Source organism: Myripristis murdjan, chromosome 20 (assembly GCF_902150065.1).
Source record: "Myripristis murdjan chromosome 20, fMyrMur1.1, whole genome shotgun sequence".
NCBI lineage: Eukaryota > Metazoa > Chordata > Actinopteri > Holocentriformes > Holocentridae > Myripristis > Myripristis murdjan.
Genome location: NC_043999.1, coordinates 29,078,378 through 29,195,701, shown reverse-complemented (window position 1 = coordinate 29,195,701; position 117,324 = coordinate 29,078,378). Strand labels below are relative to the sequence as shown.

Below are 117,324 nucleotides of genomic sequence, written 5' to 3'. Positions count from 1 at the left end.
TAGCAAGCTAGCTAGGCGAGACCATAACGTTCGCAATTTATTGAAAAGTCATCAAAATACAGTTCGGCTAACATTACATGGGACTAATGAGAAATTGCAACGTATTGAACGGTTCACTCCGCTCAAAATACAAGATTAAATCAATATTCAAGGGAAAATAAATTCCACTGTGGGCGCTGCCATGTTGAATCTGCTCCGTAAATAACGAGCTCGATCTACATCGAAAAGCTCCAAGTTCCCGTCTTGAAATTCCGACTCCTTCGGGTGTTCCATTGCTATATTCCGTGTAGGAGGTCAGTTTTTTCCAAGTTCCGACTTAGTTTAATGTACAAAGGAACGCACCATTATAACCACATTTGTACTCTTGGCTAGTTGATTAGCAGCATTAGCACATAGCCTCATCCAAGAGTGTAGGTTTGATTTCGACATTGGTGGGGACGTAAAAGCGCTCCAAGGCAGCGCCCCTGAAAGTTGATGTTTTTTAAATTTATGACTGAAATTTCATGTCATGTAGAGCTAATCAAATAAACAAGCAAACGATCATAATCAGAAAAAATAAAAACTAGTAAGGGATTGACATTAATGTTTATACTGCATATATGAATATCTATACTGACTACAAGTATTTAATAATTCTGTAATGTTTTAAGTTAAAGGCAACTAAAGAAAGACAAGCAGGCAATTTAACTGAGTTCTTGTCTTTAGTGCAACTGTGCATCATACTGTACATCAACAACACCATACAGAAACATAAATAAAATAAATGTTTGACACTAAATACCAAAATATAAACAGATTAGTGTCCATTGCCAAATCTCTCTCACATTTTATATCATGGTTAGTAAAAATGGATAATCCCTGCTTCCCTAGAGACAACAGGCCAATGTGCCTGATAAAAGCTCTCATTTCAAAGACGCATGCTGAACTATTGTTCTAACTGCCACCTGACGAAATAAACAGTGAAGAAAACAGTCCGTGTGCGTAGCTGCTGGCCAACCAGCCAAACAAACTCTGCTGTGCATGTCCTCCAGCGCTTTTTTACAATCACACATTAGCAAGAAACGGCAGAGCCAATCGATGAGTGATATTAGGTTAGAGGCGGGACTTCTAGTGGAGACCGGCTGTTAACCCTTTGTGTACCATAAGAATTGACTAGACACTGACGGACAGAGGCGCTTTGAGTGTTTGTTGTTGCTGTTATTTGTGAAGCCGTGCGAGCGCCTGTGACGTGTCATACCAGATTGCCTGATGTGTAATCACATGAGTAAGCTCCATACCTGTCAAGTATCCCGTTTTGGCCGGGATTTTCCCGTATTTTACCCTCCTTTCCCGGCCCCCTCCCGTATTAGTATTTTCCCGTAAATTTCCCGTATTTAACCTGCATTTATTAAAAATAATAATAATACCCCGGGGCGAGCCGCCCATTCCCAGTCTGACCTCTGCCACCCGCTACAGTAACCTACTGCATGTACTGTAGGTGGCACTTGTCGCGAGTTAGTGTGACATTGTCAGAGAAGAGTGACAATTGACCTCCGAAACTGTCAAGGTTAATAAACATCCCATGTCTGATTAAAAGGACCAAAAAAATTTTTTAGTTAAATGGAAGACATGATGAATGTATTTGAACTATTGATTTATAATGATGTCGGGCCATGCCTGTGTATTTCAACGTGATGACGTGCATACCAGGGGTATGCACGAATGTTGTGCTTCTGTGGCTAACAGTCACCAATATACATAAACCACCGAACTGATAATTTGCTGTGTAAGGCAAACATTTCCCTGGGGACTATTTTCTGGTGGGAACACTGTTTCACTCCGCCCAATTTCAAGTCATCAAAACACAACAGTACTGCTGCTTTTAGGAAATCTGGACGACTTCATTACAATGATGGAATGCTGGTGTGAAGAACGTTTGTCTTGGAGAGACAATTTTCATATCATGGTGGAATACAATGGTGGAAAAAAGTTTTCGGACACCCTTAAAACTTTACACAATCTCAAATATTATCATGAAATATTTGTGGAAAAATCTTTTTTGTGTTTCAAAAGGTGTGGCTGCATTAGACAGATACAAACAAATACAAATTATATATATATATATATATATATATACACACACACACACACACACATATATATATATATATATATATATATTTTGTTTATTGTTTACAAGAAAAACTAACAAAACTAAATTCTTGACAAATTCCTCTGACCACAGAATCTTCTTCCAGTTCCTGGCTGTCCAGTTCTTGTGTGCCTGGGCCCAACGACGCCGGGCTAACCTCTGTCTCTCATTGATCAGGGGCTTCTTGATAGCCTTGTAGGACCTTAAGCCATGATCTAAAAGTCGGCCACGTACAGTGCAGGTGGAACACTGGACACCAGTTTGGTTTGACCACTGCTGCTGAAGCTCCTGTGATGTCATTCGGTGGTTTTGCCTGCACATGCGGATCAGGATGCGGTCATTTCTTGCTGAAGAAACCCTTGGATGCCCAGATCTTGGTTTGTCTTCCAAGCTGTTGGTTCGTCTGTATTTCTGCAGAGTGTATCCAACTGCTGAAGGACTGCATCTGCACTTCCTGGCTATCTGGGGGGAGCTGGACCCTTCCTGGCTGAGAATCTTTATCTTCAGGCATGTTTCCTGCGTTAGGTTCCTTGTTTTAGCCATTTTTGTGTCTGAAGAACTTTCAAATGTGCTGGCTTTATATAGACATGAAGCTTGGCAACAAAAAATGTGTCTTTTAATAAAAAGAACGACCTTCATCACTGGTACCAAAATGACCCAATACTTAAAATTTCTTATGTATTTTTATGGAACCAATCAATTTTAAGTTTTTAATGGCTTTTTCAGGATTTGTTTAGTATTTGGGCTGTGACTGTACTAAAAGAAATTGCACTTGAAGACGTAAGAGTGATTCTTAATACAATATTTCAGAAATGCATAGGGTGTCCGAAAAATTTTTTTCCACCACTGTAAATGGAAACTGATGGCTGGATAAAAAATGACATCACAGCTTTAAAATATAACTGCTTGGCAGGGGCGTAGCCATCATTTTAGAAGTGAGGGGGACAAATTGTTCAGAGGTCTATTGAGTGATTTATCATAATGGCTGTATAAGTGCGGGAGATGGAAGGCACAGATACGGGAAGTACGGAGGACATGTCCCCCGTGTACCCCGCATTCCCTATGCCCATGCTGCTTGGGTAAAAGATTAGCAGAAAATGAAGTATATGCATTTTGTGGATATTAGGCTAAACAGCATAATGACTGGTATGGTCCTTTAAGTTAATGAGTAATGAAGATTTGTGCTGACATTTATGAAAGGTAAGCAGACAAGGGAGTTGTTTTCTTTCTTTTTCTTTTTCTTTTTTTTTTTAGATCTGGTGTGCTGAGAGAAAAGGTGAAGGAATTAGTCTAGTATATAGGTTAGAACAGTCTAGACTTGTGTGAAATTAATTTAATTAATTTCAATTTTAAGTTTCCCCATTGGTCAGCCTAGCATCGCCAGACCAATTTATTTACAATTTACAATTTATTTTGAATGGAACCTCTGTTATTTACAAGGGATGTTAGCAGCTGTTGCAGAGACCAAAGTGCCTCTGGACGCAATCAGAGCAACGAAACTTGTGACATAGCACAGAATGACAGATAAATCTGCCCAAGCAATTGACATGAGCTCACAAACTGGTCTCCTTACCACTGATAGCTAGGTTGTGGGTCTGTCTAAAAATAGCAAATACTTTGATGAAAGACACAATTTTGCATACTTTGCATAAATAATTACATTTATTGACAATTTCATGTAATTTTAATATTTACAACAACAACCAAATGAGAATCTTTCAAATTATAACATTTCTTCCATAAACAACAGACCATGAGGTTACTGACCTTTAGTACAATAAGGTTTATATATCAGTGCTCATATGTGGAGTGGTTAGAGGAGTCACATTACCATCCACTATCTTCATGATTTCCTCTACAGTGACTCCTTTGCCCTTAGCCCACACAAAAATGCACATGTGCATCAGAAGTGCACATATAAAACCCTTGTCCTTTTAAGGCACAATAAGAAAGATAATAATTTCCGAAATGTGAATCAGGATTAGGCCCATTTCAGCTTCATTTTGTCTACTTTTGTTTAAATACTGCAATGAACAGGCTATGTATGAAACCTTGACGGATGGTGCGTCTTTATACTTGACTCCAGCAGTCCCTCAAGGATTTCACAATGTTGTGATCATAACAATAAACGCAAATTCAACCAACCCCTGTGAATTTTGGGCGATCTTGCAATTTTGTATGATCACGGCAACATGACTACAAATTTGACCAACTCTTGTTTCCTGCAAGTTTAACAAAAGATGTTGAGCTGTTTGTCACCAAATTCACCTCCTTGTTTTGGCTGAAAACAAGCAGGCATGTCTGACAGGAGTGTTTTACAATTACCAATAAAAACAACTGTTAAAAAGTGCACATTGCAAGTTCCTGAGGTTTTGCATGAAAGTGGGGATAAACTGTTTTGCAGCATGAGCAACGCTGTGGTGGAATACAAATGAAAATCACCCACACAAACACTTCATGCAGAGGCTGCATCTAGAGCCAGAGCAAGTGCTGAAAAAATCAAGATAAGTTAGACTGAATAACTGACTGAATGGAGGCTCAGTAACTGAAGGTCTAAGCCTCTTACTTTAAAAGCAATCTCATACACAGATCTGATATGAAATGCAGCAACAGGAGAAGAGAAACTGCAATTTTCAGACCAAATGTGAGAGATCTGTTCAGAGGCTACAGTGAAAATACAGCTGTAATCACAGTCATTGATCATAAATCAATGATTATTTTGATCACATCCAAATGCGATAGAAACCAAGGACCACAGTGAGACAGGTGAAAACTGAACCTAAAAGGTAGAAAGAAGAAAAAATAAGCACTTAATAAAGTTACATTTGGACAGACAATTTGTCATGGGGAGATACAGCGCATTCATAAAGTATTCAGACCCCCTTCACTTTTTTCAATTTTTTTATATTGCAGCCTGATGCTACAATCTTTTAAATTCAGTTTTTCTCTGATTAATCTACAATCAGTACCCCATAATAAGAAAGTGAAAACAGAATTATAGAAATTTTGTAAATTTATTAAAAAGGAAAGACTGAAATATTACATTGACATAAGTATTCAGACCCTTTGCAACAACACTTGAAATTTAGCTCATGTCTCACATTTCTCTTGATCGTTGCTGAGATGTTTCTTTGCCTCGATTCGAAAGATAGATAGATAGATAGATAGATAGATAGATAGATAAAACTTTATTCATCCCTGAAGGGAAATTTAAATATCCAGTAGCTCATCAAAACATAAAAACAACAATGACATTTCCGCTAAGACAGCAATGCATATTGGTATTGAAACAGGCACGGGATAAAATAAGTTGAAAATGAGAGAAAAATTAGATTAGAGTCCACCTGTGGTAAATTAAATTTAGTGGACATGATCTGGAAAGGCACACACCTCTCTATAGAAGGCTTCACAGCTGACAATGCATATCAGAGCAAAAACCAAGCCATGATGTCAAAGGAACTGCCGTAGAGCTCAGAGACAGGATTGTTGCAAGGCACAGATCTGGGGAAGGCTACAGAAAAATTCTGCTGCACTGAAGGTTCCCAAGAGCTCAGTGGCCTCCATAATTCTCAAATGGAAGATGTTTGGCACAACCAGAACTCTTAAGGCCTTAGTAAGAAAGGTTACCAAGAACCTGGTGGTCATTCTGACTGAGCTCCAGAGATCCTGTGTGGAGATGGGACAAAGTTCCAGAAGGACAACCATCACTGTGGCCTCCACCGATCTGGGCTTTACGGCAGAGTGGCTGGATGGATTTCCTCAGTGCAAAACACATGAAAGCCTGCTTGGAGTTTGCAAAAAAGCAGCTGGAGGACTCTCATACCCCTTTTCCACCCGGGCTGGTTCGGAGCCGGTGGCTGACTTAGCACCAGTTTTTTGGTTTTCCACCGCCCAAGCACCAGCCAAACTGGTTCCAAATCGGTTCCAAGCAAGCACCAACTGCGAGCAGGGGCTAAACAGGAGCCAGAGAAAGAACCGATGATGCGGCACACCGCTTCATTGGTGGGCGGACTTAACGGGAGCAGCGATCGCTATAAACGTATAGCTAAACATAGTCACCGTTCGTTCCGACCACGAATACGACGGGTAGCCGGCAATAATTGCGTTTTTCACCTCTGGACCGCAGGGTAGGCTTGTAAACACACGAGCAGTATTTGCATCGCTACGATGGGTCGTCCATGTTTGTTGATGTGATTCCGAGCGAGCGTCTCGCACACCCACGTGATCACGTTTTACAATGACTTAATGACGTGGCTCTGACTTGGCTCCGCTTGGCTGTTGGCCGGTGGAAAAGCAAACCGGTTCTTTGTTGGCACCAGTTAAGCACTGGCTTTAGCACCAGCACTGAACTAGCACCAGGTGTTTTCTGGTGGAAAAGGGGCATCAGACTGTGAGAAACAAGATTCTCTGGTCTGATGGAACCAAGACTGAACTGTCTGGCCTCAATTCCAAAAGTTATGTCTGGCACCAGTCACCACTCATCACCTGCCCAACAGTGCAGCATGGTGGTGGCGGCATCATGCTGTGGGGCTGTTTTTCAGCAGCAAGGACTGGGAGACTGAGGGAAAGCTGAATGGAGCAAAGTACAGAGATATCCTCAATGAAAACCTGTTCCACAGCGCTCAGGACCTCAGACTGGGCCGAAGGTTCACCTTCCAATATGATAATGACCCTAAGCACACAGCTAAGACAACACAGGAGTGGCTGTGGGACAACTCTGTGAATGTCCTAGAGTGGCCCAACCAGAGACCTGATTTGAACCCTATCCAACATCTATGGAGAGACTTGAAAATGGCTGTCCACAGACAGCATCCATCCAACCTGGCCAATCCTGTTACTGTCCCCCATGACACCTCTTCCACCACAGCGGAGCCCAATCATTTGGAGCGTCTGGTGCTTCTATATTTGAAATCAATCACCGACCCACTTCTGGACCCCCTGCAGTTCGCCTACAGAGCCAATAGGTCTGTAGACGATGCAGTCAACCTTGCCCTCCACTTCATCCTCCAGCATCTGGACTCTGTGGGAAATTACGTCAGAATTTTGTTTGTGGACTTCAGTTCTGCGTTCAACACGGTGATCCCATCTCTGCTGCAGGACAAGCTCTCTCATGCCTGACTCCACCTGCAGATGGATCACAGACTTCCTGTCTGACAGGAAGCAGCACGTGAGGCTGGGAAAGCACATCTCGGACTCCCACACCATAGTGTCCTTTCTCCTCTGCTCTCCTCCCTGTCCACCAACAGCTGCACTTCCAATCACCAGTCAGTCAAGCTTTTGAAGTTTGCGGACAACACCACCCTCATAAGACTCAATTCTGGTGGGGATGAGTCTGCCTACAGGTGGGAAATTGATCATCTGGTGAGCTGGTGCAGCCACAACAACCTGGAGCTTAACGCTCTGAAGACAGGGGAGATGGCTGTGGATTTCATAAAGAAACCAGCCCCACTCACCCACATCACCGTGTGCAACCCAGTTAATACTGTGGAGTCCTTCCGCTTCCTGGGAACCGTCATCTCCCAGGACCTCAAGTGGGAGCTGAACATCAGCATCTTCATCAAAAAAGCACAGCAGAGGATGTACGCTCTATGGCAGCTGAAAAAATTCAACTTGCCAAGGACGATGATGGTGCACTTTTACACCTCCATCAATGAGTCCATCCTCACCTCCTCTATCACCATCTGGTATGCTGCAGCCACTGCTAAGGACAAGAGCAGGCAGTGAAAACTTGGCAATAAAGATCTTTCTGAGTTTAACTAAGTATCGAGGGTCTGGATACTTATGTCAATGATACCCTGATATTTCAGGGTTTTCTTTTTAATAAATTTACAATAATTTCTACAATGCTGTTTTCACTTTGTCATCAAGAAGAAGAAAAATGAATTTAAACAATTACACAACAAAACATAACATAACAAAAGTGAAAAAAAGTGAAGGGGGTCTGAAAACCTTCTGAATGCACTGTAAGCTGATGCAAAACAATCCACTTGACTGTCTTTAGACTAGCAACGCCACGTTCATTGTCTATATGGGATTCATGGAACAGAGTGGAAGCTCACACTTCCTGGTTTATGAACAAATAGCATTGCATTCATGTGTTTTGTAACTCAGACGCAAGAAAGGTGGTGACACGGACACAAGCTTTAGCCCACAAACATAGATTTTTCACTACTTTATTAAAGGCAAACCATTTCAAAGGGGATGGCAGCCCGCTTTGTTATTAGTAAAGAATGATGAATCCCATCCATTATCAAAATAATATAACTCAGGTCTTTTATTCCATCATAACCCATGGGTTATTAGATTTTAATTAGATTAGACATCTTTATTGTACTCCATCTTTATTATCTTGGCATGAGCTGAGGGGTTTTATCATTCCTCAGCCTCATCCTTAAATTAGTAAACAAAGTCTGTCTTTAAAACAACCATAGTTGTCGAGCAAAACATTTGGGGCTAGATATATCAAACATGACTTTCAATTTTTAATTTTTAGCTGTGACTTGCGGAGGTATTATCAGATCAAATTTCTTGTCATTAACAGAAAAATCTGTGAGCTGACATTTACATTGTAAGCCCAATTTATCCAACTTGACTATACAAATTTGGTGTAGATTTGATCTGCGTTTCCTGCTTGGAGACTGAAACATACAAAAAACCCTACACCAGATGGATGGGGCATAAACCCTGTCAATAATAAGAGTACTTAATTTGGCTTGACAAGTACATCAAATTTTATTATTTTACTTAACAAGGTTTGAAACACACAGCATGGGAACAGAAAGAGTAGTTATATGCAATAATCCAATACGACTGACATTTTAACAAACCAACACAGATAAAGTTTCTGATTAAGATAAAAAAAAAATAGCTGATTGTTAGGTAGTTAAATAGTGGTAATTTCCTACCTGCCAGATATTTGATAGTGTCCAGTTTATGAGATTCCAACATGGTTTTCAAACCAGCCACTTCAGTGTCTATTTTCATGTTGGTCTGAGCCAAGTGACGATCCTGCTCTGCAGTCTTCACAAAGCAGAAGTGGCAATTACACTCAAACAAAAAAATAGATAGTGTTTCACCAGTGGTTAGATATGAACACTGATAAATATTTATCAAATACTCAAATAAGACTGGGATCATCTGGCAGCTCCTTGGATTGCAGCTGAGAACTGTTAAGGCAACTAGACATCTGAATTTAAAGAGGTAGTTCACCCATTTTGAAAATATGATATATTTCACCTCCCCCCTAGCTGTTATGTAGGATAGTAGTTGTACTATGTTCCTCTCATTCTTACCGAATGTCAGACACTGGTTGGATGCTCCAAATGTTAACCGTCCTCCTCCACTGTGGTGGACATTCTTAAAAATAGCCACCTTAATCCACTCAAAGGTTTAACATCACTTTAGAAGTGCCACTTTCTGAAATTAAAATGTACATGACAACAGAGTGTGCACAGACAATTTTTGTCCATTCCTGTTTTGGCCATTACTGTTTATAACTGTATCTTTGAGGAGTAGTAACCACGACAGAGATGGCAATAGACTGCTGTAGTTTACTATTGTTTGTTTTCTTCATTGAACACGTGTGGATGTTGGAGGAAGAAATAATTTTCTTTCTGCTACACACCAACAAATTCAAATTCTAACTCAAACTTTGTTTACTGAACAATTTGAGTGGATAAAAGCAACTATTTTTAAGAATGTTTGCTGGGTTAAGTCCAACTCAGTTGCAGGAACAGTTAGGATTTGCTGCTGTCACTGTCCTGCTCCACTGACAGACTGAGGAAATCATTCTTCCCCCACGCCATGCGGCTTTTTAACTCCACCCGGAGGAAATAACTCTCATAATACACATACTGCACTACTGGTAGATAATACGCAAAGACTGGAGGGGAAGGGGTGATTCCATGAGGCTGGATCAAGTCAGACAGTTCCTGAATCCCAGTTCCGGGCGTCAGGTTCTGTCGACGGTCTTGGTCTCATGGTTTCACACTAACTCTGAACCTCGGTCGGAGCATGTGTTCCTCAGGTTAGGTTATTTTCCTCTGCTGTTTAAATTGTTCATACTTCTGTTTAAATTGTTCATATTTCTATTTTTTTTATATTCATTGTTTATAGTGTTTATATTGCTTACTGCTATTTATCATCTGTGTATACTGTATATTTCTTCTAAATTTGCACATTGACCTACCTCTACGCACATTTTATACACCTATGCACACATTTTTTTTGCACATTGCTTTTTGCACACCGGGTTGTACTTAGATCTTATTCTGTTGTACTTAGATCTTATTCTTTATTTTTTATTTATTTAATCTGTAATCTGTGGATACTGCTGAAAAACTGTGAATATCCTTCGGGATGAATAAAGTATCTATCTATCTATCTATCTATCTATCTATCTCTATCTATTAAGCCAGTGTCCAGCACTCAGTAACGATGGGAAGAAGATAACATACCCACATTTTCCTATATAACAGCTACAAAATACATGACATCTACAAATACATACCATCATTTAACACAAAAAGTATTACAAATAAAAAATGATGACCATGACAATGAGGAAATGTCAACAGTAACATATACAAACCATTTCCATAATCTCAGTTCGTGTTTCTAGCAGCTTCTTCTCATGCTCTGCTTTCTGAAAATAGAAATATGTTACAGTGACATGTAGGACTTGACCTGCTGGAGTTCATCCATCTGTTACCAAGCATCTCACCTCTGCACTGACCAAAGGCTTTCTGATTCTAAATCCAAAAAGTCAGTGAACAAACCTTAAATGAACAAAAAACAAAAAGTGCTGGCACTGGAAGTCACTTTACACCTCTACTGATTTTCTTGTTCTGAGACTGGAATCATGTTTAGGAAGAAAACTATCACAATAGGGCCGTTTCCACCAAAACGTTCCTGGTAGTGTTTGGGGGGCAGGAGCTACTACAGGAACGTGCTCTCGCTCGGCCCTCTCAATGGCTGTGTCTCCACTGAGAGGGCCGAGTAGGAGGAAGGTTCCTGTAAAGTTACTGGGCTGTTGCATGACCATGACTCGGGCATCAAAATGCGTGTTGTTAAAAAAGCGTGTTGTTAGCGTTAGCTAACATTCCCTAAAGCTAACATTAACGTCTGTTAGAATGGCCGTGTAGCGGTTGGACAGTGGACACATGAGGCTTGAAACCCAAAAAAGACAAAAAATATCAAAAAAAGAAAGACAATCTCCGACAGAGCTGTGGACCACGGGCAGCATGTGGTCCTGGCAGCAACAGTGATGGATCTAAACAGGCAGCCGTATATACCCTGCCACTGACAACGAGCCGAGCCTTAACCACAGCACAGGGAGATCTCACCCTCACCCAACATTTAACTATACAAAAACAAACAACAAACACATTAAAATATATCTACATCAACAAAATCAATGAATCTAAATGATCTGTGCTGTGCTACACATTACACTAGATCAAATCAAAAAAGTAAAGAATTAATCAAAACACAAAAAACCCCTACACTAATCATGACATGGTCTCTCCTGGAACCTTTAAACTGGTGCTCAGAACCTGGGGACTCTTTTGGCCTGAACACCCTGCAGAGGAGAACAAAGGTAAGTGAATGCAAATCAAACAATCATACACACACAATGAGCACATGGCATTACTCAAAGTATCCACGCTAAATGTATGTTTCTTTGTTTGACAGGCTGGCCTTCAATCACTGACCAAAAATCTATCAAACACCATAACAAACAGAACTTCAATAAAAATAATTTAATGCTTGGTGTTTGTGTCTTATTTCATCTACCACTTACTCCAGAAAATGTACTATAGAATACACAACACTAAGTAATGAAGAGGGCCTTCATTACAGCGTCCCTAAAAATGCAGGCTAAAAAGTGTGTTGTTAGCGTTAGCTAACGTTAGCTAGCACGTTAGCGTTAACTTGGTAGTGTTGGCGGTGTTGCTAGGGACGCCTAACGTTAGCTAAAGCTAACACTAGCGTCCGGCTATTTTGTTGCTTTCTGTTGACACCACATCACGCCGTGAGTAAATCCAATCAGCACCAAGTAAACCCCAAGCCCCACCCAGCAGTTTTTCGGGGCCGCTCGGAGTCCCTATAGAGTGGTGAAGTCCCGCCCACCCACTTCCGGTACATGGGTCCTCAAAAGCAAAAGATTATGAATGCGATCCAATGGGTAGATCAAAATTATTTTCTGGTTCCGTTTGAATTGTGCCATGGATTTCACATATGTTGTTTGTGATATTTAAAGATAATTTTTCACGCAAAGAAGACTACAATTTAGCGCGACGAATATTAATAACGCTAGGTTTTGTGTGAGCCCGCTTTGTGAACTACAACTCTTCGCTGCTCTCGGTGTGAATGATATACGTCACCACCCGCACTGGAAGACTACAACAGACGTGGCCATTTCTCTGCTCCGCGCTGAGTTTTTGAGGTTCTGAGTTTTTCCGCCCGATGGTAGGGTCCGCTCGCCCTCCCGCCCGGCCCGGCGCTCCGTCGGCCCTCGGAGACGCGGACAATCAGGAACAAAACACACCGGCATCTTGACTTGAATCTGGATGGAGGGAAACGGCGATGACGTGACGTCACATACGCGACACAGCATGTAGTCTTTCTAATTGTGTTTTCTCAACAGCATTTAACTGAACAATGGCGCAATAAACTGTCAAACTCTTGACATGAAAATGTGTTATTTAAGCCTCTAAACAACATTTGTGTAATCCATGGCATAACGACGGGGGGACCAGAAAATAATTATTTTCTGTCTATTGAACACCATTCATTTTTTTCGTTCCGAAAGGTCCCATGGGGCCCACCGGAAGGGGCGGGACTTCACCACTCTATAACGACACAGGGCCTTTTTTTAGCCCCTGTAAAAGTTCAGGAACCCTCTCCTTCAGGGTAGTTCTGGCGGTGGAGATGCGTAAAATTACCCCGAAGTTCCGGCGGTGGAAACGGGCCTAATGTTGTGGTCTGTTGGTTTAATTTGGACATATGGAAAGATGGTGCATTCTGAAGAATGCACCAAAACGGTCTAATTTTCACATTGTGGAAGTCCATAGCTGCTATAACACAGGTCCAGTTTTAACTTTTAACACTTTTTAACACTTTTGATCATGCATCATCTTACTGTGATGTCATTTGTCATTTGCACTGGATATAAAATCCATCAATCCCACTCAATAACTTTTTTCCTACAAGAATGTTCTTGTTTCCAACTTCCTGAGAAGCCCACTGCACTTCCCTTAGCTCACTGCAATACAAAGAGTGTAACAGCAGTTAACATAATGGAAGCACCCTAATAAAGATATTAATGAAGTTCTTTAAGGTCCTACAACTACAGTAGTAGAGTATAGTAACTGCACCACAGTAACTGCACTATCTTCTGCAGAATATAAAGTGTTGGTGTATCTTTGGAGGGCCCATAATATAAAAGGTAAAGACATCATCATGTGGTGACGATAAACTGATAAATCTGAAATTTGAACCAAACATATATCAACATGAAAAACCAAGTGAAGAGCTGATTGACCTCGAAACATCAGGTCACCAGTTCACACTTACCATTTCTTTCACATGACTTTTCTCCAAATTCATATCCAAAATTGTGTCTGAACGCACTTTATTCATCACATCCTGGCAGAGACACAAAACAGGGAGTAGGTCAATAAAATACCATGAATAGGACCCCCATTTTTTAAAAAATGATGAAATCCTTATTTTTTATTAGAGGAGGAATAACTTCAAGGACTGTTTGAAATCTGTAAACATTCTTTGAATCAGAATCTGAACTTACAGCCAGCTGCACCTTCAGCTGCAAGAGCTGGATCTTGATTTTCTGGGAGGGTGAAAATAGTCATATGAAGGGAAAGCAAAACCAGACAGAAGTATACCAAAATGAAATGATCAAGAGTAAGAGCTTGGCCAGAGCAACGACAGCTTCAAGTAAAAAGTAACTTAATCAAGGTTCCTAATGAAGGCAAGTCAACAATTTTCTAAGAAACAAGTCCGGATCACACAGTGTTCCAGACTTGAACATGTACAATGTAAAAACAGCCTGTAGTTTTTGTGGTAAACTACTGTATTATGTACAGTGTTACTGTAGAAGGCATTTACAGTATATTACTTTTATTTATGGTGCATTGTGGGTAGAGTACAGTCAGCTGGGGGATTACTACAGTAACTGGGGGTTATTACTGTAGTAGATGGGGTGCATTGTGGGTAAATAACCACCAGGCGGGAAAATACTACAGTAACTGAGGTCACTACTGTAGTGCAGGTACATTGTGGGTCAATTTCAGGCAGACTCTGAGGCGGGAAAGCCATTTTAATTTTGCACTGAAGCGGAGGAACCATGAACTCCAGCCAAGACCAGAGCGACTGAATTCTTCATCATCAATATAATCCTAAAGTAAGTATTAGTATAAGATTATAGCTAATGCCCAATCATTACATTACTGTAACGTTATTTCACTTTTGTAATGTTAAATTAACTTGCCAAATTGTTAGCCACTAATGTGAGTTAGCTACCTAGAGTTTTAAGTTAAGTTTTAGCACTAGCACTAAGATAGATACAGGTCTAATAACTCCTCCCGGGGCTAGAGTGCCTCCCTCACCTCACCTAGAGTGCCTCCCTCACCTCACCTCCCTTGCCTGGTACACACTACAGGATAATCGGGCCGATTTTTGTCCCGATCTCCCCCTTCCCATCAAAGCCAGCAAAGGCCCGATTGTCTGATGTTTGCAAACGTCATCGGGTCTGATTTTCCGGTGGTGTGGGGTGTGTTAAGAGTGATTTTGTTCGGTCCGATCCGCTCGGAAGGCCTCAGAAGCAGAGATCGTAAATAATGAACATGTTTAATATTTGCGACTAGAAATCCTGTAGTGTGTGGGGCGCTCCGAGAGGGGCCGAGCAAGCACAGTGCAAGGGCGGACCGGCGTGCGGGGAAACCGGGGATTTCCCCGGTGGGCCGATGGACGGATGGTATTCAAAAAACTTAGTGTCATGATACGGAGGGAAGACGCTTTAGCTCTCTAGTGCTTTTATTTCTCAGTCTCACTCAGTACAGCACTGCTATGCCAACGGCTCATACTTAACACACATAACACCTGGTCGCCCCCTATGTGACATCATCAACCATGGACTATGGCAATTTCAAATGGCCAACAAGTCAAATCTCACAACATCTCCCCCTTCAAAAGAAAAGAAACACTGAAAGGCATGTCAAGCATCGGTGCAATTATGGCTCAATACTAAAACTTCGAAATAAACAATAACCAGAAAACATTGCAAATTTTCCCATCTCTCATTATTATTATTAACATATATACTTTTTTCTTTCTATTCCTCAACAAGCACGAAACCTGACCAGTGCAGTCATAAGGAAAACTTAACAATAAACATGACGTGCAAATGCAAAAGTTACAGAACTCCACTCATTTTTTTTTTTTTTTTTTTTTTTTAGTCCTTGGTACCTGTGGAAAAGAACAAACACACACAGATTTTAAAGGACAAGGCTACACATTAAACTCTTATCCGTCTCTAAACCTGAGAGGCAGTTTAACCACCCGGCCCTTTGAAGTCACTCTCCGAGGAGTCATGGACTGGGAAGGAGACCACGGAGCAGGACCTGCCGATGATGGGCTTGGCAATGTCGCCTGTGGCGTCGCCACAGGTACAGTTGGTGTGTTGCAGTCCTGCTGTGGTGGGTCAGGATCGGCACGCTGCTGTTGTTCGCCTGGGGCGACTGTTACAGGGACAGCCCGAAGGTGTCGTCAGTTGCGCCGAGTCACTGTGCCATCGTCCATTTCCACCAAATAGGATCTCGGCTCCTTTGACTTACCGATGACCCTAGCAGGTGTTTTCCAGCCCTTGTCCCCGTCAAGCTTCACCCTAACATCTTGACCAGACCGCAGCTCAGGACGCCACGGCGTCTCTCTGGCTCACAAGGTCGTGGTTAATGTCGCCAGTAATGTCTTTTCCAGCACTGGGACAGTGGTACGGATTTGTCGTCCCATCATCAACTGGGCAGGGCTGGCTCCAGTTGCTGCAATTGGTGTTGACTGATAACTCATCCAGGCTAAGCAGGGGTCAGGCTGTTTGAGGATGTGTTTGGCTGTTTGAACTGCTCTCTCAGCAGCCCCATTTGCCTGTGGGTAGTGGGGACTGGAGGTAATGTGTAGGAAACCATACCTCCATCTGAAGTCCTGGAACTCCGCTGAAGAAAACTGTGTCGCATTGTCACTGACCAGTTCTAGTGGAATTCCCCATCTCACAAACATGTTTTTCAGCTTGCCAATAACCTGCCTGCTTGTGGTACAGGTGAGGGGAGCAATTTCAATGTCTCTAGAAAAATAGTCCACCACAATGAGGTAGCTCTTACCCTCAAACTCGCACAGGTCAGCTGCAATCCTTTGCCAGGGACCACCGGGAAGGGGAGTTGTGACAAGTGGTTCACGTTTCTGTGTCGGTTTATGCACTGCACAGAAGTCACACAGCTTCACTTTCTTGGTGAGTTGGGCCCCTATGCTGGGCCACCAGACTGTTGACCTTGCTCGCTCACGACACTTAGTTAATCCCTGATGGCCTTCATGCAGCTGATTTAGGACGTCAGATGTGAGCGCTGTAGGGATGACAATGCGGTCTTGGTACAGCACTAGGCCGTCTGACTCAGAAAGGTGAGCTCTGGCTGCATGAAATGCTCGCAGAGGTGAAAGCTCTGGCATTCTCTGAGGGCATTCACCCTTTTCTGATGAAGGTAATCACTTTTTGAAGTTCTGCGTCGCTCTGTGTGGCTCTGCGGATCTCTTCAAGCTTAGGTGATTTGATAGGCTTGCTAGCCACCATTGTGTTCACATACGCTTTGACCTCGCCGTCCGTGTCAGACTTACCATCTCCGTCCAGGGGGTGTCTTGAGAGCGCGTCAGCCACCACTAGCTGTTTGCCTGGAACATGCTCGGCAGTGACGTTGAATCGCATGAGGCGCATAAGCAGTCTCTGACACCTCAGTGGAGCCTTGTCAAGGTCTTATGTGTTAATTAGCGGCACTAAAGTCTTATGGTCTGTTTGCAGACGGACACTGCCCATCCCTTGGATGTATCGGGCAAAGCGTTCGCAGGCCCACACACTCGCCAAGCACTCTTTCTCGATCTGCGAGTATCTCTTTTCCGTGACGGTTAGAGTTCTGGAACAGAAAGCGACAGGCCGCAGCTCCCCGTCGTGTCCTGCAACAGCGCAGCACCCAGGCCATAACTGCTGGCGTCCGCACTGACCACAGTCGGCCGGCCTGCATCGTAGTAACAGAGTGCTGGTGCGGTCACAAGCATAGCTTTGGCTTTGTTGAACGCTTGATCCTGGGGTTGGCCCCAGATCCATGCACTCTCCTTTTTGAGAAGGTTAGTCACTGGGTGCAGGATGGTGGACAGACCTGGCACGAATTTGCCCACATAGTTGATCAGTCCCAGCACCTGGCGAAGTTCCTCCACAGTTGTGGGGCTTGGCATTTTGGTGATGCTTTCCACCTTACTGTTGTCCGGTTTAACGCCATTCGCGCTGATGATGTGCCCGAAGAACTGTAGTTCTGTTTTTCTGAAGTGGCACTTGGCTCTGTTGAGTTTGAGGCCCGATGCTTTGATCGTTCGCAGCACCGCGGCCAGGCGGTGGTCATGCTCCTCTTTGTTGGACCCGAAGACGAGAATGTCATCCATCACCACGACCGTCCCCTCCAGGCCCTGGAGCAGGGTGCTCATCAGCCGCTGAAAAATCTCAGGCGCTGAAGTGATCCCAAACGGCAGGCGTTTAAAGCAGAACCTGCCCATGGGAGTGATGAATGTGGTGAGTTTCTGGCTGCTGGGGTCCAATGGGATCTGCCAGAATCCGCTCGAGGCGTCCAAGGTCGAGAAGACCTTGGCTCCCGCCAGTTTGGGTGTGATATCATCCAGTGTGGGCAGGATGTAGCGCTCTCGCTTCACTCCCTTGTTCAGCCGTTTTAGATCGACACACACTCTGATGTCATCTTTGTTGCGTTTTGGAGCCGGCACCATAGGTGCACACCAGTCTGTAGGTGTGGTGACTTCCTCTATAATGCCCATGTTGAGCATACGCTTCAACTCCTTCTCCACTTTAGGAAGGAGGGGAAAAGGAACTCTCCGTGGCGTATTCACGCTGTAGGGCACGGCGTCGTCAGTCGTCAGTTCAATCTTCACAGGCTCACAGTTTAGTAGCCCAATCTCCCCAAACACATCTTCCGTTAGGTCATTGTTAATCCCGTTCACTCTAGTGACGAGTCCCATGCGTTTTGCCACTGTCTTACCCAGCAAGTTGCTAGCATTTTGTCCCTTTATGACAGTAATCCAGTGCCGATATTTCTGCCCCTTGTAAACAGTGTTGGCGAGGAATTTTCCGGCACACTTCACTTTTCCACCTGGGCTATACACTGGCGGCCTGGAATGGATCAGCCTGGGCCTTGGCTGCAGCCCGCTGAACGTTGCCACTGTCATAACCGTAGTGCCGGCTCCAGTATCAATCTTAAAGTCCACTGGGCTGCCCTCAACTAGCAACTCAACATCCCAATCAGTGTCCATGCCTAGCTCATCAATAACAGTTGTCTTTTGTTCAGTCACAGTATCAAGGAAAAGTCCACCAATAAAAAAGGAATCCTCGTCAGAATCTTCCCGAACCTCTGTCCTGACTTCTTTTAGCATTCTTGTTTTACATACCACTCCAAAATGGCCAATTTTGTTGCACTTGTTGCATCTCTTATTGCGAGCAGGGCAGGCTTCTGATTTACCATGCATCCGGTTACATCGTTGGCAGTTCTGTTTAACTTCCTTGTGTTTTTGTTCATGTGAGTACTGTGGCTTTTCATGGCTCCGCCTCGTATTGCCGTACTGTTTGCGTCTCACCTCGTTCACTCTGCTTTCGACGTGCTCCGCGCTCTGCTGTTTGATGAGCTCACTCTGGCACGCGAGCTGGATGGCACTTTCCAACGTCAGACCAGCTTCGAGTTGTAGCTTTTGTGACACCTCTTTGTCCGTAATTCCGATGACGATCCGGTCCCGGATCTGCTCGTCTTTCGTGGTGCCAAACTCGCAGTGTTGCGCGAGCTCGTATAGGCTCCGAACAAAAGCTTCCACCGACTCACCGGCTCTCTGAGTCCGCTTATGAAAGCAGGCACGCTCGTGGATGACGTTCCGTTTCGGTACGAAGTGTTCATCAAACTTCTCCATCACAGCATTAAAGTCAAACTCAGGGTGTGGGTTAGCCTCCGTGGCAGCCGGAAAGACAAATGAATTGAAGATCGGCTCCGCCTCTCTCCCCATCGCATAAAGCAGCGAATTAACTTGCACCTCACCGCTCTCCCGGTCCAGTTTTGACGCTACACGAAAGCGGGAAAATCTCTGCCTCCACGTTGGCCACTCCGCCGGCAGGGCAAAATCAAAAGGCTCGGGGGGTGCGAACTTAGCCATCTTCCGTCACTGTCGGCAATGAGTCCTCAACTCTGACACCATGTCATGATACGGAGGGAAGACGCTTTAGCTCTCTAGTGCTTTTATTTCAAAGTCTCACTCAGTACAGCACTACTATGCCAACGGCTCATACTTAACACACATAACACCTGGTCGCCCCCTATGTGACATCATCAACCATGGACTATGGCAACTTCAAATGGCCAACAAGTCAAATCTCACAACACTTAGCTTCCCCCGTTATAACGCTGTTACCGTTACTGACAATAAAATGCACCGTTACTAGGCTATAACTGAGCTCACTGATGCGGGCTTCAACCGAGCAGGCTCTCTGTCAGCAATCAGAGTATTGGGGGTCTAAGCAAATACACATATATTGTACTTGCATATGTAAACCAGCAGTTAGGCTCACCTGATGCCGCGATTACCGGCGTATGGCCGCATTGCGCAGTCAATAATCAACCATGTTGTCTGTGTCATTGTCCGTTGTGCTGCTGTAGCTGCTTATGAACAAAAGTTGATTTATAATGAAAGGTAGGCCTATATATGGCAGTATGTGTGCGCCACTCACCTGTCAGATCCGGCAGACCAAACCGGGTGGGTGCGGCACCGGCCGGCCCGCCTGATGCCAACCGGTGGCTTTTTTAAAATTTTTTTTATTCAAACAAGATTTTGTCCATGTCCAAGTATTTTTCCAAAAAAGGGTCTTGAAAAAGAGGGGTCATCTTAAAATCAGGGTCGTCTTTTATGCAGGTCAATGTTGTTGTTGTTGTTGTTGTTATTGTTGTTGTTGTTATTATTATTATTATTATTATTATTATCATCATCCTATACGGAAAATGTGCGTCTTGTGGAGAAAAAGCCATGTGACAATTTTCAAACCGATCGGATTTTGCAGTTTTTTTGTAGGCTAATTTATCAACATGAACGGAGAATCAACAAAAACTAAAAAAGATGATATACGGTTGCCGGTTATTCTGCCTGTCATTGGCTAGATGACACACACAGTGGCATTTAGGGTTTTGTAATTTTCATTATTATTATTATTATTATTATTATTATTATTAATTATCATTATTATTATTATTTATTATTGTTCGTCCGCCATGTTTGCCTACACTGAAGTCACGTTTGACTACGCAAGATTTAGAATATTGAGCGTGAAGAACCTGATACTCTGCTGAAGAATCTTATAGTGTGTGGTGTGCTCCATAGTGCACACCACACACTATAAGATCAGAAGAGAGAGATCTTGTGCGATCTGTCTTTTGCTATCATCAAGTGTGTGGTCTCTAAATGTCTGAAGGTTTGAAGAATCCTGTAGTGTGTGCCAGCCTTACGTTAGCTAGCTAGTGCTAGCTAAGTCAGAAGCCAGCTAAGGTAAGATTAACTGTGGTTGCCAATGTTTGTTAGCTACCGGTAGTTAGCTCATCAACATGCTTTCTCTGCATTTTTCTGGGGCTGAATTAGAGCTAACGTTAGGCAGCTAGCTTTGGGCGCGAGCTAGCCTAGCTAGTTAGCTAGATGCCAGGCGAGGCAGCGCTAGGCGCGAGCTGCGTGATCAGCCGAGTCAAAATCGGTCATATCCATGTGTTTTTCTCTCATTTGGGATTCAAAGATTTGAATAATTTGTTAAGAACGCGAGCTGGGTGAAAGATCAGATGAGCTGAGTCGGAGTCAGTCATATTCATGTGTTGTTCACTCATTTGAAATTCGAAGATTTGAATAATTCGTTTGGAGCGCGAGCTGGGTGAGTAGGTTGAATTGAGCAGTCGTTCGCTCATTTGGGATTCAAAGATTTGAATAATTCATTTGGCTCATTCACTCCATGTTTTCATGCAAAGTTAGTCATGCCACGCTTGTTTGTCCCTTGTCTAACCTGGATTATAACTTTATTTAACCACCACCAGCAAGCTACACTATATTACCAAAAGTATTCGCTCACCCATTCAAATGATCAGAATCAGGTGTCCTAATCACTTGGCCTGGCCACAGGTGTATAAAATCAAGCACTCAGGCATGCAGACTGTGAAACAAGACATTTGTGAAAGAATGGGCCGCTCTCAGGAGCTCAGTGAATTCCAGCGTGGAACTGTCATAGGATGCCACCTGTGCAACAAATCCAGTCGTGAAATTTCCTCGCTCCTAAATATTCCACAGTCAACTGTCAGCTCTATTATAACAAAATGGAAGCGTTTGGGAACAACAGCAACTCAGCCACGAAGTGGTAGGCCACGTAAAGTGACGGAGAGGGGTCAGCGGATGCTGAAGCGCATAGTGCAAAGAGGTCGCCGACTTTCTGCACAGTCAATTGCTACAGAGCTACAAACTTCATGTGACCTTCAGATTAGCCCAAGTACAGTACGCAGAGAGCTTCATGGAATGGGTTTCCATGGCCGAGCAGCTGCAGCCAAGCCACACATCACCAAGTGCAATGCAAAGCGTCGGATGCAATGGTGTAAAGCACGCCGCCACTGGCCTCTAGAGCAGTGGAGACGCGTTCTCTGGAGTGATGAATCACGCTTTTCCATCTGGCAATCTGATGGACGAGTCTGGGTTTGGAGGTTGCCAGGAGAACGGTACATTTCAGACTGCATTGTGCCGACTGTGAAATTTGGTGGAGGAGGAATTATGGTGTGGGGTTGTTTTTCAGGAGCTGGGCTTGGCCCCTTAGTTCCAGTGAAAGGAACTTTGAATGCTTCAGGATACCAAAACATTTTGGACAATTCCATGCTCCCAACCTTGTGGGAACAGTTTGGAGCGGGCCCCTTCCTCTTCCAACATGACTGTGCACCAGTGCACAAAGCAAGGTCCATAAAGACATGGATGACAGAGTCTGGTGTGGATGAACTTGACTGGCCTGCACAGAGTCCTGACCTGAACCCGATAGAACACCTTTGGGATGAATTAGAGCGGAGACTGAGAGCCAGGCCTTCTCGACCAACATCAGTGTGTGACCTCACGAATGCGCTTTTGGAAGAATGGTCAAAAATTCCTATAAACACTCTCCTCAACCTTGTGGACAGTCTTCCCAGAAGAGTTGAAGCTGTAATAGCTGTAAAAGGTGGACCGACATCATATTGAACTCTATGGGTTAGGAATGGGATGGCACTTCAGTTCATAGTATGAGTAAAGGCAGGTGAGCAAATACTTTTGGTAATATAGTGTATCTTATGCCCTGACTGTATTTCCACGGTAAGTCAATGTTATTTCGTGATCATAGCCGGAGGTCTGCAGTCTCTGCTATGCAAACAAACGTCAACCGGAGCTCCGATCTGCAACCTCTGCCATGATAACACTGAAGATGTTTCTGAACGTATTCTCAAATAAGTTAGGCTACTACTATGTCTTGGATTGCCCCGTCAACACAACTGTTAGCTGTTTTTTTCCTCTCACACCCCATCGCCAAACTCGCCATGAACTTTGATTTCTCAACAAAAACACAAATCCTCTGCAGCTTTGATCACCATGGATATCCCCGCGGCCTTAAAACGCTCTCCCTGTAGCCAACACGGAATAGTATTCAACTCTAATTTACTACTTATTTGTCTGTGCATGCTTGAGATGCAAAGACATTCCATAATGTTATTTGAAACAAATTATGTCAGCACTGTTTGTTATTGTGTCTGCTTTTTAGGACCAATCTGCGAGTGGCAGGGAACAGTAGACAGTAGTGTGGACTGTGGAGTGTGGTAAGTAGCCTACTTGTTGCAACCTACAAATTGTCTACTGTAAATGGTGAATTGAATGGTCTGTTACTCCAGCTATTACTTGGCTGACATGTATGTTTGATGACATGTATTTTAAAATATAGGTTCAGCTAACAATACATTAAAGGAATAGTTCACCCAAAATGAGAGTTCACCCATTATCTCACTGCACCTCATTGAAGGTGCAGTGAAATTCTGTACCCCTCCAAACAGGTGCAATATATGCTCAAATATGGCATAATGGAGGTCTGTGGTACTCAGTGTCAATATTAAGTGTCCAAAATACATAATGAAAATGTATGCATATTGGTGCTTTGCTTCACATACTACTACATAGTCTGGGTCACTTTGCTTTTGGTTCTCTGAGGGTTTCAATGATGAATGTTTGACAGTTCGTAGCAACCAATGAGAGCGTTTGAAAAACCTTATGCCTTGATACAAGTATATTTTTAAAAATTCCTCCTAACTGTCTGGGCTTGGCAAAACAAAAAGTAAGTCTTTAGCCCATTCCTGTGATTTGTTATGATTTAAAAACAATGATTTAGATAAATCTTTAAAAATTCACAAAAATCACAGGAATTCGTTAGAGACTTACTCAAATAGACTGTTTTGCTCAGAAAATTATGCTCTACACAAGATGTTGCCAAAAAAATGACCGCCAACATCTTGTAGAGCATAATTTTCTGAGCAAAAAAGTGTATTGGAGTAAGGCTCTAACTCATTCCTGTGATTTTTTTCATGAATTTGTAATGATTTAGCTAGATTGTATTTAAATCATAACAAATCACAGGAATGGGCTAGAGACTTACTTTTTGTTTAGCCAAGCTCAGAAAATTATGAGGAATTTTTAAAAACATACCACCATAACGTATCAAGGCTGATCTGGCCCTTGTGTAAGGGCTTCAAGTTCCAGGAGAAGGGTCGCTTTGTGCTCCAAGAATCAGAACCAAGGTGTGTCTCCTTCCAACACAACTCCCCTACCAGCCCCCCTCCCTCAGTCCATCAGTAGGATTTGACTTTTTTGTGTTTTTATTTTTAAGACATTAATTGATTTGGATTTTGTCCATTCATGTTTTCATGTAAACCGTATACAGTATAAGTAAGTTATGGTAGTAATAGTTATGAATGTATACAGTAGTAATTCGTACACAGTACAATCTTAATTAATGTATAACGATATACAGTATAATCACAACTGGATACTTTTTTTTTATCTGTGCTTAAGCATGTAATAAAGTATTATTATTTATTATAGTTATAATATTAATAATATTAATATTTTATTATTATTAATTTTATTATTATTACATGCTTAAGTACAGTAAAGATAATTTAGTTTACAGTTGTGATAGTATACTGTATAATGCTATACAGTAATTGAGATGGTACTGTAATTCAATGTAAAGTATTTTTTAAAAATATTGTAATTCAATTTTACAGTAACTTACTGGCTTTGAAAAATACTGTAGAATTTACAGTAACATACTGGCAGCAAGTCTCAAGTAAGTTACTGTAATTCAAATCTGAGGTAACTTACAGTAAATTACATTACAGTATCTTACCTTAAACTGAAGTACAGTAACTTATTTGAGACTTGCTGCCAGTATGTTACTGTAAATTCTACAGTACCGTTTTTACAGTGTAGTTGCGTATGTTGTATATGTATACTTGTATTTATTTTATTTAGTCACAAGAACACCACTGCCTTGACAGAAAAAAAAAGAAAAAAAAAAAGAAAAACAAGAGGTGTCTATGCGGGTGAAGGAGGCCATCATTAGGCTCAAAGAGCAAAAAAATCTATTAGACAGATAGCAACAACTTTTGGAGTAGCCAAATTAACAGTTTGGTTATCCTGAAAAAGAAGGACTGCACTGGTAAGCTCAGCAACACCAAAAGGCCTGGAAGACCATGGAAGACATCTAAAGTGGATCACCGAAGAATTCTTTTTCTGGTGAAAAACCCATTCACAACATCTAGGGAAGTCAAAAACACTGTTCAGGAGGTAGGAGTATCATTGTCCAAATCTACAGTCAAGAGACGTTCATGAGAAAATGAATACAAATAGGGTATACAGCAAGGTGCAAACCACTGATGTCACTCAAGAACAGGAAGGCCACGTTAGACTTTGCAGAAAACGTCTAAAAAAGTCTGCCCAATTCTGGAGAAAGGTTCTCTGGACGGATAAAAGAAAGATCAACTTGTACCAGGAGGATGTCAAGAGAAAAGTGTGGAGAATGAGAGGAACAGCTCATGACCTATAGCATATCACATCATCTGTCAAGCATGGGGGAGGCGGTGTTATGGCATGGGCATGTCTGGCTGTCAATGGAACTGGGTCACTAGTGTTTACTGATGACATGATGGAAGGAGCAGGATGAATTCTGATGTTTATAGGGCTGTACTATCTGCTCAGATTCAGCCAAATGCCACAAAACTGACAGGATGGCACTTTACCGTGAAGATGCACAATGACGCAAAACATAGAGCAAAAGTAACCCAAGAGTTACCGTAAGCAAAGAAGTGGAATATTCCTCGATGGCCGAGTCAGTCCCCAGAGCTCAATACCACACGCTCTGTCAAACTAAATGTTTGACAGAGCATCTCAAGGGAGTAATCTCAAAATTTGGTGATATCCATGGGTTCCTGACTTCAGGCAGTTATAGACTGCAAAGGATTTTCCTCCAAATATTGAATAAAATTCTTATAGTTATGTATGCAATGTATAGTTTGTCCAGTTACTTTTGAGCCTCTGAAAATGGGATGATAATGTATAAAACTGGCTGTAATTCCTAAACAGTTAACATTTCTGGCTTTTGTGCGATCACAGAGACATGCATTTTAATCCAATACTTAGTGTCTCTCTCCATACTGGCAATTTCCTGGTTGTCTCTTTCACCTAAAAAGCAAAGCAGCAGCTAAAATAAAGTGTTTACTGGAAGACTGGTTTTAATCTAATAATCAATATTAAAGGAATAAGTCACACCTTTGGAAAAATGTGATATTGTTTTATGTGACTCGTAGCTGTTATGTAGGACAGTAGTGGTGCTATCTTCCCATGTCCCACTGATAACCCTTGGCTAACTGGGGAGGTACGCTCCTTGCTCAGGCTTCGTGATGCTGCATTTAGATCGGGTGACACTGAAGCATACAATATAGCAAGGAACAACCTAAAAAGAGGAATCAGAAAGGCTAAAACAGTATATGGGAAAGGTTGTCCAGCAAATTCACTGACACGAAGGATACAAGGTGCTTGTAGCGGGGATTCCAGATAGCTACAGGCTACAAGCATACTGAACGGGCAACGGACAGTGACCCCTACCAGTTAACCTCAACACCTTTTTCTGAGGTTATAGACAATAGAGCAGCACAAAGGGCGGCACTGCCTCCCTCCAACCAGGCATTCCTATAGACAGCGTGAAGAGGGTCTTCTCCAACATCACTCCTCAGAAGGCTGCTGGTCCAGATCGCATCCCAGGTTGTGGGCTGAAGGAATGGGCTGAACAGCTGAAGGACATCTTCACGGACATATTTAGCCAGAGTGCCCATCTGTTTCAAAAGCGCCACCATAATACATCTGCCCAAGTTGCAAAATCCAGCCTCCAGCCTCCATGAATGACTACTGCCCTGTAGCCTTGACCCCTATAGCCATGAAATGCTTGGAGCAGCTTGTCATGAATCACATCAAGTCATGCCTTCCAACTAATTTGGACCCGTTGCAGTATGCATACAGATTGGACCAGTCTATGGAGGATGTCATCTTTACTGTGATGCATCTGGAAAACAAGAACACTTATGCCAGGATCCTGTTAATTGATTTCAGCTTGGCAATTAACAGAATCTTGTCACAAAAGCTCATTGAAAAGTTGTGCAAGACGTGCAGATGGATCTTGGACTTTTTTGATGGAGAGACAGCAGACAGTTAATGTAGGTAGCGTAACATCTGAGACAACCACAGTGAGCACAGGATCACCACAAGGGTGTGTGCTGAGCCCTTCACTGTTTACACTGCTGACGCATGACTATTCTACTAGCTTCAACACATGATAAAGTTCTCTGATGACACCACCGTTGTCGGCTGTATCATCAACAGGGACAAGTTAGCTTACAGAGAAGAGGTGGAGCAGTTGACAGCCTGATGTGCAACACACAACATGGCCCTCAGCACCAATAAGATTAAGGAGATGGTAGATGACTTCAGGAGGACTGGTCACTGGCACCATCTCCCACTGACCATCAGCGGCTCTGAGGTGGAGAAGGTACATAGCCCCAAGTTCCTGGGGGTCCATCTGACAGATGGGCTGATGTCCAGTGACAACACCACAGCTGTCATTAAGAGAGCCCTACAGTGCCTTCAATACCTCCGCAGACTGAAGAAAGTGGACCTTCCCATCCCAGCCATGACAATGTTCTACAGAGTGTGACGACCTCTTCGCTCCACTAGTTGTACCTGTTGCTGGTTGCTGTTGGATTTTCCTTTTGTCCTTGTAGGGCAGGGCGGAGGGCGTCGCCAGCTTGATTTGAGCTGCTGATGAGCCACACCTGGGCCCGGTGTGGTCTCCCATATAAAGCTCACCCCTCCTCCCCCATGGAGTTCTCTGCTCTCCTGCTCTTGCCTTCCAGCGCGGATGCGGCTGCTGTTTGTTTGTTGTTTTCCGACACTTCTACACATCCACACATGCCTTCCACACTTCCACATTTTTTCTCAGTTCTCTATGGGTTATTTTTTGGTTAATAAATATTCTTTTACTTTTGCAAAACTCATCTTGTCTCCCATTTTTGTTACAGCCTAAGAGCCGGGCTGTGACAAATGGGGGCTCGTCCGATTCTTGTTAACTCAGTGTCGGCGTGACGTCATTGATGAGCTGTAGCGCAGTAAGCTTAAGAGCCAGGCTGTGACAAGAGGCACTATTGAGAGCGTTCTCACTTCCTACATCTCTTCCTGGTTTGGTAACAGCACAGCAGAGGAGAGACAAAAACTGAAAAGGATGGTGAGAACTGCTGAAAAAATTTTTGGTGCCTCGCTGCCATTTTTGGACATCTCCACCAAGCGCTGTGTGCACAGAGCAAATGGCATCATAAAGGACTCCATTCATCCCTCTAATGGCATGTTCACCCTCCTGCAATCCATAAAAAGATATATATATATATATATATTTATATATATATATATTTACTCGATGATAGTTTAATAATTTTATATTAGTTTTTACCTATTTTTTGGGACCCCTGTCAGGCAAGGGCCCTTGGAATTGTCCTAACTTTTCCCCCATATACGGCGCCCCTGGCTGTAACCACCACAGATGCAAGCAGATTGCTTTAGTTTTCCATCATCTGTTTTCTTTATTGAACACAGACACATACTGGAGGAAAAAAAACAAACTTTCTCCAGAGTACTAAAAGGTAGCTGGAAAGTAATGTTTTAAGGTCTTCTTTTCTTCTGCTCACTTTTATCACACACATTTTGCGTACCTTTCACCCACCTGCCAGCAAGCATTGTAACTGAAGACCAGCACAGATCTTAGACTGCATGTAGCAGCCAATAATGTAATAACTATTGTTAATGTAGTGACTATCAATAATGTAGTTACTACTGTTATATCTGGCAAAAAAGGTAATACATTTTCTTAACCAATAACGGAATAACTTTTGCGCATAAAGTAATTAAATATGTTAACAATATATTTAACAATATTGGCTGGTTACTATATTATTAGCTTAGTTTTTTAAAAACATCTAAAAAAAAAAAATTAATAACTTGAGCCAATAATGTAATAGTATACTTGTATCAGTTTATTTAAGTTTTATTTATTGGCTATAAGCACATTTCTATGATACTTACTCTCACTGTTGCCGCTTTTGCACACACACACACACACACACACACACACACACACACACACACACACACAAACAAACTCTCTTTCTGCTTACAATTTATTTGTTTGTGCTACCTGGTTAGACTTATCTCCAGCCCTGCCTTCTACTCCTGAACCATTTGAGTACCAGAGGAAGTGGGAGCACACATTTGCAAACACAGACAATTACTCTTACGTTGAATAATATGAAGATGCTCTGTTATCTTTATTAGCAGTTATTACTTTAAAGGTAGTTATTATATTACTGGCTGCACCATTTTGAGCACATCATCAAATTTACACTTTAACAATATGAGTAGATTAACATGATTATTTTTAATAAGTAGTGCAGTGCCCGTTAAAATGTGTAAATGTGTGAGTATGTGTGTGTTTTGGGTTCCAAAGCTATAGAAAACTATAGCATTTTTTTTTTCTTATTTTTTTTGGCTTTTTGAGCCTAATGATGGTTTCCTTCACCTGCATAGACACCTCTTTGTTGAGTGTTCTGATAAACAGCTACTAAATGCAAATGCAAACACTTCGAATGAACTCCAGACCTTTTATTTTCTTAATTTGTTACAGAACAACTAGTGAAAAGGCCACACCTGGCCATGAAACTGATTTTTAGTTAAGTGTCCAATTACTTTTGAGCCTCTGAAAATGGGGTGACAATGTATAAAACTGGCTGTAATCCCTAAACTGCTGAGGGAATATTTTTGTGCGGCCCGTTAAATTAAAGCAGAAAGTCTGCGCTTCAATCATGTCTTGATTACGCCATTTCAAATCCACTGTGGTGGTGTACAAGGGCAAAATCAAGAATATAGTGTCACTGTCCAAATACATATGGACCTAACTGTATATATTTCTTCACTTGTTTGTTTGTTTGTTTGTTTGTTTATTTATTTATTTATTTTACTTGACTGTAGTTTGGACTCCATCTGTTTGTCTGTCACCATCTCAGAAGTGAAATACTATCAGATTTTTCTAAATGGGTTAAGTATCCCTTTAATGTCACTGTGACTCTTGTGTGCAATTTGTCTTTAAATACATTATGTTAAGTACATTAAGTTGCTGAATAGAGTTTCCTTTTTTTATCCAGTGAAGCAAACAGTGACAGCTGACTTGATACACACACAATGCAAACAAAGCCAGGCTGCAAAACAGCTCTTGTTGGGAGAGAAACCTGAACGTGCTAATGTGAACACTTCACCTCATTCTCTGCCAGTAAAGTAGAAAACTCGCTCTTCTCGAGGATGATCATGTCCTTCTTCACTGCTGCTATGTGAGACATCACCCGCTGCAACACAATCTCCTGCAAAATCACAGTGCTGAAATGAGGTGGAGAACTCTAGAGGATGCACAGTAAAAATGATACCCAACATTTAGAAAAAAGGGCTACATTGCTATTTAACTGCATCAGGAAGCAGAAAGGCATGGCAAAGTCACTGGAAGAATTATAAATATAAAACTTGAAGTGGTGAAAGATTCTAGAGACACTTTAAATGTCCTTGTCATTGCCGAACGTGTGGCCATACACTCAATTCTGGTCTAATTCACTTTACTATGTCAGTAGTAGGCAGTGGTATGGGTGGCTGCTGCTAGCAAAACATGACATGCTATTCCTAACAACTTTAATGATCATCATTCCCTCCTGGAATCAGGTGACTCCAGCAACACTAATGATGGTCGTCACAACAAGGAGAAGCACCGATAATACAGATCCAGCAACCTGGAGAAAATTACCACACAGGTTGCATCGCAAGGACTCCCCACCAGTCTGTCAGAACTCAAGAATCTTCCTGGATGAGAACTGAAACATCTTCAGGAATCTACAGCTGAATCTGCAATTTAACAATTTTCAAAGCCAAAAAAATGGGTTCTGTTGGTAGGTGGTAGCAAAAGCTGTTTTTATCCTGATGATTGCTATGTTCAACATAAGAGAGAAGATGCTGAACAGTTTAATATGTAGTATGTGTATGTGTGGTTAAAATTAATGGATGAATCAGAGAAAAAGAGCATTTCAAAGCAACTTACTGTGGGAAAAAAGACTGACATGGCAGAGTGACCCGTGCAAAGCTTCAAAAGTAGGTAGGAGTGTGCTTCAAACATCACAAGTAGATACAGGATAAGATGCTAAACAGTCTGATGTATTATATGTGTATGTTTGGTTCAAATAAAGTGATAGAACACAGAATACAGAGCATTTCAAAGCAACTGTTGGAAAAAAAACTGATGTGGAAATGGCAAAGCCACAGTAATGAAGCTGGTGACGGGGAAAGTAGAGGTTTGATTGATTTGAGTCTGCTGTCAGTAAATTATGCAGAAGATTCTGACAGCCATAATGTCCAAAGGTGTTAGTTTCCTTCACACTTTATATGGCTGGATTGATGAGAAGACACTGAACTTTTTGATATGTAATATGTGTATATTTGGTCAGAATTATGACCGCTTTTAATGAAGACAAGCTTATAATTTTGTTCTTAAAAAGAAAACTCTATGGGAATTTACTCAGGACATAATGAACTTACACTACCTAAGCTTATATTTGAAAAAAAATCTGTCTCATGGGTGTGTATTGCACAGCAAGATCAGGGGATGACATCAACCACTCAAGCTGACACCCATTATATTCACTGAAAAGTTCTTCAAAATTTAACTGTGTTTTCTGCAGAAGTACAACAGATATCAAGATGAGATTTTACAAACACAAACTTCCACTTTTGCTGGGAGTTGTGAAGTCACAATTTTTGTGATTTTAATGTGTTATTGTGAAATATACACTACCAGTCAAAAGTTTGTACACACCCTCTCATTCATTGTTTTTTCTTTATTTTTACTACTTTCTACATTGTAGATACATACTGAAGACATCAGATATATGAAGCAAGATATATGGAATTATGTAGCAAAGAAAAAATTGTTAAATAACTCTAAATATGTTTTATATTTTAGATTCCTCAAAGTAGCCACCCTTTGCTTTGTTGACAGCGCTGCAAACCCTTGGCCTTCTCTCAATCAGCTTCATGATGTAGTCACCTGGAATGATTTCCACTTCACAGGTGTGCCTTGTCAGGGTTCATTTGTGGAATTTCTTGCCTTCTTAATGGGGCTGGGACCATCAGTTGTGTTGTGCAGAAGTCAGGATGGTACACAGCTGACAGCCCTATTTGACAACTGTTAGAATTCATATTATGGCAAGAACCAATCAGCTAAGTAAAGAGAAACGACAGTCCATCATTACTTTAAGAACTGAAGGTCAGTCAGTCGGGAAAATTGCAAAAACTTTGAATGTGTCCCCAAGTGGAGTTGCAAAAACCATCAAGCGCTACGACAAAACTGGCTCACATGAGGACCGACCCAGGAAAGAAAGACCAAGAGTCACCTCTGCTGCTGAGGACAAGTTCATCCGAGTCACCAGCCTCAGAAATCGCAAGTTAACAGCAGCTCAGGTCAGAGACCAGATAAATGCCACACAGAGTTCTAGTGGCAGACACATCTCTACATCAACTGTGCAGAGGAGACTGTGAATCAGGCCTTCATGGTCAAATAGCTGCTAGGAAACCACTGTTAAGGAGAGGCAACAAGCATTTGTTTGGGCCAAGAAACACAAGGAATGGACATTAGACCAGTGGAAATCTGTGCTTTGGTCTGATGAGTCCAAATTTGAGATCTTTGGTTCCACCCGTTGTGTCTTTGTGAGACGCAGAAAAGGTGAACGGATGGATTCCACATGCCTGGTTCCCACTGTGAAGCATGGAGGAGGAGGTGTGATGGTGTGGGGGTGTTTAGCTGGTGACACTGTTGGGGATTTATTCAAAATTGAAGGCACACTGAACCAGCATGGCTACCACAGCATCCTGCAGCGACATGCCATCCCATCCGGTTTGCGTTTAGTTGGACCATCATTTATTTTTCAACAGGACAATGTCCCCAAACACACCTCCAGGCTGTGTAAGGGCTATTTGACCAAGAAAAAGAGTGATGGAGTGCTGATGTACTGACCTGACCTAAACCCAGTCGAGATGGTTTGGGATGAGATGGACCGCAGAGTGAAGGCAAAAGGGCCAACAAGTGCTCAGCATCTCTGGGAACTCCTTCAAGACTGTTGGAAAACCGTTTCAGCCGACTTGAAGCTCATCGAGAGAATGCCAAGAGTGTGCAAAGCAGTAATCAAAGCAAAGGCTGGCTATTTTGAAGAATCTAAAATATAAAACATGTTTTGAGTTATTTCACACTTTTTTGTTTACTGTATAACTCCACATGTTCATTCATAGTTTGGATGCCTTCAGTGAGAATCTACAATGTAAGTCAGATTGATTTGAAAATTGACCGCTTCTCCTCAACAAGACGCACACTTTTCATATTTTGTGCGTGGATGTAACATAAAAGCTGTGCAATGGAGAGACTAGTAAAAATTCAACCACATTATGCGGATGGAAAAAAAAAATCACTTCAAGCAGATTTCTGAGAAATTGGAAGTAAGTGAAGTAAAAATAAAAATAACGAGATAAAATTTCAGAAGAAATTTTGAATGTGCCTGCTGCTCTACGTGTACAGTGGTTTGTGTAGCTGTGTAGTTGTGTAATTTTTATTTTACTGTTTATGAAGTTTCATATCCATGAATGTAAATTTGCTGGCAAAAAGCCACAATTCCTTGTATTAATAAAGGCAATGGAGCATTATTTTTTGACTATTTCTTTATCGCAAAACAAAAAGCCAGTCAACACAGTAAATTAGTGCTTTAGATTTATGAGTGATTTATTTTGTGATTTAGTTTTTTATTGCATAAAAATTTTTTTATTGATCTTGTTATATTTTGTGTGAAAGCATTGTTGTTCCTTCTGATGTCACAGACATTCATTTCATTGGCTGAAATGGTCTTCAAAGTCTGTCACACTGAGTGTGTGGTATAGCAATTTTCAAACTTAAACTGCTGTTTCTCCCAAAGTACAGCAGATATCAAGATGATATTTTTCACACATTAAGTTCCTCTTCTACTGACCTGTTTAAACTTGAAATTGAGTTTTTCAGGCAAATTATGAGGGAATGGCGAGGTTGCGATTTCTGCGATTTTAATATGCGAAAAACTGGAAAGTCGACTCAATTTGAAAATTGACATACTTCTCCACCTCTTGTCCTCACCAAGATGCACATTTTACATATTTGGTGAGTGGACGTAGAACAAAGCCAGTGTGACGGAATTTGCCCGTGTTATGCAGATGGAAAAAAAATTCCCTTGAAGTGGATTTCCAAGAAATCGCAAAGTCAGAGTGGTTAGAAAAATCATAGCACACTTCTCCCCATTGGGCCACACGTTTTTCGTATTTAGTGTACGGATAAAATGCAAAAACTGTGTGAGGAGTAGCAAACTAAAATTTGTACGGAAGAATAAAGTAAATAATAAAAATTATGTAGAATAGTAGTATGTGTCTGCTTTGCAGCAGGCGCATAATAATAAGTATGCAGAATAGTGAGATACAGACTGCATGATAATCTTGCCAAAACAGTGAATGGCTGCTAGATCCTGTGATATCTGCAAAAAACACTATCGTCACCAAAAAGTTTCATTGTAATAATTATTTAAACAATACATTTTGCATGTGTATGTCAATCACAATCACAGCTGCAGGGAGAAAAAAAATACACAGCTGGGGAAGGGGGTTAATATTCTTGCAACTCAGCGTCACTGACGGCACCTGCAGTGCTGCTGGAAACTGTGTTGGAATCGCTCCCATTTTTATTATTTATTTATTTATTTATTAGTCTTCCATCGGTAAAACTGCTACTAAATCATTGTGTCAAAATTGTAAACATATTCAAATGCTTTTCTATCCACGCATTCTGTGGGTGGAGATGAATCTCCTGATACTTGTGGTCTTGCCGGCGACCCCAGCTGACATGATTTTGTAGTGAGCAACCTTAACGGTAAGAGTTATGCAAGGAAAGTTTGAAGAGTTGAAAAAGACCATCACACGTACTTCAGACACCAAAAATTACACATATGAACCAACATGTGGCGCTGTAATCAAGGTTTTGGCCTATAAATCCAAAACTCTAACTTGCACATTCAAAAACCTTATATGCACACATTCTGTTGCTTGAGACAAATCTCCTGATACAGGCCTCGCCCATTTATGCGTATATATATATATATATATATATATATATATATATACAGTACAGGCCAAAAGTTTGGACACACCTTCTCATTCAATGCATTTTCTTTATTTTCATGACTATTTACATTGTAGATTCTAACCGAAGGCATCAAAACTATGAATGAACACATGTGGAGTTGTGTACTTAACAAAAAAAGGTGAAATAACTGAAAACATGTTTTATATTCTAGTTTCTTCAAAATAGCCACCCTTTGCTCTGATTACTGCTTTGCACACTCTTGGCATTCTCTCGATGAGCTTCAAGAGGTAATCACCTGAAATGGTTTTCCAACAGTCTTGAAGGAGTTCCCAGAGGTGTTTAGCACTTGTTGGCCCCTTTGTCTTCACTCTGCGGTCCAGCTCACCCCAAACCATCTGGATTGGGTTCAGGTCCGGTGACTGTGGAGGCCAGGTCATCTGCCGCAGCTCTCCATCACTCTCCTTCTTGGTCAAATAGCCCTTACACAGCCTGGAGGTGTGTTTGGGGTCATTGTCCTGTTGAAAAATAAATGATGGTCCAACTAAACACAAACCGGATGGGATGGCATGTCGCTGCAGGATGCTGTGGTAGCCATGCTGGTTCAGTGTGCCTTCAGTTTTAAATAAATCCCCAACAGTGTCACCAGCAAAACACCCCCACACCATCACACCTCCTCCTCCATGCTTCACAGTGGGAACCAGGCATGTGGAATCCATCCGTTCACCTTTTCTGCGTCTCACAAAGACACAGCAGTTGGAACCAAAGATCTCAAATTTGGACTCATCAGACCAAAGCACAGATTTCCACTGGTCTAATGTCCATTCCTTGTGTTTCTTGGCCCAAACAAATCTCTTCTGCTTGTTGCCTCTCCTTAGCAGTGGTTTCCTAGCAACTATTTGACCATGAAGGCCTGATTCGCTCAGTCTCCTCTTAACAGTTGTTCTAGAGATGGGTCTGCTGCTAGAACTGTGTGTGGCATTTATCTGGTCTCTGATCTGAGCTGCTGTTAACTTGAGATTTCTGAGGCTGGTGACTCGGATGAACTCGTCCTCAAAAGCAGAGGTGACTCTTGGTCTTCCTTTCCTGGGTCGGTCCTCATGTGTGCCAGTTTCGTTGTAGCGCTTGATGGTTTTTGCGACTCCACTTGGGGACACATTTAAAGTTTTTGCAGTTTTCCGGACTGACTGACCTTCATTTCTTAAAGTAATGATGGCGACTCGATGGCGACTCGTTTTTCTTTAGTTAGCTGATTGGTTCTTGCCATAATATGAATTTTAACAGTTGTCCAATAGGGCTGTCGGCTGTGTAGTAACCTGACTTCTGCACAACACAACTGATGGTCCCAACCCCATTGATAAAGCAAGAAATTCCACTAATTAACCCTGATAAGGCACACCTGTGAAGTGAAAACCATTTCAGGTGACTACCTCTTGAAGCTCATCGAGAGAATGCCAAGAGTGTGCAAAGCAGTAATCAGAGCAAAGGGTGGCTATTTTGAAGAAACTAGAATATAAAACATGTTTTCAGTTATTTCACCTTTTTTTGTTAAGTACATAACTCCACATGTGTTCATTCATAGTTTTGATGCCTTCAGTGAGAATCTACAATGTAAATAGTCATGAAAATAAAGAAAGTGCATTGAATGAGAAGGTATGTCCAAACTTTTGGCCTGTACTGTGTATATATATATATATATATATATATATATATATGTGTGTGTGTGTGTGTGTGTGTGTGTGTGTGTGTGTGTGTATATATATATATGTGTGTGTGTGTGTGTATATATATACACACACACACACACACACACACACACACACACACATATATACATACACACACACACACACACACACACACACACACATATATATATATACATATATATATATATATATATATATATATATATATATATATATATATATATATATATATATATATATACACACTCACATATATATATAAATATACATATATGTATACACACACTACTCACAAAAAGTTATAGATATTCGGCTTTCGGGTGAAATTTCAGTATGAACCGAAAATGCATTATAACCTTTACAAGTGAACTTAATGTGACCTTCTGTAAACTTTTGACTTCACATGTCCAACTGTTCAATGTTTCAGTACTTTTTGCACAAGTTGCTGTTTTTTGCACAAGGAGCTTAACGGCAAAATTCACATCAGGTGTTTGATCCATGAATCGACCAATAAATTTCCTGGTTCAATTAGAATTGGTATTTAAACAGTCCTCCTCATCATGCTGTTCACATTTTGACATCATGAGACCAAGACGACACCTAACAACTGATCAGCAGCACCTCGCCATTGCGAGGCTTCAAACAGGATGTTCTCAGATGGAAGTGGCCACTGAGCTTAGAGTGTCACAGAGTGTCATCAGCAGATTGCAACAGAGATACAGAGAGACTGGAAGAGTCACAGAAAGGCAGAGAAGTGGACGTCCTTTGGCCACATCCCACACTGATGACTGCTTCATTGTGAACAGTGCCCTGCGGAACCGGATGATGAATGCCACTCAACTCCAGGCACGTTTAAGGGAGGTGAGAGGCACCCAAGTGTCATGTCAGACCATTCGAAACCGTTTACATCAGCATGGTCTGCGTGCTAGACGACCTGCAAGGGTACCTGACCACACCACCAGGCACAGGTGTCATCGTCTTGCATGGGCCAGGGAGCATGTACGCTGGACGAGGGAGCAGTGGGCCTCTGTTCTCTGATGAAAGCCGATTCATGTTGAGCAGAAATGATGGCCGCCAACGATGTTGGAGACATCAAGGAGAGCACTATGCATCAGCCACTGTTGTCACCAAACGAGCCTTTGGTGGTGGTGGTGTTACTGTGAGGGCAGGTGTTTCTGGTCAGTACAGAACTGCCCTACACTTTGTGAATGGTACAGTGACAAGCCCATACTACCTGAATAACATCATTAATCCAGTCATTGTGCCCCTGCATGAACAACGCAGGCCTAATTTCATCTTCATGGACGACAATGCTCCAGCGCATCGAAGTCGCATGATTAGGGAACAGCTGCTGGAGACTGGGGTACCTCAAATGGAGTGGCCTGCACTTTCTCCAGACCTGAATCCCATAGAAAACCTATGGGATCAGCTGAGTCGCTGTGTAGAGGCTGGAGCTCTGTACCCCAGAACCTCAATGTCCTGAGGGCCGCCCTTCAACAAGAGTGGGATGCCATGCCTCAGCAGACAATAAGTCGACTTGTGAACAGCATGAGACGTCGTTGTCAAGCTGTAATTGATGCTCAAGGGCACATGACAAGTTATTGAGACATTGACATTTTTTGTTGTGGTATATCCACCACTGTTGTTGGCTTTTGTTTCAAGAAATTGTTTGAGATGAGGAAATCACCAGTGTATGCTTCTACTTAAATGCCCTACTTTCATGATATAATATCACTGTAGCGTGAACTTTTTACATTTTCCATAAATTTCACCCGAAAGCCAAATATCCCTAACTTTTTGTGAGTAGTGTATATACATATATATATATATACACACACACACACATATATATATATATATATATATATATACACACACACACACACACACACATATATATATATATATATATATATATATACATTAGCTTAACAGTGCCGCGGTAAACAACGATGTGCAAAATGTGGAGGGGAACATGAATATGGTAAATGTGCGAAAGATGCTAAGTTGAAATGTTGTAACTGTGGAGGAGAACAAAGTGCAACATATGGAGGTTAAAGCAAAAGAGGTGCAAAAATGCAAGGTAACCAACAACATATCATATGCAGAAGCTTTAAAGAGAGTCAATGTTGTTAAATCTGTAGAAGTGGTAAGCAGCCAAGGAATAAGTGACAACCTGAGGTCTCTACCACAGAGAACAAGCAGGTCTAGAAGACATGAAGATGTAGCAGCTAAGGCTCCAGTGACACCATTGATGCAATGTTCACATATATGCAAGGTTAAAGAGGATTCACTGATGGTGGATCAGAAAAGTTTTGTTGCCTTTATCTGTAAAATAATGTGGCTACTAAGCAAGAGAAAAAAGTGATAGAATTAAGACAGTGGTGAATGCAGCAGAAGAGTTCCTAGATATTCATGATTTGAGAGCAGAGGATATTCATGAAATGTTGAGAACAAATATAGATAGAGGGTCCCAGGGTAATGATTAAAATCCTTCTTATGGTGATCCATTTACTACAATGGAACGCAAGAAGCCTTATTGCTAATGGACAAGAGTTTAAAAAATATATATATATGAATTAAAACCTCAATTTTTATAACGCATGAAAGAAGTTATGTGTGGAAATGTTTAATAAAATCAAGCATGATAATGAAAAGAAAATATGGTGTGGGGATTTTAACGCACGCAACAATCTATGGAGAAGCCAACACACAGATAGCAATGGAAATGTGGTGGAGGAATTATTGGAAGAAAGATAACTAGTTTGTATCAATAATGGCAAAGGAACGAGAATAGATGTTTATAGGAATAGCTTGCATCGATTTAACACTTGTATCAAGAACTTTATGTTGATCTGAATGGAATATTGATGAGAACTCTAGCATAGGGAGTGATCATTTCCCAATTAATTTTTCTATAAACCTTAATAATTTCTCACAAGAAAGATACAAGATAAAGAAATGGTTGGGGAATGATTGGGGAAAATTCCAAGAAGAATGTATAGAGAAAGCTAGTGCAATTTCAATGGATGGAAATATAGAAGACTGCACTACAGTAGTGAGTAATTTAATTCTGAATGTTGCATCGAAGAGCATACCCATGAGTAGTATAACTGGAAAAGAAAAAAATGTACCATGGTGGAATGAAGATTGTACCAAAGCTGTTAAAGAACGAAATAGAGCTCTACAAGTACTGAGGAGTAACTTGAGCCAGGAAAACTTAATAGATTATCAAAAGAAAAAAGCTTTGACTTGTAAGATTATCAAAGCTAGTAAAAAGAATACATGGAGAACATACTGTGGTACAATTGGTAAAGAAGTGAAACTAGGGGATGTATGGAATATGTTAAAGAAAATTAGTGGTAAAAGGAAGTACACAAAAATACCAGTATTAGAGGATGGAGAAACAATAACTATAACTGATTTAAAAAAAAAAAAAAGCTCATTTACTGGGTAAGGTTTTTGCAAATGTACATAGTGGAAATCATTTGGATGATCGACATAAAAAGAGGAAAGAGGAAATATTAAGAGAAAATCAGAATATAATTAGAAAGAAAAGTAATGTGAATTCAAATCTTGATGCTGACCTGACCATGAATGAGTTAGAAATAGCGTTGCATGGCACTAGGAATACAACAACCGGCCAGGACCAGTTAAGCTATGTAATCTTCTGTAATTTACCTGATCAAGTATTGAAACTTGTATTGGACTCATTTAATAAGATATGGAGAGAAGGGATCATACCTAAAAATTGGAAGACTGCACTTATTTTGCTTTTAATAAACCAGGTAAAGATCCAAATAACCCTGGAAACTACAGACCCATTGCCTTAACTTCTCATTTGTGTAAATGGATGGAAAAGATTTTGGTTCAGAGACTTAATTATATATTAGAGCAGAGAGGACTTATGGCATCATATCAGAATGGCTTCAGGAAAGCAAGGTCAACTATGGATGCTGTTGTAAAAGTTAGTAATGAAATAGAGAAAACATTTAAAATGAAACAACTGATGATAATTCTTTTCTTTGACATTGAAAAAGCCTATGATTCCATGTGGAGAGAAGGGCTGTTAGTCCAAATGCATAAAATGGGTATTAGTGGAAGGTTGTTTAACTGGGTGCTAGATTTTCTTTCTGAACGAAAGAGTTAAGAGTTTCTTAACGATAGAGTTTAAGTAGGAACGGAGATGTCAGATGAATTTGATATAGTTAACAGCATTCCCCAGGGAAGTGCTATCAGTCCGATATTATTTCATATTATGATCAATGATATTTTTATGAACCTAGATAGAAGGATTTGTTCATCCTTATATGCAGATGACGAAGCCATATGGATCAGAGTGAGAGATGATAAAAGTGTTTTTGAAAAGATAAAGGAAGCTATTCAAAAAATAGAATACTGGTCAAACAACTGGGGATTCAAACTTTCACCCAGTAAGTCTTACATATATTTCACCAGGAAGAGAAAAATAGAGGAACAGAATCTTACTTTATACACAACCAATAGAAAAAGTAAAGGAATTCAAGTACTTGGGGATGTGGCTTGATGAAAGGTGTACATGGAAGCTGCATGTTGAAAAACCAGAAACAAAATGCAAAAAAGTGATTAATTTAATGAGAGTTATATCAGGATATGACTGGGGAGCAGATAAGCAGCCACTTATAGATCTATATAAGGCATTGATGAAATCAGCAATAGATTATGGATGTTTTATTTATGGAGTAGCAGCTAAATCACACTTAAACAAAATTGAAAGAATGCAAAATAAAGCCTCTGTATTGGTGCAATGAGAACAACTCCAATTAATGCAGTGCTGGTGGAATCAGGTGAAAGTCCATTTAATTTCAGAAGAGACAAACTATCATTAGTATATTGGATAAGATTAAGAGGATGTGGGGATGAAAACGCCAAAAGTGTCATAAATGAATGCTGGGAATATAACAGGTTTAAGTGAAATAGTTTTGAATGGAAGATAAAAGATAAAGTTGAAAAATATGGTATTAGAGAAATTTGTTTTAATTCCTCTTTACCATTAAGCAATGTTCCTCCATGGCTTTTTCCTAAAGTTAAAGTTGATTTTAGTATTATGAACCTTAAAAAGGACTGGATGGAAAGGGAAATAGGAAATTGTGCAAATCAATATAAAACGAATAATTCTTTATAGCTATTTACAAATATTTACTGATGGTTCAAAAGATCAAAATGATCATGTTGGTACAGGAGTTTACATCCCACTTTTTCAAATTCATTTAAGCAATAGGATAACAGATAAATTGTCAGTTTATTCAGCGGAGATGATGGCAGTCATCTTTGGGCTTCAGTTGGTGGAGGAGGTGAGACCTGATACGGTGGTGATGTGTGTTGACTCTGCAGCAGTATTACTGAGCTTACATTACATGAAGTCAATTAGGGAGGATTTAATGTTCGAAATTCTTCAATGCCTGTATAGACTTCAGAAAATGGGGATTGAGACTGAATTTTGCTGGGTACCTGCTCATGTAGGATTAAAAGGAAACAAATGTGCAGATAGGGTGGCAAAAAGAGCACTTAATAAGGCACATATAATTAATATACCATTTGGGAAAGGTGAGGGGAATACACTAATCAACTCAAAAATAACAGAATTTTGGCAGAAGAAGTGGAATGAGGACAGTAAGGGCAGAATATATGACAGCATACAAAACATAATCAGAGTACAGAATATTAAGGGAAGAAATAGAAGAGAGGAGGTAGTTTTATCGAGATTGAGGTTTGATCACACGGGTTTAAATAAGACACTATTTTTATTGGGAAAGGTGGAATCACAAAATTGCTCAGTTTGTAATACAACTGAAAATGTAGAACATATTTTAATGCACTGTAATAGATATTATGAAGAAAGGGTTAGGTTAAAAAAAGGGTTAGATGGGCAGGAAGGGAATGGACTATGTTAGGGATATTGGGAACACAGGGAGATAAGGTGCGGGAGGTACAAAGAGGGGTAATAGTTTATTTACATAACACAGGTTTATTTTATAGAATATAGTTTTTTTTTTTTTTTTTTTAATTATAATTATAATTAATAGACATGTATATAAACCAGCATACATTCTACATACTCCGGTTCAGTAGGTGGCGGCATGCACCTTCAAGTTAAGATTGCAATCCGCCAATAAAAACCCAAAGAAGAAGAAGAAGAAGAAAAAAAGAAGAAGACACCCAAGTCAAGCCTGTGTCATTCACGAAGAAGAAGAATAAACATGGCGCTTTAGCTGACAACACTACTAAAAGTGTCTGTTCCTTACTGCTCCACAGGTATGTAAAATATGGTATTAAACAACTCAGATTGGGTTGACATGTTACATAAATGTTAACTTAGCATTTCCTGATATGTATGTGCCATCTAAGCATTTTAAAAAGGTGGGTTTCGAATGTAATCTTGTGTCAAGTGTATTTTCTAAGCTAGCACTTTGTTTTATCACGGCCAAACCAGCAAGAACAACACTGTGTAAACAATACTTAGCTTTCGTTAATTAGTCTGAGTATAACAAGGTACAGGAGATTAAAAGTTCCTTCTGTGAGGGAAAAGTATTAGTGTTGGGTTCATGAGTTATATATGAAATAACAGTGAACTTGTGATAGTTTGTAGTGCTGTAAATTGTGTAAATTGCTACCAAGCTGGTTCATGTAAACATACTTAGGCTTACTGGTTCTAATGTAGAAGGGAAATACATGTAAAAAAAAATATGTTTTTTTGTTATTTTATTGTTTCACTTAATTATTTTCATGCAGTATACATTTTAGTTATACAGTAATATTCTTCTGCGAGAAAAGTAGTGTTAATGCTAAGATGCTGTTGTTGAAACAACCTGTTTTCACTAAGAAAAACAGTAAAACACACTGCTTAGGAACAGAGTACATGAGCGGCTCGGAACGGAAGAAATAGTCGCACCAAACTCACGCAGTAACGGCAATTTGCTTGCACCGCCCCGCTCCAACCATCCCTGCAGCCCACACCTCGCACCAAATCGCTCACCCCAATTCCTGTAAATACTGCTCCGCAATCGTTCCGCTCATATTACTATTAATGATGATTCGGGGTTACAGTACAATAGGTGAACAGGCAGTCAACAATAGGCTATCCCATAGCTAACTTAACCCGCCCAGACAGGCTGCACAACAACATAAAACAAGTGACGTCTACGTTAATGTTAGCTAACGTTACCATGGTTAAAATAAGGCTAACAGTTACCGGTATTCCAACAAGACCATAAGATAACGTTAGCATGACAGCACATAACTTACCTGTTCCGCAGGCGAATCTGTGATGTGTCATCCAGATGCTTAAGTAATCCACTAAGATCACAAGTCAGCAAGTGACGGCAACTATTTTCCGAGTCTGTTTTCCGGGAATTGCTCTGTTGTGGATCAGTATCTATAGATGCCGTGGTGGCTGGTAGCCTACTACAGTAGGCTTCCTTCTTGACAGATAGCTCTGGCAGAGAAACACTAGGCCTAGCGTTCAGGATTAGGCAGCTAAGTTTATAGATTTCTAGCAACTTGGCAGTTTGAAGTGGATGATTAAAAAGTGCTTACAAAACTTGCAAGAAAATATATATATATAGGCTGGGAGCGGGGGTAATTCACCACTCGCTCTGCACCGGAGCGATGGAACGGCAATAAAGAAATCTGCACCACCGCAATGCATTAAATAACGGCGCACCGCTCCTCGCTCACTCCAGCTCCGAACCGCTCATGAACACTGCTTAGGAATAATGTTCAGTTTACTGTAAAGATGTATGTATGTTAATTGACTGGTATTGTGAACAATAACTGAAAATAACAAGCTGAAAGACATTAATGTTCTTGTCATACAGACATCTTGTCGTTAAGAAGGATGTTGAATTTCAATAATATCTTTTAACTGCTTTGTGCTGTGAAAGGAGTAGAATAAACATAGCACTTGAGCTGACAACACTACTAAAACAGTGTCTGTTCCTTACTGCTCCACAGCCTTCCAGGACTGTGTAGCGAATTTGCTACTGGCCCAGGTACCCCTAGGCTTGAGGTCGGTAACAGTAAAGGGGCTTTCACACAGCGCGCATGGCGGAGACCTCAGCCGCCGCAGCCATTCATTGTGTATGTGATCGCGGGGCGCGAAGGCACACCGGTCGCTGCAGAGGGTGCTGCCGCTGCACAGGGTGCTGCCGCTGCATAGGGCGCTGCGCCCAAGTTGAAAATTTTTAACTTAGGTGCAGTGCCCTGTGACGTCACCTCAGCGCATCCAATAGGATGACTGAAATAGACTTCCGGTCAGGTTGGACCGGAGTGTGAGCTCCGACCAAACAATTTGGAAAAATATCCCAAACTTCGTTTTTGAGGCTACTTACCTCTTTGTTTAAATTACTTACCTCTTTGTTTAAATTAGTTTAAGTAGCTAACCGAATTGACAATGCCAGGAGATAAAGAGAAGGAGAAATTGGAGAGACTGGCAAGACAAGGAGCAGGGCCAATTATCATGTGGGAAACGAGGTGTTGATGGAAGAATTCAGAAAGCTAAACGAAAAAATGATTAATGAAAAACGTGAGCTGAAAGATTCCCTGAACAACCTACAAGTTATCCTGACTGACCTGGTGGCTCAAAGCAAGAGGAGACTGACGGAGAAAATTGAGTCACAGGTGTCTGACCTAAGGAGGGAGTTTAACCTGGAGATTGCTCAGGTGAGGGCGAGCCTGAGCCTGACTGAAACGAACTTAAATAAGAAGATCAAGCGGACGGAATTCGATTCAGATATGTCACTTATAGTGTCTGGTCTTCCTTTCGAAGAAGGGGAGAACGTGGTCCAGAGGATACAGAGATTACTACAGGAGGGGCTGGAGTGTGACCTACTACCATCAATTACAGCAGCGCAGCGGTTGGCTCCGAGGTCTGAAACCAGGGCAAGGTGGAGCTTGGCTCCACTCAGGAGAAGATTGCGGTCCTGCACTGTAAAAGAGAACTACAGAGTAACAAGTCATACAGGAGTGTGTACATCAACTCAGCGAAATCACACACTGAGCGCCTGCTTGATCTCAACCTCAAGGCCTTGGTGCAGGAAATTCCATCGGGAAAAGATTTCTTCTTTACAAGTAACGGCTGTTTGGTGAAGAACACCCGAGACCTCATCAGACTAATGATAATTATACATCTATCTAGATAGATAGATAGATACTTTATTCATCCCCTCAGGGAAATTCTCTGTATCCCATAGCTCATAATACACATAATACATATACCATAAAATACATACACCATAGAGGACAAACAGTACATAGAGCCATTTAATCAATCAATCAATAAAGAACATAAATGTGAACCTAAAAATGTTTAAAGTGTATAAATAGAATAAAAGAGTCCAATTAAAGTGCATACATAGAATAAAAGAGTCCAAACTGAGTTATAATAAAGGAGCTAAAAGAGTCACCTGAGCCTGGATCAGCGGCCCCTGTCCAAGACTGAACCATTGTACAGCCTGATGGCCGTAGGGACGAAGGACCTCCTGTGGCGCTCAGTCCTGGAACGCAGCACAATTAGCCACCCGCTGTGACTACTGCTCTGCTCCACCAGGATGTGATGGAGGGGGTGGTTGATATTGTCCATGATGTCAGACAGCTTGGTCCGCATTCTCCTCTCCACCACGATCCCCAGTGAGTCCAGGCGCCTTTCCAGCACTGATCCAGCTTTCTGGATCAGCTTGGCCAGCCCTGGTGTCCCTCTCTGTCACACTGCCTCCCCAGCAGACAGCAGCATAAAAACTGGTACTCGCCACCACCGACTGGTAGAACATGTGTAGCATTTGCCCACAGACCTCAAAGGACCTGAGCCTCCTCAAGAAGTAGAGCCTGCTCTGGCCCTTCCTGAAGACTGCATCCATGTTCACAGACCAGTCAAGCTTGCTGTCCAGGTGCACCCCCAGGTACCTGTAGGACTGCACCACCGCGATGTCCTCCCCCCTGATGTTGACTGGCTGCAGCGGTGGCTTAGACCTGCGGAAGTCCATGACCATCTCCTTGGTCTTCTTGGTGTTTAGGATCAGGCCGTTCCTCTCACACCAGCTGCTGAAGGCTCTTGCCCTTTCCTCACACATGCCACAATAGCCGTGTCATCAGAGTATTTCTGAATGTGACAGGACTGTGAGTTGTGGCTGAAGTCCGATGTGTACAGGGTGAACAGGTACGGAGCCAGTACAGTCCCCTGCGGAGCACCAGTGCTGCTCTCAACCGTCCCAGAAACACAGCTCCCCAACCTGACATACTGTGATCTTCCAATCAGATAGTCAGTGATCCAGGATACGAGGGCGGGTTCAACTCCCATTACTCCAAGCTTCTCTCGGAGCAGCAGAGGCTGGATGGTGTTGAAGGCGCTCGAGAAGTCGAAGAACAAAATCCTCACTTGACTCCCCGGCTCATCTAAGTAGGAGCAAGCCCGGTGTAACAGGTAGAGGACTGCGTCGTCTACCCCAATGTGCTTCCGGTACCCGAACTGCAGGGGGTCAAGTGCGTGTTTGGTCTATGGTCTCAGGTGACGGAGGATCAGCTGCTCCAGGGTCTTTATGATATGTGATGTGAGGGCCACCGGTCTGTAGTCGTTGAGCTCGGCCGGGCGCCCAGCCTTGGGAACCGGCACAAGCCATGATGTTTTCCACAGGACCGGGACCCTCCCAACCTGCAGGCTCAGGTTAAACAGCCGCTGGAGAGGCTCGGCCAGTTGGTCCGCACAGACCCTCAGCAGCCTTGGGCACACATTGTCTGGGCCAGCCGCCTTTCCTGGTCGCAGTCTCCTCAGCTCCATCCTCACCTCATCTACAGAGAAGAAGGGAGGGGAGCTAGGAGGAGGGGGAGTTGCAGCTGCGGTGTTGGAGCTGGAGAAGTGAAGAGAAGGTGGTGTAGGGGAGGGGGCTAATGCTGGAGAGGTGGAGGGGGGAGATGATGAGGCAGCGCAGACCCTGGCCGCTGTGTCGAACCTATTATAAAACAGGTTGAACTCATTGGCCTTGTCCACATCACCTGCTGTAGCCTGGCTGTTTTTCAGTTTGTAGCCGGTGATGTTCTTCATTCCCCTCCATACCTCTCTGGTGTCATTATGCTGCAGCTTCCTCTCCACCTTCTTTTTATAGTCCACCTTGGCCATCTTCAGTCTCCTCTTCAGCTCCCGTTGCACCTGCTTGCGCTTCTCCCTATCCTGCTTCCTGAAGCCACCTTTTTTCTGGTTCAGGAGCACCTTGATGTCACAGGTGATCCAGGGCTTATTATTAGGGAAGCAGCGCACAACCCTCACTGGTATGATCATGTCCCTGCAGAAGGATGTGTAGCTGACGATGCAGTCAACCTCCCTGTCAATGTCCCCCCAGTTTCCCTCTGTGTCCTGCAGTACGTCCCAGTCTGTGCACTCATAGCAGGCTCTCAGGGACTCTCTGGCCTCTGGGGTCCACTTCCTGAATGTCCTGGTCGTTATAGGCTGCCTCAGGACACAGGGTTTGTAACAGGGCTGGAGGTACACCAGGTTGTGATCTGATCTGCCTATAGGTGGAAGGGCTGAGGCAGTGTATGCTTCCTTGGCATTAGCATACAGCAGATCAAGTGTCTTATTTTCCCTAGTGGGACAGTCAACATACTGTACAAAGCCAGTAAGCTGGGAGGAGAGGCTGACATGGTTAAAATCTCCTGAGATTAGGATGAATGCATCAGGATGCCGCGTCTGTATCCTAGCAACAGTCTCATGGATGACGTCACACGCTGCTGCCAGTACAGCGCGTGGTAGGATGTAAACAACAATGGCGACTATGTGAGAGTACTCTCTCGGGACATAGTAGACTCAGAGTCCGACTGCCAGAAGTTCTACATCCTGACTGCAGATCTTCTCTTTCACTGTGATGTGACCTGGATTACACCAGCGATTATTCACAAACAGGATCAGACCCCCACCTTTGCTCTTTCCACTCGTCCTGACATCCCTGTCCGCACAGACTGCAGTGAAGCCGGGTATGACCACACAGGAGTCATCCATGCTCTCAGTCAGCCAGCTCTCCAAGAAGCACAAGCTGCACTCCCGGTAAGCTCATTGGTTTCTCACGAGTGCCTCCAGCTCATCACACTTGTTGGTTAGGGAGTTGACATTACCCATTACGATCGATGGAACAGATGGCTTGGATTTCATCCTCCTAGCCCTTAGCTTAGCCTTTAGCTTAGCTCCGGCTCTGCACCCGCGGTAAACCTTCAGCAGCTCCGCTGGGATAGAGTGTTTCATTCCGTGTTTAGCCGAGGATCGCTGTGCAAGAAGGGCTCGCCTAGTGTATACAACTTTGTTTGAAGCTGTGATCATAATGGATTGATGATCAAAGACACTCAAAAACATCAAAAACAAAACATCAAAAACACAACAGACCAAACAGAGCTACAAGATGTGCTGCCACTTGTTGCTGCGCAGGCGCACCAAAAATCATCCAAGGGAAAAGCTGTTGTTGATTACATAACACCACACAAATGTTTATCTTCCTGTATTGATTTCAATGTGCTTACAATATCGGAGCTGTTAGACAATAATCCCGTGTGCTGATCTAATCGGGGAGAGATGTAGGCTACCGGATCACTCTCTCTTATTACTTAAGTTTAAAGTTGATTATGTGGAACCTATGACTCAAGGTGATTTTATAGAGTGCTCCCTGGCTTGACGCCGTCCTAGGATATCGCAAGAGAATTTCCTGTCTTCTAATGCAGGGGTTCTCAAACTTTTTTGGCCCAGGGACCCCCTGGAGGGGTCAAAATTTTCCAGGGACCCCCTGACACTCACAACACCAATAAGCATAATACTTATAACCATATTTGTACTCTTAGCTAGTATATTAGCAGCATTAGCACATAGCCTCATCCAAGGGTGTAGGTTTGGTTGGGTGGGAACGTAAAAGCGCTCCAAGGCGGCACCCCTGAAAGTTGATGTTTTTTGCATTTATGACTGAAATTTCATGTCATGTAGAGCTAATCAAATAAACAAGCAAACGATCATAATCAGAAAAATGGAAAAGTGGTATCACAACGGTGGTTCTCATCAAGGTTTGTTAAGTCCGGCTGTCAGCTTTGTGCTCTGTGTGCGTTCACATAAAAGGGGGCGTTTTTGCGTCATATGATTCTACTTCCACGAAAAATGGACCGTTCACCGGCTGCATATTTCACGCAAGAGGAGCAGCTTGTCATCATGGAAAGCTATGAAAATTTTAAAAAATAAAATTAACGCTAAGAGCAACACTGTGGCCGCAAATAAGGCGAGAGAGGAGTGCTGGCGATTTATTTCAAAGGAAGCACAAAGGTTGGGGATTCTGTCACTGTTATAGCCGTTTTAAATAATTGCTGCAATATTCATTCAGTATTATGAATTTTAGTTTAGAAATATGTAACTGCAGTAGCTTTATGGGAGTGTTGCCTAGGAATTGGAGGTAAAGCCTGAGGTTAAGTCAGGTGACTGAAGGTGTGTGTGGGTGAGTCTAGCGGTGTCGGATGGAGCAGGCGGTGGTTACCATGGTTACATGACAATTTTGACCACTATTTACGCTGCTTAGAGCTACTTGTCAGTAGTTTCAGATAATTGTTCGTTACATTTAAAGTTTAACTAGAATTATGGAGCCATTTCTGTTGATGTTTGTTTGCTCCTTTTTTGTTAAATCCTTTTTTCTAAATCGGAATAAGTGGCGTTTGGAGTGTGTTTGAATCACCACGGGCTGCTCCCGTCCAATCGTCACCTTCGGATGCCGTGACAGCCATGGTTATAATATAAGGGGGTTCCTTTAAAAAGTAGGCTACTATAACAAAGTCTGTGATACAACGGAATATTTCTAACAAATGTGAAGTCTGTGCACCACTACCTGCATTGCGCATATGTGCCACCAATCACCGGACAAAAATTACGCTGTGATTTCACCTGGGTGAGATAGCGCCGCTTTTATAGCCAGGCTTAAACTTAGCTCATAACCTGGTCGGGACCAGGTTATAAGTTAAGCATAAGTTACCATGGTGATCTAGCCGGGTTAAAAGAGAGCCGCCTTCGTGATACAGGAAAGCCTGGCTTTAGAGTCAACATACCTCGCTAACCCACTAAACCTGCTTCGTAGTACACCCCACAGGCAAACAAACTCCGCTGTGCGCGTCCTCCGGCGCTTTTTTTCCAACCACATGGAGTGACAGCGGGGACGGCCAATCACACATTAGCAAGAAACGGCAGAACCAATTGATGAGTGATATTAGGTTAGAGGCAGGACTTCTAGCGGAGACCGGCTGTTAACCCTTTGTGTACCAGAAGAATTGACTAGACACCGACGGACAGAGGTGCTTTGAGTGTTTGTTGTTGCTGTTATTTGTGAAGCCGTGCGAGCGCCTGTGAGGTGTCATACCAGATTGCCTGATGTGTAATCACATGAGTAAGCTCCCCTAATTAATCATGGGAGAGACTTAAACCCCCCCCCCCCCCAAAAAAAAAGTTTTAAAAAAATTAATAATAAAAAACTACATTTCCGTGAATTTTTTCGCGGACCCCCTGGCTATGCGTCGCGGACCCCACTTTGAGAACCGTGGCATTACCTGACTGTGAAATTTGAATAAGACCAGTTATGGTGTCTTGTAAGCCCGTGCGGGCTGGGCTATGTATATTAGCATGACACCTAAATAACAAAAAAAAAAAAAAAAAATCATTAAAAATTAATTAATTCATTCATTCATTCATTCATTCATTCATAGGAGAGAATATTGGAATCAGGAAAACACATAGGCGGATTTTGGCAGTAAGGCACACCAACAATGAAGGAAAGCATCATTGTATCTGTCTCTCTGTGTGCAGAGCTGTGGGACACTAGAGCTGCATGATTATGACCAAAATGATTATGACCAAAATGATAATGACGATTATTTTGATCAATATTGTAATCATGATTATTCATCACAATTATTCATCATGTTAGGGAAAGCATCTGTATTTTTATTGCACTACTTTTAAACAACCAATATAAGAACAGTGTTCAGTGCAAAATGAAACTTTAAATAAGAATAAATGCTAATAATAATAAAAAAAAATTACCCAAGAATTTAAAATTTACCAAGGGCTAACTGAATAAATATGCTATTACAGAGTGCAAACACAAAGCGCAACTCAATGGAAACAATTACAGCTTATACAGAAAAGGCACTGACGTTAGGCTTAGGCGTGTCTTTGGGAGGTAGATGGATATGATGTTGCCTGGTGCAGGGTCGCTGTTATGGTTGCCTGGGTTGCCGCTGGACATGAACGGGGATTTTGTGAAGCAACGTTAGCTTTGGCCTTCATGCACTCCTCGTACTTGTGTTTGTGATGTTTTTTCAGGTGGTTGAACAGATTAGTTGTGTTACCCTGCGGGGCAAACACAACTCTGCTACACTCTTTACATGTAACGTCTTCTTGTTTAATGTCACTCTGAATGTTGCCCTGAATCTGAAACAAGTCCAGACAATGGATGTGGATCCCTTTCGAGGCACTAGCTCCTCACCATGATGCTCCTCATCTCCAATTGCTGCTGTACCTTCTTCTCCCAACATGACTTGCTTTCATCAGTCCACCCAGTAACTTGAGGCTGCCACAGCAGGGCGCACTCGCTTGTTATTTAGGCAGCTTAATAAAGCCTTAACCATGCGTTCGCCCCCTGGTGGTTGGCTGACTACTGGCTGAGAAAGTGCTTGATTAGATATGCAGCAGAGCCCACATTTTACATGTAAATATTGCCGACGATCAGGCTCATTTAATCGTGGCAGCCAAAATCGTGATCACGATTAAAATTCGATTAATTGTGCAGCCCTATGGGACACTAGACTTCACACTTACCGGGATCTCGTTAAAAAAGCCCAGGCATGGAGAGATATCCCACAATTTGGGAATACCAGGTGTGTTTAAAAACTGGCAGAGATATATGATGTTTTTGCTTTCCAAAATGGGCCAGACTTTTTTTTCTTTTTTTCTGCAGTTAAAGACCAATACTGTTATAAACTGAAGCAAATGATTTTCTAAATGGACAGGAGGTGTGTGTATTTAGAAATCTAGATGATTGACATCATGGGATATGCACTACTCTTGCAAAGACAATGCAGTATAGTCATACATTTATTATAAAATCCCTTGTGAAGTGACACACACACAGCAGGTAACTAGTGAAATCAGATGAAATGAGAAAATACAGCCTTCATTCATGTAACAATTTATTAAGCATTGATTCAGCTAATTCATAAATTAAAGAATGTATTTGCTTATTTACAGTGGAAGAGTTGAAGAAAAAGTGGCAAAACCTCAGGGACAGATATATGAAGGAGAGGAAGGGAGTCAGAAGAACTACTGCCAGAGCTGTCCTTTGACTTAACAGGCTTTGACAGGTACATGGTGCATACGAACAGGGCAGTTGCTAGGAATTCTGGGCCCCCTGAAAGAATATCGGTGTGGGCCCCTCTACCCCATTCATTGCCACTTTTATAACTGTGTGTGGGCCCTAGTGGGCCGTGGGCCCTTAGAATTGTCATCACCTTTCCCCCCATACAACGGCACTGCATTCGAAGCTGCTGTCCCGACCCGATAAACATTTAGTGACGTCAGCTACATCAGCGTCACATGATCGGAGAAGCTACCACATTAGAGGGATAAACTGTTTATGAGTTTTAACTGTGTTTCATTTAGGATTCGCGGATGATCAAGGAAATAGTAGTGGATGATTCATTTAAGTGCTGTAGGAAATTTGAGTTTCCTATAATAATTATGATGTATGTTTTTTCAGGGCTGTATTTAAGATGTTTTGTCTGCCCACCCCTGTAGTGATGTTGGTTAGGGCTGCATACAACTTAATGAGCAGTATGCCTCTATACATTCAGTCTTCTGGCAGATGCCAGAGAGAGAAGGAGAGGCATTGTGGTGGCCAGGGCTTGTGCCAGTATTTTGACTGCATTTGATTCTGAGTTGATTTATCCTCAGCAACCTCTGTAAATAGTATTTTTTTGTAGTTTTTTCTTGGCTTTATACATTATATGGATGCACATGTATGTTCACCTATGGGATGTCACCAAAGCCTCTCGAGTCTGCCTCCTATTTCACTATACACCCTCTGGCTACAACTATCCTACAAGTGGTGGCAATGGTGACTCCAAGCCAGTAGGAGGCAGTGAAGATCATGACCAGAGGCAAAAAGACAACTGTCTGCAAGAGGAAGGCACTGATCCTGACCTGCAGGGGGCAACAGGGGGTCAGTCCCATGAGCCACAGAGCATAGCAGAGCTCACCAGCCTTTTGTGTTGCCTGATGGAGCAACAGGCTGACTGGGAAGTCAGATGGGAGCAAGACAGGAAATGCAGGAGGAGCGTTGGAAGAGGGTCCAGCACCAGTTTGCTGGCAAGACCAGGGCGGTGTATGGACATTGAGGAAACAATGGACTATGTCAAGGTCAAGAATCCTGTCCTGCATAAGTATGAAATTAACACAGAGTCATATTGTGTGAGGTTTCGTTCCAGGAAAGTGGAAGATGACGAGACACCCAAAGAGCTGCAGGTCCGCCTCAAAGACTTGTACAACAAGTGGATGAATCCCAGAGAAAAGATCAAGAAGCAGATTGGAGATGCCATTGTCATGGAGCAGTTTTTGAGAATTCTGCACCTGTACCTCCGCATGTGGGTCAAGGAGCATAATCCCACAACTTCCAAAGAAGCAGCTGAAATGGCAGAGACTTTTCTGGCAGCCCGATGCACGTCAAAGGCCTTTTCCAGTCCCAGACCCCAGACAGTTGCTGCTTCATCGGGCAAGCCAGCAGGGGGTAATGGGCAGAGATACAGACATTTCAAGCAAGTCCCCAGCAGCTCAAATAACAAAGTTAAAGAGGTCAGAAGCAGAGGCACCTTAGCATGTCACTCCTGTGGTCAGATAGGGCACTTTAAAGCAGACTGCCCAAGTCAGCATGTGAGTAAGATCTACATGTGTTTTGCACCCATATCAGCAGTCAGTCATCTAGAAGGTATGGAGCACCAAGAATGTGTTACTGAAGAACATACTGCCTGTGCATTTATTGAAGATAAGCCGTGGATAGCTCTCTTAGACTCAGGAAGTAATCGTACTTTGGTAATGCCAGACTGTCTTCCCAGGGATGTAATCTTTGATGATCGAAAGATTAGTGTCTGGTATGTTCATGGAGACAAAGTTGAATACCTCATAGTGGAAATGCCTATCCAGGTTGAGGGTCAACAATACTAACTTGCAGTTGGTGTGATGGAGACACTCCCATACCCAGTAGTGCTAGGCAGAGATCTTCCAGACCTCTGTGAGCTCATTGCTAAGTATGGTGTTGAGCAAAGTCTGAGCACAGCCAGTGAGTGACAAGGTCCAGGAATAGGCATGCACAACCTGAGCCAGCTTGTGGGTGGGGTGAGCAACCTTTCGCAGATGGTGAGGTACCAAGTGTTGAGAAGGCTGGACAGCCTAGAGTCAGGAAAAGCAGGAGACAGCGGAGGCAGGACAGGCTGCAGGGAACAGAGATTGTGGAGTTAGTGCCTGAGCCTAGTGACTCTGAGTTGCAGCTCATTCCCAGCAACATTACCCAGTGACAGAAGCAGGATCCTTCCTTACAGCCCCTGTTTGCCAAGTGCGTCTCTGAATCAACCCAAGTGACAGAGAAAGGCAGTGAGGTCTTTATTTTAAAGGGAGAGCAACTGTTTTGCTGCAGCAAACTTGGCGACCAGCTAGATGTTCCCCAAAGTTTGAGGCCCACAGTTATTCAGTTAAGCCGCTCTATTCTTTGGGCAGGCCACTTAAGTCAGCTGAAAACTTTTTCAAGAATGGTTCCTCGCTTTTATTGGCTGCAGCAATTTGCAGACACAGTCACAGTTCAGTACTGTAAAGCATGCCCTCAGTGCCAGTTGACTGCCCCAAGCAGAAAGGGAGATAGAGCCCCACTAATCACTATGCCTGTCACTGATAACCCCTTTTTGCGTATTGCCATGGATATTGTTGGCCCACTGGAGAGAAGTTAAAACAGACACAAATACATACTGGTAGTGTGTGATTACGCCACAAGGTACCCAGAGGCATTCCCACTCAAGAAAATCAAGGCCCGGCAGATAGTCAACTGCCTGATCCAGCATTTCTCAAGGGTAGGGATCCAGAAAGAGATCATCACAGACCAGGGCACCAACTTCACCTCTAAGCTGCTGAAAGAGGTGTACGACCTGCTTGGTATTAAAGGCGTGAAGACAAGCCCATATCAGCCACAGACTGACGGCCTTGTTGAGAGGTTTAATAGGACTCTGAAGTCCATGCTCAGGAAGTTTGTGGCAGACACAGAATCAGATTGGGATCAGTGGCTCCCCTTCCTTTTGTTTGCCTACAGGGAGATTCCTCAAGCATCGACCAGATTCTCTCCTTTTCAGCTCCTTTATGGCCATCCAGTACGAGATCCATTGGATGTTCTCAAGGATGCGTGGGGGGGAGCCACAACAGCAGTGGCAGCAGTGCACTGCCTTGTCATATGTCTTGAAAATGAGAGACAAGCTTGACAAGTATCAAGAGCTGGCCACCAGTCAGCTAGCCAATGCTCAGCAGAGACAGAAGACAGGATACGTCAAGAGTTCTCGGAGGAGGTTGTTCCAGCCAGGTCAGAAAGTCCTCCCTCTGCAGCCAACCTCTGACTCCAGCCTTCTGGCCAAATGGCAGGGGCCATACAAGGCCACAAAGAAGGTGGGACCAGTGACCAGGGCAGTTGCTAGGAATTCTGGGCTCCCTGAAAGAATATCGGTGTGGGCCCTTCTACCCCATTCAGTGCCACTTTTTTAATTGTGTGTGGGCCCTAGTGGACCGTGGGCCCTTAGAATTGTCATCACCTTTCCCCCCTATACGACGGCGCTGCCAGTGAACTATGAACTGTATCTACCTGAATGGCGCAAGAAGCACCAAGTGCTTCATGTGAACCTGCTGCGGCCGGCCATGGGGATCATCAAACCATCTCGCACTGAATGGTGAAGCCCTGTGGTGCTTGTCCCTAAGAAAGATGACTTAAAAATGAGGTTCTGTGTTAATTTTGCTCGACTGAATGCAGTGTCAGCTTTTGGTCCTTAACCAATGCCACGGGTTGATGAACTGATTGATCATTTACCGCTACCGCTAGATTTCAGCTTGAAAATTGAAATAATCAGAATGAATGTGTTACCTAAGCTTCTATATTTATTCCAGCCCAGTATATTGTATGTTGGTGTAAGCCAGAAAACACTGCTCAGTGTAAAGAAATGGAAAAAGAATTTGGAGTGTACCCAGTCCAGGGTATTATAGGAAATAAAGAAATATACAAAAAATTACAAAACAAATGGATTCAATTACATTGTTTATACTAAAATTATGGTTCAATATAATTAAAGTCTAAAGGATAAAGAAAGATACAAACTTACTACAATAGATAGTATATGATAGTAATTTTAAATGCTGGCCTATAAGTCCCTGACTAAATTGAGCTATTGTGACATGTCATGTAATCACAGCTTCATCGGACTTCATCTCTCCTCGACGTCGGTATCCCCACTGGTTATGCCTCCCTAATCATTGCCCTGTACTTGAGACTTGCCTCGGGGGTATGTCAGACGCACTCACAGGGCGGCGTGTCTCAAGTACCCCCTGTAGTACTCATGCATACCAGGAGTCTGCATACCTCCATTTGAGAGTCACTGGGATATGTAGTGACGATTGTACGTAAAGCCACAGCATCATTCCAAATACAAAACTATTGTTTCTATCTCTTCATTTTTGGGCATCATATGTATAAAGATCTATTGTTTATATATAACTATTAAATAAAAATGTTTTGGTGACACTCTGCAGATTTCAGAGGGTCTAGGCTAGCTGTTTGCACCTGAATGGCAGGTGTGTTAGCATGGTTAGCATGCAGTCTGTGGCTCTCTCTGTGCTGAATGCACAGGGATCATTTTGGTTTCCTTCTGCTTGTCTGACTGGACATGACAGACAAAAAACTAACCACCCAAAAAAGTGTCATGTTCCTTTAATAAAAAGAGCAGCAGTTCCTGATGTTTAACTAACTGCACATTCGGCTTGTAAGTTAAAGGACCATAGCAGTGATTTTACATAATGTATCTATATCTATGTATCTAATATCTACAAAATGTGGATACCTCACGTTTCTGCTATTCCCAAAGCAAGCAGTCGTATTTTAGAACTGTGATATCATTTTTCTCTCTTTTATCCAGCAATTGGTTTCCATTTTATTACACTCCGAAAATTCGTCCACATTAGTTTCCCTAAAAGCAGCAGCACTTTTGTGTTTTGATGACTTAGAACTGGGCAGAAGGACACGGTCTCTCCACTGGAAGGTAGTCCCCAGGGAAACATTTGTTTTAGATATTGAATCATTTTCTCTGTGGTGTATGAACGGCAACAACTTTTGTTAGGCACAGAAACAGATTATTGTAAGTTTGGTGTTTCAACCAAAAATTCATCTATGAAAATGGAAGGGTTTGGAATTATGTTGTGAAATCTTTAGTGCCCCAGCATGATTTGACAAATGGTTTGGTAATCACTGTTCTTTCCTAACTGTGTAGTATATAGAGTGAGCTTTACAGAACACAGGGGCAGAGATGGAGGACTGAAGACCCTCAAAAACACACACACCTCGCCCTCATTAACTTGACACCTTCAGACATTTCATGAGCAGTCACTGAGAATCCTGCACACAGCCTCACCTGCTGCACCTTGGTCACCATGTCATTATAAATGGCCTCCATGTTGGAGTTGGTGGTCCTCACCAGCAGTTTGACGATGACCTCAGCCTGCTGAGTGCTGAAACCTGTCCACAGGAAAAACACTTTATCACACAGAAAATCAGCAGCAACAACAAAGCAGGGCATGATGCTGAAAATTTCAAACAGAAGTAATCCAAACCATTTTCTTCCAGCAGTCGCACTACTGAATGGGTATCAAAAAAGAGCTTCTGGCTTCCAGGCTTCGGCATGTCAGCTTTCAGATCATACTGACAGGCTCTGATTGATGTGCTGAGCCCTGGAATAAGTTAAAGCATAGGTCAGAGAAAGTAAAGCAGGCAGATCTGGGTTGTATATTTTGATGTCTGTTAAGTTTTACATCATAATAGTCAAATGCATCTTCTAAATTACAGTGGCACAGTACACTCAAGGTCTGGTTCTCAGAAATAAAGCCACGATTGAAAAGAAACAATGTTTTGTTTCCTGGCTGTCTATGTGTAATGACCAGTGATTTCACTGTTATCAATTTTACATGTGTGTAATGTGCAATCCTGAGTATATCATTAAGTACTGTAGGGTTGCATTGCATCTCTACTGATGGGAGAGTCTACCTGTCTTGGCATGATTTAATTAGTTTAAACTTTAAAGACATATGTGCATGTAGGTGTGTGTGTATATATGTGTGTGCATATATATATATAGATATATAGATATCTATATATATATATATATAGATATATATAGATATATCTATATAGATATATATAGATATCTATATATATCTATATATCTATATATATAGATATATATATAGATATATATATAGATATATATATATATAGATATATATAACTAATGACTTAAACTAGACTAAAATATTTTTAATTTTCATCGACTAAGACGCGACTAAAACTATTAAGGACAGCAATGACTAACATGTGACTAAGACTAAACATAAGCATTTTCATCAAGAGGACTAAGACTAAAATTAAAATGTCTGCCAAAATTAACACTGAACTGGAGAGCACGCTGAACAACTCTGCTTTTTGCACCACAATCTGGTGCTGCTCAATTGGGACTACCAATTGATTTGAGACTCACATTTCTATGCAAATTTTATTCAACTTTGTTTTATTTACTTTATAAAACTTCAGGAAGCTATGTATTTATTTATTCATTTAAATTTTCAGTTAACTTTATGATGCTGCTGACCGTGGGAACTCCCTACACTTTTTGTTAGAATTTTAAAACAAATATGAATATTGTCTAAGATAAAAAAAAAAAAAAAAACCTTTAACATGTTGCAAATTTGAAAAGCTTTTTATTAAATAAATGCCTAAAGGCATTTAAACAAAGTTAAGCGTTCAAGTTTGTATTATTCAAAATTTTGACTCCAATATTTTCACTTTTACTGCAAATGAATATTGGCTCCAAATATCGGTTATCGGCCTCCTTGACTACTAATAATTGGTATCGGTATCGGCCCTGAAAAAACCATATCGGTCGATCTCTACTTGGTACCCAATCTAGGAGTGGGGAAATGATGAAATCTCCCCTATTACCCAACATCCTGGCTCCCCATTGCCGTAGCAGCTTGGAATTGATGAGGTACACTGTATCTCGTCAATTTCAAGTTATAAACAGCAGGCATGGTGCAGCTGGATAGTGCAGTAGTTAATAGGGATGGGCATTTTCAGTGATTTCAATATTCGAGTGCTCGAATTACATTATGAACGAGTAATCGATTACTCGCAAATTATATATTTTACCTTAAAAAAATAATTACAGGATAATAATTACGCTAGTGTTTCCAGTCGGACACGGACATCCCTGACATGGCCTGTTATTTACTAAAAAGCAGCTTCTGGCTGTCAGAGAACATTATTACATCATAATAAACCATTTATGTGAATTAACGGCCAACATTGTAAACCAAGTGCGTTTCCAAATGCAGTTATTGAACAACCGCAACAGGTCCGTCAATCACGTTGTTGTAACATTCAGCTGCCAGACGTCACAGCGGTATGGACTTCTGTTCTGTGTCGCTTCACACGTAACTGTCAATCAACAGCCTAAATCATGAACACAAAGTTCAAATAAATCTAATCTACTCCACTCTGATATCATCATATCGGCGTGTGCTAACAGGGCTAGCGGTTAGCTGGTGTTAACAGGACTAGCAGAAGATGTGAAGCAAGGCTGTCTGTTTGCTGTCTCCGCTGTTTTCTCCTTGTGCTTTAAGCGCATGTGGTTAAGCATTGAGCTGGTATTTATGTAATATACAAGTTTAACGCCACATATCTTGCACTGCACATTATTGACGTCCTTTTTGTCAAAGTATTTCCAGACATCACTCTTCCTGGTCGCAGCTGACATGGTGCGTGTGATGCCAAATGAGTTGCAGCCAAAACCAACACACTGTGCAGGTGCTCGAATAGTGTGCAGGTAATCGAATACTGACATCAACAACGAGTACTCGAGTACTCGCACCCATCTCTAGTAGTTAGTGCTGCTGACTTTGGCTCAGGAGACTAGGGTTCAAATCCCAGTCAGGGTGATGGTTACTTAAGTGAGTCCTTAATGCTACACACCTATACATCGGTGTAAGGGAGAATACAAGCAGGAGAGCCATACTGGGTTTTGTTTTTAAATCAGTGTAAACCCCTGGGATTATTTCTGACAAACTGAGTTGTAAATCATCATCACCAACAGCAATAATAATAATAACAGTAATGATGATGATGATGATGATGATGAGAAGAAGAAGAAAAGATAGCTTGATAGTCTATTATTGTCCTACGTAGAAGAGAACCTTTTCCATAAAATCTGCTGACAGAGGGGTTGCAGTACAGCATATTATGTCAACACTGTGTAACCTGGGCCAGCGTTGCTACTCAAAACACTATGGCTTAACATAAAGGTTATGCTGTTTTAAGAATATTACACTAAGTTTGTCAGACAGGCAGTAAGCACACATTTTCAACATCTGTCATGGAGAACTAATTTTAACTAGTTGTGCAAATATAGAACATAGTACAAAAAAGTGTAAGGAATGATAAAGAAATACATCACCAGACTTAAATACATTAATATACACCAGGATGCCCCAAATGTTAAATTCTTTCAAATAAAATCCATGGAGACAAAAATGAAGTGGAGACAAAAATTAAAATGATAAATGAAGATGAGTAATTGATCACAAAAAGGCATACATTCCAACTGTGCAAAAGTTTCTGACTATACATCATCATAATACTGAAACAGTTTGAAATTTCAGGGATTCAGTTATTGTAATAAAAATAGTTGGTTGCTCATTTTAACATTTGTGCTTGTGAATGAAAGTTTTTGCAGACAAAATTATGTTTTATTATTATATCATATATTTTTCAATTTGAAAGAATAAGTTAAAGTGGCTGTATCATGATTCTGGAGCTTTCTGGAAGGTTTGGGATGAGACATGTTTAAAATAAGATGAGAAATAGTTTCTCTGTCACATCTACAAAAAGAAGAAGAAAAAAAAAAAAGAAACAACCTCCATAAAGGCAGACACAGAATTTGTGGGGCATATATTGTGGAATATTTTCTAAAGGAGCAGCTAAGCTTTTCTACAGTTGATGTCCTCGATCAAAGACCTCCAGACAAATTGGCTCCTTTCGAACAACCTTGGTTTTCCTTTGCAGTCCGGCGAAAATGTTTATTATTACATTTTTATCAGTTAAAACCATGGATGTATAAATAGAACTGGATGCAGTATCAGACACAAAACCTTTCAAGAGTCCCAAAAAAAATGGCACAAAATATTTTTAGAGAAAATGTAATTTATTTATTTATTTTTTTAATTTGATGACTAATTGCAGAAACAGGAATATTTCAAATTTAAGATTAAAGAGATAGCTATTAAATGTAGTAAAGGTATTAAAAAGCCAGCACTGCAAAGTAAATTGAAACTATGGAACATTTGAAGGTCTTACTGAATAAAGAATGCCTTGAAGCAAATTTGAAATTTGCTGCATGTCACCCCCCCTTCCTGTCTCTCTCTACTGTGACTGTCAAATAAAGCAGAAATGAAAAAAAAAAAAAAAAAAAACTTTAAATCATAATATTGAGAAGAATTGTTAAAAAACATTAAATATGTCCCTAAAATTTCAGAACAGTTTAAAATCAATTGTGAAAAACCTGTTTTAAAATGTGAATTTGTGGAAGCCTTGAAACATGAAAATTGGAAAATCTCCTGGGACTGATGGTTTATCTACAGAATAGTACTTATCCTTTTGGGATGTTATTGAAGCCCCACTTATGAAAATGTATAGAGAATGTACTGATAAGAGAGAGAGCCCAACAATGAAATGAGGATTAATTAGTTTGATACCTAAGCCAAATTAAGACTCTATTAATAGAAAACTGGAGGCCAAACACTCTTTTAAATGTGGATTCTAAATTATTAGCATTTGCTAGACATTAGTTATACATATATGTGTGTGTGTGTGTGTGTGTGTGTGTACACACACACACGCATACACGCACTAAACATAACAATATACACTAAAAAAAAAAAAAAGTAATAAGACTGTAAATATATATGATAGAATTTGTTTTTAAACAGGAATAACTTTTATGTTGTTTTTGTCTGTACTGGTCTTATATTAATGGACCTTTCCCCCCAATACTGTTTTTATATGAATCTGTATTTTATGTGCTGAGTGTTCTTTTTTATAAATTCAATTACAATGTGGTTCTAAGGAAAAAAATACTCTAGTGATGAGGTCTTTTTTACATGTAAGTAGCCTATATCATAAGCATGTAAAAATGATAACAGCTGAGGACGGATGGAAAAAAAAAAAAAAAAAAAAAAAAAGTAGTACAAAAGAGAAAAATACAGCTAAAACAAAACAAAACTAACATGACAGGGGGGAAATACATTTAAAAAGCGATTGTATGACGATAAGCTCACTTACAGACTTCTACAAAATTTTGCATACACGTGATGAGGTATTGTGCTCATCTGCGCGCAAATGACGTGGAAAAACTGCCTGTTGCCATTTATGACAGAGTGGGTGTCACTGTTCAGTTCGCTCTCCATGTTTAGCACAATAATTTGATATAATGAACTGACTCCTGTCATTCCATTAGTGCTCTTACACAAGACACAAAGTAGCAGCAAGAACGGCGTGTTAAAGCGGTCATCATTCAAGCTCAGTGTCATGTCAGTGACATGCAGAGGTCATTCGTTTACGTTAGAGTAACCATGGCTGCAAACATAAGAACTAACCTCTTACAAACACTCGTGTCCGTTTGAGAAAGTGCATAGTTGTGAGTCGAGGACCTCGTCTCCATGGCGGTCTGCCAGTGTCATTAAAACCTGGACTGCTCATACACTGGAGACATGGCGAACTGCTCGCGTCTGTCACACTTCTCCTGAACGGGGAAAAGTTGAATTTCGCCGGGATCAAAGTGTGAATTCCGCCAGTGCTGTTGTATATGGCTTCATAGCAGAGCTGAGGGCTGAAGAAGGAAGCTTTCCACAGGGAGCAGCTCTGCGTCTGGAGCATGGTCGAGCCGCTTCTAACAGGACAGTTTGGGAACGACGCTGCTAAGTTCACAGCAATGTTGCAACAAAGTTTCTTTCTTACTGCTGTGTCGTTTCCCCTCCTCTCTCACGCAGCCTCTTTCCAGGAAATAACTTGACGGAGCTGAAGCAAGAAAAGGAGGGAAGGGAATGAAAGAAGGAAGCACAAGTGTTTCCTGATGTCGGAATCATCACAGGAAGGGACCTTGTCACATACGTCAGTCCAACAGCCTAGCGTTCTTCAAATGGGGGGTACGCGTACCTCTAGTAGTAGTTGGAGTACTGCAGGGGGTAGTGAGATTAAAAAAAAAATAAAAAAATAAAAAAAAATAAAAAAATGTCTACAACGGTGTATTAGGGCCACTGTAGGAACAAAAAAGTACAGAACTGGAGGAGGGTGATTAATATTCTGAAAAAAAAAAAAACTGAGATTAAAGTTGTAAATTATAAAACTCACAAAATTCTGAAATTATAAATGCTCTATCACCTCATCCAAATCAGTGTGTTGTTTCCTTCTGAATTGGCCCAAGCCACAACAATGTCTCTTCAAAGTCCAGATGCTGATGAGAATATTGTGACTCTGGGCTAAATTCCCTCTGAATCTGATTGCTATTCTGTATTTGTATTAAAGCTTTTGGAAAAAGAAGCAGAAGACAAAGGAGAACGTCATAACTTCACCTACTTAAACCTATACACAGCACTACTTCCTGTCTTTCTCGCCTGTATAACAGCAGTTACATAGCACCACCTGTTGGTCTGGGATAGGATTAGCTTTCAGATGACAACAATAGGGTAGGTGCACAAGCCCCATACTTCCTGAAAGAAAGACTGTATATTCATTTCCTGTCCTTTACTACTGGATAAAGTGATTAATCAGGTGTGTGGAACACCTTGGGCCTGCCCAGTGCACACCTGATTAATCACTTAATCCAATAGTAAAGGACAGGAAATGAAGATAAACCCTGCGTTCCAAATCGTATGTATTGGGACATACTAATTCTTTTTTTCCCTACTAAATAGTATGGTAGTATGGGTATTGGAACGCAGGGGCAGTCTTTCTTTCAGGAAGGCCCAATCCCAGTGTCCACCCTCACACACTCACTAACTTTGAGGCGTGCTCCCGTTAAGTCCGTGAGGGCTTAGGGTTGTCCCATTGACAAATCATGAAGTGCGTGAGGGATCTCTCGCGGACTTTTTGAGCCCTTAATGCACCCTTTCTGTAAGTGGGCATCTCCGCAGACTTAGCGTAAGGGAATTACCCATAGTTCATTGCATTGTGACGGATGACATGAATCCCCTGGGGAAACCAGCTGGCGGCCGCGATAAAAGCGAAGTGAAACGAGCGAATTTGTAAACAATCCAATCCAATCCACTTTATTTATAAAGCACAATTTTAACAAACACAAGGTTTTCCGAAGTGCTGCACAAGATAACACACCACAGGATAACACAATAGAAGCAGAATAAAAAGGTAAAATACACAATGGGATAACACGATAAAATAAGATAAGATCAAATAAAATAAGATCAAATAATATTAATAATAATAATAATAAGAAGAAAAGATAATATAAAATACTAAAATAAAATAAAATAATAATACAATTATAATTTAAATAGAATAAAATATGTAAAACGCACTGCCCGCACAGCATCAGGGCTTAGGGAGGAGATTGAGATTCAGCCGAAGTATGGAGTTGGTGCACCTAGCCTATTGCAAAGTATAATTTGATTAATTTGATGAGGTCATCAGTAGCAGGCAACATGACAAGCAGCAGCATCTGCAGTGCGTCTGCAGCCATATGGTTCCTTGGCCAAATAAATAAAAGAAAAACAACTTTTTTTTTTTCTTGTAAATTTGTGACTTTATGCAGGATGGGAGAAGCAATCCTTCATCTGCTCATCTCTCAAGTAATTCTCTGATGAACTATGGAAGATCTTCGAAGATCTGTTTATGAAGGCCGAAAATTGTGTATTACCTGCCTCAGCGGTATCATTCCTGGGCTTTGTTATCAACAATGGTAAAATCAAGATGGATCCAGCCAAGACCAAGGTGGTTATGGACTGGCCTATTCCTTCCACACACAAGGAACTTCAGTGCTTTCTGGGATTCACTAGCTTCTACAGACGTTTCATCCAAAACTACAGTTCAGTGGCACCGCTCTCACCTCCCAGAATGTGCCCTTCTCTTGCTTTTCCAATGCTCCTGGGGGTACCAACCACCTCTCTTCCCTGAGCAGGAACACAAGGTCAGTGTCCCCTCAGTTCAGGCATTTGTCCAGCAGTGTCAATGCACTTGAATGCAGGCCCGTCCCAAACTCCTCCGCTCCTCTGACCATTACCAACGGTCTGCAAACAGACCATTACACCCTGTTACACCGGACAATGCGTCTGGCTATCCACACGGGACCCTCCCCTCAGAGTTTAGTCCAGGAAGTTAGCTCCCCTTTCCATGGGTCCATTTCCTGTCTCTAATGTCATCAGTCCTGCTGTTGTTTGTCCTCAAACAACTGGGGTGAATCCTCAACTGAGGATTCACCCCAGTTTTCATCTCAAGGATCAAACCTGTTAATGAATGCCTACTTCCGCTCTTCTCCAACAGAGGAGGAGGCTTATAACTCTGCAACTCTATAGCCTTATTGCTATGCTTTTGGGTTCAAACTTGTACTAGTAAAAACCTTTCAAGTAGTTTGCCATAGCTGTGTGTCTGAAGCTCCAGAACCGACTTTGTTCCGTGTACTTGAAGAAGTTATGAGAAAAGTATATGAGAAATTCATCCAAAGTACCATGCAAATCGAAATGTTTCCTAAACATGAGGGAATTGGAAAAACAAACGAGGCAAATGTGGGTGTACTTAGCATTTTATTTCAAGTACTAAATCTACTGCAAGAACTCTTTTTAAGGAATTATATTATACAAGTGTCAGTTTTGCCATTTGGAAATTCTACAAATGCATATATGTGCCACAAAACTATCTCTATCCCAAGTTTAAAGAATTCCAAATGAAATTAACATTGCATTTATTCTTTAGAAAACAATAATACTTTACAGTGCAGTGGTCAAATGCTGCTATTCCTCAAAAAGAACTTAACTGAACTTTTGCAGCAGCTCAGCGAATACAAATTAACAGTCTAGCAAGGAATTTTCTTAGTCATACCGCATGCAACATTTGCACCACAGGATTTGTTGAACAGAAATTTTGCATATCAAGATGGGTTACATTTTTCATACATTGACAGATATGTAAATTGTACCAGACATGAATTAAGATCTAACTTAACAACAAATGTTTCAGTCAGTTTAGGTGTAGTTGCTGGCTATGAAACCAACCACCCCACAGTAATCCACAGTGTTATCAGTCACAACTTCTTAGGTCACACATTTACATAAAATGCCTTAAAGGACAGACTCCCTTTTTGCAGGTTGCACATAGTTGATTAATTTTGTTAATTCTAAAATGAGAGTTGTACCTCAAAAACAGTTCAACTGTTTTATGCTTCAGTTTTGAATTTCTCTCTTGCATTTCAGTTAAACCAACATATCAACAGATATGAATAACAAGTCTCTGTAACTTCTGTTGGGGACTGGATGTTTCACAGATGAAGCTTTCTGTTCATCCTTTCTTTCTGTACAGTAAAGGACTACAACAACATTTCAATGGCTTGACCCATCAAGGTCACCTGACCCAATATTTGATGATAGGATTGATATTAAAATCATGTGTATGTCTCCAGTAGATGGTTGTGTCCAGTGCATATGCTGACATTTAACTTTGAGTATGTTAAAGGAAGAATGAGTAAAATTTGTTGGTTGCAGTTTGTAAACAACATTCAAAGCTGGCCCCTCTTCCCTAGCTAAGCTAATTGCTGGCTTTGAGTTTTCATTTCCTAGCATGATGATGGAATGAAATCCCAGTCCAAAATGTAAAACATTCCCTCACCGTACCAGGAAAAAAATTTGGCTGGGAGCTACACAACCACCTTCCAAAGGCCAACAGCTAGATCCCGAGCTCAGCAAAACATGAAAATCCAGGTGTAGGGCAGGGTTTCTGCAGACACACACAACACCACACAGTGATAGTAGCTCAGAAGTGATGATGAGAGGAATTGTTTTTCTATTTGTCTATATATTGTTTTTATAGGAAAATCCTACTCATTCTGCCCTTAAATAGTTTATCACACAGCTATGTTGAATAGCTACTTCTGACTGGCCTATTAAAAGCATTCTGCATTCCATCTTTCCAAAAAAAAAAAAAAATCCCATTTCTTTTTACTGCTGTCATGTGAGTATGGAGTCTGCTGTAAAAGCCATGTAATAAGCAGGATAAACCACTCCGAAGCAGTCGGTCGTTATTTTTCTATACAAGCCTGCCTCATCGCGGATTAGCCCTTATGTTTGTGTCTAGCATTATCCTAATTAACAACAAATGAGAACTTGTAGCAGCTGTTTTGTTAGTTTTGCCAGGCTCTTAGACAACTTGTCAGCTGTAGTTCTGCAGTGTTAGCTTGAAACAGATGCCGCTAATGACCAAGACAAAGATTTTGTTTTCAAAAGTTCTGACTCCAGAGGCCATAGAAAAAAATACCCACTTTGAACTGCTAAAAGGTTCATCTTCATACTTTGGATACTAGTTTGCATACTAGTTGTTTACCATGAACTGATATACTGTATACAAATGTGTTAATATGTATCTGCTGGACACAGAACAGATGATTTTAGAGCCTGTACACCAAACTCCCTCATAAAGTCAACATAATCCTTTAAGCTTTTTTTTTTTTTTTTTTTTTTTTTTTTTGTAAAGTTAAGTTAAACATGTTAGCAACACAATTTTGTCTATTTTACAAACCTTTGAGCCATACATGCAAGTCTTATGGAGTGTCACAGAAAATGTATCACCTCATTATCCCATTGTTTTTACCATTTTATTCATCTGTATCCCTGTTTTTAAGGATAGGCATTTTGTCATTTACCATAGGCCTATTGGCTTTTATTTTCCAAAATTTCATTGTCTGAAAGCACTTAAGAAAAATTGTTTAATTATTAGTCACCTAGTAGTTGTAGTAACAGTAGTAGTAGTGTTTTATGCCATTTTAATTCTGCACACATCCCACTGCTTTAGGCTAGGGGTTTTCAATTGATTGTTACCAAGGGACCATTCTGACTAAGAAGCAACCCGGGGTCTGCTGTTGTTGGGAATGGCGTGGGGTGGGGTTTGGGGGGTAGCGTACAGCATAGCAGTGGCCCACTCCAAATTCAAGGTCACCCATCAGACAATAATTCACACTTACTTTTCACAGACACCAAGAAAAAAAAAATTTCATTTGTTTTTCATTTGCATAACCAGTTAGCTATTTTTAGATGCTAGTCAGTAATCTAATATTTTGGGCATCAGAGGCAACCAAGGATTGGATGCAACATTTTTCCTTGGATGGTGAAGGCATGACCTAACTGACATACATTCAGTCTCTACAGCCTTTCCCTAATCTTTATCATAACTAACTTTTGCCCAATCCTAACCTTAACCAATAAGCTAAAATGACCACTGAAAATTTTAAACAATTACTTCACCATCCTGGGAAAAAAATTGCAGACTGGATGGGCGCTATACAAAATTGTCACCCAGTGAAGTCGCCTTTACTTTTCTTTATAATATATTTGCATACACTTTTTTATATATTTGAATGAATTTGATTGTTCGCACACAAGAATTAATAAATGGAAATGAAATGTAAAAAATATTGCTTCCAGCATTCAAACCTATTATTGAACGCATGGTCACGGACCACTTGCAATACCTTCACAGTCCACCAGTAGTGGGGCACAGGCCACACATGAAAACCCTGAATTCTCCTTCCAGCAGTGAACATGCTGCTGGTCAACAAAAAACAGAAAAAACTGCTCAGTGACATGGTTACTAACTTCATCTCAGAGAGATGATGCAGAGCAGGCGTCACCAATTAGACTCCGGTCCAGGTCTGGACCCAGTAATGGTTACATCTGGACCACAAAACAGCTCACAAACAGTGCCTCAGTGGTGTGGTTTGTTGTGGCTACTGTATCTCCATGTCATAATCCTGTGCATTATTTAAAACAATCTCGGCAAGCAGTACAGTACATTAATCTGTAATCCAGTATAGAAGGAGGTGCCTGTATTCTGTGAGAGAGAAAAGCAAACGAAAATGAAAAATGCCAAAGATGTGTTAAAGATAAATTTGTATTTGTTCAAAATCATCACTTTGTTTTTTTAATGCCTTATATTACCTCAATTTTGCAACAGGTGCTTCATGTTACTGGTAAAATATTGATAAATGCTCAGGATAAAGACAAAATCTTGTTCAGATGAGGACGAAAGTGAGCAGTGTTTTATAGTAAGTCATTTTGATACTTTTATTTGTGAGTAGGCCTGCTTATTTATTTTATCCTACTTTTACAATGTCTCTAATGTGAGAATGGCTGCAGGTAGGCCTACTTATTTTTGAACTGTACTTTATTATGTTTTATAGTTATATACACACACACCTATACACCTAGCTATATAGGCCTACAAATCACAAGAATAGTTAGATATTATGGCATTGAACTTTGCAGAGAAGGAACTTTGAGTAACTGGACCTCCTAAATTCAATACCCCTGGTCTACAGTGTACAGAATATACACTGAAGTAAAACAAATACCCCAAAATACACAAAAATACACACAGATAAAATCAGTCTTTGCAAGAGAAAATTCTGCTTCTTCCAGTATATAGATGCACAGCTAAAAAGCATTAGCACCTATGTCTCCAAAGTGGCAAAAAACACGAACGAACAAACAAACAAACAAACAAATAAATAAATAAATAAATAAATAAATAAATGTTAACTGTGCCATTCTGACAATACTATAAACATAATAGGTTATTTTGTATTTACACGAAATGGTTTCTTACAGTTATGGGTTAAGGTAGTATATAATAAAATAGGAAAATGTATTTTATTTATATTTTGTATGTATAATTCTCCAAAGGTTATTAAAATCAACCAGCTGCCACATTTGGACAATAGTCATGAAAACAAGGTTATATAGCATTATTTAACAAAGGTATGGTAGAGTTTATGGCAGCTTCGGATTCATTGGAGGAAAAAAAGACAAGCTAATTTTGTATCTAGACTTCTTCCATTGTGTTTCTCTCAAATAACTTACTACTCTGATTTTAAGAATTTTGGAAATTCTTTTGAAATTCTGTGTTTTATTTCTTGAAAAAAGGTTAAATAAATTGACTTAAAACACTGAAATAAAGTTGACAAGCCTAGATACAAGATAGAAATGACTTCAAATTAGCCTTCTATTGTCTTTTTTTTCATTTTCTTTCTTTCTTTCTTTTCTTTTTTTTTTTTTTTTTTACACTGTTTCTAAACATACAGTACAGGGCAGTTTCCAGGACAGGGTCTTAATCATGACAAGACTAGGCCTTATTCTGGAATAGCTAATCATGGCCTAAAAAGTGTCTTTTCAGAACAAATCTCAGCTTCAGACTTAAAATGATAATGCAGCAGATTAACGTTTTTTCTTGGATGGGTGCTACCATTGGTGAGAAAAATTGTTATTTATTTATATAAAAAGGTTGTGAATTACTTAATTTCAACACCTGATGATGCTCATAAAACCTGGACGGGATGTAGAAAAACCTGCTTTTGGATTTTCAATTAAAAAATTCATTTACTTCAGGAGTGACACTAATCTCTGACCTGGATAAGCAGTTCATCATTAAATCTAGATTAAGATAAATCTAGAACTGTTTCAACCCACAACCCAGAAAGTGAAGTTTTTACAGTCTATGACAAGTCTTCCCTGTCTTGGAATCCACCCCATGACTTTCACAAAACAATAAAAAGAATTTAAAAAATGAGCTGAATGTGTGTGCAGGTTCTTCTCAGGAGAAGATGACAACACTGACAGACAGAGCGGCTGCCAGCAGGATGACAGCCAGCAGGAGTAGCATCATGAGCATCTGGCTGTGGTGGCGTGCAGCCTCATGTTCTGCTCCTGGCTGCTCCTCGTCCATGGACAGCAGAGCCAGGGAGGCGCTGTCGGTGCTATTGAGTGGCTCAGCGTACTGCGGTCCGCGGGACTCCACCATCCAGCGCAGCACATTCACCTTCATCTCCATGTCGGTGATCATGTGGTCCACCTGGCTAATCTCCTGCTCCATCGTGCTGCGTTCCTGTGTCTCCAGGCCTTCAGGGAGCACTGGACTCTGTGCCTGGTTCAGATCTGGCATACTGAGTGCCCGAGCCGCCACCTCACTGCCACCTCCTGTCATGCCAGAATTACAGAATAAGTTTTTTTTTTTTGCAGGCTATATTAAAATATGGCCTTTTTAGACAGTCATAATTTCTCTGCATTTCACATTCCCATCATATTCTAAATAAATGTGCATTCTTTTGGTTAACATTTTGTATTGAAAGTCAGTAAGCAAGTGCATTTTAGGTACTACATTTTAAAACAAAATACCTTCCTCCACATGCAAGTCATGTGGTTTTCTTCTCTTCGTGCTTTCTCCTTGTCATTGACAAATTCAAAGATAAAAAAAAAACAAAAAACGGTGCCAACGGAACCAAAAATGTTTCTTCAGAGTTATTCCTGGGTACATGGACCTCTAAGGGTACATTGCAGGGAGTATGTGAGATTTTTTAAAATGTTAATTTCAAAAATACCAGTCATATCAGTGCATACTTCCTAAAAATAATTAGCCTATGCTATAATAGTTCAGTTAAAAATTTAAATGTTTGATAAACCACATTTTTTATTCAGTATTACCATTTTTTCTTCTCCTTTATTTGATTAAATTCATGTAAAGCATGTAGAGTATACATGTTACCACTGGTGGACCTGGGGATTGGGGGTAAACATTGTCTGAGCTGTAACCCAGGGATCCTGCTACAGTGAGTGACCTGTGAGGGAAGCAATGCAGCAGACTTTCTTCGAGTTGTAAAGCTTACAAAAGCTCATTACATAAGCTGATTATGCTAACCTCAATTTGGAGATTAAGTAAGAATTGAAAAATCCTTTCCTAAGGGAATTATTTTAGAGTAATTTACACAAAAACCTATAGGACTTTAAAGTTTGGTGTGAATTGCTTTTTCACTTAATTTAAGAGTGGCTTTAGCACTGAGCTACTGTGTGGTTACAGAATGCCAAGTAGAGAGACAAAACTAAAACAAATTCAAAAGCACCTGAAAAATGTGGCCAGAGGCAGCTTGTCTTTGACAGGATGGGTCCAAAGCAGGAGATAAACATAAAGGTATGTGTGGCTGTAAGTCCTCTCACTGATAGCTGTGTATTTGCTTGTCTTGCAGAGCCCTATTTTAGATTATCATATAGTCAAGAATGCTCATTAAGAAGTGCCCTAAGCATTTAAAGGCATCGCCTAGTTTTATATTTGGTTGTCATAACTGGCAACCAAATGCCAGACTAGTGGCCAGTGGAAACACTTTGGGAACCTGTGAAATAGCTCATATAGTCCAGCATGCCTCAGTAAGTTTGTGCAGTTGAAAAGGGTCAATCGAGTTTGCTCTCTACACCCATAGTATGAATGTGAGACTGGAACGCCACTGTGTGATGACACAATTGCAGTGTTACAACACAAAATAGTTAGGCATAGCTTGGAATCCAGCGGGCTGAAAAGAGCGTTGAAAGTGAAACCAAAACATACGTGTGTTGTTGGGCATCCTTTAAAACAATTTTTCAGCTTTCTGTTGTCTTTCATAATCATGTTGTTTTCTGGTTTGGGTCTACTTCATTTATTTAAAGTACCAACATAACTTTAAGCAGCGACCTAAAGCTGATCTTTATTTTTGAAGACACAACATATGTTTGTCGGGGATTCATTATTGACACACTTCTCAAGCCCTATTACTTGCTCATGGGACTATTTTATTTCTGTATCACTATGCAACAGCTTCACATAACAGGTGTGTAAACAAAATACAGTGCTAAGGGAAGCTGTTGTATACCAGGACTGTCACAATATCTGATCTTCACAACACAATTATTGTAGCCAAATGAGTTCATGATAATGATATTATCACAATATCTATTGAAAATCTGAAATAACAATGATAAGAAGGTGAAGAAGAAAATTTTAAAATTTGAATCAGAAACATTTCACTTGTTTATTGTACATTTTGTCACTTTTTTGGCAAATGAATTACACTGAAAATATAGTATTGGGAGGTGGTGAGACAGTCTTATTTATACAATATTAACACATCATTATTTCATTTTTAAAATATCATAGTTATCGTCAATATTGCGACACCCTTTGTGTATACTACAGGACTGTTTACCTTGTATGCCAGTCTGCACAAAGACAGCAGAGTTGGCCAGAGAGAAGATATCGCCCATGTTAAAGACTTTGCACATGTCAGCATGGAGGAGTTCCAAGCTAGAAGAGAAGGCCACCCACAGGAGCTCCATCTCCTTGCGCTGTTCTTCAGGCAGGCTCTTGTCACGCAGATGTGATGTCAGATGATGACAGTTGGCTGCAGCCAGCTTCTGTGCCTTGTCCCGAGTCTGTCTCAGCTCATCCCGCAGCTGTAAGCTGTCTGTGCAGCCTCCAACACATGAGGCCAAATGTCGGTAACATGCCACCACCTGTATGAGGACAGACGAAAAATGATGAACTCACATAACTTCAGCAATATCACATGGAAAGGGCTGCTGTTATAGTGTATAACACCACAACTGTGGCCGTATTACAGCTATGCTGATATTCAGCAGAACAACATGGCCTCGACTTCTATAAACAAAGCCACTTATGAAGTAATGGTAATAAGCCACAACAGATTATTATTTACTTATTTAATAAATGCTTCAGCTCTGCCAACAAAAATAGTTCCATCAGAGTCCAAGCATCTGAACTGAAAATAGGTTGCTAACCAGTTTCCCCAACCTCAAGCAAGTTGCCTGCAGGTTTTCAAACACCTGCTCTTGGTTGCAAGGAAGGCAGTGCTGCCTTGTAGTCAACCGTGTAGGCAAAAAAAAATGCAGAAAAGTTAGTTCCACTGGAACTAATAGTAGTATAATAATAGTATAATATCTAATACACATGTTTGTTAAACAAAGTCCTAATATGAAGATGAGGTAAAAAAGACCAAAACTTCTGCTTAATAGATTTTCATTCATTTATAAAAAAAAAACAAACAAACAAACAAACAAAAAAACAGCATTCGTGTTTTATTTCTTGAGCGACTATGGTTCTTTGGAAGTTGGGCCTTGGCCATAATATTTGATGGCACTGCATATATTTTCACTGTTGTAGTGTTGTATTGATGATACACTGCTGTACCTCTCAGTTCAGTGAAAGATGGTTGGTCTTTTATTCCCCTGTATGACACCTCATCTAAGATTTTAAGAGATGTCTTACATAAGATACAACATACAGTTAAAAACAGGTCTTACTCATGAAATTAAGTAAAGTTCTGTTCCATTCAGAACTAATACAGCCAGGGCCCTGGTGTTGCGCGTTCTGGTTCATGGTGAAGGCTCTGGTAGATTTAAACGGAACAGAACCTTATAATTCAGATTCATACCTGTGTAGTCACATTTATTGCTCCATGCAAGTGTAATATATGAAGTTGGTCCATTAAATCCTTCCCTGTTGTGAGAATGAGAGCTTCACTGGGAGTGTACTGCTCCAAAATGAATGAAATAGATACAGATTGGAAAACAACATGTTTTTGAGGAACAACACAAAGCTGGAATTTTGTTTTCAAGGTTGTACAACAACTCGTTTATTTTGGTCTCATTTTCAACAAGCCTTTCACCTCCCAAAATGGCAGAACTATTTTGCACCATAGCACTGCCGCTGTATCACTACACAGTCATGTCCCATAGTGGCAGCACTACAGCAGAAAACAATTTTGGTAGCAAAAGGTCTGGAAGGAGCATTGACAGTGAAACCAAAACACGTCTGTGTTGTTGTGCATCCTTCAAAATAGTTTTTCAGTTTTATGTGGTGCCCAGAATCATGTTTTCCAGTCTGTATCTACTTCATTAATTATAGGAGCAATACACTCCTGGTGAACCTTCCATTCATGCAGCAGGGAAGGAGTTAATGGACCAAACTTGGTAGATATATTACTAGATAATCAAAGATGTATTGGTTTTATTCTTTATTTATCATGCAATCTCTAAGTCTTATATTTTCATAATTTTAAACACTGAAGAAATGAAACACTCAAGAAAGGACTTAATATCTAATTAAAATTACCTATTCCTTTAAATGAGCCTTTAAATTCCTTCATAGGTAGCACAGATATATAATACAATTTCTCCTCTTTCAGTTCAATTCAATTCGAAGAATTTTATTATTCCATTAGGAACTTCATTTGTGCACACACACATATATAAATATACACACGTGTACACATATATATCTATATCTATCTATCTATCTATCTATCTATATATATATATATATATATATCTGATACGACCTCGATGAGGTCGTATCATTAGGAGTGGCCTGCACTTTCTCAGACCTGAATCCCATAGAAAACCTATGGGATCAGCTGAGTCGCCGTGTAGAGGCTCGGAGCTCTGTACCCCAGAACCTCAATGTCCTGAGGGCCGCCCTTCAAGAAGAGTGGGATGCCATGCCTCAGCAGACAATAAGTCGACTTGTGAACAGCATGAGACGTCGTTGTCAAGCTGTAATTGATGCTCAAGGGCACATGACAAGTTATTGACACTGACATTTTTTGTTGTGGTATATCCACCACTGTTGTTGGCTTTTGTTTCAAGAAATTGTTTGAGATGAGGAAATCACCAGTGTATGCTTCTACTTAAATGCCCTACTTTCATGATATAATATCACTGTAGCGTGAACATTTTACATTTTCCATAAATTTCACCCAAAAGCCAAATATCCCTAACTTTTTGTGAGTAGTGTATACACACACACACACACACACACACACACACATGTATATACCGTATTTCATCAATTAATACGCAAAATCAACTTGGACCCCAGGCGTTTAAAAGAACCAGGCGGCTATTTGCTGCAGGCCTTTATTTATTTTTACACAGACCTGCACCAGGCCATTATTGTGATGACAGTTACTGTCCAACATATTTTTTAGTACAATAGTACTAACAATATGGTACAGTACAGTCCACCCTTTTTTTCGAACGTTAGCTAGCACTCTTATTTTGACGGAAAACAGAAGTGCCGCACAGTTATTGTGTGGCTAACTGTTTACTTCTGCAAAAATAAGGTGAATAGCCTTATTTTGGGTTACCTCAATATAATGCAAATAATCGCCCCGGCGGTTATTCGGGTGGGCGTTTAATACGCAAAATGGGTGCAGACCCCAGGCGATTATAAGAACCAGGTGGCTATTTGAGGCCGGGCGATTAATTGGTGAAATACGGTATGTCTATATATCTATATCTGTCTATATATTTATATATCTATATAGATATAGATATATATACATATAAATACTGTGGCTCTGTGTCTCTGTTGTGTGTAAGCATGTTGTGTGAAACACTAAGGTGCCAATACTGGACATTCATGTATATTTGTTGTCCTTGGTGGTTAAAGTAATGCTGACTCTGATCATCACTCCAAGGTTTGTAAACACTTCCTTTGTCAAGTCATACCAAGAACGCTACTCATGTGAAGTGTGGGCCTATTTTCAATCTCTCAGTTCAGAAGATGTGATATATTGATAGTGATACTGATACTGATGTGTGATATATTTCCCCAACATTAATTATGTTCCCCAATTCCTTCAGTCTGTTCTCACTTTGAGTCAAAGCATTCAACATCAGTGCAGTGGTTCATCTGGTGTGTCTGCCATAAACTCACAGCCAGTTATAGGGAATTACTGCACCCTAATGGTGAGTGTTAGTACTTCTTTCATCCGTTTTTTAAAATGATCATTAAACATTCATGGCATCTCTAATACTACAACTGTCTAAAATAATATCTGAGCAAACAGGGAGACCGTTGCATTCATTTAAACCATATTGTTACACAATGTGTTATTAAAAGGGTTTTTAATCCTTTGGGATTAGCAGGTGTTGTTTGCATTAAAAATATTATAAATAATCAGATTATCATCGATCTATTTCTAGATAAGCCAAAGGACCTTGTGCGCTCACAGTGCAAGTGTCCCTTCAAGGTGGGAGCAGCAGAGACACAGCTTCAAGAATAAATATTTGCAGATATACGATGACTACTACAAAATATAGTGATAACACACAGAGGAATAAAAATAATTTGATACACTAACATCTGTCAACAATGTGTAGTCACTAAATAGTGATGTAAATTTAAAGTAGTGTAATATGATTGTTAACAAAGAAAAATCTCTACCACAATAAAATCTGCAGGCAATTTAATTCTTATTCTCACTGTGCAGAAATTATTCCAGCAAATAAGTGACTTATAAAGCTAACCATTTAGATGACATAGTATAGTTCCTAAGTACAAAATTTGATTAAAACAACTGCACACCAATAACAAAGATACGAAATGCTAGAGACTGGGTTGGCGTCATTGCACAGAAGCACTGGAGCAGACATAAAGATGCACTGGACCATGAGACATCTTTTCAGTCAAAGAGCTTTTTTGGCCATAGGGCAAAAAAGAAGTCTTTTATGTCTTGAACATGTAAGTTATCCTCTCAAATATGAACCTGAGATCAAATAGAGCCGAGTCAGTGTTGACAGTGCAATGCAAAACTAATTTTACTCTATTCCTAACCATTTGTCCCAACTTTGTGCAATTTGGAAATGAGTTTTATCAATAGATATGAATAAATGTTTTGCATATCAAAGCACTGAAAACAAGCACAGTAAAATATTTCTTTGAATCCAGTGCTTAAGAGTCTACTCATATTTGGCTGTCAGAAATGAACTAGCATAGCTTACTACTGAAAACTGGGTTTTCAACAACTTTTATCCTGTTGTGAAATTAACAGCAATCCTAACTTTTGTGACAAATAAAGCAAGGATGATACAACATCTTTCAGATCCTACAATTCTTAAAAAAGTTATTGCTGTTGAAACTGGTAGTAGTGCAGCTGACCTTTATCAAAGAATCCACCAGAGCCTTTCCATCAGTCAAAGCCTGGTCTGTGCCGACTGTGCAATCATCGCCCACTTTGTTATTTACAAGTGGCATGAGGAGGACTAGTCCAGAGCCCCAGACTCTGCCACAGCAGGCAAGATTTTGGCCCGGCTGCTCCTCACTTCGCTTCCCTTGCTCCTCTTACTCCTGTGGAAGATGCTTCATTCGTTGGCTGGCACAGGCTCAGTCCCAAGGCCAGGCCTGCTGCATGATGTGTTGCCACATTCCACTCCAGTTACTGTAAGGCAATTATGGCTAGTAAAAATGTTTTCAAGTTTAAAAAACAAACAAACAAAAAAAAAAAACAAGAAGAAGGGAAATTAAAGTAGCAGGAAAAAAGTGCAATAACCTGATGTAACTGAAGGAGGAGTGTTAATCCTGCGATTGACCCCTTTGCACTGACGCAGGCTAAAGCGAACAGCTAATCTCATTAAGTATGACTGAGATCAGGGGGATAGAAGAGCAGCTGGCTGTCTCTACCACAATGGCCCTTTCACTGAGAGGAGGTTGGGCTCTGTTACCTCAAGCACGCTGCCCTGGCTCCATCCCATTCACTGTACTGTCAGCGTCAATATGTTGAATATTAAATATTTTCTAAGCATAGTGAAAATATACTATAGATCATGTTTTTCACACCACTACCCATGGACAATATTGGTATTAAGTGCTTCTGTGAAGGATTTCTGAGGGACTGCAAAAATGGACTAATGGACTAATAAGTAAGTTAGAGTGAACAGTGATGCACTTAGGATTGGGATCTGTAGAGGGCGTCTTTGTGTTTTCCTCTCCCTGGGGCTTTGGATAATGGATGGCCTCATTTAACCAGGCTGATACGAAGCACAAAGCATGAACACCCTGCCTTGACATTACTCTAACAATTCATATGTATAACAAGGTTTCTTACTAAACAAATGACTTTATTAGATATTAGTGACTGCTGCCATTTTTATGCGGTTAGTTTAAGATATGTATTTATTGTTAATTATTACTGGTCTACCTATTTATTATCTATTGTGTTTATCTTATCTGTTCTAACTCACAGCGGACGAAGTTTGTCTTAAGCATAGTTTTGGGGTGGGGTGGGGGTGTCTCTTCAAAGTCCAGATGCTTGTAAGCATTTCCTTCTTTCTAAACCCTATGGTGTAAGAAAAACTATTTTTCAGATGTTTTTCCTCATGACCAACACTTGGAATTTGAAATTTTCCTCATAAATCTCGTAAATATACAATTTAAACTGAATATTGGAAATTGAGTTTTTTCTTCAGAATATTAGTGTTTACTTACATGAAAAGTACTGGTAAGGACCATTCCAGTGACTTTGAATGTTTGGCCCATTTATTTCAATACAATTTCAAATACAAATTTTTGATGCACCGGCCTTATAATGTTGTGCCTCTGTGACTTGTCATCGCCATTCACAAGGAACTGATAACTGGCTGTTGAAGGCAAATGTTTCTGGTGGGGGGACAGTTTCACACAACCCAATTTCAAGTTATCACAACACAACAGTGCTGCTGCTTTTAGGAAAAACTAAGTGGACAACTTTATTCAGGTGATGTGATACTGGCGAGTAAATTTTGAAGTCTGAAATTGAATTTTTATATTGTAGTGGGATGAGTGCAAACCAATGGCTGGATGGAGGAAAAATGATATGGGAGTTCTACAATAGCACTGCTTGCTTTGGGAAAAGGTTAATATAATCACTGGTATGTGGTCCTTTAAGGGTTAAGTTAAAATTAGTTCAGTTTAAGGGTTGAGAGCTTATGGAATATCAAATCAAAAAGCCACCTGTCCCATCTTTGCAACATTTTTTTTTTTTAAGTCCAAATATCTAACAGCATTACCATTCAGGTTCTGATAGTAAACTACTGACACCCCTGTAATCCTCAGTAAGACTTCAACATAATTTCTGCCAAAAAAAAAAAAAAAAACTTTATTAAAACCTTTTAAAAACATACACAAATGAAACACATTGAAACAAAGTTATTCTGAAAGTGCCCAGAGAAGTTTCAGGGTGTTTTCAGAAGGGATCCTAAGACTGTCCAGTTTTTTGTGTTTTTTAATAATAAAAAAAAAAAGTAAACAAAAAAAAGAACTTCTCTCCTTGATGATCTTGGGAATGTTGCTCTGGTCTAGCTACTGAGCTTATGTTTTGATGGTGTAGCCCTAACTGTCTTCCTAAGTGTCCGGCCAATAGCACTCTTCCCTGGAGAAGTGACCGACTCTCTGATGTTGCTGAGCAGGCCTCGTTTAGTCTTGGGTGGCACACTGGACTTCTGGGATAGCTTGCAGCATTCGGCCTTCAGGGAGGCAATTTCATTGTCCTTGTCTGCATTCTCCCTTAGAAGGTCATGTATGGAATTTGTCTAGGGGGGAAAAGGGTATATTCAAATCACAATACAAGGTATACAACAGTTATAGTTTCACCTTAAATACCCACTACCAGCCATTAAGAGGACACATTTACCTGCTGTCAAAACAAGACATACTTCCAGGCGGAGAACTGATTATGCATTCTGTCATTTGGACACCAACCGCCCCAAAAATACAGTAAATCGAGTGTACCACCCCCTCCATGAATGAAAAAGCTGAATGGGTTCAAATTCCTCCAGACATGTAAGTCAGACAAGTATTCAAAGTCAAAGTTTTCAAAGCTTTATGAAAGGGCATTCTGAGGTCACCACATCCTTGTCACATTTGATGTGTTTCTTGTTGACACAGGCTATTGGGGCAGTACTTAAAATAGGCAGAGATAATTTGAATGTAGGTGGGGTGGGATTGTTAAAAAAAAAAAATTGCCACACATACAGCATGAGGTAAACATTGATTGGTACACTATGCAAGGTTGATTTAAGGTTGGACCATTTAGGTCCACCATCAAATGACATGCTTATTTCACACTGTTGTCAGCTGAGTCAAAATGTCCAAAGATTAGCTAGTCTTAGGGGCCGGTCACACTTGTCATTCTTGTGTCATTAATTTAATTTAATTTATTTATTTTATTTTTTTCCAGGAGTGTGCGCTTGAAACTCTACAAGTTCAGAGACAGGGGATTGGTGCAAGTGTGAAAACCAGATATCAGTGAATTATGAATAACTGCAATGGGGCCAGACAAAAACACTTACATTCAGTTATGTTAGGAGATGGGATGGTAACTACAGCAGCTGCATGAAACTGAATGTAAGTTGAAGGCTGTGGAGCATTTATTAGATATTTAGGCCCATGCCTTCGCTCCAGACTGCCACATTTTGGATTAACAATAGTCCATAGGCCACTTTGTGGTAGACTGTGATAGGCTTGTATGTCTGTTAAAAATACACAGGTGCATAATGGCAAAGGGAAAATGACTGAAGAAAAGTGACAGTTTAAAGAGCCATGTCCTCATTATAACTGAACAATTTCTATCTGTTGTAGGATTAGTTTATTTTCGCTTAATACACACACCAGTGTCCCTTGATTAAATTGCGTCTGGCGTGCTCTCAGTGCACTCGCGCTGTTTATTTGTGCGTGCAATGGTTTTTCCTCCACCGCTGAAGTGTCTTGTTTTTTTTTATTATTTATAATTTTTAATTTTTCAAAAAACAAAAAAGACAATGACAGCACCACATTTCACATAACACAACAAAAGAGACATTACAATTTAAGACAAGACAAAAAAAAGAAAAAGAAAAAAGGGAGGGGGGGTGGAGTTGGTACAGATAAACTTCAGAGATGATGGTGCCAGAGCTTCACTGCGTTAGGCAGTTCTTTCAACGTTTTCCTTTAAATCAGTTCAGTTCAACAAAATCATGAGGCAGACACTTCAGATCAAGTTAGTGTTGTGTCATTAATTTTTAAGAGATATTTAAAAAAAAAAAAAAAAAAAAAAAGTATTCATTATGCACCTGTGGAGAAATTTTGCCTCCTTGCTCCAAACTTAAGTTCAGCCTCGGTGAACTTTGCTGCAATATGTATGGGTATAGCAGGATGTGTGTCAAACAAATTATTTTTTGGATGAATCAAACATATTGTGACCTGTACTGGTCAACTCTGGGTGTTTGGTTATGCAAAGCATGATTTATGTGTCTTGTTTTTGTGTTGTGGAATTGGGCAGCCAACTACCAAATTGTGGACAATGTTTACATTTATACTGTAGCTTATGTATTGAAGTGGATTTCATCCATCTATTTGCAGATCTTTTGCTCCACCATCATGTATAAAGATTTTAGTGAGTATGATTGATTGCTTGAGTGGAGGAATATTACTGATTCTTGGGAATTTGGATAAAACAGGTTTGAATTTTGAAAAAAATAAATAAATAAATAAATAAGTGAGTTAAATTACAAAATCTGAAGGTATATCATTATAGGCCAAGGTCTTGGCTTTTCAGCAATGTACCGGTGCAACCTCCTCATTTTGCATTTTTTTCATAAATTAGGCATTTTTCCAGTTATTAGGCTACTTTGTTTTTGTCAACACCTCACCGTAATGTTTTTTTTTTTTTTTTTTTTTAATTTGAAAAACATATTTTTGTATTAAAAGAGACTAATACTTTAATAATTCAACAGCACCAAAGAAACATATTGTAAGCATATTCATTTAAAACCAATATAACTGCCTCTGACGGTGGTGACACTAATCTGACGGTGGTGACAGTCGCCTCATTAAAACATACATTTCCAAAATTTATACCACTCAAGTCAATGGCTTCTTGCTTAACAACTTTATTTAACTATTTGGTACAAAAAATCCTGAGCACTGTTATAAGCATTTTTCAGACTTCAGTCATCACCGTCACACAGAAAACCTGACTGTGGTGATGTCTGATGGTGGTGACAAAAACCTGCTCTTTCACATGATAAGCATGAGTTGTTCACATTAGCCAGCTTGTTTTCGCCCTGTTGCTACCTACATCAGACCTCTTCTTAAAAAGTATACATTTATTCCATAATCTAATTTAATATTTTTTATACAGAAGTGACGGTGTTGACAATTTATGGTTGTGACAGTAGCAGTGTCCCAAAATATGAAGAGATTTAAGAGAAAATAGCAAACTTCCAGGAGCCTGAGCGGTCTTCAAGCATGCAGTAGAGCTGAAGGTTTGAAAAGGGCTCCTCAGGAATGTAATTGACCTTGTATTTGTAGAGTTTTTTCTTTTTTTTAAATAAATATCTGACGGTGGTGACAAATGTGGGACACATTTTGAGCAACCACAAAATAATAGTAAATATTGTTCAAAACTCATCGTTTGTAGTATTTAATACATATTATGATGTACTCTTTCATGTGGTAAAGATATTATTCAATGAAATTATTACTTTTTGTTGTTTTAATCAAGTTGAAATGATTATCTCCTATCTGAGGACAACTGGTTTTGTAGGCCATGGGCCAACATATAATATTATATACAAGGTATACAACAGTTATTTAAAAAATTATAAATTAATAAAAATTAAAAATAAACCTATAAAAGAACCTTACAAATGTGCAAAGGTATATTATATTATAGGGTGATTATACCCTTGATTCTTTTTATTCATTAAAATGTTGTAAATTTCCAACAGAAATAGCATTTTTCTTAGTGGGACATGATTTATCCAAATCCCAAGAATCAGTGATATGTATTTTTTCTGCAAGCTGCCAGGTGAAACAAATGCTGATAATGGCTCAGTGTTAAAACATGTCTGTTCTACCTGTTGCATGAAGTAAATGTTATTTGCAAGACTATATTCCAGAGTGCTAGTTTCTTCTGTTGGCTTGGGTGGTGCACCTAGGGAGGATCAACTTATGCCTAGATCGGATTTTGAAATGGTGTTGCATCATGCACATAAGGAGAATCTTTAGATGATCTTCTCTGATCTCAAACATGTACAAACTATAAGATTTGAAAACAGCGGCACATCTCACACTACAGGATATTAAGATTGTGCCAGAGGGAGCAAAACACCACCTCACATGATCACATGCGGAAGCAGATGTTAACAAAAGGAGACCGACATACAAGTAAGTACAACAAGTCGCTTTAGTAACATTAATGCTTTGTGGTGAGAGACAAAAAGAAGGCTAAATGAGTCTGGATGAAGAAATGATTTGGGAGATCCAGATTTGAAATCCTACATATCAAAGATGTTTGAAAATTATTTTGATGGCCACGATGAGACTGCAAGCTGTCGGAAGGTGGAGGATTGGATCTGTAAACCCCTCACATTAACAGATAACCTGGGCCCAACATTGGTACCGATTACCCAAACCAGATTTTTCCCCTGATTGTCGGAAGGGGTGAATCAGAGTTACACTGGCACAAAACTCCTGTAGTCTGAGCGTGGCTTAAGTAAAGTCTGAGTTGTGCTCACACCTACTGTTTTGACTGAATGACATTACTAAAGAGCCTCACTACTAGTTGAAATTATTTAAATAGATGTTATTGACCAAGAGATTAAAACTGCATCATTATACTTTGTTCACTATTTTTACAGGAACAGACACAAGATTTCCATTTTGAGTCACATCACCTCAGCCTTCCTCTGCAGAGCCTCCAGATCAGCGCATTTCTGTAGGAAGTCATCTTTGAGTGTGTGATGAGTTTCATTCAGATCTAGCAGCCTTTGCTCCAGGGCCAAAATCAACTGGAAGACATAGCACCCGTGATGTTTCTCTTAAAATTGACCGATCACTTATATAACCAAATTTAGCCAAACTTGAACTCATCACAATTTCAGTTTTGTCTTTTTTTACCTGTTGTTTGTCCTCACACATTTTCTCAATTGCACATTTTTCTTTGTAGAGCCGCTTCCATCTATCATCACCTGTGGGGATAAAAGGAATCCGCACTGTACTTTTTCCTCTGGTGTGGCACATTTTTCAGTAATACAGTATAACTCTACAGGATGCTAACCTGCTGTGTCTGTGCTGCTCTGCGTCTGGCATGACTGGTCCAGCACTGGAGCCCTTCTGGCGGTAGACACAAGACTCTTCAACTCTGAAAGCTCACGTCTGAGGGCCTGCACAGATGGTGTGACAGCAACATTTATGTTTTGAGAAAAAGAAATCCAAGGATACTCATCACTTAAAGTATAAAGATGTTACAAGATTTTTAAAAAGGTATTTACAGGCTTCAGAAAGCCAAATTTAAGACTTTTTAAAATGCTACCTGGAGTTGAATTTCATACCGGTTTGTTTGCTAGCATTATGGAGGCATTTGGATCACAAAGTCAATTGTCTAATTATGGTCAAAAGAGTTGTGCTTCACATAATCTGAAAGAGGTCAGCGTAACAGCTGAAACAGGAAGTTTGGAGCATTTTCTGGATAAATGCCATTATTTCCTTCAAAGAGATGCAGATTCCATGTGTAGCCCTTGCTGCGAGGCGAGATGAGGCGACCCAGGAAACAAGATTATTTTAGAACTCTGATGTTTTTCTTACCATTTATCCAGCCATTACTTTCCACTCATTCCACTATGATATGAAAATGAAATTTCAGAGAGTTTCTTCACATTGGTAACAGGTCACCGTAATAAAGTTATGGAGTTATTTGATTATTTGACAATGGGCAGAGTGGTGTCTACTGGAAAATAGTCCATGGGGAAATGTTTGCTTTACACAGCCGATTATCAGTTCTATGGTTTATGAATGGTGACTTAGCTGCAGAAGCAGAACATTATAAAAAGGTGGATGTTTAAACCAAACATCCATACATTAAGTCTCAGGGATTGTGATAACATTATGAAGTCTTTAGTAGACTTGCAAAATGGCTGCTTGCAATGTAAAATGTGGGTAAATTGTAGTGCTTGGGACAATCATTCAAACATTAACTTGTATAGTCCTTTTAGGCTTTTAGGCCACAGTTGCATCCAAATTCTGTATACTGCATACTGTATAAACCCTGTCCAGTTTGAATCAGACAGTGGATGTGTAATGTCCCCAACAGGAAATAATTTAATACAAAATGACAAACTCAAACCACCACTACAGCTGATCCCATTTACATCTTTCACTGAAACTGTAGTCTGTTAAATATCGCTGAATCACTCAAAAATTATTACAATTAAATTACCACAGTAATTTCATAGTTGCATCCAACTTAAACTTGAAAAATCTGCATAACACTCTGTAAAGATTAGTATTACTTTATTTAGGAATCACTGATGTGGGACATTCTGTTATACTGTACCTCTGCATTCTCCTGCTCAGCAATGAACTCTTCAACAGGCACATAATCGTCCTCCACACGGTTCATTGCACACTGGTAAGCGTGCTCTTTGATAGCGTCCTTGTACATGTCAAAAGTGTTCTCCAGCCTCTCCTGGTAACTCTCCTTTAGCTCTTCCATCTGTCGACTTCCCACATTTAAAGACAAGCTTTACTCAAATTTTTCATTTCATCTTGACTGACAATGTGCTGAGACATCTGAAATCTACAATAAAGAACAGGTCAATAAAATGAAGCATTGTCAAATCTAACAAAGAATGCACAGTAATTTGAGGAAAGCCAATGACAACCTGAGGATTTTCTTACACTGATGCATGTCACTATCACCTCACAAAACTCAGTGACTGAAATTTACTGAGTTCAAACATCAAGTAAGTCAGTGTCCGCAATTAATTATCCATATAATTCCGGAATGATTGATGCATTTTACATTAAATTCATCACAACTCGGTTCAATGTAGAGTCTGATTCACTGTAATTAATGAGAAGCAGAAATACAGCTTCTGTGAGTGTCATCAAGTTAAATGTAAGCCTTTTTTGCAAGATAAGAATGAAATACACTGCATTGCCAAAAGTATTCGCTCGTCTGCCTTCACACGCATATTAAACCATAGGATTTAATAGGATTTAGTATGATGTTGGCCCACCCTTTGCAGCTATAACAGCTTCAACTCTTCTATGAAGGCTTGCCACAAGGTTTAGGAGTGTGTTTATGGGAATTTTTGACCATTCTCCCAGAAGTGCATTTGTGAGGTCAGACACTGATGTTGGATGAGAAGGCCAGGCTCACAGTCTCTGCTCTAATTCATCCCAAAGGTGTTTTATCGGGTTGAGGTCAGGACTCTGTGCAGGTCAGTCAAGTTCTTCCACACCAAACTCACTCATCCATGTCTTTATGGACCTTGCTTTGTGCACTGGTGCACAGTCGTGTTGGAACAGGAAGGGGCCCGCTCCAAACTGTTCCCACAAGGTTGGGAGCATGAAATTGTCCAAAATGTCTTGGTATGCTGAAGCATTAAGAGTTCCTTTCACTTGAACTGAAGGGTCGAGCTTGACTCCCGAAAAACAACCCCACACCAAATTGTAAAATGTAACACTTCATTTTTTTCAATTTTGAAGATAATCACACCAAAATGGTCTCTATTTGTAAAGTAGTCAATTTTATGCATATTTCCACTTTACTGTGGAAATAGCCATTTGGAAGTGAAAACCTGAACTGTATGAATGTGCAGCTTAAGAGATTTGGTAAAAAGTTCATGAAAATGTTGATGTTGTGACAAATAAATGCATTTCTGATGCAATGGTCATTACATTTTAGGTTAATAATGAACAAATAAACAATAAATGAACATAAGACACAGAAGCAAGCTACAATGGTCTAATATTGAGGAATTTCAATATTCGCGAGTGGTGAAACAGCCCCATATTTGGGATAAAAAAAAAAAAAGAACTTGCATAAAGAAAAATTGTTTTATATCCCAAGAAAGAGTAAGCTTTGAAACTTTAAATTAAAACAGATCAGATTTTTTAAGACATTCCCACATGCAGTTATGGACCAATGAAAATCTGACATGAAAACTTTTTCTTGGATTTGGAGAGGCTGCCATCCAGAAACCGATGCATATATCTGACTAACCATTAATGCTTTGAACAGTCCATGTATGTATCTCAAAGCTGTAATTTTTTTTCCATTTTTGAGGGGCTATGATGTATGACAGATCTTTCAGCATATTCTGAGAAAGTAGGTGGAGGTGTATTACCATACCAAAATTCAGTTTCCTATGTGGTGTAGTTCCTGAGATATTGACACCTGAAAATGGAGGAAAAATTAGGACGCGCTAAAATCACACCAAAATTGACACATACTCCCCTCACTAAATTGGCCATATCTCAAAAAGTATCCATCCGAGCAAACTAAATTTTTTCAGTGTGCCTGTTGGATAAAAAAGGAACAACTGGTGAATTTTTCAGAATTTTTTGAGACCCAAGTGCGTGGGCCATTTGTTGAAATGACATGGAATGACCCACAACAACAACAACAATAACAATAATAATAATAATAGTAATAATAATAATAATAATTAGAAGAAAAATTCAGAAGAAATTTTGAATGTGCCTGCTGCTCTACACGTATAGTAGTCTAGTTGGAAAGGGGGGTCCACGCGCATAGGGTGGGTTTTTTTTATCGGGACCTACTTTTTCTAAATCCTTGAAGGGTGTATTTTAAGAATCTGCCAGGTACCAAGCTGAAATAATGTCCCATGGGGTTCATTTTTAACCCTTTCTTACAAAACCCTGGTACAAAATCCGAAAATGGAAAACATAGAAAATAGCATAACTTTTGAACCATACATGCTACAGGAACAAATGAACACATTTTTCCATACAATTTGGACCCAGAGAATCCATTAAAATGGTTATTATTAAGATTCAAGTACATTTTGACTCCATTTCAGGACAAAAACTACAAAAAACTAGGCGAAAATCATTAGATGACATCTATATTTCTCTGTTTACTAAATATTTTAGGTGGATTTTTCTTGCCAATTATTTTTTCTCAATCCTTAAAGGGTGCACTTTAAGATTCTGCCAGGTACCAGGCTGAAGTAATGCCCCATGGGGTTCATTTTGAACACTTTTTACAAAACCCTGGTACAAAATCCGAAAATGGAAAACATAGAAAATAGCATATCTTTTGAATCATACATGCTACAGGGACAAATTAACACATTTTTCCATACAATTTGGACCCAGGGAATCCATTAAAATGGTTATTATTAAGATTCAAGCATATTTTGACTCCATTTCAGGAGAAAAACTACAAAAAACTAGGCGAAAATCGTCAGATCACATCTATATTTCTCTGTTTACTAAATATTTTGGGTGGATTTTTCTTGCCAATTATTTTTTCTCAATCCTTGAAGGGTGCACTTTAAGATTCTGCCAGGTAACAGGCTGAAGTAATGTCCCATGGGGTTCATTTTGAACCCTTTCTTACACATATCATAACCAAACCCGAAATAGAAAAAGTAGAGAACAGCATAACTTTTGAAGTGCTCATCATAAAGAGACAAATGAACACAGTTTTCCATACAAGTTTGACCAAAGGAATGCATTAAAATGGTTATTAGAAAGATTCAAGCACATCTTGACTCCATTTCTGGACAAAAATCACACAAAAACAACAGACGGGCTGATAGTCCAGCAGCTACGCGCAATATTTCGATGGAACCGTTCACTTTATGATACAAGCATGAAATTTGGCACACTGTTAGAGCATGCCCTAAGGATCATTTTTGGCTATAGGGCCATCGCAGATTTGTCCCATGGTAACCGTGGCTACCATTTTTCCAAACAGCTGCCACCTGCTGTGATTTTACCTGTAACTCAGGTTCTAGACCACCTAGGGTCTTGATCATTTTCAAGGATGAGGAATACAGTGGTACTATATTCAACATGCTAGCAACTACCTAACTACATATTTCTGGCATTCAGTTAATTAAATAATAGTAAAACCCATCAAAATATCTATTTTGGTAGAGTATACCGTGGTGGAAAAAAGTTTTCGGACACCCTTAAAATTTTACACAATCTCAAATATTATCATGAAATATTTGTGGAAAAATCTTTTTTGTGTTTCAAAAGGTGTGGCTGCATTAGACAGATACAAACAAATACAAATTATATTTTTTTGTTTATTGTTTACAAGAAAAACTAACAAAAATACATTTTTGACAGTTTAATCTTCATCTTCAGGCGTGTTTCCTGCGTTAGGTTCCTTGTTTTAGCCATTTTTGTGTCTGAAGAACTTTCAAATGTGCTGGCTTTATATGGACACCAAGCTTGGCAACAAAAATTGTGTCTTTTAATAAAAAGAACGATCTTCATCACTGGTACCAAAATGACCCAATACTCAAAATTTCTTATGTATTTTTATGGAACCAATCCATTTTAAGTTTTTAATGGCTTTTTTAGGATTTGTTTAGTATTTTGGCTGTGACTGGACTAAAAGAAATTGGACTAGAAGACTTAAGAGTGATTTGTTAATGCAATATTTCAACAATTTCATGGGGTGTCCGAAAACTTTTTTCCACCACTGTACTGTACATGTTTTCTAAGATGTTGACAGATATGCCATGAAATGCATGTGTGTTTATGGCAATGGCCAAAGTGGAACTATACAGCAGTACAGAGACAGGATACCATTTAGCCTAAAGGCATATTTAATAAAGCCAAAGAGGAAAGAAAGTGTGACAACACAAAGTTGCGTTTGATGACACAGTCCACCACAGTAGCAAAGGACAGTGCACTGAAGTGCTGCCTTGGCACATTTGCATCTTCTACAACGCCCCTTTTTGCAACCACAGTGGAGGAGGTCGCAACATGCCAGGCTTGCTTCTGGTCGTGTGATTCAGTGAACTTCCCATCCACCTGTCAGAATCAGAATCAACCTTGTTGTCATATGACACATTTTACAGGTGTAAAAAAGTGGGTTCAATTATTCATTCATTCATTCATTGACCCGCCTGTGTCCTTCCTCTTCCATCCCCACTCACCTGGGGAGGGGAGTTCAAGTACTGCAACCACGGCCAACCAGCCAAAGCCCATTAACAATCCCACCAGGAGAAAAAAACTCCCTCTAATTAGCTGGCCTCCAGTCCAAGAAAAATCCAAGTCTCAACAACAAATATCATCCCTGCAGAATGACTGTTCCTTGTTCTCAAGGCTCTATATTGCATCACAGACACATGATGGAAATCAGGATGAGTTCTTTGAGCATGAAAACGAGGCATGTCCAACAGCACTGTCACAAATGGGTAAGTTGAGAACTGGTACCAAGTCAGACTTGGTGGGCTGTTTGATGGACCTGGTTCCTTCAGATGAAAATGCATCCATTCCCACTGCGACCTGGTGCTGCAAAGATATTTTCAGATTATGCACAGCACGTATTCTTGCCATACATCCAGTCCAGTCTCAGCCGGAACATGTCTGCAAAGTTGATGTTGTGTGGGATGAACTTCAGCACTCATCATGCTTAGGTTGTCTGTACTCAGCCCCGAGATACATCAGGTCTTGCACCATGCACACATGAGGAGGTTGAAACACGCATCATACTACACCTGGAAGATGCTGTGAAGGAAGGGTATGACAACCTCCCTATATACACCGTTGACACAGATGTGCTGGTACTGGCAGTGACAGCAGCCCAACGCCTCAACATTGCTCAGCTGTGGGTTGCCTTTGGAGCTGGGAATAGTTCCCGGCATTTAGCAGCTCATGAGATGGCGAGGGCATTAGGCTCAGATCGATGTGAAGCCTTGCCAAGATGTTCCTTGCCTTTATTGGTTGTGACACTGTGTCATCATTTGGAGGCAGGGGCAAGAAGACGACATGGGACACATGGAAGAACTTCAGTGATGTGACTCGTGGCCTCTGTGCCTTGCCCCCCCCCCCCTTATTATAAATGCCTTTAGGCTAAATGGTATCCTGTCTCTGTACTGCTGTATAGTTCCACTTTGGCCATTGCCATAAACACACATGCATTTCATGGCATATCTGTCAACATCTTAGAAAACATGTACAATATACTCTACCAAAATAGATATTTTGATGGGTTTTACTATTATTTAATTAACTGAATGCCAGAAATAAGGGGTGTGCTTCTGCATGGTACGGGCGCATACACGAGCACATGCATGGTCACGCACCCAATGTGCGGACGTAAATCATGCAACTTTGGCTTTGGTTTGGCTTTAGCACAATATGGGGCCAAACTTGCCAATGTAAGCAGGCCCTTAATGATATGCCAATATTAAAGTCAATTTGATGCTTTGAAGGCACAAAAAATGCATTGCCAATTAATATTAAGTTAGAAAATAAACCTTTGTCCAATTTAACATGAGATCCAGTAAAAGCCATGCCCACGTCGGAATTCTTTCTGAATACAGATAATTGTGTTCATAGAGCAGATACACATGACATCTCTGTACACACCTAGTGCATTATCCAACAGATATTTCTGTTCAAGTATCACAGGACCAGCATCACTTTATCTGTATTATTCCACTTCAATAGCTGTCTAACAGCTGAATATCACTAACAGGTTATATGGGACAACAGAGTCCCCTGAACCTAAATTATCACCCAAATGGGTGCTTGTTTTCCAGTGCAAAGCCAAAAAATATTTTTGGACTGTTTGCCTCCAACCCTAGGGGCACTCAGAGTGTGCCCTTTAACTAGATAACAAAAGACAGCTAACTCAAACAACTTTCTCTGTGTGGCTAACAATGATTATCTTTCCAGTTGCAACCTTTTTTAATGAATTGTCTGAAGAAGGAAGTATAAACAGCTTTGTTTACCTTATTTGCAGCTAAAGTCACATGATTTAAAATAGCAAATGGAGAAAACATACCTGCGTAGTTCTTCGCTCTCCATCAGCTGCTGTAACATGGCGTCTCCCATTTCCTTTCGAATTTCCATTTCCTGCACCAGGTTTTTTCGACGCTCAGCCAGTAGTTTTGCTCGCAGGCTCTCAATCACATTCAAAAGCTCCTGGCAAAAGTGTACAGTCAGCATTTAGGTCAGATCTCAGTTATCATGTTTGAAGGTATAGTTGAGAGTTGATTTAAGAAAAAACATTGAATAATGTTTTTTTGTTGAGTCAGACTGATGATCGCCATGTAGCCTCAACCATTAATTTATGTGTTTATTCAATGTTTTGTCATTTGAGTCTACACTGTCTTCACTTGAATGGATCCTGGCAAGTTTTACATAGTTCATTTTTAAATTCTCATGCACACACATGGGAAGTAAACCATTCTGCTGCCCTACAGTTCTATATAAACAAGCAGACATTACATTGCAGCCAGTAATAAGGTCTACTACACTGGCTAGCTTGAGTACATGTATATGCACTCAAACTTTTTTTTTTTTTTTTTTTTTAAACAAAAGACCCTATTAATGTACATCATTCATTCTCATATCAGTAGTACAAGTCATGAACATGTATCACTGATTTACAGTAGCTTGAAAAGATAGTTCTCTTTTTTGGACAAATTTAATATTATTTCACATTCTCCCTAGCCATTATGTAGGACAGCAGTGGTGAAAGGGTGTGTGTAAGCAGGTCTGTGCTAGTTAGATTGGTGACTGGCAGGTGCCTGACAATTATGTGAAAGGTGTACTACTGAAGCCATGCATTAGAGCAGTTGTACGTTCTGTGGCAGAATGGACATGTCAGCCTCGTCCTCCTCATCCAGCAGCTCTTCTTCAGACAGGTAGCTCTTCAAGGCCTCCAGAGGCTTGCCGTCTCGACCCACCAGCCGAGGAGCCAGAGACTCCAGGGACTTGGCTGGAATCACCTGGACAACCTGCAGACATTCAGGCCCCAGACCATTAGAGGCCCAGATTTTTTTTTCTCTCAGATCTGTTGTGGTTATCAGTGCTGTCCCCTAGACATCTGGGGGCCCTACACAAAAAGTGTGAAGTTTGTGCCCCAGGGCTCCATGGTCCGGCCCTACTCTGAAGTTTGAGTGATTTATAGTGAATTTGATTAAAATAACATACAGTGATGCTGCTCAATGGTTCTTGTATGCTGTGGTAGTGTAACAGCACTGAATAAGTGTCCAAGGCAAAATTATTATACCACAGATCTGTCAAGGAAATATGTTACATTTTCCAGCTCCAACTGACCTGTTTGGCAGCAGCAGAGAATTTCATAACATGGAGCGTCTCGTCATAGGTCGAGGCACACTGGTTGATATTGACAATCAGGGAAGCTCTTCCTTTTCCACAGAAAACAGCCTGGAAGAGCTTGGTGAGTTTGCTCTCTCGGAAAGGAATGTAGCTGTTTTTCATCCTGATCAACAAACACGGGAGAGACAGAAGTGCAAAAATACCTTTAAATAAAATGAAAGGTGGTGTTGGATGTATTTGCCCTTTGCCCAAGATGGCTGCGCACATGTATGCTGTGGCTCAGTGCTCTCCCTTTCGGTGCTTTATTTTGTTGTGTGTACTGGAGTTGTTACTCACTGAACGCACATTTTGCCTGACGAACAATGTATATAGCCGTCACAAACTCCTGAAGATAGGATTATGGAGCTAACGAGCCGTAACAGCTAATTTTCTCCGCTCCCACAGCATACCGGAGGATATAGCCAGGACCCCGGGCTTCGTGGATGACTACACCCATGGAGAGGAGGCAGAGGTGGCACAAGTACAGGAGGAGAAAGCGAGGCAGCTGGGCTGGTGTGCTGGTGAGACTGTGAGTACATTTACATGCACACCATATTCTGGTTCGGCTCAATATTCCGGCTAAGGTAACTGCGCCGCGGCAACTGGAATATTCCGTTTACATGTTACTTGGCATGCCCCTGTGTTTCGGCGTATTCCACTCTCTTACGTAATGCGACACTCAGCCGCGGGGGGCAGCAGTACGCGTATAGGCGTCTGGTCTGCCGGAAATACAGACGAAGAAGTCTTCTTCCTCATCTTCTTCTTTTTTCCTTCTGTTGCTAGTTCTATGTTTTCTCCCATCGATATACTCCGTGATATTTAAGTCTTTCATTAGCTGAAGGTGGACTGCAGTCTCCTGGCTCTTGCTGCTGTTCACCATGCCGTTTTCCCCGCTTGCAGGTAACCATAGCAACAAAGACGCCACAGGATTCCTTGCAGGTTGAGCATGCGCAGTCGTGACTGAATATTCCGGTTCGGGACATTTTCCGACTAAGGTGTTTACATGCCCCAATATTCCGGTTGGAACAGGCATATGCCAGGGGTCTTATTCGGAATTCTCTCCAACCGGAATATGACCTTAATCGGGTTCGGTGCGTGTTTACATGACACGTGAGCAACCGGAATATTGCGAATATTCCGGTTAATACAGGAATAAGGTGTGCATGTAAACGTGCTCTATGAAAGGATCCAAATAGCATTTTTCTTGCCAGTGTAAGATCCCTGCTTAATAAGATGGACGAACTAAGGCTGCAGCTAGGAACACACTCGTGAAAGACTGCTGTGCTCTGATTATTGCCAAGAGCTGGCTTCAGTCATCAACACCGCACGCAGCTATTGAGTTAGCAGGCTGCACGGTGCACCAGCAGGACAGGAGCAGAGACTCTGGTAAGAGCAAAGCAGGGGGGGTTATGCATTTACATAAAAACAACTGGTGTAACAACTCAAAGACTGTAGACAGCCGCTGCTCCTCAGACCTGGAGTTTGTGACAGCCAAATGCAGACCTTTCTACCCCCCGAGAGAGTTCACTGCTGTCATGCTAACTGCACTGCAAATGCTAACATGGTCCTCACAGTTTTACATAGCATTGTCAGCAGACAGCAAGACAAATATCCTGAGGCTGTGCATGTTATTGCTGGAGACTTTAACCATGTTGAATTGAAAACTGTACTCCCTAAATTACATCAGCACGTGAAATGTGCCACCAGAGGAGTAAAAACGCTGGATAAAGTATACTCCAACATCAAAAAGGGCTACAGGGCTATCCAGCTACCACACTTGGGCCAGTCAGACCACATGTCCCTGCTCCTAGCACCAGCATACACCCCTCTTAGGAGACAGGCTACTGTTACTCAGACTAGAGTTCTCATATTCTGCCCGAACCCGACCCGACCCGACCCGACATTTTCGGGTCGGGTCGGGCCTAAAATTTACGTGAATTGGGCGGGTCGGGTCGGGCTTCGGGTTCTGTGGGGGATTTTTTTTTTTTTTTTTTTTTTTTAAATAAAAAAAAAAAAAAAGAATTATGTGTTCTGTTATTGATTATGACGTTTCATTTTTATGTGACTGGTGGAGAGAGTGAGAGACTGTGAGTGAGGATTGGATTTGGAGGCTAAACTTTTAGTGACAGACAGACAACCAGCTGTGCGAGCGCAGCGCAAACAAGTGAGAGAGAGTTGCAGCAGTAGGCTATCCCGCTGTGCTGGCAGACTCGGCAGCAGGGACGGTTTTTGCTATGGGCAGTGCAACTGCCCAGGGCGCAATCTACTTGGGGGCGCACGAGAAAAAAAAAATCTCCAGTTTTCTAGACTACCGTATTGACCCGCACATGCCGCGGCACCATCAGTCGGTATCAGGCGGGCCGGCCGCGGCACCGTCCTATACCGCGCCCACCCGTCAGGTCTGCCGGATCTGACAGGTGAGCTGCCTGATGCTGGCCGGTGCCGCGGTCGGCCCGCCTCATACCGACTGATGGTGCCCCGGTGCCGCGGCCGACCGGCTCTGCTAAATAATGGGGAATTTGGCGATTTTTTTTTTTTTTTCGGGCTTTATCGGGCTGTCGGGCCTAAAGTTCGGCTAATTAGTCGGGTCGGGTCGGGCCTCGGGCTGGCCCAGTCGCGCCCGGGTCGGGTCGGGTCTTAATTTTCAGGCCCGATGAGAACTCTAACTCAGACGACTGTCAAGACCTGGCCTGCAGATGCCCAGCTCCAGTTGCAAGATTGCTTCGAACAAACCAACTGGGATATTTTTACCATCCTGACCTGGAGGAGTACACAGCAGCAGTTCTGGACTATATCAAATACTGCACAGATACTGTTGCTGTAGACAAAACCATTCGGGTCTATCCTAACCGGAAGAGAGAGGTATCTCCAGGGCCAAGTCAGATTACAAGAGGAAGGTGGAGGATCATCTCAGCAATAATGACATGAGGCAGGTGTGGCAGGGAGTCCAGCACATAACGAACTACAGACCCAACGTCATGGCTGTCAATAGGGACCCTCTGATGACAGAAGAGTTCAACCACTTCTTCGGCCGCTTTGAGGTGGAACCACCACCAGCTGCACTACAGCCACCAGCACAGAGTGGTCTCTCCATCACCTTGATGGAACACGAGGTGCAGTGTACATTGAGGGCAGTGAACCCAAAGAAGGCTGCTGGACCCGATGGTGTGACTGGGCGGGTGCTGAAGGCCTATGCAGACCAGCTTGCTGGAGTTTTTACTAACATATTAAACCGGTCCTTGCTTCAGTCCACTGTTCCACCATGCCATAAGTCCTTTGTCATAGTTCCCCTACCCACAAAAACACAACATCACCAGCCTCAATGATTACAGACCAGTGGCATTAACTCCAATTGTCATGAAGTGCCTGAAGAAGCTTGTCCGCAACTACATCATTTCCTGCCTTCCACCAACACTAGACTCACACCAGTTCGCCTACAGAGAGAACAGATCCACCGAGGGCGCAGTAGCTCTCCACACTGCTCTGTTACATCTGGAGCAGCCAGGAACATACGCCAGACTGCTATTGGTGGATTTTTCCTCTGCATTTAATACTATACCCCCACACAAGCTGGTACACAAACTAACAGGTCTTCGACTATCAGATCCATCTGCCGGTGGATTCTGGACTTCCTGTCAGACCGCTCACAAAGAGTCAGGGTAGGCACCCACATCTCATCTGCACTCAACCTCAGTACAGGCTCCCCACAGGGTTGTGTACTGAGCCAACTGCTCTTCACACTATACACACACGACTGCAGCCCGTGTAACCCCATTAACATCATTGAGTTCGGATGACACCACCATAGTCGGACTAATCTCTGGGGGGGATGAGTTTGCCTACCGGGACGAGGTGGAGAGGCTGTCTGGGTTGTGTAGAAGCAATAACTTGGTCCTCAACACCACAAAGACCAAAGAGGTCGTAGTGGACTACAGAAGGAACAAAACTGACATCCAGCCCCTGTTTATCAGCGGGGACTATTGGCCCTTTTCCATTAGTATCTACTCTACTCGCCTCGACACGGTTTAGGTGGTTTTCCATTACAATTGAGTAGCACCTTACCGTGGGTGGAGTCGTCATAGCAAGGCGGCGCACCGTCTAGCTCCCTCTGGATTCTTTGGGCCGCCACCAAGCTCAGAAAAGTCTCCACGTCTTTATTTGACCGCGGTAGCGGTGTGCTTGCTATTTTCCGACTTTGACAACTTTGTTGCCGTTTTTTTTTTTTTTTTTTTTTTTAAATGTCGGGTTTTGTTTTCGTGCAGGAGTCGCTCTCGTCACTCCCTGTCCAATCAGTTGCCTGCACGGCGTTTACGTCACATTTTCAGCTCGACTCAGCTCGCTTGGAACCCCGGCTGAGTAGGTGCTAAAATGGGACCTGCTAGCAGGTACTACCACCTAATGGAAAAGCTCTTAAACCGAGTAGAGTCGAGCAGAGTCGAGCTGAGTAGGTACTAGTGGAAAAGGGGCATATGTGGAGAGGGTAACCGACTTTAAGTTTCTGGGCATCACCATCGAGGAGGACCTGACTTGTTGGAGTGCTAACCACAGCACTTGTGAAGAAGGCCCAGCAGAGAATGTATTTTCTCAGACTTCTCAGGAAACAACAAACAACCTGCCGAGAAACTGCTGGTTACCTTCTACCACTGCCCTGTAGAGAGCATCCTGACGTAGTGTTTGTGTTTGGTTTGCTAGCTGCACAGCCGCAGATAGGAAAGCACTACAGAGTCATCACCACAGCTCAGAAAATCATTGGCTGCCCTCTCCCCTCACTGGAAGAACTGTACAGTTCCCGCTGCCTTAAAAAAGCCATGAACATTTTGGGAGAGTCATCTCATCCGGGTCACCCTCTGTTTGAGCTGCTGCCATCGGGCAGGAGATACAGGACTCCTAAGTTAAGGACAAACAGACTTAAGAACAGTTTTTACCCCAGAACCATTGCTGCCCTGAATGCTGCTTAAATTGATTTATGCACTACTGTCAAATGTCATTAGGGAATTGTGCAATAGCCCCAGGATGTCCGAAGAGATTCATAGTGTCTACACTTGACATAGATAGTGGAGTTTCTTTTGTATCAGACACAAATAGGTTGTTCCTACCTTACATGTTTCGGCGGCAATACTTCCGCCTTCAGAGGTATCACTAGGTGGTATGTGACGTGTCTTTATCAGCTGATGTTGCTCACAGTGGCGTTGGTCACGGAGGCATGGCCGACCTGTCAAATCTGACAGGTCGGCACTGCCTCCATAATCCAGCGCTGATATTTGTTGTCCTGGGTGCGGATGACTTGGTCTTTTCCCAGACCATAATGTGGTTTTCCCATTTGCAGTGATCACTGAAAAGCATCTTTCATGCCTTAAGACTGCTTTGATATACTGTAACACTGCACCATGCAATCATTAAATATGGCCGGGTCTATGAATATGCAAATAGTCCCAGTCAACCCACCTGCTTGTTCTCATATCAGCTGATAAAATTTATCTTTTGATAATCCATCCATGTCAAAAATTTTATATCAGTGAATCTTAGTTACGCTAATATTTTTCATGTGAAGCAGCCATTTCCAGTTGGTGTTGCTGATTTTCTGAAAATAAAACATCTGCCAGGAGGATGACGTGAAAAATGTATTTAAGAAGCTGAACATCAGGAAAGCAGCAGGCCCAGACAGGGTCGGCTGTGTTCTGCCACTGGCTCTTCTCACTCTACAACCACCAGCTTTACATCCATGGACAGTTCTGTGAAAATGATAAAATACGTGGACGACACAATCACTGGAGGCCTCATCGCCAACAATGATGAAACCCAGTGCCACATTGAGGATCAAGCTTTTTTGGTGTACAAACAGATCTTGCTTAATACAGCCAAAACCCAGGAAGCTCAGCTTACATTGCATGACGAATCCCCCCCCCAAAAAACACGCAAATAAACAGAGACTCCATCACCACCAAAAATTCCTCAGGAACATACACTATATTACCAAAAGTATTCGCTCACCCATTCAAATGATCAGAATCAGGTGTCCTAATCCCTTGGCCTGGCCACAGGTGTATAAAATCAAGCACTCAGGCATGCAGACTGTGAAACAAGACATTTGTGAAAGAATGGGCCGCTCTCAGGAGCTCAGTGAATTCCAGCGTGGAACTGTCATAGGATGCCACCTGTGCAACAAATCCAGTCGTGAAATTTCCTCGCTCCTAAATATTCCACAGTCAACTGTCAGCTCTATTATAACAAAATGGAAGCGTTTGGGAACAACAGCAACTCAGCCACGAAGTGGTAGGCCACGTAAAGTGACGGAGAAGGGTCAGCGGATGCTGAAGCACATAGTGCAAAGAGGTCGCCGACTTTCTGCACAGTCAATTGCTACAGAGCTACAAACTTCATGTGACCTTCAGATTAGCCCAAGTACAGTACGCAGAGAGCTTCATGGAATGGGTTTCCATGGCCGAGCAGCTGCAGCCAAGCCACACATCACCAAGTGCAATGCAAAGCGTTGGATGCAATGGTGTAAAGCACGCCGCCACTGGCCTCTAGAGCAGTGGAGACGCGTTCTCTGGAGTGATGAATCACGCTTTTCCATCTGGCAATCTGATGGACGAGTCTGGGTTTGGAGGTTGCCAGGAGAACGGTACATTTCAGACTGCATTGTGCCGACTGTGAAATTTGGTGGAGGAGGAATTATGGTGTGGGGTTGTTTTTCAGGAGCTGGGCTTGGCCCCTTAGTTCCAGTGAAAGGAACTTTGAATGCTTCAGGATACCAAAACATTTTGGACAATTCCATGCTCCCAACCTTGTGGGAACAGTTTGGAGCGGGCCCCTTCCTCTTCCAACATGACTGTGCACCAGTGCACAAAGCAAGGTCCATAAAGACATGGATGACAGAGTCTGGTGTGGATGAACTTGACTGGCCTGCACAGAGTCCTGACCTGAACCCGATAGAACACCTTTGGGATGAATTAGAGCGGAGACTGAGAGCCAGGCCTTCTCGACCAACATCAGTGTGTGACCTCACTAATGCGCTTTTGGAAGAATGGTCAAAAATTCCTATAAACACTCTCCTCAACCTTGTGGACAGTCTTCCCAGAAGAGTTGAAGCTGTAATAGCTGCAAAAGGTGGACCGACATCATATTGAACTCTATGGGTTAGGAATGGGATGGCACTTCAGTTCATAGTATGAGTAAAGGCAGGTGAGCGAATACTTTTGGTAATATAGTGTACATCAGCAATGACCTGAAGTTGAAAACAAAGACTGAACACACTGTAAAACCTCAACGAAATACTCCACTTCCTTAGGCAGCTCAAAAAATACCAGATCGACCATCAACTTCACACTCTGTTTTACTCAGCCATCGAGTCCATCATCACATCCTCTATTGCAGTATGGTACAGCAGCATCCCCTCTGTTGAATCCGTACTCACGGATAACCCTAACCCTAACCCGACTGTAAAGCAGGCAAAGAAGATCCTCTTCACCCCCTTCACATCCTGCTCATCACATCTTCCAGCTCCTTCCCTCAGGGAGGAGCTACAGGTAATTGTGGTTGTGTAATGTGTTCTGTCGTTGTATTCATTGTATTGTTTTGTGATAATATGTCTGTCTGTTTTTCCATGTATGTATTGTCCCACAAAGTTAGACATACTGAACAAAGAACAATTTCAACCAGACTTGGTCGTGTGGCTGATAAACAATATATCTATCTATACCAGGGGTGGGCAAACTTTTTGGCTCAGGGGCCACATGAGTTTTAGAATTCGACAGACAGGCCAGGCCAGCACCAGATGGATGAAAAGTGTATTATTGCGGTGGCTGCGACTCATTTTATTAACAATGTTCAACAATGTTCAATGTTCAAGACCTTTATTTGTCCCCAAGGGGCAATTGATTCTGCCGCAGTAGTAAAAAAAAAAAACAGTACAACAACATCGACAACAACCACAATGACAACAGAGTCAGACACACAGCACAACAACAACTACAAGGAGACACACAAGGCAGACAGTAGTAAATAAATCAGTAGTAAAATTTAAAAAAAATATCATCTATCATATATCATTTATCTTGATTTAATGCAATATAAATAAGCAATAAACAGTATTTACACTACTGTAAATAAACATTGCTATTAGGATAATATTACGTACAGTGTTACTTTTTAATTGGCAGAGATGACACAGTTTTAAAGCAAATAGCTTTATATTGTCCTAGTATATTGTCCAATGCAGAAGGGACATGAGGCAGAATGAGAATACCACATAGTCTACAATTTTTTTTTTCCTTTAAGGATTAAACCAATCATATAATAATCATGTCAAAAAAGCAAATTTACAAACATTGGTTTGGTTTTAATTAATGAAATAAATGGAGAATATCAATAGAGTGCAAAATGAATGCAGTAGGCTACATATTTTAAGTGCAAATACAGGTGAAACTTGGAAAATTAGAATATCATGCAAAAGTTCATTTATTTAAGTAATTCAATTTAAAAGATGATGGCTTTCTGCACAACTGTCAGGTCAGCAGTCTTCCCCATGATTGTGAACTCTACTGAACCAGACAGAGCTTTTAAAGACTCAGGAACCCTTTGCAGGTGTTTTGGATTAATTAGCTGATTAGAGTGTGAAACTTTGAGCTACAATATTGAACCTTTTCACAATATTCTAATTTTCTGAGATTCTGAATTTGGGGTTTTCATAAGCTGTAAGCCATAATCATCAAAATTATAACAAATAAAGGCTTGAAATATCTTGCTTTGCATGTTATGAGTCTATATAATATATTAATTTCACCTTTTAAGTTGAATTACTTAAATAAATGAACTTTTGCACAATATTCTAATTTTACGAGTTTCACCTGTATATACTTTCAATACAAAATGATGGGAACATGCGGTAATTGGTTTCTTCCCACCTCTTGCAGTCGGCTTATTAATATTGCGATAATGCGATTATTGCAACAGTCCTAACTTACATTCAGTTTCAGTGGGGACAGTGGAGTTGACCACCCTTTTTTGCCAGTGCATCAAAGTCTGGTGTCAGCTTGGTTGTGGCAATTCTCAGGACAGATGTTCATCAGTTAACTGGGATCTAAGATGTGCTTTGATGTTCATCACGCTGAACGTCTGCTCACACACGTAGGTAGAGCCAAACATCAGCATCCTCTGTCCCATCTTCTGTATGTTTGGAAACTTGGCTTCGCTTAGTGAAGCATAAAACTCACCCAGTTTAAAAGGGACCTGAACTTCTCCTTTAAGACGGAATCACATTGAAGATTGATCAGTTCCAACTGCAACTCCTGCGGTGTTGTTTCAGGATCTTGTGAGAAGGGACATGACACGTGCTGAAGTGCCTTCTCAATTTTTTTCAAAATCAGAGAAGCGACGGCAGAATTCTCCACACAGGCCGTCCAGTGATTTTCTTTATTTCTTCACATGTCGAGGGGCCCCTTTCAGCGTCACGAGTGTGGGGAAATGAGCCAAGGATTTATTTGACATTTGTCTTGACAATAAAGTCAACTTGGCTTTGAAAGCACTCACATTTGTGTACATTTCGTGCACAAATTGATCTTTCCTTTGCAGCTTCACGTTCAGCTCATTCATGTGTGTCAGTATGTCCACAGCAAAAGCTAAATCACAAAGCCAATCTGCGTCGCTTGTCATTAATCCCTCTGATGAAAATTAAAAGCTGAGCCATGTCCTTTATGTCATTGTTTTCATCCAGTGCCAACGAATATAACTTAAATGACTTGGCTTTTTTGTTTAGATTGCTGGCTAAGTCTTCGTCAATTATCTCAACACAGCAAGTCACTGTCCTGCGTGATAAACAAATTTTTTCAAATTTATTCTTGCTCTCTGGACATAAGAATTCTGCTGTCTCCACCATGCATTCTTTCAAAAACTCCCCTTCGGAGAAAGGCTTGCTGGCCTTTGCCAATTTGAATGCCAGCAAATAACTTGCCTTTGTGCTTGACTCTTGAATGGTAGTTTGTCAGAGAAAAATGTTTTGCTGAGCCTGTAAATTGGCTGCCAACCTCTGAGCAGTAGCCGTCCATTCTTGTGTTGACTGGTTGCTAGTGTAGTTAGCATGCTTGGTGGAAAAGTGCCATCTGATATTGTATTCTTTGAAAACCACAACGATTTCTTGGCAAATAAGACATACAGCCTTTGATCGTACTTCGGTGAAAAAATATTTAGTTGTCCATTCCTTGTTAAACACACGGCACTCTTCTTTTCTTTAGTCCACTCATTTTTACAGAAGGGCTACGAGATCGCTTCCGCTGCAGGCTCCGCTCGAATAAGTCAAGTCAATGTGTCTGACGTGCACCATCTGGTGGAGTCAACTAAAACGCCGGGTATTGCAAGAAAAGGCTCAAATGAATGCAGTCTTAAATATAATTTGGACAAGTCTGTACCAATATTTGGCAGGCCGGATTAAAAAGCCCAAAGGGCCGTAGTTTGCCCATGCCTGATCTTTTCAATTCTAGATTAGATAGATAAGATAGATTTATTTTATTGGTCCCAAACTGGGACATTCTTATGTTACAGCAGCATCAAAAGAAACATAAAATAAAATTAAATATAAATAAATGTAGAAATATATACAATAAATATAGAATAAGCATCAGCACAGAAAGCCACAATTGTAAAGGGGGAGGGGAGGCATTTATCTGTTTTAACAGATAAGTATCAAGCAAACTGAAAAGCATCTTTTCAAACAAACTGAAAAGCATCAGTTTTAGGTTACAAAATGATTCATTGTAATTTCTATGGTGTTCTATGGTTCTGTGGTGCCTTTTTTGTTTGGATTACATGTTTTAGGCAACGCATCAGCTACTCTTGGTTTTAAAAATGTTCCATGTCAGATAGCTATGAACACTGCTATTGCGCTCAGGTTATTTTCACTTTTCCATATGGCATGATTGGACAGGTTTTACCAGAAACTGTTTCACACATTGTGCCCAGCTGTACCTGTCAGTCTGATTGTTCCGAAGGGCAGTGATGCACTTCCCCAAAATGAGCAGAGAGTTGTTGATGTTCCCCGCCTCCTTTAGCCTCTCTCCAAATGTGTTTGTTTTGTTGCATCTTTCCGAGCCAGCCAAATCACACAGAGAAAACCTGAGAAATACAAATCAGTTTCTATCACTTATCTGTTGGTTGTAGTACCCAGAGTACAGAAGTCACACCACATGTCAGAGTTCTACTGAACAGTTATCATCAACTTTCCAGCTTATGATACCAGATACTGAAAACACTGTCTTGAGGCATGGATCCATCAGGACTGGACTGAAGTCATACCAAAAGTGAAACATTCTTTATCCTGCTGATGTCATCAGTGGGGCTTAACAACTGCTGGCTTAAACATTTTAAGTTAATTTAATTTTGTGGACATTGTTGAACTAACACATTGGTATCACTTCATTTCTTCAGAGTAAAGAGTTTGTATATGCTAGTAACATTGTTAGTATAGCATGTAGTTTCTACTATTTGCAGTGCATCATTCAGTAAATGTACAAACTAAAGCAAATGGATTTTGTTTATTTATATATTCAAATCAGTATGTTCATATCGCCTTCATCATGATACCTGCAATACTTTGACTATTCAAAATGATAATTTAGGATCTCTAAATGCATGTTACGCAGAATGAGTTATATCTCCAATTACAGATAGGTATTAGGTAATTTAAGTATAGGTAATTTAATTAAGAGTAGTTGCACTTCCAGTTTGAGATATCTACATTATTGTGACCATTCATAATTCAATATAATTACAGTTCAACATAGCTACGTCATCTTGACCTGACAAAACTTGATGTAAGATATCCTAAAAAAGACAGTTTAGATATCTTTAATTGTGGAGACTTAAAAGTATCTTGAATTTTAATTATGATTTATTAGAATTAAAATGCAGGGATTGGAAATTCAAATTACAGCTGCTCATTTAATTCATGATACCTGCAATGTAAATTCCACATCTGCAAATTAAACAGTAGATATGTTAATTCAACACAACATACATACAGTAAGAATGACAAAAGTAGTTTGAATCTTACAAGTCAATATAATTACATTTATCTAAAACTAGCATTTTGACTTGTCAAAATAGAATTAGATATTTGTATTGAATATCCAGTCCATAAATGTTAAAACAGCATGCCATAGTGTCAAACCAGGTAAACATACTAAAACTTGGAGGCCACATCCACATGGAAAACCTTTTTTGAAAACTTTCTCTCCATTTTAGTCTTCCATCCACTCTAAGCCAGTGTTTTCCACCCACAAAAACCGTGAAACTGAACTTTTAAAAAACAGTTTCCAAGATGTGGTGGGCTTTTGAAAAGCGGCATGTCACCACTAGTGAAGTGCTAGTGTGGATTTCTGATTTACCCAGATTAGTGTGGACATTGCCAAAACAGATTTTTGACAACGCCCCTTTCCTGTTGTGTGGAAGGTGAAAAGGAAATATAAGATAACTGATATCAGTGGGGCTTATTTGCTTCTTTGCTTCCCACTCCCAGCAGAATGCTGACCTCACACAGGTGCCACTTTGATCCTGCAATTATTTTCAACACCTTGTATTCATTTGTGACTTTCAGGAGGAGCTCAAGCTCCCCCTCTGTCTATATAATCCACTTAGCCTTGTTTTCATCATCCCGCTTCCTTTTCCTGTCACTTTTGGACATTAAGACGTTTTGAAGCGGATTGACTTGCATTTGTAGCTAACTCTGGGATGTCAACAATCCGCTGCAGTCACTTCTCAGCTTAGTGTATGCAATTTTCCAATCTCATGTGGACAGATTTTTAAAAAAAAAAAAAAAGAAAAAAAAAAAAAGAATTCCATCTCTGTGCAGGCATGGCCGAAAATACCTTCTTAATGCACAGTGAACACTACTCACTACTCTCATGACATTCACAACATTCATGGTGTTAAAAGCTACTTACTCTGAGACTCTCTGCACTGTGCTACCATCAATCTTCAGTAACTTCATGGTGAATATGCTGTGGCTGTATAAAAGCAAAATCAGTTTTGAAGCAAGGAAATCTCAACTATGACACCAACTTAAAAAAAAAAAAAAAATGCAATCTGCCTTCTGCTGGAGGACTGGTTCATCTTAGTGGCTGCAGCACTTCGATTTCTGTTTCCAAAACGTAGAAGTTTGCAGGCTTCCTCCATGTTTTTGATATGGATCCACTTAAGATCTGAAATAAAATTAAGTGTTCTAATTAATGAAAATAATATTTAAAATATTTAGTGTCAAGCTTTTAAAATGCAATGTTGGACAGTTTGCCTCAGAGTTACACTAATGTATTTGTCTGGAAGATTTTACATACTTAGTACATAGTTAAAAAGGAAAATATTAAAATAAAGTATTTAATACTCATTTACAAATTGGTACACACGTTTACTGTGCCATAATCAAAAGTAAAAAGGACTGTTAAACCATTTGTTTTTTCTTTTTCATTTCAAGTGAATTGGTTTTCATTTTGACATGACTGTTTCATATTACATCACAATCAAATTAGAAAACAGGCAAATAATGAGTGTGGGTTGCATTTTATTGTCATCCACTAGGGGAATGCTTTGATTTAAGTTAGTTTTTTTTTTTTTTTTGTAGGGGAGTCAGGGCGTGCCGTACTGTTTTGTTTGCTGTAAACTTGTGGGCCGGTAAAGCTCATTCAGTTATTTTGGGCTCTACATAAAGTTGGGGAAATTTGTAAATGCACTTTAAATGACATAGCTCTGTTTTACCTTCAGTATTGTCACAGCATGTTCCCTAGCGCCATTTAATTATGGCATAGTAAATGTGTGTATCCATTATTGAAAATACAGTTCTTTAGTTTTTAATTCCATTAGGCATGCTAAATCCAAAATGCATCCCCTGCTCCCAAGTAGACTGAACTAATTGTTGCACACTGAACTAAGACTGATTACTTTTCACACCTCTAACATAAGTGTCTCCAGCAGCATCTTCACACACACGAAGACCAGCTCGTTTCTTGGACTTTGAGCACAAAGGAGGTTGCAGCAGATCATAAACACTCTCATTGTAGATTTCAAAGTATGACACCCATAAAGCAAACTGGCTGCTGCCTAATGGGCTGCTCACCACTGGATGGGGAAGACGGCAGAGGGAGGGAGGGAGGGAGGGAGGGAGGGGGAGAGAGAGAGAGAGAGAGAGAGAGAGATGACAGGTGAGCAAGAGAATGGAAATCCTGCATTACAATGCTGTTATCATTTTCCTGTGGAAATTTCCACATGCAGAAAGGTCTGGGTGGTGAAATTTGATTTCATTATTGTGTTGGCTTTCAAATTTTTTGAATATTTTTTCAAACCTTTTTCACATTCAGAGGTCTGGTTCAATGGTGATTCTAAAACAGCAGCTTTTGATATACACTACTCACAAAAAGTTAGGGATATTTGGCTTTCGGGTGAAATTTCAGGATGAACCTAAAATGCATTATAACCTTTACAGGTGAACTTAATGTGACCTTCTGTAAACTTTTGAATGCACATGTCCAACTGTTCAATGTTTCAGTACTTTTTGCACAAGTTGCTGTTCTCTAACAAGGAGCTTAACGGCAAAATTCACATCAGGTGTTTGATGCTCCAGCTCATCGAGGTCGTATCATTAGGGAATGGCTGCTGGAGACTGGGGTACCTCAGATGGAGTGGCCTGTACTTTCTCAGACCTGAATCCCATAGAAAACCTATGGGATCAGCTGAGTCGCCGTGTAGAGGCTCGGAGCTCTGTACCCCAGAACCTCAATGTCCTGAGGGCCGGCCTTCAAGAAGAGTGGGATGCCATGCCTCAGCAGACAATAAGTCGACTTGTGAACAGCATGAGACGTCGTTGTCAAGCTGTAATTGATGCTCAAGGGCACATGACAAGTTATTGACACTGACATTTTTTGTTGTGGTATATCCACCACTGTTGTTGGCTTTTGTTTCAAGAAATTGTTTGAGATGAGGAAATCACTAGTGCATGCTTCTACTTAAATGCCCTACTTTCATGATATAATATCACTGTAGCGTGAACTTTTTAAGTTTTCCATAAATTTCACCCAAAAGCCAAATATCCCTAACTTTTTGTGAGTAGTGATGTTGAAATTAACTTTTACTACGCAGGCATGTTGTGTAGACTTCAGTTCACCTGAGATCCTGATGCAAGTATCCAACATTTTGGTGCTTTTTGTATAGCTATTTACAAAGAAACATGAATATAGCTAAGAAAAAGCTGGATAAACTTAGTGTTAAACTGAACAGTTATTGAATAATGGATAGATAATGTAATGTATACAGGACTTACAGCACACTGCCTTAAAAAAAAAAAGTGATTTTGCATGTTTAGCTGAATATCTATAAAATGTATATACTTCACGTTTCTGCTAATATTGTGTATTCCAGAACAACAATATAATTTTTTCTCTCTTTTATCCAGCCATTGTTTTCCATTCATTCACTATGATATGAAAATCAGCTTTCAGAGATTTCAGACTTTCACACCAGTATTCCATCATCACAATAACATACACATTAGTTTTCCAAAAGCAGCACTTTTGTTTTTTGATGACTCGAGTGAAACTGGCTCTGCCAAAAAGTAGTCCAAAGAGAAGCATTTGCTCTACACAGCCCATTACTAGTTCAGTGGTTTGACTGGCAACAACTTTGTTGGCTACAGAAAATGTACTCAAGTTCCTAAGATACTTTTTATGATTTTTTTTTTGTGTGGAAACTACACAGAAAAAGTACTAGGAAGACTCCAATTATTTGTGACTGTCAAGTTTCTATATTTATAGAAAGACAATCAAATCTGTAATCTGTAATGATTTAAAATGTATTCAAATACAATACTAAAGCAAAAATGAACCCAAGTCAAATTATGGACTTACTGAATGACAGTAGTATGAGTAAATGTAATCTTACTTTCATCCCTGACTGAATGACAGCTGTGGTTTGTCAAACAGAGTCTCTCTGTCATCCTTAAAATGACTTGGGAAATATATTCAACAGTGTGTTAAGCCACTGTGAGCTACCTGTTTGCTCACAGGACAACGAAGAGAAGGATAGACCGATGGCAGGGGAGGACAACGAGTTTGAACCACCACTGCCTCTGACAGGATCACAATCCTAAAACAGGACAAAGAATGATGTGAGTACTGTGAGTACTGTGAGCAATACAACTCTGTGGTTCAACCACAAAATATTAAGTGTCAATTGTTCATTTTGTCATTACAACCAAAGGTAACATCAGCTGATTTCACGGATTACATAAATGATTTGGCTATAAAATCCACTCACTTCTTTGAATGAAGCAAAAATGGCAGTCTTGGCACTCCTCTCCTGCTTAATCTGGTCTGGACCCAGACATTGAGCATCGTTCCTCAGGTATGGCTTAAGGTCCATTGCCTCATACTGACGACCTGCGATGTACTGGAAGGTGGCGTCCAGCACTTGTGGCAATAAACCTGGCTCTTTGGGAGTTCCTAGGAACATATTTCACCAGCTAACATCAGGGAGGAGCAAATCATGTGCCATGGAGGGTTGAGAGACTGTGGACGCGGACCCGAACCCAAACCACCCCCTACATCCTCATACTGTCCCAGACTCAAAACATTTCACTAAACGCTGAACAAAGGAAGCATCTATACAGAAAGATGGAGGAAACATACAAATACAGGTTACTTTCTCAAATCCTGCTACTTCCCCACACATCTGTTCACTTGGCGTTAAACATTATGGAATGCCATTTTAAACTGCAGAATGTTTAGTGATTTGTTGTGTTCAGATATTGGCTGCATGCATGCGCCCCAATGGCTCAGTATAGAGCGTGTGCCGCATAATATTACCGTGAAGCCAACAGTAGCCTGGGTTTGAATCTGGCCCAGACCCTTTGCTGCATGTCATCTCTCTCTTCCCCTGCCCTGACCCTTTCATGTCTCTCTCCAATGTGATTTTCCAATATAGCAGAAATGCCCCTAGTTGGGGGCCTAATGGCAAAATAAGGGTCATTTCGCGCAAATTCATCTACAAGCGCCAAATTTGGCACAGATGTAGCTGAAGGCATACTGAAATGATTCAGCCAGGGCGCCCGAGCCAGAGACCCCTGAGGTCAAGATGGCGGCCAAATCCAATATGGCCGCCGTCTGAAAAGGGATTCGGCTATAACTTTTGAACCAGATGAGATACAAATACAGTCTTGATGTCTATTTTACCTTTTTTGAGCATGGGAAACCCATAAAAACACTTACATTTGTGATTGGGTATATCAGGACCCCCAAATACCCTAAATTCAATATGGCCGCTGTCCAAAAAAAAAAAAAAAAAAAGAAAAAAAGGTTTGGCAACAACTTTTTAACCAAATTAGCTGCAATTGAAAACTTAATGTCAATTTAAAATTGTTAACCATGACAAACACACAAGGATGCTTAAATTTATTATTGACCATGTTTAGACCCCAAATGTAGGCTACACATTTACAAGAAAGCAATTACTTGCCAATTGATACTTTCACAATATTCCCACAAAATTTCTAAATCGATAAAGTAGGGAATATCAGACAACAGGGAATAGAAGGTATGTCAGAATTCCAGTCTAGATTTGGCAAAATATTAAGCAAATTGAACATAATTGAGAATTCTGGTTGACTGTAGATGTATGGAGAGCTCCATGGACACATACAGTAGTGCTACTCCATGCCAGTGAGCAAGATAGACAACAACAGTGAACGATGAAGATGGACAACAACAGTGTCTAGCCAACCATTTCATTTCCTACCAACTTCCTCCTTCATGTAAGTAACCAGGAGTACTTTTCTGAGCAGTGTTTTATTCTGAATGAACTACAGGGACATTCCTGCTCATGAGATCAGAAAGGATCTTGGTCCTCAGAAGTCACTGGCCTTACCACTCCTCCACGCTTTAACAGGATGCGACACAACCTCAGCCTTCCTGGGCCATGGGAAAAAGACTGCATGGGCAGCTTGGGAGGCAACACCAGTTCTCACAGAATCCCTGGTACCCTCACTTCAGACCCGGAACACATCAACAATGATGTCCATGTACAAAGACTGGAGCATATGGTTGTCATCATGTACAGCAAGAGCTGTGGTTCCAGCCGCATTGATGAAGCGAGACATCACCTTTTCACAACTGGTACCAAGTCTCTTGAAAACCTGCCTCCCACCCAAGCTGTACTGATACAGCACACCAAAAGGGCACTACTGCAAGCCAGCTTCTTCTGGAACCAAGCAACCACTGTGCAGCAAGCTATCCCAACATTCAGTACATGGGGATGGCATAGGGACTAGGGATGAGCATTTTCAGTGATTTCAGTATTCGAGTACTCGAATTACATTATGAACGAGTAATCGATTACTCGTGAATTATATATTTAACCATAAAAAAATAATAATTACGGGAGGTCCATACTTAACATCAGTTCCAGTTCTAGTGTTTCCAGTCGGACACAGACCTCCCCGACATGGCCTGTTGTTTACTAAAAAGTAGCTTCTGGCTGTCAGAGAACATTATTAAATTATAATAAACCATTCATGTAACACTTTAAACCAAGTGCGATTCCAAATGCGTTATTGAACAACCGCAACAGGTCCGTCAATCACATTGTTGTAACATTCAGCTGCCAGACGTCACAGTGGTATGGACTTCTGTTCTGTGTCGCTTCACATGTAACTGTCAATCAACAGCCTAAATCCACGGTTTTCTGACGCATAGCCAGGGGGGTCCGCGAAAAAATTCACGGAAATGTAGTTTTTTATTATTAATTTTTTAAAAACTTTTTGGGGGGAGGGGCGTTAAACTGTGAAATAAACACTGTGTTTGTTTTTAAGTGTCCCCCATGACTGATTTGGGGAGCTTACTCATGTGATTACACATCAGGCAATCTGGGGCCTATTTCATGAAAGGTGGATTAAATAAGCCAGGATATAAACCAAATCTAGGCTTGCTAAAGCCTGCCCTGCACAGCCTGATTTATTCCGTTCCACTAAAGCCAAGTCAGGCTGAGAAGGAGCGACTTTAGCGAGTCTGGATTGTGAAAGCCAGGCTGGTGCGCGATCACGCCTCCCTTCCAAAGACCAAGCCGGTCGATCGTAGATTCCTTGAATGTGACCAATCAGAGCGAAGCAGAGGGCTACGTCACTCAGTCTGGACGAGACTCAGCGCCTAATACAAACACATGAGGAAGTAAAGGAGGTTATTAACCGTAAAGGCAATGAAATCTATATTCACTTATTTATTTAATTTTTCATTTTCTTTTCGTTGTAGCCTACCTATTTGCTATCTGCTTTAATCTGCTCTTGCCTTTACTGAAGTACTTTGGGATTCTGCACTAACATTGATTTTATATTTCCTTGCCTTTTTTTCCCCTATATCTTTGATTTATGTATGATAGAAAAATGCCATAGTTGTTTATCTTATGCCTTCTTAATAAATAAAAATAAACTACAACATAATATTTATGCATAAACCTTTATTTTTAAAAGAGATTTAAATCACATTTAACTACTGTTTAAAACTCAGAAATCACAAATCAGAAATTACTTAGACATCTCACATTTATAGATCCTGAGGTTTTTTGTTCCTTTTGTTCCTTTCTCCACATTGTTATTTGTTGTTCACTGTAAATCACTGTAATTTCTTTTGTTATTTTTATACTTAAGTGTATTTACAGCAACGTCTCTACTGAAAAATGTGTGTTGCCTTTATAATTCATGTACTTGATTTGACTTTGATCTAATAAAAGCAAAAAAAAAAAAAAAAGAAAACGTAAAGGCAATTAAAGCAAGGGAGAAAGCATGGCAAAGTGTTGGCGACAAACTTAATGCATAAGTCGTCCAAAAATATATTAGCCTATTTATATTATTATTATTTAGTCCATAAATATATAGGCTAAGCAGTTGTCAACCTACTAATCTCCAATGCTATAGGCCTATTATATGTGCTCTATCTATCACTCTATCTATCTGCAGTGCCGTGCAGTGTCACAATTGCATGGCAATACCAATTAAATGTGTTCTTCCATAATTATGAGAGACTGAGAGTGACAATGATTATATCACATGAGCCACTGTGAAACAACTATGATTCATGGTCACACACTATTAGAGTAATATAATTAAACTGATTATATCTTAATGCTTTTATTTTCATTTTATTTGAATGTATCATAATTTGAAATTAGTCCATATACTAACAGGTGTTGAATTAACAAAGTCATTGGTTTACAGTTGGAGTCACTGATTAATAGTAATTTCACAAAGTTGAACAACAGGGCACCGGATTAATTTAAGCTTGACTTCTAGCCTGGTCCGGAGCAGGCTAAGGCTTAGGCTAAGTTTCCATGGTAACTAAAGTGGGATTACTTTCATGAAACCGAGTTCAGGCTCATTATAGCCAGGTTTACTGACCAGGTTAATCTCGCAAGATAATCCACCTTTCATGAAACCCATTAATCCCTAATCCTGGCTAAATTAAGACAGGATAGCTGCTAAATCCAGGCTTAAAGCCTAATCTAGATTTCGTGAAATAGGCCCCAGGTATGACACCTCACAGGCGCTCGCACGGCTTCACAAATAACAGCAACAACAAACACTCAAAGCGCCTCTGTCCGTCAGTGTCTAGTCAATTCTTCTGGTACACAAAGGGTTAACAGCCGGTCTCTGCTAGAAGTCCCGCCTCTAACCTAATATCACTCATCGATTGGCCTTGCCGTTTCTTGCTAATGTGTGATTGGCCGTCCCTGCTGTCACTCCATGTGGTTGTAAAAAAAGTGCTGGAGGACGCGCACAGCGGAGTTTGTTTGGCTGGTTGGCCAGCAGCCATGCACACGGACTGTTTTCTTCACTGTTTATTTCATCAGGTGGCAGTTAGAACAATAGTTCAGCATGCTGCTTTGAAATGAGAGCTTTTATCAGGCACATTGGCCTGTTGATCTTCTCTGTTCTGATATCATCACATTGGCGTGTGGTAACGGGGCTAGCGGTTAGCTGGCGTTAACAGGGCAGATGATGTGATGCAAGGCTGTCTGTTTGCCGTCTCCGCTGTTTTCTCCTTGTGCTTTAAACACATGTGGTTAAGCATCGAGCTGGTATTTATGTAATATACAAGTTTAACGCCACATATCTTGCACTGCACGTTATCGACGTCCTTTTTGTCAAACTATTTCCACACATCACTCCTCCTGGTCTTGGCTGACATGGTGCATGTAACGGCAAATGAGTTGCAGCCAAAACCAACACACTGCGTAGATGCTCAAATAGTAAAATGTTACTCGAATACTGATGTCAGCGACGAGTACTTGAGTAATCGTACCCATCCCTAATAGGGACTCGACAAGCAAGACTTGGGAACTGTACTGGACCAATCTTGCAGACGCCAGTAAAGCTTGCACCATTCTCCTCCACTGTAGCTGCAAGAAGGCTTGTAGAGGGTGCTGCAAATGCTCAAAAGCTGGAGTTCATTGCACTTCTGTATGTGCATGTGAGGGTGCCTGTACTAACAATTGTGGTGGAGACGAGTGATCTGTGCATGATTAGGATAATTCATGTGAGAGACACCATGAAAATCAGAGAGAGATAATAAGAAGAATTCCTGTTGTTGCTGTTTGTTGTTATGCTAAGCAACCCTTTGTTTAACTGTTTTGGACAATTTGACAATTTTATAATTCTTTTAATAATTTTACCTTATACACGTGGACAAAATTGTTGGTGCCCTTCCCTTAAAGAAAGAAAGCCACAATGGTCACTGAAATAACTTGAAACTGACAAAAGTAGCAATAAATAAAAATTTACTAAAAATGAACTAATGAAAATCAGACATTGCTTTTTGTTGCACAACCTTTTGAGGCAATCACTGCAATCAGGTGATTTCTGTAACTCTCAATGAGACTTCTGCATCTGTCGACAGGTATTTTGGCCCACTCCTC

General features: G+C 40.8%; 3 protein-coding genes across 9 annotated transcripts in view; all 3 read right to left on the bottom strand.

The window, feature by feature from the left end:
• Positions 1–3,780: 3,780 nt before the first annotated feature.
• mcur1 (mitochondrial calcium uniporter regulator 1) lies at positions 3,781–65,037 on the bottom strand. Of its 6 annotated transcripts, XM_030079781.1 has the most exons (10): positions 64,831–65,037; positions 64,047–64,467; positions 58,959–59,075; positions 58,760–58,881; positions 30,388–30,489; positions 13,941–13,982; positions 13,709–13,780; positions 10,722–10,775; positions 9,037–9,151; positions 3,781–4,910 (listed from the first exon to the last, which is right to left on the bottom strand). In XM_030079781.1, exons 2-10 carry the CDS (start codon positions 64,324–64,326, stop codon positions 4,855–4,857), a joined length of 960 nt encoding a protein of 319 aa, XP_029935641.1. In that variant the 5' UTR covers positions 64,327–64,467; positions 64,831–65,037; the 3' UTR covers positions 3,781–4,854. The 6 variants fall into 6 exon arrangements, with proteins under 6 accessions (XP_029935641.1, XP_029935640.1, XP_029935642.1 ...); XM_030079780.1 differs by lacking the exon at positions 64,831–65,037 and having other exon boundaries at positions 64,047–64,578; XM_030079782.1 differs by lacking the exon at positions 64,831–65,037 and having other exon boundaries at positions 58,760–58,863; positions 64,047–64,576.
• A 2,149-nt stretch (positions 65,038–67,186) lies between these two features.
• On the bottom strand, positions 67,187–79,846 carry rgs9bp (regulator of G protein signaling 9 binding protein). The gene is made up of 3 exons (XM_030079786.1): positions 79,426–79,846; positions 74,672–74,978; positions 67,187–72,638 (listed from the first exon to the last, which is right to left on the bottom strand). Exons 1-3 carry the CDS (start codon positions 79,519–79,521, stop codon positions 72,256–72,258), a joined length of 786 nt encoding a protein of 261 aa, XP_029935646.1. The 5' UTR covers positions 79,522–79,846; the 3' UTR covers positions 67,187–72,255.
• A 1,535-nt stretch (positions 79,847–81,381) lies between these two features.
• LOC115379092 (kinesin-like protein KIF20A) overlaps positions 81,382–117,324 on the bottom strand; it is a 55,893-nt gene continuing 19,950 nt past the window's right edge. For both annotated transcript variants that reach the window (XM_030079772.1, XM_030079773.1), the window contains exons 5-18: positions 111,682–111,866; positions 111,417–111,510; positions 109,324–109,491; positions 108,470–108,581; positions 108,324–108,386; positions 106,351–106,497; positions 95,347–95,512; positions 94,869–95,024; positions 94,067–94,206; positions 87,617–87,782; positions 86,342–86,447; positions 86,182–86,252; positions 85,959–86,072; positions 81,382–81,833 (exon numbers count right to left, since the gene is read on the bottom strand). In XM_030079772.1, the coding sequence (XP_029935632.1) occupies positions 81,600–81,833; positions 85,959–86,072; positions 86,182–86,252; positions 86,342–86,447; positions 87,617–87,782; positions 94,067–94,206; positions 94,869–95,024; positions 95,347–95,512; positions 106,351–106,497; positions 108,324–108,386; positions 108,470–108,581; positions 109,324–109,491; positions 111,417–111,510; positions 111,682–111,866 (1,922 nt within the window). In that variant the 3' untranslated portion in view covers positions 81,382–81,599. The remainder of the gene's footprint in view (positions 81,834–85,958; positions 86,073–86,181; positions 86,253–86,341; positions 86,448–87,616; positions 87,783–94,066; positions 94,207–94,868; positions 95,025–95,346; positions 95,513–106,350; positions 106,498–108,323; positions 108,387–108,469; positions 108,582–109,323; positions 109,492–111,416; positions 111,511–111,681; positions 111,867–117,324) is intronic.

What these genes read in the sequence shown, in the direction of transcription:
- rgs9bp (XM_030079786.1), bottom strand. Translation starts at nt 79,521, where the DNA reads ATGCCACTTGTAAATAACAAAGTGGGCGATGATTGCACAGTCGGCACA. An exon ending in TGGTGGATTCTTTGATAAAG is followed by an intron (nt 74,979 to 79,425) that starts GTCAGCTGCACT and finishes GTCCTCATACAG; the next exon opens with GTGGTGGCATGTTACCGACA. An exon ending in TGTGCAGACTGGCATACAAG is followed by an intron (nt 72,639 to 74,671) that starts GTAAACAGTCCT and finishes CTGGCATGACAG; the next exon opens with GAGGTGGCAGTGAGGTGGCG.
- mcur1 (XM_030079781.1), bottom strand. Translation starts at nt 64,326, where the DNA reads ATGCTCCAGACGCAGAGCTGCTCCCTGTGGAAAGCTTCCTTCTTCAGC. An exon ending in GACACGAGTGTTTGTAAGAG is followed by an intron (nt 59,076 to 64,046) that starts GTTAGTTCTTAT and finishes AACTTATTCCAG; the next exon opens with GGCTCAGCACATCAATCAGA. An exon ending in GCGACTGCTGGAAGAAAATG is followed by an intron (nt 58,882 to 58,958) that starts GTTTGGATTACT and finishes TGTGTGATAAAG; the next exon opens with TGTTTTTCCTGTGGACAGGT.